The following is a 129127-nucleotide window of genomic DNA, read 5'->3' as shown; positions in this document are numbered from 1 at the left end:
AGGCCTTGTGTTCCTACAAAACAACAAAAAACTGCTAGAATATCTAGACCTGTGTGTGTGTGTAAAAACTAAAAACTGTAGAATTGTTTATTTTTTTTATTGGCCAGTGTTGAATCTGGAGGGAAAATGCACAGTTGTATAGAAATGTATATTCCTATTTACAAGTGAAGCTTTATATATTTACCAATTAATTAATATGACTCTGTTTGTCTGTGTACAGTTCAACGCCTGTTCATAAATGATGGAATTGAAATTTCACACTTGTGTCTTTTATTAAAGGGTTACTCCACCCTAAAATGAAAATTTTGTCGTTAATCACTCACCCCCATGTCGTTCCAAACCGGTAAAAGCTCTGTTCGTCTTCGGAACACAATTTAAGATATTTTGGATGAAAACCGGGAGGCTTGAGACTGTCCCATAAACTGCCAAATCAGAATATTCCATCTGCCATCAGACGTGCAATCTGGGTTATATGAAGCGACCGGGACGCTTTTTGTAAGCAAAGAAAACAAAAATAATGACTTTATTAAATAATTCCTTTGTCAGCGGTCTCCTCTGTGTCACTCCATATTAAAAAAAGTGTCCCGGTCGCTTCATATAACCCAGATTGCATGTCTGATGGCAGATGGAATATTCTGATTTGGCAGTTTATGGGACAGTCTCAAGCCTCCCGGTTTTCATCCAAAATATCTTAAATTGTGTTCCTTTTACGGGTTTGGAACGACATGGGGGTAAGTGATTAATGACAACATTTTCATTTAATGGTGGAGTAACCCTTTAACGTAAAATGCAGTGTTTATATGTGGAAGTAGAAGAATAATATTATTACTAGTTGAACTGGTGCTAATATCTAGCTGAACTTCTCATTAGGATCATACTATGAAAAAAATCAGTTCATGGCCGTATTAATATCCATACATGCCAACCCTCCCTAATTTTCCGGGAGACTCCCGAATTTCAAAGCCCCTCCCGAAAATCTCCCGGACCGACCTTTCTCCCGAATTTCTCCCGATTTCCACCCGGACAACAATATTAATACACCATCCGTCACTGGGCGCCGTTTTAGACCAAACTCTTGCGTTCCCATGGCGTCTGTCGTTGCTATGCAACCAAACTGCGCTCTCCATGATGACGACGAAGAAGTATCAGCAAAGGATTAATTGATTTCTAGCCTCACCTCGGCTCGCATTAGCTTTACTACTAGATATATTGCTGGAGATGAGAAGGAAAAACCCGCCTGGAAAAAGTAGCGCACCACGTTGCTTCCATTATGAGCGTGCTCACCGCGGCCGCGCACCTACGGTTGAAATAACGACCTTGAGCGCGAAAAAGATGCGATATGTGAACGGCCCCTAGAAGCAGACGTCTGAAATGAAAGGCAAGAACAGCTATTTATTTAGCTTTAGACTGTTACATGAAAATTTAAAAATGAAATGTCATAATTATAATGTTTTGAGAGTTTACTTATGTAATTGTTGCATTAGGCTATGAATTAATAAATGTTTATTGATAAGATCTAGCTATTTCATATCTCTTCATTTACAGTAGCTAACAAATTAGGGTCTAACCTCCTGAGGAAAGGCCTTAAGGAATTTAATTTGTCAAATAAATGAATTACATTTTTCTTTGCGTTTGTGTATGTGATATTATATATGGCGACACATCGTTTGTGTATGTGATATATATGACGACACACAACCCCCCCCCCCCGGTCCTTTTTAATATCTCCCTAATTCTGAGGTCTCAAGGTTGGCAAGTATGTTAATATCATCTACTAAAAGTGTGGTATTGACTGGTCTTTGGCAACACACAAATGCACAAAAGCATATAAATATATCTCCTAATAATAAGCATAAGCTGCAACTATATAATGAAGGGAAAATTGATTGAATATCCCTCGCAAAACATACCGTGACAGTACCATAGTGATGGTATCAGATAGTAATATCAAGATACTGGGATTCATGTTTTATCCTGATACTTACATGGTACTCTGGTTCATGTCCTAAACACTATAAACCATAGCACTTGATAATGAAAATGTGAAGCCTGTTCTATCTAAGATGATATTTACTTCTGGTGCTTCTGTTGTAATAAATACAGAAATGCTGCCAGTTTATTTGTGTTTTTAACATTCTAACTAAGATTATGTTCATATAACTAAACTTTTTAAGACTTAATTCTAATTCAACTGAAGTTTCATACTTCTCTGATCGGTTAGGAGATGTGTACAGATTAATGTTCAACAGAATTCTGCTGTAAATTTAGAAAATTTGAATCTGAAATTGCGGTAATGTATTTTCACAACAGCAACAACAATAACAACAATAATAATAACATATATTTGCAATATATGTATTATATCTTATTTTCTTTACTAATAATAATTGCACATTCCAATTCGTTAACTTCACAATTAATTACAAAGAAAAATCAAGTAAAATATTTAATTAAACGTGGAATTTTGAAGTACAAAGAGTGAAATACTATATTCTTCTATAACATACTCTAATAATCTTTATTTACAAAATGATTATTTTTTACAGTCCAGGTGTAAAAAAAAAAGGACTGCATTTTCCCCTGCTGGTGGTGCTCTAACATCAGACGCAGAGCCAGTGCCCAATGAGAAAGACTCCTCACCGTCCCTCTCTGAAATACGTCAGGGTCAGTCATGAGATCCCATCAGATGAAGGGATGAAGAAATAAATATGTGTGGACAGCGAGAGAGAGAAACACAGAAAAGAGAAAACAAATTCCAATTTGAATTCTGGGCCATCGAAGTGAAGCAATCAAGTTTGCCATTGTTGCCAAACGTGCGGGCTCAGGCTTCCTGGTAACCCTAAAGTGAATTAGCTGAGCTTTTCTACAAGCCTAGAAACAGCTCCTCTGTTCCTCAACAAAAAGCCCATTGAGATGAAGGGAGCGCTGGCCTCCCCAGGCTCTTGGAAAGCCAACTCCGGAGCGATGAATGGAAGCTCCAGCTCCCATTAAGACACTGGCCACTGTGGGAAATGCTGGTGATGTCATTATCAATGCATTTCTTACTGTTTTTGTTGCTTTTTCACAGCTTCGGCCCGCAGCCTCCCCCTTATCCGCTAGTGTTCCCTTCCTGTTCCCTTTAAACACCCATTATGAGATGCCGCCCCATGCGAAACAAAAAAGGGGGCAAAAACAGAGTGAAGCTCAGTTGCTATGGAAAAGTGGAAACAGAACGGCAAATGGGAAGGGAGGGGGTGCTCCTCTTTGAAATCGGTCAGTATGAGAGAGAGAGAGAGAGAGAGAGAGAGAGAGAGAGAGAGATCCCTCAAGAATTACAACACTTCAGAAACAAATGTGCAGTTCTTCATGGTCCAGCCGTTCACCCAGACAAAGAGTCTGAATGTTCAACTGAGTTTTGGGATCTGCATCCAGGATGCCCAGACCGCATTGACTGAACTTTATAATACTTTATAATCCTGAATGAAGTCAAAGTGAAAAAGAGGAAATAAGAAGTCATTCATGAGTCATTTCTTGATTTCTTTTAGTTTGATGTCTCTATGGATCTCAGTGAAATCTATATGGGTATCTCAATAAAGAAGAAATAATGAACCCTTTGCTAAGTTACTAGTTACTAAGTTAAAAGTTACTAACCTGCCCTCCCTTATGAAACAAAAATATATTGCAGTATATTGGAAAATCATGTAATATATTAGGCATGTATTCTTTTATATGGGATTTAATATTTATTTTTTCCAATATATTGCAATATATTGAAAGCGGCAATCATTTGTAAATTTTGCAATATATTATATAATATATGTATAATCAATATATTATTAAATGTATTCAAATATATATTAGAAAATAAAAAGGGAAAATAATATATTACAATATATCACAATATATTATAAGAAATATATTGGTAAATATATTTTCCTTTCGTAAGGGCTTCCAGCAACTGCTGCTTCCTGACATGTTTTCTAGACAATCTTTTATAATTTATATTGGTGAAATTTATCTTATTTATCCTGCGTGTTTCAGTGTTGTTACTGGTAACAAAAAATGACTAAAACCTGTTTTTGGTAATTGAAATAAAGCTTAAAAAAAAGATAAACTACAAATGAAACAAAAAATTCTAGCTTAATAGAACTTACAAAAAAGACAAAAGCACACCATAAATTAAAAGAAAGACTAAATATATATATATATATATATAAACAGTAAAAAATATTAATAGTATATTATAGATACCTGTCATGCAGAGGTGGGTAGTAACGAGTTACATTTACTTCGTTACATTTACTTGAGTAATTTTTTGGGGTAACGAATACTTTTCGGAGTATATTTAAAGATGGGTACTTTATACTCTTACTTGAGTAAATTTTTGGGGAAAAATCTGTACTTTTACTTCGTTACTGTGGGCGACGCTCCTCTCGTTACTTTATCTTAATGCAATAAATGTTATAATGCTTCAGTTTATTCCAAACGCGTCGTCTACTTTTCTCTGGGCAATGAGCGATGCACATTCGCGAATGATTCATTCTTTTGAGTCAATTCTGTTCAAAGGCTTGATCAAACCAATTGGCAAACGAGTGAATTGGTTCATGAATCAGTTTGAATGAGTCGTTCAGTTCCCTGCCGCACGCGCTGAGCGTCTGAAGTGGTTCACTCGGAGTTGTAACGTTTAAGAACAGAAAGAGCGTTGAAAACGTGGCTGGAACTGCACTGAATTGAAATCTGCAAAGGTTATTATTTGCTATCGATGGAGATCCTTATTAGATGAACACCGCGTGTGCTGTCTACTGTTTAACAGGTAATAACTTGGGCTACATTCGATTACAGTACACGATACCACTGACATTAGTTTGTTGTACGTGTGTGGCTTATAACAGAGGGGAGTCAAGTTGAATGCAGCTTCCAAAAGACAAAAAAATAGCCGATTAAGATTTTATTAATTTTAATACAATCACACTGGTGCAAGTACGTTCAGCAAGTCATAGCAACAGCTGCTGAATTCAGATCTGTGATTGCTTGCTGGCGCTTAGCCAGAGATAGATGCGTTTATACAGCGCTGGGCATTATAACCAATCACACATGATTCTTTTGAGCTTATTAAAGCATTGGCCAATCAGAGGCGTTCAGATGAGTCATCGCTGAAATGCCGGTGCTTCCTTCACTCGCTCACTGACTGAATACCTCTTTCTGGCGAATTCTCTCGTCAGAAACAACAAAGTGCAGATGTGTGTACGAATCTTTAATTAAGATATTGATTTCACAGTGTTAACAGTTTCAGTGATTTTAATGGGACTTTCTGAGAGTTATTGAAATCTAGACTGTCAGTGAAAATGATCTTTAATAATGTAAATGTTATTTGCTCTCTTTCTGAACAATGAAAGATTAGTAGCAATATTTATATCAGTCGTATTAAAAATATGTTATGGCATGACACCTATATCTGTTACTTAAGTAAACAGACAGGGTTTTATAATAAATTACATAAATTGGAGTAAAGGCTGATGAAATATATACATTTATACACGCACACATACATTACATACATTTTATCTATATATCTAAATAAAAATAGGCTCAGTACAGTATATATGACCCAAAGTAACTAGTAACTAACTACTTGAGTAGATTTTTTATCCGATACTCTTTTATTCTTACTCAAGTAACTATTCAAGACTAGTACTTTTACTTTTACTTGAGTAAATATTTCTAGAAGTACTTTTACTTTTACTTGAGTACAGTTTTTGGGTACTCTACCCACCTCTGCGCATGTCATTATTTAGTTTTAAACGAATAGTTCAAAATATGGTAAAACATTAACATAAGATACACAGGACACACATTGTATTTGTTGTTTTAATCTTAAAATAAGTTTTTTAAAAGTGCATATGACATTATTCTCCTTCACCCCTGAAGCTTCAAAAGATAGAAGGAAACATGAAAAAACAACCCCAAAAAACTTGTCAGAGAAGGAGATTACATCTTTTTTTATATATCAGACAGCAATGTGAAAAATGACAACAAAGCTGAATTTGACAAGTTGTGAAAGTACAGAATGTTTTTAATACATTTAGATTCATGCACTTAGCATATCTGTTTCAAGGTGACTTGGTGAAAAGCCAAGCGATGCATCATATGGCATCAACAGCTCCACCATTCCTGCAAAACCACAAGAAGTAAACGCTTGACATTTTTTACATGCATGTAAATATTGATTAGATAATGCATCTGGAAAAACAAAAATTTAACACTTGTAGAAGCAGGGAATGTTAAGACAAATATTAAGCACAGAATAGAGATTCTTTAATTTGTCCAAGACAATATTTAAAGGTCCTTCTAAGCTGATATTTACTACGGGCTATTCTATTGTAATAACAATAAAAACAAAAATTATTTCAGTTTTATATTGTAGCACTATTTATAGGGTTTTAGCATTTAAATTAGCACTGTGTTAATAGAACTAAACTTTTTAAGGCTTATTGGGCCCCCTGTCATTAGAAGATTTAGCTTGTGCTAACATAAGTTTGTACGGAGCCCTGCACATGACATGCAGGAAAAATTTTATAAATATTGTGTGCACGATTCTTAAAACTAGAGAAAGAGTTAGTATGTGTTGTGCACACGTTAGTTGTGCATGCGATTTAGAATGAGGGAAGGAATGATGTCACACGGGTGCACATGATTTATTAACATAAATAAATAAATAAATCCCCTGCAATGCATGTCATGAATGGGGCTTCGTTTGAAAATTTAATAGAATAAGCAAATTATGACAATAAAGGTATATGTACTTTCACGTTGACATTTTTTTAATTTTGTGGATAAAACAAATTTGCTCCAGTATAAATTAATACTGATAATTGTTAATTCATTTTCCATATTGATTCATGTCAGAGTAAAGGCATTAGTAACAGCGAAAGCAGCCTAGTTCATTGTCTTATAAAGTATGCTGTAGAGTTTTTAATTATGTAGCAGCATAATTTAACAAATTTCTTTTGTATAATGTTATTGCAAAGTATAACAGTATTAACATTCAGTAAAGAGAAAAATTAAAAAAGGTAATGCAAAACAGAGAATAGACTGCAATTCTTATGGTATGTTTGTAGAGGGGTGGAGTTTTAATTGTAGGCGTATATGTTTAACTTTATGCAAATTACATTTGTATTGTTTTCTTTCGGGATTTTGGTGAATGTGACCCAGACATGTTTTTGTGAGAAGCACCCATTAATGGGGACTGGAGTGAATCAGTTGTGCAAAAATCTCTTTCTTTGGAACAAACTTGTCTCCAATGAGTGGAAACGTGCTTAGGACTTCGAGGGGGTAAAATCTGTTGTGAGCTCTGAGAAGTTCTCACGATGCTTTGTAAAGACTCTTCTCTCGCTTGTTTGGCTACCTGCCTGGGTCACTTCAGGCTAACTTTCCGTGTCACCATGGGGCTTTTCTGTTGGACGCTAAATGGTGAAAATAAGCATTTAGGACTCCACTAATTCACTGTGTTCTCAGAGGGAGAATTAGCATATGAAATAAACAAACTCGGAAACATTCTTTCCCGGGAAAAAAAGTGAGGGGAATAAATGTCTTCATTTTCAGGTCCCTGCTGCAATCCTACACCCACCGAGTGATTTAGCGGTGAAGTATTTAGTGGTGGTGCCTCTGCAGTATACAGTGGAAGTGATTTGTAGTGGAAGCATAAATCTGAACTGAATGAGGATGCATTCCGACTCTAAATTCCTTTCACACGATCCCCGATTTCATCCTAATTACATACGAATCAGAAAGCCTCAATGTTATCTTCTCAGAACTGAAAGCAAGTGTGACATCTGCTCAAACGTCTCTCATTATTGCTTGACAATCATTTTTGGCAAACAGGCAATTATTATCACATCTAAAATCAACGGCGTGCCATTCAGTGCCAGTCATCTATGGATTCATCGTCCCTCTGCTTTATGGAAAACAAAAGCTCTTTTTCAGCAGCCTTTGATTGCCAAACTTCTTGTATTTGTTGTTGATTTGTATATCTGTTTCCCCCTCTGGCCTCTCCACATTATGGGGTCTTGTTGATTGGGGAGAGTGCAGAAACATTACACCGATGTATGTTTCAAAACTAGATAGAAATGAGTATTACACTATGTCAGTTGCTGATAAGGCTGCAGTTTAATGGGGGTGAACTATTGCCAAAGGGCAGAATAAGCAGATAAGCAGAAGCTAATTACTCCACTCTTACAATAGAGCGGCGCTCATGTTCATTTGGTGATGTTTGTAATGCATAAACCTTGCCTCAGGCCTACTAACTGAAATGAGAAGTGCCAACACATGCTGCAGCGGAACGTGTGAAACTTTACAGTACCACCACCGCTGTTTCATGATAACACTTCTCATTATAGTGTGGGCTGTTTACAAAATGTTCATTATAGCAACATCAGGTGAAAAGTTGTGGCATAATGGTGGCAAATAAATTTCAGTTTGCACCCTGCTTTCTTTTTAAATAGCAAAAACAAAGCACAAGCAAAGTTTTAAAAGCAGGAATGTGAAGCTTATGATTTTTATAAAATCGCTGTAAGGATTATGGCAAACTTTTAAAACCATATTGTTCCCCTTCAGTCAGTCATTTCGACGTTGTGTCGAAGTTCTGACACTAGGGTCCACAGTTTGGAGTCCAGACACCTCTGACATCATTGAGAAAAGGCCAATGGAATTGGTGAGCGAAATTTGCATAGCTGGCCATGCCCAGGATATCTGGGTATAAATAGGCAGTGGGACATTTGGTCACTCGTTCTGTTCTACTAAGCCGATGCAGCACTTCATTCACCTCTCAATCTCATCGTTGTTGGATTTATGGAACAAGCAGCATTTTCCCCCCTTGCTCATACATAGATAAGTGTAGTGAGAGTATCCCTGGGTGCTTCAACAGTCTTTGAGGGCAAATGTCCTGCTACAGTGCCAACCACTAATATTGGCTCCCTGGATAAACATAAGCAAAGGCGGCTGTGTCCAGGACCTTCGGCGGAAAAATAGGCCGTATAGCAGTATATTAAACCGAGAGTATGGGGTACTTTTTATCCCTGTTTGCATCAAACCTATCTGGTGTAGAGTAGCGCTTGTTGTTTGTCGTTTCTCAGATCACAAATGCAGACATGGTTTTATGTTTAAAAAAAAAGAAGACATTATAAGTCATTATAATCCATAATTATGTCCCCACTGGATGCAACAAATGGCTCGTTTGTAATGGGTTTTATTGTTTTTGTCTTGCCGCACCGGTGTTCTGACCGGGACACGCATCACAGTATGTTAAGGGGCGTAATATTTCTGTCACATGCTTGAGGCATTTGGCAAATCACAATGCACTGGGTAGCTGGCCAATCAGAGCACACCTTGCTTTTCAGAACCATGAGCTTTGTAAAAAATTATGCGTTTCAGAAAGGCGGGGCATAGAGGAGAAACAATAATGTGGAAAATAATGTGTTTTTGAACCTTAAACCACATTAACACATTTTCATTACACTACAACACATGTAGTGTGTTTTTGATATTACAAGTTAATGTTTTATTTGTACTAAATTGCAACCTCATCACAACAAATGTGTAAATACACATATATATAGGCACTAAATGTTACATACAAATATCATTAGAACCGATATTAAAGTATATTTTTAGTTTATGATAAGTACTTGTCCTTACACATTAATCATATTTCAAAGACAATATGAAATGACATACACTAAGATATACTTAAGAACCAACATTAGGGGGTCTTAAAACACTTTCAAGTTCAGCTAATAGCATTAAGTATGAATTTAAACTATATTAGATTTTCATTTTATTGCAAATAACATGCAATTAAGTGCCTGAAAATATGACCATCAGTTCAAGTATATTCTTTTAAAGCTGGCCTATATTTTGTATTCTGTGATAAGTACATGCAGAAGTCTACTTGTTTTTCCCATGCTTTTGTCTTTGTGACAAAGTTGTAAAATTTTATATACCGTTACACAGATTTACAAGCGTTTGATATTTTTAAATAACTTTTAATCAGGTGGCGTTATGGTGATTTATCGTGGATGTATGAAGTCAGTTCTCCTCGAGTTCATACAGGTGTCCAGCAGAGTAACCACAGGTGTAGAGAATCATTAACTATGTCAACATAATCCAGTAACATCTGACATCTGTTGTCATTTCAATCTTTCTGTCAGATGTTCTGCTTAAAAAGTGTAGTCTTTTTTTGATTTTTATAAATGCTACCCACATTTGAAAACATAATGCAATGGCATTCACACATAAACATTTCCTGGCTCCTGGCCCTCTGCATCCTCACTTTTGATACCTTTCTTGTGAGTAAGTATTTCGAGCGGTTGGAGTCAGCAGGGCCTGACTGCATGTCCCGTTCTGCAGTGAAGCACGCCTCTCTGTCACCAGAAAGCTGAGCCGGAGCGCCTGCTCGGACATGAAGGTCAGCGGTGCTCTCGACTCACCTAAGACGATCCTTCCTGCTCCTGTTAAACACCCCCTCAAGGGCTCTTTCGATCAGCCAGGACAGCTCAGCTTTCCCTCATTTGGCCTATCCCAACGCTCTTTCAGCTCTCACTAGCACAATTCCCCTCTCATTAGCTTCCACCCCCCACCACATCACCTTCTCCTGGGCTGTTGCACTCCACATTAGTGGGGCGTCCTGGCTCCTAAGTGTACAGAATGAGCTTTGCCGATTCAGTGGGAATGTGATACCACCCTCTCATGCTAATGCAGGCAGCAAAGGGACCCGCTCTATCTTGCTCTCTCTGTCTCTCATATAATTCATTTGTATTCCGTGTCTAATTTGCAGTCGTGTGCAGTTAACATTGGTTATGATTATGCTTGAGGTCTTATGCAGCCTTTGTACATGTGCTTGCATTTTTATTCTATTTTATTCTAAATCTTTACAAGTTGATCAAGTTTTGTGGTTCTGTTTTAAGTTCTGTATTAATAAGTATAAGAAACAGTGTGGTTCTCTCAGCTCTGTGAAATGAAATCAGAGTTTTTTTATTGCATTTAAATGCATTAATATGATCCTGTACAACACAGAATTTTTTTTATATATATATATATTTTTTTGTGATTTCATGGGGTCTTTAAAACATTTGACCAAGTTTAAGGATGGTTTTCCGTTAATCAAAATGAAGCTAAAAAAATAAATAAAAATAAAAGCAAATGGCAAACAAAAACACTAACCGGAATAAGCTGAAACACGAAATATTCACTAAAACCAAAATAAAAGGAAATTAAAGCTATATTAAAGCTGTATGTATCAAATAAAGACAAGAAAAGTACATAAGAAAATTACTAGAACTACAATGAAAACTAATAATAATAATAAAAAAAATCTAATTTGGAATATTAATGCTAAAATTCATGGCTGACCCACCACCAGAATTCATAAATGGATCCAAAATGATATCTCTTTGCATATTCACATAATTCTTTATATAGTTAAATATGACTTGTTTCGTCAGTGAAAATAAACGTTAATAATAATTTAAATGATGTGTGTGCTTCACCTCAGATTGTTCAGTGGGACTCTCACTGTATTTATAGCCTACTATAGATTGCTATGATTAAAAGTGTCTGCTAAATGATAGCTTTCTGTTTGCTTTCGTACTAAATATTATAAACTAGAATAAGAGATTTTATATTACCTATGCATGTAATAACTAAATAGAAGTAATTAATGACTTTAACCCACACATATAATCTAGTTATTAATATCACTGTATTATACAAAAACATATGTATAACCAATCACAGTTCACATCTAATTGTAAATCTTTCTTAAATAATTGATGGATATTTTATATGAAGTGGTCATCTCTGGTTCCCTTTCAGTCGGTCACGTTCGACGTTACGAATGGGATCTCGCCCGAGAGCCCAATCACCTTTGAGTGGTACAAAACGAGCCAATGGTACACAAAGTACCTTGGTCTGCGGGATTTGCATCGCGAGCTCTGCCCCACAGAGCGGGTATATAAGGAGCAACGCGAGCAACTCGCATTCAAGCTTTCGCTTCGGAGCCGAGCACATCGCTTGCTGCAATCACCGGAATATTACAAGCAAGAGCTGGTGTTGGTGTGACGGCGCGATTCAGCGGTTCGTCTGGGTTTCCTGCGACAGCTCCCGCGTTCTGCTGAGCGCTTCAACACCTCTGAAAGAGCAAATTCCTTTCACAAAAGAGATACGGGCCGATTTGCGTCTTTTTAAAGATGTCATTTCGCCCGTGTGTTTCTGGGTGCGGTCGATACATCGCTCCTCGTGATGGTCACGATCGCTGTGTCATGTGTCTGGGCTTCCAGCACGCTGAGACTGCGTTCGTGGATGGCTCATGTTCTCATTGCGGGGACATGACCATCTCAGCGTTGAGATCGAGACTCGATTACCTTAAAAGCTATAGAGTCCCCTCTGCCACACCCCGTTCTAGCTCTTCTTCTCGTAAGAGGGCTACTTCGGCTGGTGGCCAGGGTGATCTGAGGGTTACCGTGTGGGCTTCCCCGATGAGCCAACCTCCTCGGGCCACACCCCCCTCACAAGGCGGGCTTGAGTCCTCGGGAGATGAGGATTCGGCTGTGTTGCCTCCCTCGCTAGTGCCAGCGTTGTCTGAGTCCGTTCCTGAGCTGACGGCCGTGCTTTCCCGGGCAGCGGAGAGCATCGGGCTTGAGTGGAACCCTCCACCCTGTCCTGAGCGCTCGAGGCTGGATGATTGGTTCCTGGGGGCTGCTCATGCGGATCGCCAGCACCCCCCTCTGGTTCCTTTCTTCCCGGAAGTGCACCAGGAGGTAACCAGTTGATGCAAGGCACCTTTAACTGCCCGAAACCGTTCTGGTACTTCCTCCGCCTTCACTGCCCTCGATGGCGGGGCATCCAAGGGTTATGCTGGGATTCCCCCGGTGGAGCGTTCTGTTGCTATGCAACTGTGTCCACAGCAGCAGCCTTCACCCTGGCCGCAGCGAGGAGATGGCCGCAGAAGGGCGGCGCAACCCATCTCTGTACCTAAGCCTGCCAAACGCCAGGCCAAGCGGCGTTCCTGAGACGGGCGACCCGGAGTTGGAGACGTCAGCTCGTCAGGAGATGGTAGCAGGACCACTCGTTCCCCCGGAGGAGGGCCGGGGGAGAATCCTTTGTTCTCGTTTTCTTTTTGTTCCGCCACTGGCCCTGCGGCCGGTGGTACCCAAACCTTCACTAAAAGAGCTGTTTCCTCTACCTCCGGGTCCCAAGAGGCCACAAACGATAGTTGGTGACGTGCTTCCTCGCCGCTCTCATTCTCCTCTCCCCTTGCCAGTTTCCAGGCAAAGCCGGCCCGAGAACGCGCCGCCTTCTCATGCCCTCTTTACTACTTGGAGTCAGACGAGTGCCCACACTCCGCCCCCGCTAAGGGACGCTATGCCTCCCATGCCGGGGCTGTCTGCTCCACCATGCTGCCCCACCGTGGGTACGCCTGTAGTCCCCTTGACCCCGCTGGTTCGGTTTCTGGGAGCCTGGCTAGAGCTCCCCAGGCCTTCCCGCTGGCTCATCCGGACGCTCAGGCTCGGCTATGCGATTCAGTTCGCCCGGCATCCCCCCAGGTTTCGGGGTGTCCACGTGACAATGGTGGGCAAAGATGCCCCTGTCATGCGCGCAGAGGTCGCGACCCTGCTGGCAAAGGGCGCGATAGAGCCGGTCCCTCCAGCCGACATGAAGTCCGGCTTTTACAGCCCTTACTTCATAGTACCCAAGAAGACAGGTGGGTTACGGCCAATTCTGGACTTGCGTGCCTTGAACCGAGCTCTGCACAGACTCCCATTCAAGATGCTAATGCCCAAACGCATTTTCGAATGCATTCGTCCGATGGATTGGTTTGCAGCGATCGACCTGAAGGACGCGTACTTTCATGTCTCCATTCTTCCTCGACACAGACCGTTTCTTCGGTTTGCTTTCGAGGGGCAGACATATCAGTACAAGGTTCTCCCATTCGGGTTGGCCCTGTCTCCCCGCGTCTTTACGAAGGTCACGGAGGGAGCCCTGGCTCCTCTCAGGGAACTAGGTGTCCGTATCCTCAACTACCTCGACGACTGGCTGATACTAGCTCACTCTCGAGAGCGGTTGTGCGAGCACAGGGATCTGATGCTCAGACACCTCGCCTGACTGGGTCTTCAGGTAAACTGGGAAAAGAGCAAGCTCTCCCCTGTGCAGAGGATCTCTTTTCTCGGTATGGAAATAGACTTGGTCGCCATGTTCGCGCGGCTTATGAACGAGCGCACGCAGTCACTGCTGAATTGCCTGAGATAATTCGAGGGCAAGAGAGCGGTTCCACTCAAACTGTTTCAGAGGCTCCTGGGGCATATGGCGTCCGCAGCGGCGGTCATACCGCTCGGGTTACTCCATATGAGACCGCTTCAGCACTGGCTTCACGACCGAGTCCCGAGATGGGCATGGCAACAGGGCACGCTCCGAGTGACCATCACTCCGGCCTGCCGCCGAAACTTTACCCCGTGGTTGGACCCCTCGCCCCGGGGAATGGAGACTCCACCCCCAGTCGGTTCAGCTGATTTGGGAACACTTCGGAGACGCTCAGGTAGACCTGTTTGCCTCTCCAGAAAATTCCCACTGCCAGTTGTTTTACTCCCTGACCGAGGGCACCCTCAGCACGGACGCCCTGGCACACAGCTGGCCGCTGGGCCTGCGCAGGTATGCGTTTCCCCCAGTGAGCCTTCTTGCACAGACGTTATGCAAGATCTGGGAGGACGAGGAGCAGGTCCTCATGGTTGCGCCTTTTTGGCCCCGCCGGACCTGGTTCCCCGAACTTGTACTCCTCGCGACAGCTCCTCCCTGGCCAATTCCTCTGAGGAAGGACCTTCTTTCTCAGAGACGGGGCACCCTCTGGCACCCACGTCCCGATCTGTGGAACCTACATGTGTGGGTTCTGGACGGGTCATGGAAGGTTTAGGTACCTTGCCACCAAAGGTGGTAGCTACCATCACTTCAGCTAGAGCCATGTCCACCAGACATGCCTATGCTTTGAAGTGGAACCTCTTCGTCACTTGGTGTTCTTCACGGCGTGAGGACCCCTGGAAATGTCCGATTGGGTCAGTGCTTTCCTTTCTTCAGGAGGGGTTGGAACGAAGGCTGTCTCCTTCCACCCCGAAGGTCTATGTGGCCGCCATTTCGCCTCACCATGACCCTGTTGAAGGTAAGTCTCTGGGGAGGCACGATCTGATCATCAGGTTCCTGAGAGGAGCAAGGAGGCTCAATCCGCCTCGCCCTCAACAAGTCCCCTCTTGCATGTGTTGTGATTCCCCTTTTCTGGGTAATCCCACGTGTGTATGTCCACAGCAAGTCTCTCCGCAGCATGTGTCTTTCCCTTGGCAAGCCCCTTGCCAGCTCTGTCGTTGAAACTTCCACCCTGCGGGCTGGGTACCTCAGAGTTCTTATCTATCACCAACTTGGTAGATACCTGCCTTCTGTAAGTCCTCCCATGGGCAGGCAACCTGCTAGCATACGTCCAGCTGGAATATGCTACCCAGTGTATTCTGTGTGAGCTTAGGCCCTCACTCATGCTGGCCTCACGACAGGGTGCTATCACTCACACGGGTCGCTGGAAGACAGCCATGTGGCGTTTTGTAAGGGACCCCATTCGTAACGTCGAACGTGACCGACTGAAAGGGAACGTCTTGGTTACGTATGTAACCCTCGTTCCCTGAAGGAGGGAACGGAGATGTTACGTCCCCTTGCCACATCGCTGTTCCGCTGAACGGCCGGGTCACTGGCTCGGCTCCTCAGCAAAGACTTGAATACGAGTTGCTCGCGTTGCTCCTTATATACCCGCTCTGCGGGGCGGAGCTCGCGATGCAAATCCCACAGACCAAGGTACTTTGTGTACCATTGGCTCGTTTTGTACCACTCGAAGGTGATTGGGCTCTCGGGCGAGATCCCATTTGTAACGTCTCCATTCCCTCCTTCAGGGAACGAGGGTTACATACGTAACCAAGACGTTATTCATCAGAATGTAAATGCAGCAATGGTCTTGAACAGTTTGAAACAGCTTCTTTTGTAAACTAATAATGAGTGCAAGCAGTGTTTTAATTGTCAGTTGGTGGGTTTATGTTGTACACCACGCTGTGGCAATGAAAAACCGGCTTCCTTCAATGTAGCATGGCTGTTTTAATTATGTGTTGAAGTAGCTCGTTTTACTCCTCGTCCTCCCATCTCAGCTCTGTTGGATGCAGTGTCGTCTTCGCTGAATATCCGCTCCTCCAACCACGTGATAACTGACACCCCCTCTGCCTTCAAGCTAAAAGAGAAACCAGAGAGGGGGAACGAGAGCAAATAAAAAGTGGGAAAAGCTGGAGTCAGGCAGAGAGTTGTTGTCCCGCGGGCCAGAGCCTCTTTCTCTCCTCGCACAAACAATCGCTTTCATGGTTAAAAACCTGACGGCGACTCAAGATGTGAATTCTATGACCAAACAGCTGGCGGGGCCCCTGGCACGTCTTATCAGCTCCGAGCAGAGGTACACAGCCCTGGATTGCTCTGAGAGGATGGAGAGGAAGAGAGTGAAGGGAAAAGACAAGGGTGAAGAAGTGGAGCGAATGGGGAGTGCTCTTGTGAACTTCTTTTAGGCAATGACTGAAATGTATGATGAACTGGAGACTCTGTGTGTTGTTATCCAGCAGGAATGCTTTTGAGGAGCTGATTTTGAAGTTTTTGTGTACTGCTTGAAGAGTTATGAAAGAGAGATCCAGATAAAGTCACTAGGTCACCTGTGATTTTTACCATTGTTAATGGGAGTTGCTAAGAATCTATATATATATATAATTTTCAGTAATTTGTATTATTTATTTTTTTAATATATATTTTTATATAGCTTATTTTTTTCTTAAGTTTGAGATTTTTTACAATTTATTTACATTTTTTTTTCTTTCAGTTAGTTGTAAAGTGAATTTCTTTTTTCATTCACATGTATGCATTTAGGAGACTTTTATACAAAGCGATTTACAAAAAAAGGAACAGAAGCAATTCAACAAAATCATTGTAAATGTAAGGTTTTTATTTATTTTTTAAAATCCTATTTTGATCCAATATTTATATTATTTAATTTCAGCTTAATCTTGGTTTTTTTTTTGGACTGTCAACGTTTTTGCATTACAAATGTGCTGCTTTTTAAAGACTATTCAAAATTCATTATATTAATGGTGATTATTTAATCTTATTCTTATTGATTATTACTGTACTAGGTTTTCATATTTGTTTTGTTGGATAAATAAATAAATTCCAGGTTATATTTTACCATTTTGCTTTAGCACAATGACAATATAGGAGTCAAATAACAAATTATTTGATTTTTACACAGTATAAATGTGTTTTTATGCATACAATTAAATATAGATGCCTTTAGAAAGTAGAAAACCCCTGCCTTGAGAACACGACATAGCATCACAGCCTCTACTGCCTTATCAGAAAATGTTTGCAACAATATGATAGAAGACATCAATAATCGTTAAACAGCTATATTTATTTTCAGCAATAATCACAATAAACAATTCTTCCACTTTCTGGAACACTAGCCATCTGTTTGGCCAGTTGCATCAAACAAAGATTTTACAATAATGATTTGCTATTTTTTTAATGAGTCTGAATGCAGCTCTTCCAATTACAGTTTAGAAATAGAATTAAAAGTACTAATGGGTATTGCCATAATGTGATGTCTATAGCTATATTTTGCAGTTTCAGCATGTTTAACCTGACAATACTGACCATGGCAAGCACAATAATGTGGTAGTCTATTCGGTTGAGGTGCTATTAATGCTGTATTGATTTTCCTAATCAAGGTCATGAGCAAAGAGAAACATCTCTTCTTCTGAGTACACCGATTGATTGTCTATTAGGGCAGAGTGTTAAATATCCCCTGCATTATGTATCTCTGAAGCTAATGAAAAGGGCAGTTTGTGCATGACCTATTAAGGCCAGGATAAAACAGAGCTCTACCAATAATGAAAGTGCTTTCTGGGCACAGAGTCTCCAGCCACAGAAACTCCTCCAAGGACCTTGTTTAGTCACATCAGCAAATAACCACGATGATAAATCACTGCTGAATAATCATATGCAATATTACCTGAAGTGCTATTGGCTTCTGATGAGCAAAAAGTGCAAGTATTCATATGAAACTGTCAGGAAAGACCTCTTTTCATCTATTCAGGATACAGAGACGAGGTGTTTAATACTGTTTATTACATACATATAAAATAAGATAGAAAAATACATAAAAAATTTGTAACAATGGCTGTTAAAACAGTCATGTCTTCTCATAGGCAATACTTGGGCAGGGAACACACGTTTAGAGCTGAAAGACGGAGGTCGTACACACACATATCTGCATGTATGTTAAAAGACATTCACATGAGCAAACTTGATTCTTAAAACTGAAGTGAGGAATATATATTTTTTTAATGTTAAAATCTTTTTATCCCAGTTTAACATATTGAAACATCTACTGACTTCTGTGGCGTTGTCAGAACATGGGTCGATATGTCATCATTTGGCTTGACCAATGGTGTGAGTCGGGGGGCGGGACCTGTTATACTGACCAATGGCAGGTGGGGAAGGGGTTTAGGAGACACTCTTCTTTTTGGTGTCAGAAATTACACACTCGACTTTTACATTTTAAAACTCAATTGCAAAACCAGGACAAATCAGATTCATATATTTTTAATTTCTATTAAGCGTGAGACTCCATGCTTTATCAATAATTACTGTACTGACCTGTCATATTTAAGTTTTTTTTTTTGTAAACGTTTTTGTAAATAATCACATTTCTGTATTCTTACTAACCAACAAAAGAACTGCTTTCAATGTGTCGGTAATTCGCATTTCATATTCCAAAGCATTTTCAAACACACCCCACCTTGATATTATACCTTCTTTGATATCATAATTCTGTGATGGCACTGCAGAATCATAAGTGTAAATGAGAGCAAATGCAGACACATCAGGAAGACATGTTTGATGTCACAGAGACTCCCCTCAAGACGTCAGAGGCCATTCTGTTGCATAGTAAAGAAAGAGTTTGAGGGAGACACACATTACAATGATACAGTGCAGGCAGTACACACAGCTTATCCACCATCACCACATACACTGTTTCATTTCAAATCAGTTTTAATCAGTATTTGTTTTGTTTTCAAAAAATATTCAAACTGAGAAGCAAAATCATGCATTAAAATGTACTGACAGAAAATATCTCGTTTAAAAGTGCATTCTTTTTTTCCCACTGGCAAATTCTGTTTATATAATTATGTTATTATTAGTTATTTTCTGATATGTATGCTTAAAACAAGAAAAATTAACTTAATTCAGAGATATATATTTTCTCATTATTTACAATGTATACACCATCAGTCATAATAGCTGTAATAATTCAGATTTAAAAATAAAAAGCTTTATTTTATTCTGAAATATATTTTAAAATGTATTTTATTCCTGTGATCAAAGTTGAATTTCCAGCATCATTCCTCCAGTCTTCAGTGTCACATGATCCTGCAGAAATCATTCAGATATGATGATTTAATGCTCAAAAAAACCTTTCTGATTATTATCAATGTTGAAAATCATTGTGTTGTTTTTTTTGTTCAGTGATTTATTTTCTTCAGGATTCTTTGATGAATAGAAAGAACACTGTTTATTTGAAATGGAAACCTTTTGATCTTATTTACCCCAAACCTTTAAATGGTTTAAAATATTAAGCAACATAATGTATTTAACATTGTAAAAATAAATAATAATAAAACAAAAAAAAATTAAGCAGCAAATCAGCATTTTAGACTGATTTCTGAAGGATCATGTGACACTAAAGACTGGAGTAATGATGCTGAAAAATTCAGCTTTGATTACATTTTAAAATAAAAATATATTAAAACAGTTCTTTTAAATGAAAATATTTCACAATATTACTGTACTTTTATTGCATTTTTCAAATACATGTAATCTTGATGAGCAGAAGAGACTTCTTTCAGAAACATTAAAACAATCCTAAACCTTTGCTGTTTCAAGCTGTATATATTTTCAAAACTATTTAATATAATTTTGCTTTTATTTTTATATATATATATATATATATATATATAAATACATTTTTTTATGTTAAACAAGAAAAAAATACTGATAAAAAAATGTTTTTTTGGCATTGAATATATACTATATCTTAACATAAGTTACCATAATTTAGTGCATTGTAATTGATAGGTAACAAATAGATTTTGATTCCCAAGTTGGTTTGACGATATTCATGTGGTGTGAAAGGCCTTGAATTTGATCGCTGTGTAAGACAGGGATAGATCTTTGAGCTGTTCCAGCCGAAACTGGAAGGCAGGTTTAAGCTGGTGATACATCACTTCTGTGGTTCCTGAAGGGAAAGCTGTGTGTACTGACCTGGACAACATTTCCCAAATCCATCATAAACCTGCCTAGATTGTAGAGACCTTCATGGGCTCTATAGTTTACGTAGACTTACGATGCTGCTGGTCTGCTCGTTCGCCTCTGATGATGACATTCATATTGAACATGAACTATGATAAGGCACTTGAATGATATTTCCCTATCAATCCCATCGGTTCAAAGAAAAGGGGTGTTTTGGTCATCCATGTCTACATCCAAATACAGAAAACCGGATTGTTTTCACTTCATAAAGGGTTCCGTATTGTTGTCTTTTTTTTCTTGTTTTCCTCACAATATTCAGCAATATAAAATGGCGAGTTGTAAAAATATATGTTCTCTGTAGGATAATAAAAGTGTTGTTTCTGTACATGTTTTCTTTTGTCAGTCTTTTAAACTTCATTTATCCAAAAATTTCATACATCTGTACTGCAGATAGGCAAGCATGGCTTATACATCCTCAGAGAGGCTTGTTCACTGAAAAGTGTCAGAAAGGAAATATTCTTCGTTTTTTTTTTTTAAATGTATTTTCAGCTTTGACTCACACTGAAATGCTTCTCAAATAGCCCGCTGTGACATGTGACGAGAAGTGCATCATCCACTCCATCATGCATTACATTCAGACTCATTACCGTAAGTGCAGGATTACTTGAGCGACGGGTTGGGGTCCGATGAAGGGCCGACCACTTCCTCAACAGTGCCGTCGTTGAGTTGGAGGCTTTTGCACAGCAAACTGGGAGGTCTGGCTTTGATTTAGAGGGTGTGGGACAAATCATTATTGCTTATTGCTTACAAAGAGTGCAGATCTACAGCGGCAGGAACGTCCAACGTGTCCAACGAGCGAGGTTTAGGGAAGCTGTATAATCCACTGCCTGTGACAGCTCTTAGATACTCTTTTTTTGTCTTTCATTCATTAATTTTAGGGCAGAGGTGTGATCTACAGGCAGGTAATGGGCAGGTCATCATTGGGTGAAGAGGTCAGAAGGTCAGGGGTTAGTTGCCAGTGGTGGCTGAGAGGGTTAGAGAGACAAACGAACAGAAAAAGGGGAGGGAAACAAGGAAAGGAGGAAAGAAACAAAAGATAGAGGAGATTAGTTTCAGCTAGTGAAAGCAGGATGACAATTTGAAAAGTATTTATAAACCGATCACAAGTAGGCTCTTGATTCAGCCAAAACTTCCCACAGCACTGCTTTTATATCTCAGCAGCGTTGCACTAAGACATCAAACGGTTAAACTGGGTGATACAGTGAGAAAAGGCAGGAAAATACTTTACGCAAGTTAGAGCGTAGTGCTTGATATTAAGAGATTCTAAACATTAACGTCATGATTTTCTGTAAAGCTGGATAACACTTTATTTCGATAGTCCACTTTAGACATTCAACTACCTATAAATTACTTTTTCAACCACATGTCAACTAGCAGTCATCAGAGTATTCGTAGACTGTTTACTTAATAACTGTTAACACTTTATTTTGGTTGTCGCTTAACAGAGGTTCTACTGACTATAAGTAACTTTGTAGGTATGGCAACTTATTCTAACCCTAACATAACAGTCCAAAAATGCTTCAATGAGAGTTGGATGACATGTAGTTGTAAAGTTTCTTAGAGTTAGTAGAATGTCTAAAGTGGACTATCAAAATAAAGTTGAACCTAAAGCTGCTTTGAAACAACGGGCCGGTGCAATGTGGCGTAAGGTGCTGTGCAAGAGTTTTTACTAGTTTCACCCCAATGCAGTTCTCATTTTTCCATCCTGTGCCGTGTTGTTTAAATAGTAAATGCATTTGCGCCCATTTGTGCGCCCATGGGTGTGCTGGTCTAAAAAAGATGTGTGTTCAGGCGCATTGTTGAGGAACTGAAAATAGACCAACTCCAACCTGTTCTAAAGTCTGGTGCAATATTTTTTCTTCGCTATTTAAAGAGCGCGTTAATAATATGTGCCTATAGGCGGGTATTTTGCTTATTACACATATAGGGACGCGCAGCAGCACACAAACATTTTTACGAATTAAAAATTACATTCCGCCATGTAAATACCGAATTCGCCCTGGCACGAGCGCAACTGGCTTTTAAAGGGGATGGGAGATGAGACTCTGATTGGTTTATTGCACGTTACGCCCAAAAAGCACCAATTACTCATTAAGAGAATAGAGACAACCTGTTTAGACCATGCACTGACCATTTTCCCATCACTGAACTAGTAAAAGATGATTCGACACACCCTAAGTGCTCCTGCGCCATGCTCTCTAGACCATGCGCTTACATTGTTAAAATAGGGCCCAATGTGTATTGTGAAAAGCGCTATACAAATAAATTTGACTTGACTTGAAAGTTTAACTTGGTTTTTGAGGGCGGGACTTATATTTGTTTGACCAACTGAAAACAGGGGGAGTCATTTTGAAAATTATCATTTCTCCAATTCGTTTTCATAGCGCTAGTTGAAAAAAGCTTCAGCTTTACCGAATGCGATCTGTAAGATTCTCTTCAAACTGTTGTTTTATCGTGACAGTCGTAGACTCGAAAGGGAAAAGTAGCCATAGAGGAAGATCTTCGTAATAATCTTGCAACGGAATCAAGCTTGTGTATCCAGAAGCTTTTGGTTCACGCACTTAGAGTATGTTTCAAGCACAAATAATAACTCTTGCTGTGGGATGACTGAATGTGAGAGCCGTGGAAGAACTGTTGATCTTCATCATTGTAATATAGTAAAGTCATGAGGTAAAAGCATGGTTTTACACACAGCATGAGGATCGGCCTATCCTGACAGGTCACGTGTTAAAAAAGAAGAAATCAAGAGAGAAAACACTGAGAAAATACAAAGGAATACAACTGTGGCAAATGTGTCTAGTGGTTAGTAGCAGTCAAGTGAATGGACAGACTGAAGGCCGGTCACACTACGACAGGATATGATGTCATGCTCTGCTCTAGATTCAGTTCAATTCAAATGTTGGGTTTGGCTCTGGACTGCATAATCTAATTAGCGATCTCTGCTTTATGATCTTTGCTAATGCCAACAGAAATATGCAGCAGCAAGCAGACACTGATGGTGGCACATGTATGAATGAGTGTGATGAGAGTCACATAGTGCTAATAAAATGAGAGATCTGAGATCAGTCAGTGAAGGGCACAGCGTTACCTGACTGCTATTAAGCACTAGAGCTCTGAAGAGGTTCCCCAATTAAGCTGCCAATTATGATGGAGATGGAAGATCAGTGGGTTTTTTTAGTAAATTGAGGCATTGAGAAGTTTAGTCAGAAATAATTTAGGACCAGAACAACTGCTGGTGGGTTTTTTACTCAATAAAATGTTTTATTGCCTTTTGAAATTCTTCTTGTTCTATTTACAACAACATAAAAATATTGGCCTTAATGATACAAAGCAACACTACAAGGTATTTTCTAGCATAATAGCAATGGAAATTCAAGCTGTGGGACTTTTAGCCATTACCCTCAGCATTGCAGACTACTAACAAATCACAGGACACATAATATAAAATGCTTTTGCATACAAACATTGAAAAAAGTCCTGTAATTCATATATAAAGCCCTAACATAGATCCAAAAATATAGGAAATTTTCTAACATGGTGCTATAAAGCTGCTATGATGCATATTTTTCTTTCCTACAAATAGCCCTCTATAATACCATTGCTATCTCTTCCAAAATACAAGTCAAATTTGACAATTCATATACATTCCTGCTTTATATATTTTTAGATATATATTTTTAGATATATTTGAGAAGCCACAAGTAAATACTATTTTCTTTTCGACAACAAAAAATAAAAAGAAGCTTACAGTAAAACATAAAAAAATGTATCAAGTGGAGTATTTTTTTTCTTAAATGCATGTATACTCTGAGACGATCACATGCACAGAGTGGCGCTGACATTATCGTCCACTCGGCAGTGGTCAACCGTAAGACTCGACAGACTCCTTTCAGTTTCAAGGTCTGAGGTTTGATGTAGGTTTCACTTTTTCAACATGAGCAGAGGAGATGAACGCTTCTGACGTATTCAGTGCAAAATGAAAGGCTTGGGCCACACAGAATCTCTTAATCAAATGAGGCAAAAATTGAAATAATAATAAAAATAAAGTAAACATCTGAAATTAAAAAGTGATTTGTGTGGTCCAGTATAAATGCACAGATTGGTAATCTGGAAGCTCTGTGCAAATGGGTTCTCAAAAGTAGATTTTCTTCAAAGCAGTAGTTCAGTTATATAAAAACATAGCACAAAATGGATATTAAAAACAAAACATTAAAAGAGAGGAAGCAATCTCAGAATATAATCTGTGGTCATTTTGCCAGTTTAAGCAAACATCTATAACAGTAACCATGTACACAAACACACACACACACACACACACGATGTCTAACCTGCACCAACTGAATTTTTCTTCAATTAGATGCATGTGAACAGGGAAATATTGGAGTCAGTGGCAATACCGAGATAAAGACTTGCTTTGTCAAATCATTACCCTCCTTATACTCATTAAAGTAATAGTATAATAGTATAATAATATATATATACTCTATATTCGAATTGTTACTCTGAATACATAATTATTATTATTTTTTTTAAATAAAAATAGCATTTTCACTAATGGTCTCAGACTTTTCCATTTATAAGTCCATTCGTTCTTCTCATAGAATTATATGAGAAAATTAAACAGGTCAGATTAATCACGCTGTACCTGTATAAATGTTCCAAATATGTATTACACTTGTTGCTAGTGACAGATTTAGTAAAGATCATCGTTCCTTTCTTTAAAGCCCAATTTCTACACCACTAGCGTCTCTAACAGAATTGCAGAAAATAAGGCCTGTTTTTATACTGTCCCATTACTAATATTATGTACTAATATTGCTGTGCTCAGTCAAAGTTTTTGGCTCTATCCTAGTGTTTACACATTTCAAGGGAATCAACCTACAAATGGCTTACTATTAATCCTGACTGCATATATTTAAACATTGACAAAATCACACACTTCAGCTTTAAAGATCTCCTAATGGCATTAGTCTGTTTTGAAAAGTCTATAACCCAATGCTAGTGAACGTGGATTTTAACACGCATTATCACTATGATTTGTATTTTTATATCCACATTAGGCTACATTTAATTATAAACAGTCACTTCAACTCATTTGGAAAGGAACCCTCATTCATAATGCGATCTCCATCTATTCAGATGGCTCCAAAATGTTTCAAGAGTCAATATATAAAAGCCCTATTTAGTGTTTGCATAGTTAGAAAAAACTTGAGAATAATGGGGTGAATAAAGCCCATGTTCACATGAATAGCTCCATTATTTGTCATCAACATCATGCTGAAATCATAAGGTCATCAAAATAATGGAATGAAGTCAACCACTCCACCTGTGCAGGAAAGACCACGTGTGTGTGTGTGAACCAAAGGGTTTAAAACAAACACACCTTATTAAACAGCACAGTGTACTGAATTCAAGCTGTGGATGGCACATCTTTTAACATGCTCAAACTGCACATGCTTCACAACAGATCAGGACCAACAGTGAGTTTCTAGAAGCACATGAACTAAACTAACCTCTGTCTGCGGTCACTACCCTTTGGTAAGGATGGACGCGCATTTCGTGCCTTCGAACTTTAGTTGTCACTGCACCTGCTTGGATTGCAATAACATCACCAGAAAACAGATCAGTCAAACCTCACAGTCTCCATCAGATAAATCAGAATGTGTTTGACAAATGCAAACCATTTAAATTATACAAGTTAAGGCACAAATAATACTTTTTCCCCCCATATGTAAATATCTCATGTGTTTGTACAAAATTCAAACATAGTTTCATTCATCCTCAGTGGATCCGTGGGTTTTTGCGTAGCTTGCACACAGTATGACAGACGGGAGTGCACGCTCTCAACAGGAAGCTTTACTAGTCACGTAATCTTGCGCTGGATGACAGTGTCTTTAAATATAATACTGATAAAGTCACTCTCTAAGAGAGAACAACATTTAGGCACATCTGCTGGAGTACAAAAAAAGGAAAATAGAAATGCACACAATTAATTAAGTGATTAGTAAAGCAGAATGATCGACCTTCCATTCCACATCGAAGCATAGCAGTCAGAGGCACAGTCCAGGGGAAATATGTGGGAGTATATGTATGGCATTACAAGTACAGCCTCTGTGTGCTCTGGGAAGAGCCCGTGTAAACGAACAGGAGTGTGTCCGACCGACTGCTAGGCCAGATTCATGCTTCTGAATAATCATCACTCAAAACCAACAAGGCAGCTGTGAAACCAAAGCATGTGAATGTTAACACTCGGATCGGATGAGGGGCTCAGTGAGGATCCTGGGAAACACATTTAGCCTTTCGTGGGAAAAGCCACAGCTAAAGAATAAAGGAAGGGAATGGGAAATTAGTGGCAGGACTGGCGGTCCTTGGAGAAACAACACACCACAGTCAGACGGAGCACGTTTTAGGACAGTTCATGAGGCGGTGGCACTGGACAATCATCATTAAAACTAGTTCAGAAACTATTTCATCAACTAAACATGAAAAAAAAAACACAATTGGAGTCAGTAGGATTTTTTTATGTTTCGCTATATTTATTTGATCAAAAATACAATTAAAACACTAATACTGTAAAATATTACTTTTAAATATTGGATGTTATGCTTGTGATGATATCTTCAGTATCACATGATCTTCAGAAATCGTTCTAATGTGCTGATTTGCTGCTCAAGAAACATTTCTTATTATTATTAATGTTGAAAACAGTTACGCTGCTTAATTTTTTCATTTTCAGCACTCTTTGATGAATTTATTTGAAATAGAACATTTTTGTAACAATATAAATGACTTTTGATTCAATTTAATGCATCCCACTGCTGAATATATATATATATATATATATATATATATATATAGATAGATATATATATCTATCTATATATATATAGATATAGATATATATATATTATAATGGCTTATTTCTTTGCATAACAGCAATGATAAAGAGATTTTTATATCTGTAGGGCTTCTGTAAATTTGACTGAATTCAGATGCTTTATGCATTTCATATCAACACTTTGGGTTGCATGTATAGGAATTGCCATTTGGATGTATATGCTAATCAAATCTGTAAAGTTAATAATCTGTTATTAAAAGAAATACCCAATTATAACTAAAAATATATATATTTTTTCACATTATTTTATTGTCAAAGACAATTTTTTCATTTTTGCTGCTATTCATCTAATGCATGCTGTTTGAAAAAAGCCTTATGGAGATAAGATTACATTGGGAAAATGTGCTGCTACAATATTACAATGCAGAATATCTTAATTTCCTTTATACCAAACATGTTTCTTGTATTTTCTTTCAATCATGGGAAAAACTACGCTAGGCGTTGATAACTCCAAGGCAATATACACTGTTTGATTGACTAAGTCATTATAGATTTTAAGCCAAACTGCCCCACCATAGTGCATTCAACTGCCCTAAAAGTGCTCGATGAACAGCCTGGCTTTCAACAGTTGCCCCATCTCAAACAGCTTCCTTCCCAATTTAAGCAGCCTCCATTTGAGCCCCACTGTCCCCTCACCATCCTCATGTTGCCCCTCCTGATGGGGGTCATTCAGAAAGACTTGTGCAGCAGTTTGGGGCTCAGTGCTTTGTCTCCCTCATCATTGTACACATAAAAAACTAAAACATCACATTACAGATCAGAACAAAAGTACAAAACCAAAAAAAAAACAGAAAAAACAAAAACCATCATTTTAAGAAACAGACAGAGGCTGGGGAGTCCAGCCAGTCCGATAAGAGGGAGGCGGGACAGTGGGGGGTGTCTGTGGTGTGAGGGGGAGGGGCTTGTCAGAGGGGGCGGGGTAGTTTAAAAGGGAGGCCGACCGGTTGGCTCTCCGCGCTGGACTGTGATGGGAATGTGACAGGTCTGAAAGCCCAGGTAGAGGGGCAGCTCTTCGGCCTTTGAGGATGCTGTATAGGTCACACAAGAGAGAAGACAGGGTGAAAACCTCCCCTCAGCTCTCCCATCCACCAAAACATCCTATCTCTTATGGGACATTCACACATACAGCCGCTATATCACTGGAGGTTGTCAGTGGCTCTGTTTTACTACTGTTTAATGGTTCTGCCTAAATTAACCAAATGGGTGTGAATAATGTGCATGGTTATTATGATTATTATGGTAATCAGCATCAAAAGGCGGTTTTTCATTGAGTTTCATTTCTTTGCAAGAATTGGCATAAAATCAGACAACACCAAAGCCTGTCATTTTTTTCTTAGAATATTCTTAACTTCTAATCTAAAAAGGTTTTGTGAATCTGGCCCCAGATTATTCATAAAAAGTCTGGCACACAAAATTTTCTAATGTAGTTCAAATGTAAACGTAATATTATCTACTAGTCAGATCTTAATGGTTCTGGTGAGGTGTCCATGGCTTTTGAAAAGTTAATCACAAATGCAATTTACTGGCTGTAAAAATAAGTTGTCTTTATAATTTGACAAGGTTTTCTTGCACACTAAAAAAACATTCTGGAGAAAAAGTTTTTCAAGATAAATTTGAGCAGTGCATAATACATCATGAATGTTGATAAATGATGAACGATTATGAATGAATAAATCAAACATACTTTGAATGTTGTTATATTCTTAGATGTTTTTTTTCATGCACCAATATCTCTATTCACTATCAGACCAAAGTTTTGACAACTAACTAAATGTATATTCTGACAAACGTTTTGTACATTATATGAAATTCCTGAAAGTAGTTTTGTAAACACACATTTTTTAATTTTTTTGTATTTTAAATTTTAACTAGAAAAAAAAAAAGAAATATATTAGTCTTTTATTTTATTTATTTTTCCTACATAAATTAAACCAGACAGTGAAAAAACAGCAGTTTAATTATTAAAAACAATTAAACTTTGTTTGGAGTAATACTTGTGCACAATGCATATTTCTGGTTATTAAGCCTAAAATGTGTTTTAATGTCTATTGATGAGGATTGTATGACCTTTGAATGATATCAGTCAAATATACTTAAGTATGTCTTTAGTTGGACTTCAGCACTACTTCCACACAATTAAAGTGTATTAAGTACAAAATAAGTTGTTCCAATTTAGCAGACTTTAATTATACAAGTTTAGTTTACCTAAAGTACAACCGCAGGGTATTTTTATTAAATACATAATTATGTAAATGTATTTGTAGTATACTTAGCATAAAATAAATGTATTTCAAGTGCATTTTAGTATATTTATTTTTCACTAAGGAATTGATAACTTTTATGTCTCCATTCTGTGCCTTGTATGATGAGATGAACTTTTCTTAACTTGGCTGTATTGCTGGACATGCCCACACCAGTTGCTGTCAATCACGGTGCTGGAAATCACCAACTAACTGACTAGTTGTTGCAAACCACTGTATGTGTGAACATGCTGTAGTGACCTTCCCTCCACCCCAGAAACATCCACCCACAGACAAGGCTGGTACAGTCTATCCTGCTTGAGACGAGCTCAATAAACATGCTTATTAGAGAGCAGCTAAACCCTCCTTCATCTGCTCTAATTGGACACGCTGCTCTTGGCATAAGGATGGGCTATTTGTTACTGCTCAACTTAACACCATGCCTTTGGGAGAAGCTAGTGTTAAACTGGCAGAATGCTGTTGGTAACATGATATTCATAATCAGCTTTTCTCAAGTGCTTTAATGAAGCCATACAGCTTGTGTGGAGTGGAGAGGACAGGGCTTTTGAGAGCGAGTGCTCTCATTACTCATATAAAGCCAGTAGAGCACTTAAAAGCCAAATCATTTCTTAAAAGGATTTTTTCTTTTTTGTGATGAGGGTGGACTTTTTATGACACTAAATGGATTAAGTGGAAAAGACTTGATATATTGTTGTTTGCTCTTTTATATTATTGCCTATTACTTGTTTTTGTGACAGCAGAGGCTGATGCTGGTGGCTCTAATGGGGAAAACCATAGGCTTTTTGTTGCTATAGGAGAGCAAGTTTTTATGTTGGGAGTTATTTAAAGAGAATTGCATAGGGTAGGGGTGGACGGTATGACCCAAATCATTCATTACAGCATGAGACATTTTATAGAATGGTAAAGCAATATATATCATAATATTACAGTACATACAGTACAATAAAAGCTATTTAATCTCAAATATATTTTCTCTTTTTATATGGTATGCAAACAAAAAGATCAGGGGCTGGATTCACATATCACTGGGGATGAAATTTGTCTTAACTGCTATTTCTCCTTATTTTTTAACTTGAAAATATATTATCTCAGAATAAGATCAGAATATTTAGCATTTCCCCAAAAAAAACTTTTCTAAAGAATGTTCTTAACTTTTTTCGTAAGACTTTTAGACTTTTTTGTTGAACATGTACTGACTCTCAGACCATCCAAGATGTAGATGAGTTTGATTCTTCATCAAAGCAGATCTGGAGAAATGTAGCATCACATCACTTGCTCACCAATGGATGCTCTGCAGTGAATGGGTTCCGTCAGAATGAGAGTCCAAACAGCTGATAAAAACACCACAATAATCCACAAATAATCCAGACGACCCCAGTCCATCAGTTAACATCTTGAGAAGTGAGAAGCTGAGTGTTAAAAGGTGTTTTAACTTTAACCCATCACTTCTGTCCAAAATACGAGTCCATAATCAAAATATGATGTCCATGTTTCACTCCTGCTTCAGAGGAGATGAGGTTTTTACTGGAGAAAGTAATATTATGGATAGAGGACTCTTATTTTAGCTGGAAGAAATTGTTTGAAATTAAAAAGATCTCTAATAAACATGCATAGTTTTTCACTTCACAAGATTTTAACTGATGGACTGGATTACTTGTGGATTATTGTTATGTTTTTATCAGCTGTTTGAACGGCACCCATTCACTGCAGAGACTCCATTGGTGATGTATGCTACATTTCTCAGAAATCTAATCCTGATGAAGAATCAAACTCATCTACAGCTTGGATGGCCTCAGGGTGTGTAAAGATTCAGCTAATTTTCTTTTTTTGGTGAACTATTGTTTAAGATTTTGAAACCCTCAAATGTAAAATGTTTAATGAGAGTGCAAGAAAGAATGAAAGCAACTGACCACTCCATCTTAAGATATTTAGAAAACATGACACCGAGTGCTTAACGCCAGTCAAACCAGGGTTCGGAATCACGATGCCGGCTCAACATCGTCATGCCTGTCAGCCATCGGTGATGGACGATGGCATCGTCTACTGGCACAACCCTACTTCTGACCCCAAAGTCTGACCATGCATGAGTTTCGTTGAGATGTTGAGATGAGTTGAGATAAGTTGAGATGTTGATCGGCAACCCTAAACAATCAAACTTGCTTCAAATAGTGCAACTTACATTTTTTGTTTTGTAATTTTACCCCATATTTCCTCATAGCACATGTAAGTAATGTAAACCAGATTTATTTACAAAATGTCACATGCTATAAATCATCACACCACCCAACCCTAGTTTACAGCCATGTCAAGCATGGGACACCACGTCCCACGCCGAAGGGGTTCTGGGGGTTCTGTGTAGTGAGACAAGTGTAGCTATGCTTACCTAAAACCCCGCTGGAGTCGATTGGATACTCCAGAATGGAGGTGGCGGGGGCCAGTGTGTAGGGGTAATCATAGGGCGTCGCGTAAATCAGGCCTGACTCTGGACCGGGCTGCACTAGGGTGGCAGCTGCTGGGTGGGCCGAGCCATTGGGCATGACAGTCTGGATCTGGCGGATTAGGGGCATGATGGTGGGCCCTGCAGGCGTGGGTGTGCGTAAGGCGGTGGGAGGCAGAACAGGTGCTGGGCCAGTGATGATCCGTGGCGCCTGGGCGCTCGCTGCAAGAGAGAATGCAAGGGCAGCTGTGGTGAACGGAAAAATGCGAGGGTAGGGGTGGATGAACACGGGTGGGATAGGGGCAGAAAAGACAAAAACAGTTAGTACCATGCACAAACAAACATTGGACACAAAGAATTACTATTTAGCCATTCATTAGTAAACAAGGCAGGGGAGGGGCAAGCACGTTCAAACATACAGCTTGGTAACAATATCACACTCCCAATATCACACTATTATTTACTGAAGCAGCAAAGCGAAGAGGAGGATGTCACAACATCTGATAAATCAAGAAAACAATGTTTTCATAGATAGCAGTGCACGTTCACGCTTTTTTCAGCTCATTAGCTGCTCTTTGGACGTATGCACTAATTCTGTTTCACAAAACTGAGACACTTGTCAGAACATTTATCAGGGTTACTTGTTAGAGGATTACTGAGAGCTGCAGTTACAAAGGCTTCCAACAATATGGTCTCTGTTTGCTTGAGAGGAGGTGGCACTGGCGGCTTACGTGATTTGATATTGGCGTCTCTGTAGGTGCCGTTAAGAATGGCCAGTTCCATCAGTTGCATCTTCTTCAGACTGTCCTCGCCTTCAGCCTATACAGAAACACATGAGGACATCAAAACAGATGCACACAAACAAAATACATAGTGCTACTGTTCACACTGCAGCTATTAGCATTTCTTCTTCAATGAAACCTCTCACACCTTGTCTTGCACATAAGTTTGGCCTGTGCATTTCAAACACAGGGTTCAGTTGTACATATTTAATGTGTGTTTCTTCTCTACTGTGGTGGTAATAAACCTCAGTACTCAAGGGGGTGATAGTTTCCTTCAATTGTATGTGCCGTTAAATCATATGTGCGAAGGTAGATAGCTATAAACATGTAGATAATTTAAATAACTTTTAGTAATCCGCTCTGATAATGGACAAAAAAAAACAAAAAAAAAACAATCATCTATATAACTTAAAAGCATTTTTAAAAACTGTACTTGCAAATACTATATTATTAATGAAATATTAACAAAACTTGTAAACTGCATCTTCATCATCACCAATGTGGGCTGCAAATATATTTGAAGTACTGTATATGTCTCACCATTTTCAATACAAATGACATTAAAGTGTATCTTAGTTTACTATAACTCCTTGTCAGTACATTCAGCAGTACACTTAAACCATATTTCAAACACAATAGAATTATGAAATTACATACAAAAGTTTGGTTAAGTCCTACTTACAGTAAGTGGGTCAAAAAAGCACTTTAAATTTCAAATAATTGCTTAAATATAAATGTTAACTATCACCAATTTTCATTTAAATCTGATGAAAGATTTCAGATTTAAAGCTGTTGCCCCCATCAAATTGAAAAAGGTTAGAGAAAAACGTACTGTGCCATGGTATAACAGTAATACTCACTCTCTCAAGAAAGTAACTCGTAGTCTTGAACGCAAATGGAGAAAAACTAACTTGGAAGTTTTTAAAATTGCATGGAAAAACAGTATGTCCAGCTATAGACAGGCTCTAAAAACTGCTAGGGCAGAGCATATCCACAAACTCATTGAAAATAACCAAAACAATCCAAGGTTTTTATTTAGCACAGTGGCTAAATTAACAAATTACCAGACGCCACCTGATTCAAATATTCCACCAACGTTAAATAGTAATGACTTTATGAATTTCTTCACTGATAAAATAGATAACATTAGAAATACAATAGCGAATGTAGATTCTACAGCGTCTAACACTTCAGTTTCATCCATCGCACCCAAAGATAAACTGCAGTGCTTTACAAATATAGGTCAGGAAGAGCTAAATAAACTTATCACTGTATCTAAACCAACAACATGTTTATTAGATCCTGTACCCACTAAATTACTGAAAGAGTTGTTACCTGTAGCCGAAGAACCGCTTCTCAATATCATTAACTCGTTGTTATCTTTAGGTCACGTCCCAAAACCATTCAAGCTGGCGGTTATCAAGCCTCTTATTAAGAAACCAAAACTAGATCCTAGTGTACTGGCAAATTATAGGCCTATTTCAAATCTTCCATTTATGTCTAAAATTTTAGAAAAAGTTGTGTCTGCTCAATTGAGCACCTTCCTGCATAAAAATGATCTGTATGAAGAATTTCAGTCAGGTTTTAGGCCCCACCATAGCACAGAAACTGCACTTGTTAAAATTACAAATGACCTGGTTCTTGCATCAGATCAAGGCTGCATCTCATTTCTAGTCTTACTTGATCTTAGTGCTGCGTTCGACACCATAGATCATGACATACTCATAGATCGATTACAAAACTATACAGGTATTCAAGGGCAGGCTCTAAGATGGTTTAGATCCTACCTGTCCGATCGCTACCATTTTGTTTACTTAAATGGGGTGTCATCTCATTTATCATCAGTAAAATATGGAGTGCCACAAGGATCCGTCCTAGGTCCCCTTCTATTTTCAATATACATGTTGCCCCTTGGTAATATTATTAGAAAATACGGAATTAGCTTCCACTTTTATGCTGATGATATTCAGCTATATATCTCAACGAGACCAGATGAAACTTCCCAATTATCTAAGCTAACGGAGTGTGTTAAAAATGTAAAAGATTGGATGACAAATAATTTTCTCCAATTAAATTCGGATAAGACAGAGATATTAATTATTGGACCAAAAAACACCACACAGAATCTTGTAGATGACAATCTGCAACTAGACGGATGTACTGTTACTTCCTCTACAGTCAGAAATCTGGGTGTTATATTGGACAGCAATTTGTCTTTTGAAAATCATATTTCTAATGTTACAAAAACTGCATTCTTCCATCTTAGAAACATTGCCAAGCTACGAAACATGTTATCTGTTTCTGATGCAGAAAAGCTAGTTCATGCATTCATGACCTCTAGACTGGACTATTGTAATGCACTTCTAGGTGGTTGTCCTGCTTCGTCAATAAACAAACTACAGGTAGTCCAAAATGCAGCAGCTAGAGTCCTTACCAGGTCAAGAAAATATGATCATATTACCCCAATTTGGTAGTTCCTAGGATAGCAAAGTCCACTAAAGGAGGTAGAGCTTTCTCACATTTGGCTCCCAAACTCTGGAATAGCCTTCCTGATAATGTTCGGGGTTCAGACACACGTTCTCTGTTTAAATCTAGATTAAAAACGCATCTCTTTCGCCAAGCATTCGAATAATGTATCTCTTAAATTGTGAGTGTAGTTGCATCTGCATTTTTATTCTTTAGCTTGGGTTAAACTAATTTTACTTTGTTGGATCAGCAGCTATGCTAATGATGTCTCTATTTTGTTTCTATGTTTTGCCACGGGATTTACATCCCGTGGTAACTAGGATTTACACAAGCTCCAGTCTGGATCCAGAACACCTGAGAAGAGATGATGCTGACCCTCAGAGGACCCCAGATGATCCTAACCTTGAATCAACAAACAGAACTAACAATTATTGCTACATGTGTGACTGCATCATATAATTACTATTAATTAATAATATTCATAGTTCATCATCTAGCTGACTACGTCTTGTATTATTATTATTTTTATTTTTCTAAAATCCTGTCAAACGTGCACAAACTACTAGCTACTACTAAATATTGTAGAAACATAATTTTCTGTAAAGTTGCTTTGTAACGATTTGTATTGTAAAAAGCGCTATACAAATAAACTTGATGATGATGATGATGATTTAAATGCAATTAATATGTAATTAAGCAATGGCATTGTTCACCCTTAATTGAATTATTTTAAAGTATATTATTTTCATAATAAGTATTTTTGTTTTTAAAAGTATGCTAAAACATGCTCATTCTATTATTCACACTGTAGCTTTTTTTCTGTAGCTTTATTGCTTGTTTTCCCTGTTCATATCTAACAAAATCTCTCATACAAAGTCTCACAAAAGTTTAAATCAATCTCAGCACTGGGGACTAAGGCCAGAAATATACTCTATAAAAGTATGGCAAGATAAATGCTTGGCCTGTGCATTTTTAGCACAGGGTCTGTAGTACAAACTTAATGTGCTTTCTTTCTCTACCTTGGCGATAATAAACTTCAGTACTCAAGGGGGTGATAGAGGTTCCTTCAAATGTCTGTGCCATTAAAACAGTTATTATTCTGGTAGCAAGCTATAAACATGTCAACCATTTAAATAACTGTGCTCAGCGAGATCTTCTTCAAACTACTGCTCCACCCATGACAAAAGACAACTGAAAGAGACGACCTACACTAACGCCTGATATAAGCACTAAGAATGCACATATGTGTTGCATTATGAATTGCATTCGGACACTTTTTGAAGCATAAATGTGTGAAATCGAGCTTGCATAATTAGCAAATGAATCAACAAACAATGCACTATTTACAAATAGTGAAAATTAACTATTGTACATTGTCTAGTAGTGTGAAAGTAGCTCAGCTGTTTTCAAAATAATGTAGCTTTTACAGTTATTTCCACTCATCACTTCATTTCCAGAATTCCCTGCATATTATTTGATGTCATCTGTTTAGCTAACTGATTTTTCAAAAAGGTAACTTGACTACAATTGACCAACTGTACCTGGTTAAGAAAAGGCCCCTCCGTCAGCACTGAGACGCTGTCTGTTCCCTGTGTATCTAAATATCAATGCTTTATTAAGTCAAGAGCCTGCTGATGAACAGAGTGGGACAGAGCTGTTATAAATCACTCTCTGTCTTTATTTAATCAGCCTAATGTGCTCTGTCCTTGAGAAGCAGGCCTCTGAAAGCGCTGCACTGCACATTCACTTATGAGAACCTGAGAATGAGAGGTGAGAAACTTTTTGAGGGGAAAAACTCTTTCGGAGATGGCCTGCAGTACATAAAAGAACTTCTAGAGTTATGTTATGAAGTTCTAAAGTTGTGAAATATATATGTTATTTCTACTGTGTTGTTTTGATCTACAGTATTTCATCCTGGTGAGCAGACATGCTTTATTAGCGATGACAGATGATGGGACCGCAGGAGGCTATAGGAGGGTGAAGCGAGCTTGGTCTCGTGGATAAAAGAGAGTATTCTGCAGGACAGTAGAATAATTTAATAAGGTTTAAGTCAATTCTGTGTTAAAACAGTTGGTTTTAACATAGAAAGAATGCTGAAGAAAATGGTAAAGCCAGATTCTAAATACTATGGAAGTTAAAGGGGACTAGAAACTCTTTGGTTACATACATTCTTCAAAATATATATTTTTTTGTGTTCAGCAGAAGAATGAAAATCATACAGGTTTAGGTCAACTTGACAATGAGTAAATTATGACATAATCGTCCTTTTTGGTTGAACTATCCTTTAAAAAGTGTCTGATTTTACTTTTGGTCCTTTCATTACATTGGAAATGGAAGGCTGAGTCAACCAAGTTGCATTGTGGGATTCAGTATTTCATTCAGCATCATTTGGCAAATACAGTATTGCAACAGTTTATGCATACAGAAAATCTGAGTACTGTTTATGGTATACATAATGCACTCTGCAGAAATATAGTACTGTAGGCCTGCTTTTTTGAACATAGTTAGGTTAGCATACTATCATACTATTTGTACTATTTCATCAGTGTTCAATGAGCATACTGTGCACAGAATGGGAATTTCTTGTATGAACACCTGTTCAAATTTGTGAGGTTGGTAAGATTTTTCCATGTTTCTGAAAAAAGTCTCTTATGTTCACCAAGGCTGCATTTATTTAAGCAAAATACCATAAAAACAGAAATATAGTGAACTATGACTACAATTTAACAGAACTGTGTCTTATTTGTATACATTTAAAAATGTTATGCATTTCTGTGATGCAAAACTGAATTTTCATGATCATTACTCCAGTCTTGAGTGACACATGATGCTTCAGAAACCTGATATATGATGTCTTACTGTGCAAGACACTAACATTTATGATTATTATCAATGTTGAAAACAGTTGTGTTGCTAAATATTTTTTTTGTAGAAATCATGATCATTATTTCAGGTGTCTTTGAAAGTTCAAAAGAATATCTACTATCTGAAACAGAAATATTTTGTATCTTTATAAATGATACATCCTTACTGAATAGAAGTATTAAAAAAATAACACTTTTGAATGGTAGTGGCCAAAATATGCAGTGATAAAACCAGAGCACACTGAATGAATGAATGAACCACATTATCCAGCATCAGTGATTATTAACATCTTTTTGATGACTCATTTGAATGGCATGACAACATTTAGGAAATTTTTACACATCTTTACAAGGTGCTTGCCGAATTAACCACAGGTCGTATAGCATAATTACAGTTTAAACATTTTTGTCATTGATATTTTATTTGATCTGGTTTCAAATACTTCTAAATAAACAAAAATAGGCAGTACACAGTGTATTATACTGTACAATATGCAATAGAACACTCCAGAATTCCATTCGTTCCAAACTTGCAGTGTCAGGTATGTGCCAGTGAGAGGTGCTGTGATGTCATCAAAGGTTCAGACTGCGATCTTTAGGGATGCTAACTTTCCCAAACAGTAATTGAAAAACCAGTCCGTATCATTACTTACACAACCTAGCCCTGTTCAGTAACAGATATACAGTGAGCTGCACTTATTGTGAATTTCTGAATCTGTCATGCTTTGGCTGCCCATCCGTTTTTGACCTACAAATGTTTTCCAGCTTTGCAGGCTTCATTATTGATGACATCACCCGGTTTTTTCACACTTGCTGGTAATGTATCACAGCACATCTGACAGTCTTTCTGTCTTTCTGAGACTTTGCATCTTCCTGGCCTCTTCCTCCCCACATGTCTCTGCCTTCATCTCTCGCTCTACTTCTGTGACAGTGTTGCCGTGGGCCCTTCCTGCTCACATTGTGCAAACTCTCTGCACACTGACAGAACAAAGGGCCTCTCTCTGCACCAGAGCCGCCGTGTTAATGCGCCGGGATCTGTGTGCAGACGCTCCAAGCAAACGCCAATGGTCCTGATTTCAGTGTGATATAAAGACGGCCCTGGGAGGGCAAACTGCTAAATCAAATTCTCACCATTTGGCCACTGGGTTTAGATTGTTCTACTGAGCGCTGTGATTTCTCCCATTCATTTTTCCAGAAGCGGCTGTCTCCCGTATGTAGCTGGTAAACTTTAAACCTTTGCTGTGGCACAGAGGTTTTATGCAGTGGGATGTCATATGAGCTTGACTACTTACAAATGTGGTTTGAGTGATCTGATCAAATTCTTTTACACCTACATTACTATTCAAAAGTTAGGGGTAAGAAAGATTTTTAAATGTTTTTAAAAGAACCTTTAATTTGATGAAACAGAAAAATGCAGAAAAAAGAGTAATTTTGAAACATTATTATAGCTTGTTATGAAAGCCAGTATAAAAAAAGTTAAAAAGGTAATTGTGACTTTTTTTCTTTCTCACAAATCTAAGTTTATATCTATAATTAAGATTTTTTTTATTTTTAAATTTGGCTTTATATCACAAAGTACTTGTTTTTTTCTAACAAATCTGTTTTTTTTTTTTTTTTTTTTTTACAATTTTTTATTACTATTAACTTAGAATTCTGGGATATAAATTTAATTCTAAACACAATTCTAAGTAGAAAAGTCATAACGATAAGATATAAACTTGCAATTGCAAGAAAAAAGGTTATAATTGTGAGATAATTTCACAATTATCTTTTTATTTATTTATATAAACATTTTGTGTGTGTGTGCTCAGGTCAGGCAGTGTAATATGCTTTTAAAGTCAGCTTGCATAAAGAGAAGTCACTCCAGAGCTATTCAGACTGGGATCACGATGACCTTTAGAACACAATGCCTGCCAGCCTACAACTTTTCATCACGGCCTGTCAGGTCTGCCCCTTCATCTCCTCCCCTCGCTCTCCCCAGCTCCGTTCCAAACCTAGTGAGCTGCCCTGCTTTCTACAGACTACATAGTTAGCTGCCTCTGGTCACATTGACAGCGGTTACACCACTGGAGGTCATTGAGTGTCTGTGCTCTTAGTTGCTACTCAACTGTATCACTATATTAACTGTTTCCCTTTAGGCAGCATCCTAACTGAAATGGATCCTCACAAGTGACTGATTTGGAGCGCTCTCACAAACCGGACAGATCCAGTGACACACACTGGAGACTCAACCAGCAATTGATTCCAATAGAATCTGACATTAGTTTGTTGCCAAGTTAACAATGTGATACTCTAATAAGCATATAAATAACAGTGCACTCACAAATATTCAATAAAATAGTAAACCAATTTTATATTGTTCAAACGTTTAAGGTTGATGTGATTTTAAAATAATTTTGTCAATAAAAACTATTTTCTTATGCTCACCAACGCTGTATTTATTTGATCAAAAATACAGTAATTTATTATTACAGTAGTATTGTAAATATTATATGCTAAAATAACATTTTCTTTTTTAATATATTTTAAAAATGTATTTATTTCTGTGACGCCAAACTGAATTTTCAGCATCATTACTCCAGTTTTCAATAATTTAATACTTTATTGTCTTTCCATTCAATTCAATTTATTAACAAATAAACATTTCTTTTATAAAGACATAATATTTTTTCCTCTTTTCTTTTCTTCCCTTTTTTTGCCGTTTTTGATAATAATACCCTCCACCAGCCAGCATCAAAGGAAAGAAGACACTATTAATACTACTACTAGTAATCATTCCAATATACTGATTTGGTGCTTAATAAACATTTCATATTGTTATCAGTGTTGAATATGCTTAAAATCTTGTGGAAACCACGATACACACACACGCACATATATATATATATATATATATATATATATATATATATATATATATATATATATATATATATATTTTTTTTTTTTTCAATTTATTTTTTATAAAACAATTAATGTATCTACTGTCACTTTTGATCAATTTAATGCATTCTTGAATAAAAATATTAATTTATATATATATAAAAAAATGCATTCCTTGACTGACCTCATGAAGTATGTGTGCAATGCTTCCTATGATTTATATTGCTTCCTACCTCCTAAAAAGAGTTTTTGTATTCATTCATTTGACACCTTAACATGTCAAGATATTCATCTATGGCTTTGGACTATGGTTTTTATCTCACTTTCTTTATTCACCCTCTTCCTCCACATGTGTAGGTAGTTCAGTTCATAGTTCAAACTACAAAATTTTGAACTAAAGTTCACAGTTCCAAAAATGAACTAGTTCATAGTTCTTTTTTTTCCTTACGTTGCTGCGAGCTATTATTTTTCAAAATTATTGCCACAGCCCATATAGAATCACAGACAACAATGAAGCTATGCGTCAGATTTCATCTTCATATCCAATTTTGAATCCTTATCCAACCAGGGTTTACATTAGCATTGAGGGGACAGCATTTCCCCATTGTTGCTTTAATGCTTTGTCTCCCATTCTCACCGACCTTGTCATAAACATCATAAAATTCTTTTAAATGATCATACGCCTTCTTGCTACATGCTGCTGTCATTTGCTGTGTTTTTTTCTTTTGATGACGTGTCACGCATGCGGCGGACGGCGGTGCGACACTGGTGGCTGGTGTTGCCAGATTGGGTGTTTTTCCGCTATATATTAAGACCCGTTTACGGTGTGTTTTAGCCGGGTTTTCGCCTGGAAGGCTCTATAGTAATCTGGTGCCCTATTGAACGAAGTTAACCTGAGAGAGCGTGCCGTTCACAGACACCAGAATGAACGAGTTCACAGTAACGTTCATCAGGCATTAATACAGCACGTTCAGTTCACGTTCGCCCAAAATATGAACGAGTTCATGAACTAGCGTTCAGGCACAACACTGCCCCCGTCCCATAGCTCTACAACTACAGGCTCTCTTCCTCAGAGTCTCATTCCAGAGATAAACTTAAAAACAAAAAAAGTGTTTACATGTACTTGATAACTATGAAAAATCAGCCATTTTTTAAGAGTTTACCTGCAAATCAACAAACCAACAGCACAAGAAAACAAGAGTTTCTGAAATAAGTTTTTCTCTGATCTTGAAGTTTGGGTTAGGGCACGTTCACACTAAATAAGCTGACAGATTTGGTGAACACTCCCCCTGCCTTCCACTGGTCGATTAAACAGATAGCCCCGCCCCAATCTCATGCTATTGGCTGAATCAATTTTGCGGTGATGGGCTGGTCAGGATAGTCTGACTTTTAGTGCAATAATACTGCCTGGCGTTCTGACGTCAAGCAAATAGTAAAAAAGATTGTTTCACAGCTGCACATATGATGAATCCTCCCCAGAGAGACATGAACACAACCAGAGCTGTGCTTATTGAGAAATAACACATATTTCCTGCTTTCTTTCACATGCTTACACACATACACACACAAACTCTTAAGTCATTACGAAGATTAAAATTGCTTTATGAGAATAATTATAGCTTAATCCAATATTTACGTTGAGCCGACAGCCGAAAAAAGTATTATGGAGGAACTATGGTACTGAATGGTTACTTTATTTATATATACCTCCAGAATCACCATGGTACATAACTAAAAAAAGATACTGTGTTATTACATACTGCCATTATGATATATACTTTTTTTTCTGACATTTACCATGGTATTTCCGTAAGAACTGTGTAAATGTCATGGTACATGAATCTCAATATGCTATACATTAAAGTATAGCCAAGGTATTACCATTAGATGGTGCCCCCAAAGATCTTTTTCTCAGATTAAAAGATACGGTTCTATCATAGTATCCTATTCTATCATATCCAAAAAACAAACAAACAACAACAAAAAACAATGGCAATACTATGGTAGTCTTTTAGACTTTGAATACATCAGTTGTGCTTAATTGACATTTGCAGGGTAAATTTAGGCACATAAATGTGTGCATAGATCATGAGTTCTATTCTTTGTCTGAACACCCACAGGTTAAAATTAGAAGACAGTTTATTTCAGTAAGAGGCAGGGAAGTAACCTTTCCTGGATGTAAGGGAAAACACTCAGGGTCACAATGGCCTGAGAGAGAGAGAGATTGAGAGAGATAGACTTGTGTATGTACATTGTGCGTTTGGAGAGGCTTTAATTCAGCCTCAAACCTGTGGGAGAACACAAAGCTTACAGTCTTAGACAGTTTCCTGCACATGAGGTTTCATGTTAATTGGCTTTGAGAGAAGGAAGTAGTGCAAGTGTCCCTGGTGCCAAAACTGGTGTGTATGTGCCCGCGTCTGTGCGCATACAAATGCAGGCTCTGCCGAATAAAATCTTCATCTGTTCTGTGGCCCATAAACAACAGTAACACACTAAGCAGACAAGATGTATTAGGAGTATTAAACAACAGAGGTCACGCACAGATGTGCAGTATGGCTCGATAGTAAAAAGACAAACCAGTATGTTAATTCACTTCAGTCCTGTGTGCATGATTTGAAAGATAAAATATGTACGAGATGACAGGTAACGTAATACACTTCTCAATCAAGTGTAATAATAACCCTAGTATTTAAAACTCATATTCATAATTTGTCATTTTAATCAATCTGTCTTGCTTGGACAAACAAACACATTTAATCAAGCTAAGCATTTCTGACATTTACTGGACTGTGAAGGACAAAGTTACATTAAAAGGAGACTATCTACTGTAGGAGAACAGGGTTTTCCTTTAAAACTAAATAAAATAAAAAGAGTTCAGTGACTATGCAAACATACTGTACTTTTTGAAGAACTGCTTCCTAATTCCATTAAGGTTAGAAAAACATCATCAAAGTAGTCCATGTGACATCAGAGGGTCAGTTAGAATTTTTTGAAGCATCGAAAATACATTCTGGTCCAAAAATAGCAAAAACTACGACTTTATTCAGCATTGTCTTCTCTTCCGTGTCTGTTGTGAGAGAGTTCAAAACAAAGCAGTTTGTCATATCCGGTTCGCGAATGAATCATTCGATGTAACCGGATCTTTTTGAACCAGTTCACCAAATCGACCTGAATCGTTTGAAACGGTTCGTGTCTCCAATACGCATTAATCCACAAATGACTTAAGCTGTTAACTTTTTTAATGTGGCTGACACTCCCTCTGAGTTAAAATAAACCAATATCCCGGAGTAATTCATTTACTCAAACAGTACACTGACTGATCTGCTGTGAAGAGAGAACTGAAGATGAACACCGAGCCGAGCCAGATAATGAACAAAACATTGACTCTTTAATGATTATTATTAAAGACATTATTTTCATTTTTCGGTGAACTAACCCTTTAAATGTCCAACAGCTTATAAATGCCTACTAGCAACTAGTGGCACAATGACTTTACAGTAGCAAAAATGGTCAATTTCGTTCTGAGGGTCAACAAGAGGGTTGAACCTGGCAAGTAAAACTAAATTAAACAACCCTGATGAACAAAAGTAGACTTCAGGAAAAAAAAAATGCTACAAAGGTGCAGAATATTGCCCTTTCTGGCCAATCAAACAGTTGATGGTAGCCATCGACTTATTTTTTTCCAAACTATGGAAGTCAATGACTACCGTCAACTGTTTGGTTACCAACATTCTTCAAAATATCTTCTTTTGTGTTCAACAAAAACAAAAGAAACACACGAAGGTTTGGAACAAATTAAGGGCGAGTAAATGATTACAGAATTTTATTTTTTTTGCTGAATATCCCTTTAAAGTCAATATGAAATGCTATTTGCTACAAAATTGTACGTAATCTGTTGTATTTCCAGGGAAAAACAGGACATTAAATTCGATTTATAAGAAATAATTTGGATTGTCAAAAGTGGATGCATAATACCACAGCAGGGACAGATGGTTGGAGGGGAGGGGATGAAAATAAGAGCGATTTGTTTTGAGTTGATTTGAGAAAAGATAAAAGACAAAAGTACATGTTCCAATGATTTGGCCCAGGCATTTTCATTAAGGAAATAAATAAGGTCAATGTAGATTTCATATTATATAGCTGAGATAATTTGGTCTTGGAAAAATCTGAAGAGAAATATTTCAGATCATATTGAAATCTTTTTATTGACACTTGTCAGAGAAAACAAACCATTTAAGTAGCCTTAATAGCAAGCCTGATATTACCTGAGTACATTAGAACAGATGCCTGAAATGTTACAGTGTCCTGCCAGCTGTTGCATCTGCCAGTTTAGCACAGCAAGAGTATGGGATTAAATTAGACTCAAAAATAATTAATAGATGCATGCACAATTATCCATGTACTGCATAAATTTAATACATGTATCTTACTAACCACAAACAAATGGCTTTCAATTGAGTCAATTATTGTGCAGTGATTTTTACAAATACAGACATGTTTTGCGAATAAAAATGTTCTGTTCTGCAATATATCATAAATTATTCATGCAAAAAGGAATCCATGCAGAAATGGATCAGGTGACACATGTGCATTAATTGACGTCTAGTACGAGTCGATCTTGTTCGGATCGCAAATGTGCGTCACGACACTGAAACAAATGCTTTTCACCTGGTGCCTGCAGAGTTAAGAATTACATTAATGTGCAGCATTGTGTTCAAATAGAGACATATTTGTGAATAGATTTTATGGTTTGTATTAAATTATCATCATAAGTGCATTTGTGGATCAGGTGACACACATGCATTTATTCACATCTATTTTAAGTCGATTCTATTTGATTCATTTGAATTTTGAGACTTTCGTTCTGCCCTTTTAGCCTTGCCCAATCCACACACACACAGCTCGCGATCCATGCGCAGCTGAGCCACAGAAAAACAGCGACCACTAGATGGCACTAGTCCCACTCAATTAATTGACGACTCAAACTATAACATAAGTGTGCTTATGTTAACTATACCAAAGACTCTGAGATTCTAGTGCAAACAATGCAAGTGCACGCGCATGCATGTATCACTAAACACACACACACACACACACACACACACACACACACACACACACACACACACACACACACACACACACACACACACACACTCACAGTTAAAACAGACATGAAGTTTCCAGACAAGTAGTCCCAACTGCAGAGTAAAGCGGGCCGTGTCAGTGATTAGCTGTCAGAGCGTAGGCATCCTCCTCATTGGAATTAAAGAGGTGCAATTAGGAGGAGGAGGAAGTCTTATACATCAAACTGGCTTTGAACTGAGGAGACGGCACACAGAGACTGAGAAAGAAAGAAAGAAAGAAAGAAAGAAAAAGAGAGAGAGAGCTCACCAAGATTCACTTTATCATTGTGAAACTTTGATTGTTTAGCAGAAGTACACACACTTTTTTTCTTCTCCAAAACACACATTCTTGCAACTATTCTCCCTGCAACTATCCGTCTCTCCATAACAATACAGTCCTCTTATCTCTGTTCATATAAAAGGAAGCTTTGATCTCTCACAACATGCAAAGAATGAGGACTGCAACAAAAAGGCTGGTCACAAAGTCAAAAACATGATGGGGGAATTAAAAAAAAGTGTGAGAAAGAGAGAGAGCGAATGAAATCGCTCCTCAACATCACACAGACTTTTCTCATCCTCCAGCTCCCACAGAGCATCCGCGTCTGTCCCAGACTGTCTGAGAAACAGATTTGAGTAATTTTGCCCTTTAAAAATGCATGCCTTCCTGTATTATACATCTTCAGGCTGCATGCGAATTCTAAACATCGGCATGAGAGGGACTATCTTCTTGTCTGAATGAAGAGCATTGTTCAGCCCAAACAGAACCACCAGCTAATGATCTGGTATGCTACCGGAGTAATGAACCAGCCTCAACCACTTGAGAAGGACATGGAGTGACAATCCATGGGAAAGAAAAATCACAAATGAGATGCCTTTAATATTCTCCTGGAAAGCAAAGAGATTGAGAGCAATTGTTAAAAGTCTCCAGCTTATGCCCCAGTCTCATTCCTTAGGAGAAATGAAAAAAGACACAAATGAGGCATTTGTTGACACAGTGTAGAGATATAAAATGAATGTGGCTAGCCTAACAGATCATTTGGGCTATAAGTGAATCTGATGAGAATTACAGTACTTGAGTGTCTTGAGACATTGTTGAAATCTCTTGCGAAACTCTAGAGAAGTGACAACTTAAACTATATTAAAACAGGGTTGCCCAATCCTGTTCTTAGAGATCTACCTCCCTGATCAAACTCAGCTGAATTGTATTCAAATTAAAATTGTAAAATTGACAGGTGCATGTGTTTAATCAGGGTTCAATCTGAACTCTGCAGGTAGGCAAATCTACAGGAACAGGATTAAGTAATAATACAAAAAGGAAGGGTTCTTTTCATAATAATGGTATGTAGACCTCTCGCTAGCCTTAATATATTCCAAACATGTTACACAACATATTCAAAGTCTTCAGTTTGTCTTCATTTGAATCATATTGCCTTTACTCTCTTTTGGCACTGGCCTGAAGGTAATTCCAAGAATGAACTCAAAGAATTATAAAGGCCAGTCTTTCACATACACTTTCACAATTAGCAACCACAGTATATCATATTAATTTTTTACCCTTGCAGCAGTGCAGGGAAGTCAGAGACTAAAAAGAAAAGGTTCCAGAGATGACAACACGCAAATGATCATGGTGTTTTCTTGGAAGAAAAGGCCACCCAATGTTGTCAAAGACAAGCAGTGCATTAAAAACTAAGTGCAGCATTGGGGAAAGTGGCGTTTACTGACAGAAGGTACATGCTCGGACGGGAGCCTTTATTTAGTTCGTGACATTTCTTTCTGTGGTGCCTGGGGGAGGCAGCTGTTCTATTGGAGCTCGACGAAGTAGTGGAGCTGGACAGATTTCTGAAAGGCCGAGGAGTCTGCATTTTTACACCACCCCTCTATTTACTCAGGGATTACTCTGTGATAGAGAGAGATAGCAAAGAGTAGAACAAGGTGACTTGAGCATAAATAAGTAAGCCCAGACAGAATGTGGGACCTCAGAAAGCTGAAGAAAAAAATTGCTGCAGAATTTACAGAGACATCTGTCATTCATAAAATGGTACAAATATCTGTCCCTCTCTTTTCTTTTAGTAAAGGTAAAATGTGTCATTTCAGGTCCACTAGTCTCACCAAAAAGGTTCATACACTTCAAGAACAGAATCCCTGTTGAGACTCATGGCATTGGCTAAACCACAATTAAACCTATTTAAATCCATTCAGTAGAGTTCCACATACTTCCTCCAAAATCAATGCAAGAGATGTGAAAAAGTCTGCAGATTGCATCTGGTCCTATGAATGAGTGAGCTTGTTCTTTAAAGTAGCTGAAAATCTGAAAGCAGGGGGCGGTGGGAGGATTACAGTCACATGACCTGGTGCTCTCCTTTGAGGACAGGGACTCTCAAACAGTTGCCACGGTAATGCACTCTCTGCCCTGTGAACCCCAACTAGCCTTTATTCCCTATGCAACTGAACTGTACCACCACTAGCTCCACAACCAATTGTTACTCAATAACATCATGAGAGACTGAGGGAGGGACACACAGAGATAACAGAACCGAATGAGAGGGAGAGAAAAGATGCTGGATTTTCTCAGAGGAGGGGAAGGGGAATGGGCCCCACTGGGAGCATTATCCAACCCTTTAGGGCCAAAGAGCCTCCTCAGGATTTCCACACTCCAGTTGTAAACAAAGAGCCTTTTGATGGTCTCTCAGGCTCAAAGACATGGATGACTACTCAATCATGTGACCAAAGAGCAGCCCCGCCGTTCACACATACACCGTAGCCACACACAGAGTTACACCCGTCGACATATACAATCACATTACTGACAGAAAGGAGGCCTTTGGACAAAAGGAGTCAGCATGTGCACCTGGAGAAAGGGACAAAAATATGCAAAAATGGGCAGTAATTTCTTGAGATCAGAATGTGCGTGCACACAAATGAACACAACATGTCTTATTTAGAAATTTACCGACATCACACTCACAAATTTCTGCAATGATAGACATGGGCTCTATTCAGTATCTCTGTCTTTTGCCAGTGCTGAGCACTCTGAGAAACAGCGAGAGGCAGAAAAACATGTCATGCAAGAGGGAGCCTATTGTGCCATGAAGGGAACAGATGGAACCTCCCACAAACCACTGGGCCCTTCATTCCCCTGCCTTTCTAAAAAAAAAAGGTGTTACAAACAGCAACTTTGCCTTTGCTCACACATAATGCACCTTGACTTCTAAACCACTCAAGCATTCTTACAAAGATGTAAGGGTGTCCATGTGCAATCTTGCAGGCAGAGATTCAGTTATGTGTGACTAACACTCGCTGAGCATGTCATAGGAATCCCCAAACACATCTTGTGCATACCCCGCCTAGATTTCGACTCTTCAACTCTTCTCCCAGCAGTCGCTCTCGCAATTTGCGGGGCTCAGAATCCCATTGTGAGCACGTGTGCCAGTGGGTGAATTAGGCAAGAAGAGTTTGAGAATCTCAAAACATCGGCATGTGGATATGTGTGAGGTAAAAAGAAATCAAGGAAAAAGATTAAAAAAAAAAATCCAATAGATTTTTACATTTTCAGATAACAAGAAAAAATAATGCAAGGGTGTTGTTGCTGCTTTCCAGAGTTCTAGATAGTTGCTAAGGTGTTCTGGTTGGTTTCTAGGTGGTTGCTTACTGGCCAAGCCTGCCTTGAAGCCACTGTGATATTCTGTTCCCCAGATAGAGTTAGGGTTCTTCTTTAAGTGTAAGTCTACATGATTCTTCCACCCATTGTATCTAAGAAGAGTAATATCATTTATAATTTATATTCGTAGTTTGGGTTACATTGGGTTATGCAATTAGGGATAGGGATTTGTTCAAATCTGTTACTCTTAACCAGGGGTGCCCAGTCCTGCTCCTGGAGGGCCTCCTTCCTGTAGATTTGTGCCACATTTACACATAGCCGGGTATTTAGAGAAACGAATATTCCCCCCCCTCCGGTTTCAAAAATAACATTGTGCACACAACATCGTTTTCAAAAAAGTTGTCGTTTACATCAACCCGCATAAATACGCCGTCGAGCGCCATCATAACTATGCCAAACCTATGGGCGGCAGTGTAGGGAGAAGGATAAAGCCATGCAAGCCAATCAGAAACCTCAAAATCGAGCAACTTCCTGTTCCTTCAAAACAACACAGACATGGCGCGAGGTTCGTTTATAATACAGCAGATGTGTTTGCAAATGCAAACAGACCAAAAGCGTTTGCACAAACGTAAAAATGAGTACCACCTTAACAGCATCCATGATCAAACAGTAACGTTACCCAAACAAACTCTAAACATAGGGCGCTCACATGACGTTAAGCATTTTCTGGCGCATAATGTGACGTTTGAGAACCTAAAACCCCGTTTCTCCCAGTTGACACGGCAACACATAACCGGCGTTTTCAGAAATCTCCACTTTGGCCGGAGTTTTTAGAAATAATCTATTTTTCTTCTCTTAATAGCCACCATGAATCACACAAAAATCCCCAACCAATAAGAGCTCAGAGATCACAAACGCTGGACTTTTTCATCCCAAGAAAGAAGTGTTGCCCTTACGGTTTACTTAACATCCCCTCTTCATCAACATCACGACTGGCACAGCTGGACAAAAAGGGGAGGTGTGTGTGTGTGTGTGTGTTTGTGCGAGTGTCTGTGTATGTGCATTGTGTGGTTGTAGTGCCTCCACACCCAATTTCAAATTTCACTTTATCTCCAGCCCTGACAATTAGAGCTGCCTCTATCTGTCATGACTTCAGGCTGAGAGCCACGGAGGGGCGACTGACAGACAGGACTTTAATTAAAGTAGTCCCTTCAGCAATGACCATTTATGCCTAGCTACTGCTAACAAAGGGTGGAGGAAACAGAGTTAGAGAACGCTAACAGATAGCAGCACCACAGGTTTAGATGCTGCCTACTGGCTTATGTTCTAAATAAAGGCCTTAAAATGCTTTCTGAAATTAACTTTCTCCGGGGTGTGCATGTAATTTGGTGCTGAAGTTGTGTCATAGTTCAGCTTAGCATAGCTGAAAATACTCACAGTGAAGTGACATGACACGCCTGCTTTTCCAGGAATATGCATCATCTTTGTCATGTAGGAGGTTAAGAGCTTTAGTTTGAGTACAACATGTTTTTAGGAACATGCAATTTGCATATGCTACCATTTAGGTTGTCCCCCTCTCATGCAGATACATAGGACTTCCTTCCTGGATATAAAAGTAACTATGCCCTGGCCATTCGTAACTGATCAAATAGACAGACCGGTCCAAGTCAAGCAAGTTGATGTTAAGTCCTCTGTTCAAAGACACAATCATAATCAATGGTTATCTCAGTGTTACTCCCCATGACCTTGGGAGCAAATGCTCAATGTTTTGGCTATGAAATCATATCCTCCTGGGCTACCACAACATGCAAAATGTTAATCTATCACTTCAAACAACGTTCAAGTTATCCTTTCACATTTCAGAGCATTAGGATAAGACAGAACTTCAATGGTTTAAGAAAACATGAAATAATAAAAATCTAAAATTAAAAAGGTAATACTTTAATTTATATTGTTTATTTATTTTGCCTTTTCAGAGACAGAAAAGTAGAAGTGAAATGGGGGAATAGGATAGGGATTTGAACCAATTCAGACTGAAATCAGGGTCCCAAAGAGCTGACAGCTTTGAGATGACCAGAACATATGCACAGTCCACTATTTCACAGCTCTGATGCATCATTCTGCAAAAAGCACATAACAGTGGAAGTTTAGCAGAATGTTGACTGTGCCCTTTTCAATACAATGCAAGTGAACGGTGAACAAGGGCTGTCAAGCTTCACAAAACAAAACAAAACAAAACAAAACAAAACAAAACAAAACAAAACAAAACAAAACAAAACAAAACAAAACAAAACAAAACAAAACACGGCATCCATGCATCTTCTAAGTCCTCTGAAGTCTTTATGGGAAAAAAGGACATTTCCTCTGATAATCTTCTCTTCCACACGTTATTCAAATCATATGGATTATAATACATTTGGGTTTTTTTTTCAACTCAGCACCCCCTAGTCGCCAGTCAATTTCATTGAAAAGATCAGCATGTTGCCACTAGTAATATGTAAACGAGCTTTCCTTCCTGCATTTGAGAGACAGAGGAGCTCAGGGGAGTTTGGTGAGACCTTGCCTTAGTCAGCACAATCAGATGCAATTGTGAAGCTAAGGCTTTTATATATTTGTCACAAAGCCATTGACGATAATTGCTTTTGACTTTGTTAGCAGTATCCTGCTTCCTGCGTGCACCACACCAACTGCTGCCACTCACTACTGCCAGTGCTGCTGATTATGATGATGAGAGCAACAGTGGTGATGTAGATAATGATGATGATTTCAAATAGATGACTCTGAGACGCCAAGTTGACGACTCCTGGTGTGCTGCTATAAAGCTAGCAACAGCTTTCCCCAGAAGGCAATCCAGCAGGTGACCCCCTGATACCTGCATTATTATGCAACTCAGTTCACCATGGGAATGGACTGATATATACAGTATTCTGTTGAAAAAGGACATTTTCCACAAACACCAATGGTGCGCTGCTAGAGAAGCAGACCGACCGTACAGCTCAAATGCCGCAAGTTGCGATTCATTAGTATGCAAATTTCAGCAGGAATGATAAAGATCTTTACAGAAGTTGGAGCAGAACACTAGTGGCTGTTATCTTAGTGCAAACAGAAAAGAAAAAAAATCCCTCCCTCCATCTATTTGACAGAGAAAGGTCCCTGTAGGCAAACACAGAGGTGTTAATGGATTTTACCTTGGGATGTGGGAGGGCACTGACGGACATCATACACAGCAGCAGCGGGGCTGGGATTGATAAACAAGGGGCGGCCTCTCTGTGGGCTGTCTGGGAGTTAGCTACAAGGGAATTGCTCTTAGATGAATGATCAGGTTAAATGATATGCTGTTGTTGCAGTAGTAGCTGTAGACTGTGTCCACTCTTAGACTCTCTGAGGTCCACTGATTGGGGAGGTGTGACTGGTCTCACTGAGCTTACTGAAGGTGCTGGCAGTTGCCATGACAGACAACCGAAGCAATAACATATCATCTTTCCTCCGATGGCCACATGATATACTGGTCTGCCTCTAACCTGACATGAAAGTATTCAACTCGCACTCATCGGTAGTAACATTTTATAAACACTGTGGCTAACCAAAACACCCAAAAACAAAAATGGCATAATATAAAAAAACTCCTATACAGGAAACCACTTTGGTGCAAACTAGGGATGTGCAGTATATGACTAATTTTGTAACTGGCTACTCCGCTAGTTTTATATTATACGGAGATAACATTAAAAAGTAAACAAGAGCCTTGCAGTGAGTGACATGAAGAAAATGCATGGATGCAAGGTCTGAGGTAAATTAAATTACTTTGTTTTCCACTCCAGATATCCACTTTTCAAAATAATGTATTCCTTTTAAAACATAACATCAAATTGACTATATTTCAAAAAGTTAACTAGTATTTCCAATGTTGACTAGCAGCTGCAGTTCTGTTTAGTCGACTAGTCGCGCACATCCCTAGTGCTAGCTAAAGTTTTGCATTTATATATTATGAGCTTTTGTCTGGAGTTAAGAGAGATACAACAGTTGATTTAGCAAAAAGTGGAATGGGATCAGGACATGACCCAGCATTCAGCTCCAAACCTAATCAAATACACAAGCAGATGTGTTGGAGCAGGTTTGGAACTGAAGTCTGCTGGAAGGTAGGTCTCCAGGAGCAGGGTTGAAGACCCCTGATCCAGGGTGTGATCCAGTAGTTATTGTATGTTAGGGGTGGCCAACTTTGGTCTTGGAGAGCCACAGTCCTGCAGAGTTTCTCTCCAACTCTAACCAAACACACCTGAACAAGCCAATCAAGGTCTAAGGGTTACTAATAAGCTACAGGCAAGTGAGTTTTTATAAATGTTGGAGAAAAACTGTGGTTTTCTTGACAGCCGATGCTGATGACTTGGAAAGCAAAGGGCTGAAAGCTGATATAAATCCGATATATATACATATATGCCGATATATATGCCTGCATATACATAAATCCGATATATATGCCTGCATATACTGTATATACACACATATATATATATATATATATATATATATATATATGCCTGCATATACTGTATATACACACATATATATATATATATATATATATATATATATATATATATATATATATATATATATATGTATATACAGTATATGCAGGCACCAGACCATACGAATATCAAATTCTCAATGGATAGTTAATCATTCTTTTTGAGCAACACATTGTTGTATTTGCAAAGGTAACCATTCAAGTTACCTTGAACTATTCATTGTAACGGCAAGGCCCATCACCATTAGCATTTTAATTTTGGCCAATCAGTTTTAGTGAATGCAAACATCAAGATTATTGATCATAAGCACAATATCTAGCTAGGCAAGAAAACATGCAATCTACCTGAGGGAAAATGTCTTTCACTATTGTAAGTTAAGGTTGTTAAATAAAGGAAAAAAATACTCTTCTAGCATATTCTCAAACTTGGACCTCAATATTGGGTAGCCCACACTCTCTAAGTTCTGTTTAATTGAAAAATATGCATTTTCATTCATTTCATTGGCTACATGGTTGCAATAACATTTTAGTTAACAATTTTAACTTTACAAAAAAAAAAAAACCTGTATTGTACATAAAAAGGATAAGCAAAACAAATGTGATTATTTCTAACAAACGTTTATACAAATACATAACTGCAGACACGGAAATGACACACTGTGGTACAAATATTTTGAGCATCCCTTTTTCTGTCCCTTATTTTCCTATAAAGAATCATAATTGTCCCTTATTTGTCTTTTCTGAAGTTTGCAACCCTTTAAAAGTAGATAATAGTAGTAATTAATTGGACCAACACTCATTTTAAGCAATGAATAGAATACATTATTTACAATAAAAAATTCTCTTGACTTTATATTTTAGCTGCGTAATGTTTGGAACAGTTTTTGGTTGGAAATACAGTACATCTATGATGCCTTAAAACGGTTCTTAGCTAAATATATCTACACTAGTATGTATACTTGTATATTTCAACTGCCTCACTGACATTTCTAGCATTTAAAATACTTTAATTTATGACCATACAGGCTGACTCGACCCTGTTCTTCCATCCCTTTCATAAAGAGTTAAATGACATTGATGCAACGGTTAGCTTAGAGATTGTTTCGAGTGAATGATAACTCAACCACATCAGACCTTTCTTATTTGTCAGGAAAGTGTTTGGAGAATGTTTCACTTCCCAATCATCAAGTGACACCAAAAGGAATGGAAACGAAAGAGGAAAATGTTTTAAGAGCTGCATGCAATCATAGATACACATGTTTTAATGTGCTGTGACTTACTGATAAAGTAACATTACTAAAATGTTACTAACACTATTAATAACATAAGAACACATTATCTAACTTGATCCAGTATCTCTTTCACCGTGGCAAATACTGCATCTTTATGAAATCATATGTAAATGAAAATTAAGCAACTTTGGATTATTTTCTCCATATTTGGAGAAATGTCTGTTTAGAGCAGTGGTATATATTTAAGAATTTGTAACCTGAAACATGACCAACAAATCCAAATCCTACAAAAACTGTATCAAGTTGAAATTCTTGTGTGTGTAAAGAATATATGTAAGTTTCTTTACTGTAAACTATTAAATTGTTAAATTATAAGAATCCCTTTATAATAAATAAAAACAACAAACATTTATGTGCTATATAATGCTAAGTCACACAAAACAGCTTGTCTGATGGACCCAGAAATCTGGATACTTTTTGCATGATGTCACAACAATCTGTCCTTTTAACTTCAAAGCTCATCTTCTGTCATTTTGACACATATAATGTCAGAAAGCCTTAATAAGCATGATGCATTATATTCAAGAGAGTTCTGCAACTAGAATGATGAGAAAGGAAGTATGTAAGGAGGAGAGCAGTGGCACTCACCGCAGGCACGAGTAGCTTGTTAACCTCCTCTACTGCACGCTTGAGCTTAATCTCAGCCCGGTTCTGGGCGTCCTCCACAGTGATGAGCACATGAAGGTCTTCATTCAGATGCTCCCAGTTGGGTTTACCTCGGTTTTGTTCCTCCTGCACAGAGGGAGCATGACAGAGAAATGTTTTAGATGCATTACTGCTATGCAAAATGTTGATTGCTACAATCAAGGATGTCTATAATAAAGCAAAGAAAGGGTCTAAATAATAGCACTTCATGCACTCGTAGCTTTTCGTGCTGTCGTAGCTTTCCTTATGTACCGGAGGAGGAGGGACTCCGATGTTGGATGATAAAAATAACCTTAAAATAAAATTTATACAAAAGATAGTAGTGCATTTTATAGTGCAAATTATTTTTTAGGACACAAAACAATGTACCTTTTGGCTACAATGTATATGTTTTAACAGAGTTCACCAGAAACATGTGTTTGATATGAGGTTCAAGCAAGACGTTGGGATTTGTCTTAGCTCCCAATCTTTCTGTGGTGTTTGATACTTTTATAACACCCAAGTGCAACTGCAAATCTAATAAAAACACAGACTACAACAAAGAGGACGTGAAAGTAAAAATAAAACAGAGAAGCGGTTACTTTGATCTGCTGTGTGCTATTAAAGCGGAAGTCAGGATGCCATGTATATGTCATACTGTGAGACACAGCTCTATACAAGAGACCTCGTAAAATTCATAGTCTCAAGAAAGGCCGTGACAAAAGCTTTACAGCAAGCAGAGAGAAGCAACAATAGCATGAGCAACAAATCAAAACTAGATCACCGCTGAAGTGAGTCAGAGCTCAGCAGCACTTAAAAAAAAGAAGCTCAGATTAATATAAAGTCAACAATAAGTAAGCCACTCCTAAATGTTAACATTGTGAGGTGCTTTCTAAACATTGCTCTGCTTTGGAGTGAGTTTAGGGCGTGGCTATCTGTTCTGTCAGACCAATGGCATACGAGGAGCAGCAGAAGTGTTTGTGAAACCTGTTTGGAAACATCAGTAGGGCTAGTATGAGAGCACCAAGAAAACGAACACCCCCGCAACTGCATAATAACGCTTTGGAAACACACACACACACAAAAAAATAGTGGTGGCAAATTTGCCTAGGCAAATACCACTCACATTTTCTTCAGTAAATATTAAAATCAAGTTATTTTTGCAGTTCTGTTTGGTGCAGCTAGTGAAGTGGAAATACAGGGCTTTTAAAACTAAATTACATAACAGGAAACCATGAAAACTTTGGATTAAAAAGCTCTGAAGATTGCTGAGGGCAAACAGCTTAATTGATAGAAACCCAGAGCACATCAAGTTGAAGGGGCTTGTTATACTTCGCCTACACCACTGCTTTTGTTTGTCGGCGTTTGGCTTGTTTTTCTCGTCTTCCTGAAGGATTTCCAAATGAAAAATCAAGATCTGATTTATGCATTAATCAGATATGCAAACACTGCTCGGTTTTTCTCCTCGTAACTGCAAATGGGAAATTGATGGCAATCAGCGTCGGTGTCTGTGTTCTGCCTGCTGATTTTCATTAAGGTTCCATTGTTGCCCGTTTGGTGTGAAGCAAGGAAGGGTGGAAACAGCGTTGCGTATCACCAAACACACTCAATATGATTTATCATTCAGGATGTTGGTGCCCGGGTGTTATGAGGTCACTTTCTTTTATCTCTCGGTTTGCCCCTTTGGTTCCGCTTGGCTGATTTACTTGGCTTTCCTTGGTTGTGACAACTGCTAAAAAATGATCTTCTGAGGCTGACTGTCACAGTGCAGCAACCCAACCATAGCCACATTGTCAATAAAAAAAAGAAGCCGGCCAGAGACAGCCAGGAGGGACCAGAGTAGAGGTGGTGTGTATATGCTTGTATGTGTCAGTCTGTCTGTGGCCAATATACACATAAGACACTTGTTTTTCCCGAGGCCCAGACAGGTTGTCTCGCATCGGGACGCGGCTGTTCCTTCTGTGGCCCTGCAGGGTGGTTGGTGACAGGCTGGTAGTCAAGGTGATGTGCCTTCAATGGTCAACACAGGAAATATGTCCAACTGTGGGGCCCTCCACTAGGCCTTTGTTTACACCTCTATCCCCTCGTGCACTCTCTCAGAGCTGCCCATTTGGTAGACGAGCAGTAGCGCAATCAATGCCCATAAATCCATTGTCCTGCTCTTTTGTAATCCTTACTGAGGCAATAATGCTGCTCTGACGGAGCGCTGACTCCATGTTGGAAAGGTCTGGGAAGTAAAATCACAACTCGGCTGGGAGAGGACGAAGGCACACGGAGAGGGGAGGGTAATGAGACAAGAGCTTGTTCTTCAACATGTTCACCAATATAGTTCACCACAGTGACCATGTTTACATACATATCATTTTAAGATTAAGGTCTATATTCTTTGTGTTGCTCTGCTTTATGCCCTTCTTTTTTTTCAGACCACATAAGCATAAATTTTAAGTAATTGCTCTCTTATGTTTGTTCATATGATGGCTGTGAATAGCAACCGGCATCAATAATAATAATAATTTTTTTTGGGTGAACTATCCCTTTTAAGGTGAGGTCAATTTACAAAACTGTGTGGTTAAAACAACGTCCATTGCCAAAAGTTTGGCAATGTATGAAGCACAGCTTTTAAACCAAGAAGCTTTCTGTTGGACAAAGTGGTTAATTTGTGTGACCCACTTAAAAAAAAACAATGCAAAGTCTCCATGGGAAACTCACATGACAATCCCAATAATGTGGAATCATGCTGAACTGAAATCCAATGACTGGATTTTACCAATGAAATTCCACCAATACCAGTATAAATGATTATACCTTGTTGTTTTGGAAAATTCAAGTTTGCACGTGATCATTACAAACAAACATATCAAACAAACACAATCAGCATGCAAGAAGCATTAGTTACAAGAGCAAGCAAACAGCTCGAAAGAACATATAATGCCAAACATACAGGCATATGGTCGGCATTATATGCTCTTTCCATCTGTTTGCTTACTCTTGTGACTTATTTCAAATTCCGTTTTAGTAGTACAGTGATTAACATCACAGTAGTTCACAGTAATTTAATCAACTCATTAATTCTCATTCATGTCTTTGACAACAGCACACAAAAATGCAATGAACTGTGAAATGTTGGTCATAAGACTCTTGCAGTACTTTCAGCTGTCTGTAAATTGATTTATGTCATTTCTTTAAAAGTTGAAATGTGTTATTTTAATACTAAAACAAAATGTTAAACATCCTCCTACTCCAGTTTAATGTGTAGAGACAGCTATAAGTAAACCATTTTCAGTTTGATTTCCGTAAAACTGTGACTAATCATAACATTGCTTTGCTTTGTCTAACATACTGTACTGGTGCTTGTAGAGTTATCTGTTTGTCTGACCAATTGCAGATGGGGCCGGAAATCAATCTTTTTTCTCATTCTGTTTCCACAAATTCCTAATTTGCTGCTTATGAATAGTTAGTGAGGTAGTTGTTAAGTTTAGGTATGGGGTGGATTAAGGGATCTAAAATACTGTCATGCAGAATAATGCATTAATATGTGCTTTATAAGTAGTAAAAAACAGCCAATATGCTAGTAAAATGCATGCTAATAAACAACTAATTAATAGTGATAATTGATCCTTAAAATAAAGTTTTACCAAAACAATTTAGCTTTACAGTTTGTAGCTTACATCTTGTAGCATTCAGCATTACTTTCGTGTTTAGATGACAAAGAATTCAGATTTATACTAGTATATGACGGCTCTTATTCAGATTTCTAGAAACTAGAATATTTTGCATATTTGAATTATGAAAATCAAGCTAACACGTAATGTTAACGTAACAACAATATGAACAAATTCTGATATTTAATGTGCATGTAAACAGTCAGAGCAGGTTCAGATTCTGATGATGTAATGATTTGGTTCAATCTTGATGACTGATTATTACTGCAGGATGGATGCATCTTAATTCATTATCTTGTGTGTACAATGTATACATTTCAAATCTTATGAAAAACTCCATGAAGCAGCAGAATACCAAACACCAGCCTGGCTCTCTCTCTCTCTGGAAAGATTTAGGAGAACGACAGAGGGCTTTGCCCTCAAATCCAGATGATTTGGTGGTTGTGTAAAGGCGAAGTTACATCAAAGCATCGTGTTAGAGGATTTTAAAGAACAAAGGAAAAAAGGTTCACATCATTTGTTAGAGATATTTCATCAGATTTTCTTCTAGACAAACATATAAACCAACATTTCAGTTCACAATTGTATTTTCACGCCAGTTTTTGCTTGCGTTTCTGTTTATCTGTGAATTTTAATTTCTGAGAAGTCCATAAAGCCTTGCTAATCTTTGTATGTTATCACATGTCTGATGTTTGACTGATGAAGGATATGGAAGTAGGGACAAAAGCAATGTGACAAAGTATTTTTCATTGCAGTATGATTTACACAAGTATGTAACTGTTATTGATCAATATACTGCAAAGTAAACTGTATAACCTGTAGATGTAATGCAATGCATACTGTACATAAGAAAGCTAGTTTATGTGATACCACATAATGAACGTGATATATTTAAATGTAACCTCACATTTACAGTAACTTACTTATACAAGTATCCAAATTTGTAAGAATTCAACCTGTATTAAGTTTTTTTTTTTTTACCTTTTCAAGAGGTACACATCCCAAAGGATACATATTTGTACCATAAAGGTACATTTTAGCACTTAAAAGGTAATGTACCTTTTGGAAAGGTATTGCCCCAGTGACAACTTTTTTTCTGAGAGTGAACGCAGTACATTTGAAAATGTGCCATTCAAACTGAAATGGTCAGGAACCCTAAAAAATGTTTTGAGTTCTGAAAGTTGTTTTCATAGTGCAATGAACTCTTTAGTCGCAACAGATCAAGAATGTGATTGCTTATAATATGAGCCCTTTAAATTAGACTTAAATCCACTGGTAACTCAAAGCACTCAATATAACAGTGATAATTACATAGTGACAATGTGTTTAAATCACTTTAATATGTATGCAAGATGTGAGAAGGAGACTTAGAAATAAAAAACTGTCACTGTACATGCGTGGGTCTGTTTAGTGATGCTGCGAGAGGATGAATCTGAAGTGATTGTGATGGCTCTAATAACAGTAATTGCCAGCGGGCCCAGCACTGCAGCTGAGTCTCTCGTCAGAACAAAGATGACAGCAACTGCATCAGCAAGACAACAACGCTCCATATTAACTTTGTATATCAGCGCCAAGAGTCCCTATGTGCCCTGGGCTTATCTACAATTTATTTAGTGCACGCTACTTTTTCTTTGAATGCAATGGCTTTGTTTTGATGGATGCAATTTTTTAAAGGAATCAGTGTTGATTAAAATGGGATTTAAATTTCTTAACATTGGATGTTTTATTGTTAATGTTTATCTTCCCTACTTGCATCACATTTATGATGTCATCAAAGGTAATTTTTTTAAACACAATTTAATAATATTGTTAAATGTAATCTTTAGAAAATCAAAAAATGTATATGAATTTTTATTTTTGTTAAATTTACTGTGATTGATTTTTAGTTTGTAATGTCTAATTTCTTAATTTATTTACACAAAATACTATTTTATATAATATATTTATCAGTTATTGACCATAAAATGAAAAATGAATATCCTTTTTTATTTTGTTCAATATAATGTTGTGACGCCTATATTCAATTAATGTAGCATAATTTTATATCAAGCCTTTAAAATGACTATTTTTTTTTTTTTTTTTTTTTTTTTATCTATTTGTTTACAGAAAATATAATCTTGCAGAATTTTAGTGCATTCATTTAGTAATATCTAAATTATTTAGTAGAATTTTTATAACTTAAAAATATGCATGAATTTTTTTTGTATATATGCTTGTCAATATACTTTGGTTCTATCCTATACATTAGGCTTATCCATAACCAAATCTAGCCATAATCAAAATATAAATGTAGAATGTCTATCACTTTTATATGGATTTTTAAATGGACCTCCACATCTTGAAATTTTGTTTTGTTCTGTACAGTCAAATGCATTTTAAAAATGAACAAGGAACTGCTAAGGAACACCAGTAACCAGTGACTCTCATCTGAAAACTATGAATATATGTGTGTGTGTTTTTACACATTTACTTTACCATAGGACAGTGCTGAATTTTCAATACGGATATAAATATGGAGTAAATAAGTGCTGGATAGATGCTAACAACAGTGAAACACTTGCCCTGAGTGAACTCTTGTTGCAACTTGTCTCTTTTCTTTACATCAAAGTTGTGGTTAAGGTGAAGGTGAGACAGAGAAAGACTAACTAAATTAAATTTAAAGGCAATCCAAAATGTGACAATGTTTTAACAGTGGAAAAAGCTCATGATATCTCATGAGGTTAAGCTGTTGAAAGCTGCTGTTGCAACAACAAGTGTGAGCGCATGAACTACAGAAGCAGTCAGAGAGAAAATAGCCTCCTCGCCAATAATAATGACTCTAATAGACATGAACTGCCTGTGCAAATGCTGTTGAAACAGCTCTGCTTTCCTCGGAGAAAGATATTCAATGACAGAAATGTCAGAAGAATGCAAAAAGTCGCAAAGCCTTCACTAGAGACTGAGCTTTGACATGAAGCTTTTAAGAGCCCTCCAAAAGGAATTGAGTACTGGTAAAACATGAACTATAATTTAATAAAATACTTGCAATTAATATATTGCTTGGATAGAAGCGTTTAATTAGAATGAATGACTTCTGAATCTCAACAGAGTAATTCCAGAGATTCTTTTGCCTTAAGAAACTCGCCTTAACCAGCTGCATTATTTGAGGGGTCACATCTATAACAAAAAATAGTGAGACATACTGTATCACACACTGAAGTTTAACACTTAAAGAGATTTGCAGATCTTCATGAATGACGTGTTCTGCAGAGCTTCTGGGGAGAATGCAGATTCCATCTGGACCAACTTAATGGTTTATTCCACCTTATTGGTTTATTCCACACACACACACACACACACACACACACACACACACACACACACACACACACACACACACACACACACACACACACACACACACACACACACACTCGGTCAGTCTGTAGTCATTTTAATTATTCTTTATACACACTTATATAATTATTCATATCCATACTCTTTATAATTAGGTCTAATGCATTAACATGAATTAGATATGCTAACAAAGAACAACAATATTTTATAACAACAATTTAACCAATGTTAATTTATGCAACCTGAAATTTATAGTATACAGAACTATTCAAAAGTTTGAGGTCGGTAAGATTTAAAAAAAATATTTTTAAATATATATTTTTATTTTTTTAATTATGTATCTTATGCTCAACAATGCTGTATTAATTTAATCAAAGATACAGTCAATGTCACCTTTATTTATATAGTGCTTTAAACAAAATACATTGCGTCAAAGCAACTGAACAACATTCATTAGGAAAACAGTGTCAATAATGCAAAAATGATAGTTAAAGGCAGTTCATCATTGAATTCAGTGATGTCATCTCTGTTCAGTTAAATAGTGTCTGTGCATTTATTTGCAATCAAGTCAACGATATCGCTGTAGATGAAGTTTCCCCAACTAAGCAAGCCAGTAACAGTAACAACAGTGTTATAAATTATTATTACAGATTGCAAAAAAATTAATAAAAAATAAAATGCAATTTATTCCTGTGATGCAAAGCTGAATTTTCAGCATCGTTACTCCAGTCTTAAGTGTTACACGATCCTTCAGAAATCATTCTGATACACTGATTTGCTGCTAAAAACATGTATTATTATTATTATTATAAATTCTAGATTATTTAATGAATAAAAATGTCAAAGGATCAGAATTCTTTGAAATCTTTTCTAACATTTTTTAACATTACAAATGTCTTTACTGTCCCTTTGATCATTTAAAGCATACTTGCTGAATTAAAGTATTAATTGACTAAAGATTTTTTAATGGTTATGTGTGTAAAAATCAACAATAACCAAAAGTACTGTTCATTTATATTTCTTGTAAGTTCATTAAGCATTGTTAACACATAGGTCCTTAATGTACAGTGTTACATCAGATGTCGACGGCATGTCCCCCTTTAGATATCTAAAAGTGTGTGAATGAAAGATACATGTTAGGAAGTGAATAGATCATGAGAAACAATGGACACAGGCACGAGAATGTCCAATTTCTACTGAACAGGCTCGAGACTCGCAGAGCAAAGACAGCAGAACCTTTTAACACACATGTGAATGTTTGCACGAGCTTCAATTGACCCCTTCAATGCAGATCCGATACGCGGACGACCAGCTGCGCTCTGACAGGATGCAGAGCCGATCCAGATGTGCGTGAAACGTTGGAAATGGCAACAGTGCTTTTCACAGAGTACTTGTTTTATTTTCCTCTGGATCCTCTTCTCGGTCACCCGGGATGGGCTCAGATAACTATCTGCTTCCAGCACTTGTCCAAATATGGGTCCTGCCCAACTAATGGAAACCCAAATGCGCCTCCAGATCAGATACATGTGTGAGCTTGTGTGTGTGATCGCGCACATCTGTGTTATAGTACAGGCGTACTGTGCTTTGCTCCCAAAATGCCAATAATCCCATTGAAAATAATCTGGATGTTTGTGTTCATGTGAACATGTGTGTTTGCTCAAGTGTTAATGATGGACAGAGAATATGACCCCATGTTTCCAGACTGTCCTGTGACCTCCACTGTCCCGGCGTTGTTGGCCCAGCATGCCGTACATTGACTGGGGTTCGACTGAGAGAGGAGCGCTGGCAGGGCCACAGGATCCAGCCCCCACTCGTCTGAGGCCAAGGACAATGTTTGAACACCTGCCCACAGCTCTCAGGAGCGAGGGGAGGGATTGTTATTCCCTGCAAAGGATCTCAGTTGAGCAGTAAGGGGTTGGCCTGGGCTAGTTTACTCTCGAACAAACCGTACGCATGTAAAGTTTGTCCGATCGCGAACGCCGGTGCATCTGGCATCCGGACAAACCTCGAGCCACAGTTGCAGACTGAGTGAATTTTGAGTGTTGAAAATTGGCAATATGTTTAAGCATATGGATGTGTGAAGACTGTACACAAAATCATCCAATCAGATTCCTCCATCTGGTGTGATTGTGAGTTTGTCATGATTGTTCTTGTGTTCATGTGATTGTTCATGAAGTGTCTCCAGAATCCAAAACTGACACTAACTAACTGGCATGGTGTTCAGGAACTGCAGTGTTATATGGTTTTTTGTGACCTAATCAAAGGTGACTATTTAATATTTTCTCCTAATAACCATAAACAATGACATTACTACTGAAGAACTCATTATTTGTATATATTAAGTTATTATTAATGTAGACAATATAGTTTTGATGAAACTATAACTATATAACTACAATAGTTTTTTTTATGAATTTGGGGTTACTTCAGGAAAACTGGGAAATATTTTCTTAGTCATCTCAAAGACAAAAAGTGAAGGTAAAATATGTACTTGAATTCACTCCTATAAGTGCTTTATTACTGTATACTTATTATAAAATGTCAAACAAAAAGACACTCCCTGTCTCTATGAACATGTGTGTTTATTATAAGTGTGTAAGTATGTTTGTTCATGTGTGTATGTTTGTAGATCTTACCTTCTTTTTGTCCCTCATGGAGCCTTTCCCTCTCACCATGATCTTACATCCTGTCTCTGCCTCCAGCTGTTTGGCTGTGAGTCCCCGCGGGCCCAAGATACGGCCCACAAAATTAAACTGCAACACACAAACACACACATCTCACTCACCGCATCTGCGTCCGGATGGAGCATACAGATACAGTACACTTCAGCATTTGACAAGTCACAGTTTGCATCAACAATACTATAAAACTGAAATTTCATGTTACTTTTGAATTCCTACACTATAATGTAGTTTGTAAAGTTTCAGGTTATTATGAAACATTATTATGCAGGGGCATTACACATAATATTCTTAAGTTTGAAGTTAATAATAGTGTAATTCCTAATTGCTATCACACACACACATATCACTCCTACACTGGCTCCTGGTTGCTTATCGCATTCAGTACAATAATTATATAATTACCATTTTTAAGCCCTTCATAGACTTGCACCACGATATTTAGATCTGAATCATCCTTACTCTCACGCTTTCTACTCTTAGGCCTTCTGGAGAAAGTTTATTAACACTCTCTGAATAAGGTACAAAAGCTGTCACTGGGGCAGTGACTTTTCACAAGTTACTAAAATGTACTATTTAGGTGTATACTGTAGGTAATAATATATACTTTTAAGGTTCTAATATGCACCCTTTAGGGGTAAATAAGGTTTTGAAAAGGTTCTGCCCCAGTGACAACTTTTGTTCGCAATGTTTTGTGTTCATTTCTGACCCTGGCTAAGTTTTTTAAAAAGCAGCAGCCGATAGCCTCCCATAAGCCCACGCCTCCTCTAGGCCTTCACTGACAAGATAAGAGCCACCAATTGTTCCCCTAATCGATCAGGTATCAGCACTGACCACACAGCTGTAGGTCAAAGGCTCTGGCCCAGTCTGTCGTGCTGGAGAACCGCCATGCAGATGTGAGTGAGTGTGTGCTACAGTTATAATAACATTGTGTTATAGTTACAATATCAACTCAATAACCCCAGAGCACAACCTAGAATTATTTCTGCATACTTCATCATCTTGTGCACTGCATGAAACTGTACAGTCATGTAATCACTATTTTAAACTTTATTTATGTTTTTAGGAAATGCACATGTTGCATCTCTGTCTCTCCTTTAGGGAACACCATTCGAATGCAGTCAGAGTGATGTGCAGCAGCGGTTTGTTTCGGAGGCATGCAGCCTTGCGTGCTGTAAAATCCCATTTTACACTACAGGCCTCCTGCTCTAATCAATAAGCCTTCGGGGCCCGCTTTATCAATTTGTTTGGTATTCCGATGTTACGCTCTTTTCACATGACTGACTCCATGCATAATCGACTACTGGTAAAACACCGTCACTGAGTTTGTGTTCGTGCAGTTTTTATTTGTATTTTTTATTCTGGCACCCTTCAGCCCTGTCCAAGAGCCTTGCAGATACGAATGAAAAAAAGCAATTAAATTTTACTTGTAGGCACAAAGCACTTGGGCGTGCATTACATTTGTATGCTTGAGTGTTACCCTTCAAATAAAAGTTGTGTGTTTACTTTTTTATAATACACATATGGCACTTTTTACATGCAAATAAATCATTTTTTAAATTAAAGTGTCTAATGTCTAAGAACACACAGTCAAGATTAACTTCCACTGTATATTCATGTTTGCATATATGAGTGACATGCATCCATACAGTGCTGACACTCCTTATATGCAGCTGCTTCCTACTTATCTTGAAAAGGAAAAATTCTTCAAATATCAAATGTTCTAGTGTCCTGACATAAAGATCTGATCTTGATCAATCATCTAGGTGGTTTTACCTATGTGTGATTGAGTGGAATTTGATGTGTAATGGTAATGGCTAACACAGCAACTTAGCTAACTGACCATCAAGCTAAAATTTTTAAAAATGAAAAGAAACTGATTGTTTCTGGCAGCCTGGTTTCCAAGGTGCCCTTGAGAATGAGTAATCAGTGCAAGACACTTCAGAAGGAACGGCTTCACTCTGAAAGCAGCAGGCGCAAATTATACATCCGTGGTCTCCCTGCTGTATTCACACATCTGCCGGGATTACACACAGCTCTCCGTACCGTCTCTCAGACGGTCGGATGACCTCCGCTCTCCGTCTGGATTATGTGACTCTGGGGCCTGGTGAGAGCACTCGAACACAGACACATACGGACGGACCTGAAAAAACACTGCCCTTTACTCAGCTGTTGGGCTTCAGAGATGCTGGCGAGTATCCCCTGATGGGAAAAATCTGCTGCAGTGTCCTTCACATTTAGTGATTTGAGTTTGGACTTCATATGAAACTAGAAAATCTTATAAAGCTTATCCAAAATCTCTAATCATTTAAACATTTATTAATGAATAGTGGATAACCATCGAAGTCAATATATGTGACCCTGGACCACAAAACCAGTCTTAAGTGTCAATGTTTTAAAATTGAGATACATTTCTGAATAAATAAGCTTTCCATTGATGTATGGTTTATTAGGATCGGACAATATTTGGCAGAGATACAACTATTTGAAAATCTGGAATCTGAGGGGGCAAAAAAATCTAAATATTGAGAAAATTGCATTTGAATTTGTCCAAATGAAGTTATAAGCAATGCATATTACTAATAAAAAATCACGTTTTTATATATTTACGGAAGGACATGTACAAAATAGCTTCATGAACATGATCTTTAATTAACATACTAATGATTTTGGGGCGTAAAGGAAAAATCAATAATTTTGACGCAATGTTTTTTAGGGCTTTTGCTATAAATATACCCCAGTGACTTAAGACTGGTCATTTAATATCTTGGTTCTGGGAATATTTTTATAAAATGCTAAAAACAAACAAATAAACAAAAAATAAACTTACAAAAGTGACTCTAGAAAACACTGCCAATTACACAATTAAATAAAAAATTAATACATTTGTTCAAGGATGCTCTATGTGTAATTTATTCCTGTGATGGCACAACTGAATTTTCAGCAACCACGAAAAAAAAAAATGTTTTGTTTAATATTTTTCTCAAAACCAGGACACACTACCATTCTAAAGTTTTAGGTAAGATTAAAAAATAAGATTTATTATTATTATTATTATTATTTATATTTCAAATAAATGCTGTTCTTTTGAACTTTCTATGCATCAAAGTATCCTGATCCTGAAATAGTCATGTTTTTTTTATTATAAATAAATAAAGCAGCACAACCGTTTTTTACACTGATAATAATCAAAAATCTTTCTTGAGAAGCAAATCATCATATTAGAATGATGCCTGAAGGATCATGTGACACTGAAGACTGGAGGAATGATGATGAAGATGCATTCAATAAAATATATTTTAACATATATTCAAATAGAAAAAAAGTTTTAAAATGTTTTAAAACGTTTTAAATTTTAAAATAATTATTAATTATTTTACAATATATAATAATTTTAGTATCAAATACAGTAAATGCAGCCTTTGTGAGCATAAGAAAGTTCATTTAAAAACATTATAGAATCTTTGAAATGGTAGTGCTGCATGTTTAAATACTCCTTTAACGTTATGGTAGCACTTTATTTTACAGTCCTGTTCCTCATGTACATACTATGTACTTATTATAGTAATTACAATAACTATGTAATAACTAGGTACTAACCCTGAACCTACCCCTAAACCTAACCCTACCCCATGTAGTTACCTTGTGTTACCAGAACTTTCTTAGATAAATACACTGTAAGTTCACTGTTAGTACATGTACTGTAAAATAAAGTGCAACGAACATTTTTTTTTGTAAATAAAATTGAAACATCAATTAAACATGTTTCAGGTTTATATGTTATCAATTCGAGAAGATGCAAGATGATGAAGATGAAGAAACTAAGATTTAAATTAAATTAAATTTAATTTAATTTTATGCATTTAGCAGACGCTTTTATCCAAAGCATTCAGGCTATCAATTTTTACATATCATGTGTTCCCGGACCTCGAACCTCCAATGCTCTACCACTTGAGCTACAGGAACACAGATGGACTTGGAATTTGTTAAACTGGATTTGACAGGATTGAGAGTGAAGATGGTGAAAAGTGTGTTGATTTTAATGTTATCTCAAAAAAAAAAGAAAAGAAGGTTGTCGGGGGCAAAAAAAAGTTTTTAAGATCAGGGACATTTCTTAAGAAAGTAAATGGGGTCGATTTGGATTTCACGTTGACTGTTGGATGTTTTGAGAATGCATTTGATTCTGAAACCTTAAACTCACATTTCACAAACATTGCTGCTGTACCATATATCCCATTAGTCTGTCTCCCAAAACAGGAAGTGAGGCCACCACACACAGACTCTACATCTTCTCAAGCACACCGCATACCAGAAGCGTAAGTGTCAGCAGCGTCTCGTCTATCTGAATGAGTGCAACACTTCCCCACTTCTCAACTCACCGGCTGTCACCCGAAGCACACAATCCTGCGCTCTTGTACCTGCGCCTTTTGTGTGGGCCTGCTCCTGCTGCGCGTCTAACAAAGCTCCTTTGATGCTTTGATGAATGTCTGCATGCAAGTGTGTGAAGAGGGCTGTGTGAGTGTTTTGGTGTGTTCTTGTAGAGAGTGACGAGAAGAAAAGATGAATTCAATTTTCATCCCCCGGATATATCCTCGGCTCCTTTAAGAACTGTTTACTGAAAGGCCCTTTGAGGAACCCAAAATGGTTATGGATGTTACAAGTCCTTCATGGAACCATGCCAACAAAGAACCTTTATTTTTAAGAGTGTTCTGTGGTAACCCCCTTTTGGAGGCTTTATATTTAAAATGATATTCTACACTGAAAGTTATTTTTATGGCATTGATGGTTTCATGCAGAACCTTCAACATCCATGGAACATCTTCATTGCACAATAGGTTCTAGGTCTCTAGGTTTAGGTCTCCAGAGAAAGAGAAACCTCAGAGCAATAAAAACCTCCTCTAGGTTCAGTTATAACCCAAACCACTACAGCAGACAACAATCCACACCATTTCTAAACGTAAAACTTTATAAGCTGACTGATTGTTTCAAGCAATTAATACATTTAAACACGACTGGTAACCATAATCATATCAGCGGACATTTTCCACTTAAAAAATTCCCTTTTTCTGGAAGTGTGTGAAACTGCAATGGCTAAACACAGCTTGACTTATCTGCCTCATCGGCGTACACCTTACCTCAGCTCTTTAGTGCTTCGACACCCAAAACAAAAGCCACATATAAAAAGCATTGGGCTTTAATGGAATCTCTAATATCTGCTGTTCAAGGCTGGGGCCTATTTACTCATTCTGCACAGTGGAGATTAAGTGTGTTTTCCATCAACTACAATAAAATAGGCAGCGGGGACATGATTAGGGCCATTTAAGACAGAGCGCATGTAAGTCTGCCAGAGACTGGGAGTGATGGCATTATCTTATGAAGATAAACGAGTCAGCTCTAGTAATAGGCAAATTAATTATTGCATGGCTTCTAATTGCACTGCGCTCTGATTCCTTGCTGCAGGATGTCTTTTGTTTTCATTATTGTGTAGGACAAGAGGAGGAGAAGGAGGGTGTATTTATCCTCCGAGAGGTGTGGGACTCGTAGAGAGGAAGTCTAACCGTGTGTGCCTCCATATCTACAACACTTGATCTCAAATGTTTTATCACCGCTTCCTATGCTGATGATCCATGAGTGGTATTGATTGGCCGATTCCCTTGTGGTTGTCTAATTTCACTCGGTTATTGTGTGTGTGTTCAGTTTACGTCCACCAAGGTTTATGAAAGCCAATGGAGTCCAAATTACTTAGACATTGCATTGTGAGCAGTATACATGCTACCAGCATTAAATGATTTTTGTATGGGTATAAAAATTCTGTCATCATTTTTTCACCCTAATGCCATTACAAATCCATATGACTATTTTCTTCTTCTGCAGAACACAAAAGCTAGTAGTTCTTTTCCATGTAATTACAATGAACGAAGCATTCAAGCTTTAAAAAAGGATGGAAAGGCACCATAAAAGTATCATTCAAGTAGTTCATATGACAAGAGGGCTATTTGGCTATTCTTCTGAAACCACACGGTAGCTTTTCTTAAAAGTTATGAAAGAGGCTTGAGAACGAAACCTAAGAAAGATTCTTAAGTAAAAGAAAGAGAGACTATAAAAAAGAGACTTAAAATAGAAAAAAGTTAAATAAATATATTACAAAATACATATCAGTGATTCTAAACCTGTGGTATGCGTATCTTAGAAAGAGTTTACTGTTTTTTTTTTATATATGAAATATTATTAGGAGTGGATCAAGAGTGGATTAAAAGTTTTTAAAGAAAAAATAAAACCTAGTTAAAATCTATGTTAATACATGTCAAGCTCTTACTGTTTGTGTTCAGTTTGGTGCCATACTTTTATGTTTTTGAAAAATCATATCACACGGAAAAAAAAAAAATGTTTTATATAACCAACAATTTGTAAAAAATAGATACGAGTGATTTATATTAATTTTAATAAAACCAAAATTTTAACTGCTTTTTTTTCTCCATCTAACAACAACGAAAAAAGTCTACACCAATTTACTCAATAAATTAATAAATAAAATAAAAGACCAATGAGGCGTTTTTCATTATTATTTCAGGAAAACTGTACCATCCTCAATTTAAAGTCCTAAAATAAAAATAAAAAAAAGAAACTAAAGTTTATCGAAGAAACTGTGCAATTCTATTCATTTTATGTTTGAATTTTATGTATTTTTGTGAATTACTGAATAAATATGTGGGTCCGTAAAGACTTACACTTAAAGTTGTGGTCAAAATGTTACATACACTTTGCAAAATGTTAATTATTTTACCAAAATAAAAGGGATCATACAAAATGCATGCTATTTTTTTTAGTACTGACCTGAATAAGACATTTCACATAAAATATGTTTACATATTTTGAGATCCATCTTTTCACACTGAGGATAACTCAAGGAATCAAAGGCAAAAAGTTCAAACACCTACTAATGCTCCAGAATGGAGGTGAACAATTTTGAACAGAATGAAGATGTGTACATTTTTCTTATTTTGCCTAAATATCTTTTTTTTTTTTATTTAGTTCTGCCCTTCAGAAGCTACAGAAGACACTTACAGTACATGTTTCCCACAAGACAAAAAAATAAAGAAATCAATTTACCCTGATATTATATATGGGAACATGTTTTATTTGAAATATCTTATTCAGGTCAGAACTAAATAAAAATTACATGCATTTAGTATGATCTCTCTTATTTTGGTAAAAATAATTAACATTCTGCAGATACTGCAAAGTGTATGTAAACTTTTGACCACAATTGTATCTCTATAACACTTAATCCTATTTTCTTCCCATTACCTGTCACAAAGCACTTACAAACACAGTTATAAAACAGTTAAAAAAACAAGTTACAAATTAGCCTAATTATGAAGTAACGGGACACTAAGTTACAACTTAACCCAATATAAAGTATTTTCCCATTCATCATTTAAACATAACTCTACATACTGTACAAGCTAAATATTTCTGGACACCTCTGACCCTGAGTAATTATTGGACTAAAACAGTAGAATTTCAATCAATAGACTCACATTTTACCTGTTCTTTAGACATAGGCAATGAGTAACTTACACTGCATTCAGGGTGTTTTATCAGTTCTTGCTTTCCCTGAGAATGGAATCTATGACTTTGGCATTGTTAGTATATATACAAACTAACTGACTTTATGTTCTAATTTATGATGCAACCCAACCTTGCAGTGATGAAATAATATGGAAACCTTTCTTATGTTTTATATACTAATAATCGTACATACTGTGTGTTACAGGTGTTTAAAGCAGAGGGCTGTGGTGCTGTTGGGAGCACTCATCATATCCTAATGAACCCTAATTAACCTCCATTAACTGCGAGGTGATCCGGAACGCCACAGCACCTCTCCCCTGTGTGTGTGTTATTGTTTATTATCACCAGAGTAATGAGAAGACTCACACACCAACCGCTGGGCCTCACCTCATCGTGGGCAGACCCCTGAGTGTGTATGGGACAGCTTTTATGTGGAGGACAGCAGAAAAGATTTTAGCCTGGTTTAAAGTGTTATGTAGGTGCTGGAATCTATAACCTTGTTCCAGGAAACGTTCGGCCTTATTGAGGTCATATCAGAACCTCACTGCCCACTTTCACCAGGCACCCAGAATCAGAACAAATACACACAAGGGGTTATATACTTACTAGGATAGGGACTCAGTTTAATTTGATTATCTGTGTATGATTAATAATTATTTCCAAATGCAAATGCTGTCGACAACTGAGAATAGGTTAAAAAACCCCATTTGGATTAGAAAGAAGTAAAAGGCTTGCAAGCTATTTTATTATTATTTTATTTGATTAAATATTGTTTATAGTAAATAATAATAAAGCTTGGGATCAGTAAGTTTTTTTTAATTCATACATTAATTCAAAAAGCACACACACTCATTAAAAGGGACACTAAAGACATTTATAATGTTGCAAATGTTTTTTTTATTTATTTTAAATAAATGCTGTTCTTTATTTAACTTTCTATTATTCAAAGAATCCCCCCCCCCCCCAAAAAAGTCACAGTATCACAAAATATTGTTTTCAACATTGATAATAATAAGAAATGTTTCTTGAGGAGCAAATCAGCAAATTTAAAATGGGGAAAATTCAGATTTTCATAGGAATAAATAACATTAATATATGCAAATCGAAAACAGCATTAATTCAATTGTAATAATATTTCACAATATTACTGTTTTACTGTATTTTTGATTAAATAAAGCCTTGGTAAGCCTAAGAGACTTCTTTCAAAAACAAAAAGGAAATCATAAAAATAAAAAATAAAAATCTTCCCAACCCCAAACTTTTGAACAATGTATATTCACTATGCAGTATAAAAAATGCTTTGTCAGATTACTTAAAAATTGATCTTGTGTGGTAACATCTAAATTAACTGGCTTCATCAAACTTAAAAAATATTGTTTTATATGACTGAATTATTATGAGAACAGTAAGTTGTACCAATGAAAGTGAATTTTAAGGATCAGAATCTAGCAGAAATTTCCAAGACCCTTCCATAATTCTTAAGACTTTATCCATTTCCCAATCTCAGACAACACAACCTTAAAATTCCCTGAAGTTTCTAGGTTTTCCATGACCGTGGAAACCCTTTATTAAAACCCCATAATCATTAAAGCATTTTACTTCTGTAATTCACAAAACTACAACTGTAAGGTCAGTCAGTCAGTCACACACACACACACACACTCACACTCATATTCAGATGGAGATGAAGTCATATTAATCAACACCAGCTGCTGCTGGTACGGCAGCCAATATCCCAGTTAACGTCCAGTAGTTTTGCATTTATTAAGCCCTTGTTCAGTTCTGAGTTATTGGTCCATCCCATCAGACTCATTTAATTAAAACAATAATTTGTGGAAAGATGAAGAGCTGGTGGCCAGATCTCCTGCATGACAGGACAAATCACGAATACATATTAAAAAGTGTGACGTGACATACAGCCAAATATGGTGACCCATACTCAGAATTCATGCTCTGTTTTTAACCCATCCAAAGTGCACACACACAGCAGTGAACACACACACACACACACACACACACACACACACCGTGAACACACACCCGGAGCAGTGGGCAGCCATTTATGCTGCGGGGGAGCAGTTTGGGGTTCGATGCCTTGCTCAAGGGCACCTAAGTCGTGGTATTGAAGGTGGAGAGAGAACTGTACATGCACTCCCCCCACCGACTTCCCCTATGTTCCCCTATGTGTTGAACACACCGCCCTTTAGATCTGTATATATGCAGCTATGTATAACACTCACACCGCCTGAACACAACAGTCTTCCTGAAATTAAAAAAAAAAAAACTAGTAAAAATCTATGTTAATACATGTCAAGCTCTTACTGTTTGTGTTCATTTTGGTGCCATACTTTTATGTTTTTGAAAAAAAAAATCATATCACACGGAAAAAAAAACGTTTTATATAACCATCAATAAACAATTTGTAAAAAATAGATACGAGTGATTTATATTAATTTTAATAAAACCAAAATTTTAACTGCTTTTTTTTCTCCATCTAACAACAACGAAAAAGTCTACACCAATTTACTCAATAAATTAATAAATAAAATAAAAGATCAATGAGGCGTTTTTTTCATTATTATTTCAGGAAAACTGTACCATCCTCAATTTAAAGTCCTAAAATAAAAGTTTTAAAAAAAGTTTTAAAGTTTATCGAAGAAACTGTGCAATTCAATTCATTTTATGTTTGAATTTTATGTATTTTTGTGAATTACTGAATAAATATGTGGGTCCGTAAAGACTTACACTTAAAGTTGTGGTCAAAATGTTACATACACTTTGCAAAATGTTAATTATTTTACCAAAATAAAAGGGATCATACAAAATGCATGCTATTTTTTTAGTACTGACCTGAATAAGACATTTCACATAAAATATGTTTACATATTTTGAGATCCATCTTTTCACACTGAGGATAACTGAAGGAATAAAAAGATAAAACAAAGCTGCATAAAAAGAGCCTCTCAGAGTGGCAGTGTCTCTCAGAAGTCAAGATGGGCAGAGGATCACCAATTCCCCCAATGCTGCGGCGAAAAATAGTGGAGCAATATCAGAAAGGAGTTTCTCAGAGAAAAAGAGTTTGAAGCGATCATCATCTACACTGCATAATATCATCCAAAGATTCAGAGAATCTGGAACAATCTCTGTGTGTAAGGGTCAAGGCCGGAAAACCATACTGGATGCCCGTGATCTTCGGCCCTTAGACGGCACTGCATCACATACAGCATGAATCACAACATGGGCTCAGGAATAATTCCAGAAAACATTATCGGTGAACACAATCCACCGTGCCATTCGCCGCTGTTGGCGAAAACTCTATAGGTCAAAAAAGAAGCCATATCTAAACATGATCCAGAAGTGCAGGTGTTTTCTCTGGGCCAAGGCTCATTTAAAATGGACTGTGGCAAAATTGGAAAACTGTTCTGTGGTCAGACGAATCAAAATTTGAAGTTCTTCTTGGAAAACTGGGATGCCACGTCATCCGGACTAAAGATGTCAAGGACAACCCAAGTTGTTATCAGCGCTCAGTTCAGAAGCCTGCATCTCTGATGGTATGGGGGTGCATGAGTGCATGTGACATGGGCAGCTTACACATCTGGAAAGGCACCATCAATGCTGAAAGGTACATCCAAGTTCTAGAACAACATATGCTCCCATCCAGGCGTCTTCCCTTTCAGAGAAGACCTTGTATTTTCCAACACGACAATGCCAGACCACATACTGCATCAATTACAACATCATGGCTGCGTAGAAGAAGAATCCGGGTACTGAAATGGCCAGCCTGCAGTCCAGATCTTTCACCCATAGAAAACATTTGGAGCATCATAAAGAGGAAGATGTGACAAAGAAGACCTAAGACAGTTGAGCAACTAGAAGCCTGTATTAGACAAGAATGGGACAACATTCCTAATCCTAAACTTGAGCAACTTGTCTCCTCAGTCCCCAGATGTTTGCAGACTGTTATAAAAAGAAGAGGGGATGCCACACAGTGGTAAACATGGCCTTGTCCCAACTTTTTTGAGATGTGTTGATGCCATGGAATTTAAAATCAACTTATTTTTCCCTTAAAATTATACATTATGTCAGTATAAACGTTTGATATGTCATCTATGTTGTATTCTGAATAAAATATTGAAATGTGAAACATCCACATCATTGCATTCTGTTTTTATTCACAATTTGTACAGTCAGTGTCCCAACTTTTTTGGAATCGGGTTTGCACACTCCACAATCAAATGAGATTTCATAAGTTCGATTTAAAAAAAGTAGACTTTACAGTAAAATGAACAAACAGTTCCAATTAGATTTGTCTTCTTTATCTGAGCTAAAAGATTCAAATACATTTTATAGCTATATACTGTACAGTATGTCAACAGGTTTCTTATTTGTGCCTGTTTTTAATTTACATTTAAGAGATTTTTAAAACATGTCAGAAAAAAAAATACTCTGAGCAATAACATTTTCATCTGGAATACACTTCACTTTGTATCCAAACGCCTCTTCCTATTTATTTATATTATGATATTTTTTTTTATACAACAGACACTCATTCAAACCATGTACATATTTAATGACTCCAAAAAATACTGGACACTTACAGTGAGTCACAATTATATAAAGTTTAACATTACATTTATGTAAATATCAAACTTATTTAGTTTCAGTAAAATATTCACTAACGTTCAAATTTTTATGTTTTATTTTTATACTTTTATTCAGCAAGGATTCAATTAATTGATGAAAAGTGGCAGTAAAGACATCTATAATTTTATAAAAGATTTCTATTTCAAATATAAATAAAATAAATATTTTGAACTTTCTTTTTTATCAAAGATCCTGAAAAATATTTAGTTATAATATAATAGTTTTCAACATTTATAATAATTGGAAATCACCAAATCAGTATATTAAAACAATTATTGAAGGATCATGTGATACTGAAGACTGGAGTAATTATGCTGTAAATTCAACTTTGCATCACAGGAACAAAATTACACATTACAAAATATTAAAATAAAATAAAAAGTTTTGTTATGTATGGTAACCCTCTTTCCCTGATGGAGGGAACGGAGATGTCGTGTCAAAATTCCAACAATAGTTGTCACACTTGAAAACCCAGATACCCCTGACTTCATTGAGAAAATTTGCATAGCGGGCCGAACCCTGGATATTTTGGTATGGCTGCCATCTCAGCGTCAGGCTCAGACCAATGCATCAACTTTTGATCATTCAGACCAGCTCTACGATGCTGTGATAGACAACTCATCTTCATCGCATCCCAAAAATGAGCGATGAACTTGCGCTGAGGCAGGCTCTCTTAAAGAGGGTGCGCTCACTACGCTCACAAACCACTGCTTGTGCCACAGATTGGACATCGAGGAGAAAGAGAGTTGAATGCAGTACTGCATCTCCCAGAGGGATGCCGCATCAAGTATTGTGTAAAGTATTGTGACATTTTGTTGTTGTGATTCTCTAGACCTGTGGTTACTGGACACCTTTGTGAATATTAGGAGCTCATAAATCCACTAAAAATCACACAAAAAAAACAGTTGATTAAAAGTAATCCACTATATACTGTACACTTGCTAAAAGAAGGGGAATCAATCTTGAAGCTCATACTGATAATGATTAATAATCTTTGATAGTTGCTCATCCTGACTGTAGATGAGTTTGACCCAGAAAAGAAAACACTGGGAGAGATGATAGATGACAGCAGCGATTCACTCATTCGTTCGCTCATTTTTTTTCCGCTACCACCCCCCCCCTCTCTTTCTCTCTCTCTCTCTCCCACACACACACACACACACGCACACACACACACACACACACACACACACACACACACACACACAACAATAACTGTAGATTTGTACCTCAGAACGAAAGCTAACAATCATCTGAAGCAGCAGCGCTCTTCTAGGACGGCTGTTCAGGTGCGTGCTGCCAGGAGAGAGGCGACACAGCACGAGTTTGTAGGAGCAAATTAATTTCTGTGCCGCTGCGTGCCTGTCTACGAGACGAGTGTGTGTGGGGCACTTGGGGTGTGGGGCCATTCGCTCTCTTTTATCAGGCGGGGCAGGCCGCTGTTCCTCTGCACCCATTCCCCGACCTCATCATAGCCTCACATTCATCACCGCTGCACGTCACAGGCTGCTTATCTTCTTCAGTCTTTCTTTCACGCTCTTCCCTTCATACTATACCTCATCTATAAATCTATCATGTCATCCTACCCCTGACCTGGAAATACCAGCGACTGCCTGCGACGAGATAATTAGAGATTTTTAATCCTGTTGGGGCGGATGGTGTGGATGCTTGTGCACACATTGGGCCTCATTCATGAAATGAGAGCAGAACGGATTTCTGTTTAAATAATGCTGCATTTTTGGTAATAAGCTAAAAATAATGCCTTTATATATATGTTTTTGTTTTGTGATGATTCATTTATACACTAGCATACAAAGGTTTGCAGTCAGTAAGATGTTTTTGAAAGAAGCCTCTTGCAATTATTTGATCAGTAAAAAGAGTAACATTGTGAAATATTATATCAGTTTAAAACAACTGTGCTCTATTATAATACATTTAAACAGGTCATTTGTTCCTGTGATATAAAGCTGAATTTTAAGCATCATTACTCCAGTCTTCAGTGTCACATGATCCTTTCAGAAATAATTCCAATTTTGTAAAAAGTTGTGCTGCTTGATATTTGTTTTGGAAACCAACCTTTTCCCAGTGCTGCCACAGTTGCAGCAATAACGCTTAAGGAATTCTTGTAAAGTACGTTTTCGTACCAGCAAATCTGTATGACTTGCATAAACAATGACAGCACTTGCAGCACTTAAGTTAAAATACTGTATGTGTGAACTAATAAAATGTGTTCTTATAAAATAATCTGTGCTATTATCATTTTGTAGACAAAATCCTGCAAACTTAACCCTGATTGGGAGCTGTATATGTGCCCTCATCCGTTTTCAAAGCAGCTAACCTTGTCTAACTTCATGTCATCAATCAGCTTCATGTCAGCTAACTTCATGTCATCTTCCCACTCATTAAATAATGACAGCTGAGTTACTGCGAAAAGACGGTCACTGCGACACTGTAAAGGGATGAAACTATGACGCCATGTGCTTTTAACAAAAATGTCATTAACGTTATATTATCAGATCAGAAAATACGTTAATTTGATTAGAAACACCAGAGACCGGAAATGTAAAGCATCATTCCAATCCTGGCGAGACTTCCGCATTCAGGAAAAAGGTGGATAAGATGAGTTCTAGTCTCTATGGATATAGAGGACTCCATTGACACTGAGGGCATCTCTTTTATTGCTCACCCTCTACCTCCTAATGAGCCCAAACTCACTATTAATGATCCTGGGTGTCCTTCAGACCAGCAAGGGCGGCCAGACCCTTCACACACGCACGCACGCACACACACACACACACACACACACGATAGCCTTTATTGCAGTGTAAAAGAAGTATAAAATGGAATGAACTTTTAATAAAGTTCCAGTATTATGCACAAGAAACAATAAAATATGAATATTATTAATACTAAGCATGGCTTTCGATGACTTTCAAATTCATCCTCTTATCCACTCTCATTGTGTGCATTTTATGTATCAAACAACAACGCTATAGGCTGAAACAAGAATTAGTCAAAAAACATACAGGCACCACTGCATCAGCGCTGTTAAACAGCACGGCCCCCTCCCCTGGAAAATATGGGCGCACAAACTGCCCCTCAAACCAGAAAACTTCAGCAAAATGGAGTGCTCTAATCCCAAACAGTATTTACGCCCCTGCTGGAGAGACTCAATTAGTGCTGGCTATGCAGGAATCAAGCTGGGATGGAATAAGTTAATTGGGATCAATCAGCTCTGAACTCGACTGTTTCCCCAGAGTCGGACGCCTTAGGCAAGCAAGATCTGACGGCAACTGCTTGAATGATTTGTTAACCACCGACTGGGTTGTTGGTGATGCGGTTGAGCGGCTCTGACTCAACACAAACTGGAAAAGCAAGGGAGAATTCAATGTCACCCCTGTTACTAGAGATGTACAAAGACTCAAAGAGAGCGACGGGGTAGGATGCCACTTTCAGAAAAATATACAGTATGCAGGAACAGCTGTATCTAATGGAATAGTTCACTTAAAAATAAAATGGTTTAATTTTATATTATCTGCAAGTTCTAAAAGTTCTATAGTTCTAAAAATATTATTTTAAGATTTGAAGTGCACAATCAGTGCAATTAATCACACTTCTTTTTCACAAAAGGGGGATATAATGAAAGCTATAATGAAAAGAAAAATGTAATCTTAGTGATGACAGTTCAAGAAAAAAAAAACTGCTCATACATACAGTGAATTTATACTTCTCAGACGCGTAGGCACAGCCAACCACAAACCATCAGCTTAATAACACAATAAATTAAATGGACTCATAAAATGGACTCAAACACTTAGTGCAACCTCACTTCTTCAGTACGTCTAAATGAAATCAATATACTGGACGTGGGCCCATGTCCTAATGCAAGGAAAACTAGATTACATTGACTTGTATGTCTCTCTAATTAAATAAGTCCATACTGAGCAGTTGCACACTGTTATTTACTATTCCATTCACTCGTTGAGCTTCAGTAAAGAGCTTGTGTGTATGCAGATATTTACCTCAAATCATTTTTAACTGACCTTGCCCTGAGACTAGATCGTGTGATAGTAAGGTTCTGAACGAATTTTTAATAATTTGTAATTGAATTTTTAATTTAATGAAACAAACAAACCCACGTGCACTCGCAAAAATGGGTTTAATTATTTAAAACATAGTGATGGAACTCAAAGTGAATGTGCAGTGTGAATGGGTTTTAGGCTTGAGACTCACGTCAGGATATTCTTTAACAGGCACATAGAGTTTCTCTTGGAGCTGAACGATGGGGCCAACGGCGTCCGGGAGCTCGGAGCTTCTCTTCTCCGTGCTGCCGTTTAAAGTGTCATTGTACATGTCCTTTCGTACCCTGCTGATCTCTGAAATAAAGAGAAACATATGTATCATGAGTTACTACATCAGTCAGGATACAAACTAGGCAAGAACAGGATTATAACTATAGTGTCAGGCTATATGCTACATTTCCTCACCAATGGATTATTTGCACTTTAATATAGCAGTAGAAGAGCGCAAATGCTCCTTAAACACTGCTCTTAAACCTAATGAACCATTCAGTATGTTACACCGTAGAGCATGATCCTAGATTAACAGTTTTGTTGTCTGACAATATGGTAATCAAACAGTTTAGGGTTGCGCAATTACATAATTGAACAACCTGTCCTCCAACCAATACGCTTGTATAGGTCGTTTGTCCAAATCCCTGAAATACGACCCATGAGAGCGTATACTACAATTGCGCCCCTATCGGCAAAAGGTCGTTTTCATATTAATGTTTTGTACTCTTTTATTAGCACTCTGGTTTGCGCTTCGTGTAGCTCAGTTAGTAGATTATTGCGTTATACCTTGATATGTAAACATGCTATCATGGGTTCGATCCCAGGGAACGGATGTGCACGAAAATGTATATGCTCAATAAATCATAATTTAGCATGATTTCTGTGAGGGGTAGGTTTAGGGGTGGGGTTAGGTGTGGTCATTCGAACGAATAAGCCACCTAGTAAAATATGTAGGAAATACTGTGAGATCGGTGTAAAACGCCCACACATTGCATTTAAATAAAAGTGCGTTTTGATTGGTAATGACTTTACATGTCAATTCATGACGACAGACGCAACACAATACTTTTACGCCCGCTAGAGGGCACTTAACTTTAAAACGTAAATATAGGTCGTAATAAATGCTTGCACAAACGACCTATATGGTCGTTGTTGGAGGACAGGCTATAATTGAAATAATTGCATGATTATTAATCATTAAATACACTCAATGTGGGCCTCATGAATCTGAGTTTTTTAAAGCAGGTTCAGAGAAGGTGTTTTTTTTTTTTTTTTTTTTACAGAGTGCATTGTGAAGGCAAAGCAATTCAGGTTTTCACATTCCAAATGTTTTTGGCAGCTACAAGTTACAGTATTACACAAAACCAATACTGAAACTCATGAAATTCTCATAAATTTCCATTCTAACGAAATGTAAGAATTTGATCAAAAATGCAGTAAAAGCTGCAATATTATTATAATATATAATGTAATAAATATTATATATTTATTTATTTTAATACAGTTTAAAATTGTATTTATTCCTGTGATGTAAAGCTGAATTGTCAGCATCATTTCTCCAGTCTTCAGTGTCACATGATCCTTCACAAATCATTCTAATATGATGATTTGCAGCTCGAGAATTTCTTTGAGAATGTTTTCTTCAGGGCTACTTGATGCAGTTTAGAAAATGTAAAAGAACAGCATTCATTCATTCTTTTAATTACAATGTTAAAGTATTTAGTGTCACTTTTGATCAATTTAATCAATAAATGTCCTTGCTAAATAAATATACTTTTATCTTTAAAAAAAGGTTGCTTGTTTGTTTGCTAGCTTGTATGTTTTATTGGGTACCATTAAAATAATATTATATCAAATTAACTTGACCAAACCAAAAGTGTGAAGGACATGTGTTGGTTCTTTGGCTCTTTTAAAGAGAACTCAAGTACGAACACTTTTATAGAGTAACTGTTTCTATGAGCAGCAGAGCATAAGCAGAACACGACTTAATGTAAGTGACATGCTATTTTGTCATTTTAACCTCACCATGTTGAACATGAGAGCTTCTGCTTTAACCATCATATTTAAGCAGTAGCAATATAAAAGATGAAATGGTTTTATTACAATTCAAAACATACTATGTCAAAATAATATTTGACTAAATCACATAGCTTTAAATCAAATTTTAGCTTTGGACCCCCCACATAAGAACCGTAGTATAAAGAGACTCCAGACTGCAGGCTGACATCGGTTGGATGTTGGATGCTGGACAGTTAGTGCATTTGAACAAGACAAGCAAAGAACACCTCTGCAAGAACAGAGAAAACGAAAGTGACAAGACGTGGGCTAAGAGAGCCTCTTTGTCTTTGAACAGCTGTAAAACCACAAAAGATCTTTCTGAGAGGATATGACTACCTTCTGAAAAACCTCAGGAGACATATATATCCATTTTGCCTGGAGGCCCTGGTGAGAACTGCCTCTTGGCAGCAACCACCTTTGCTCTTTTTACAATGTGCCATAGAGCCACAGAAGCAGAAGAGTATTTCTAAAGTCAAAAAAAGTAAATGGCTCTTTCTTCTATTGTTGATTAATCATAAAGAAGGTTCTGGGGACAGACCACAGACTTCGACCTGCTGTACAAATGGTTTCCTTACAGTCATCTATGCAACTTAAACTGCGATAACAGAAACTATTTTAAGATGAAACAATACACACTGAACTCCTGATGTTCCATACACACTGAAATATCGTCCTGTTGAGGTTTACTGCAGGAGAACGAGGGAAGATGGAGAACAGGTACAGTAAGCACTGTTATTACATGTGATCCGTCCCTTAATATAGTGAGTAAAAACTGTCCTGTACTGAAACCTTCCTCCATGATTTCTAAGGAAAAAACAAGGATGAGGAACAGGAGAGAGAGAGATGCAGTGAGCTAGAGAGGAAGTGAGGGCTCTAATATGGTGGGAAAGACAATTAAAACAACTAAGTCTGTTAATATTTCATATAAGACATTAAATATCCCAGTCCCAAGCTGCTGCCAATGTTGTGTAATTCTATTACTGGATGAAAAATCCCCTGGTGCAGTTCTCAGAGGCAAATTGAAGAGGTCGGTTTGAGGGAGAGATGTAATTACAACGGAGATCGCCAAACTTGCATAAACACAACAAAAAGGACACACAGAACACACAGTTGTTACCTTTCTCAAATGCAATGTGTTGTAAATTTGACACTTCTTGTGAGGTCATGGGGAATTTGTCTTGAAACTGTAATTACACCTAATTTGAACAATTAGAAAAAAGCTCACGTGATACAGCAGATGTGCGTTTGGGTCCTCATTATTGCATAAAACATAAACATGCAGTTTCAAGACCCTGTAATGTCATCTGTCACCGTAGGTTTTTTTTTTTTTTTTTTTTTTTTTTTTTTTACATTAATTTCGCCAACTTCTAACTCTTTAATACCTGACACATGAAATAATAGTCTGAACTATGGAATACTGTAGTTTATTGAACCTTCAGATTAGAAATCAGAAAGAAAATCTAAAAATAAAATGTGGCCTTTTATGGCTCATATAGGAAGATAAAGGAGAATATAGAGCTCACACTCGATGAGGAAAAAGCACCTTGATTTTATTCAGACGCCCAAACTGTGAAATGTGGAGCAGCTGCTGATATTGATATGTCCAAAAAGTTTCATTCTTACAGCTTGTAATATAAATCAATTAGATTTTCATAACAGCATAGCAGACTACTTTAAATGCATATACTATTAATATCAGTAATCAGTCTATATGTCCTAGTAAGATGATATTTAAATGTTTCGTTTTATTATCAAACTTTTGTAGTTTTTATTGTGGGGCAAAACATAAAATGCAATACAATACAATGATGAATGAAAAATGAACATAAATGCATAGCATTTGATACTCACATTTTAACACGATTTTTCTATGAAGTGATGCATAATCAAGTAAACCTGAGTTCAGTCCAGGACATGTTCATCTTTGAAATCCTACTAACAATATAACATTTATTATTATATTTAATTTATAAAATTACGTAAAGTGCAAAAGCATGAAAACGCGACCTGAAGGTGAACATTTTTACAATTATACAAAAACCCCTTTTACTTGCTACAAAATATAGTACGACAAGTTTTTCTGGAAAGTTTAGATCATGTTGATCATTTAGTGGCCTTAGAAATTTGAATATCAAATGATACAGAAGGCTTAGAATATATTACATGACCTCAAAGCTAATACACGTGGACTGAAAGCTTCAAAAAACAACTTTGATTTAATGTCGTCTATGTAATCTACAAAATATTCATACAGCTTTCCATTATAATAACCTGTTGACCGAGGTTGCCTTGGACAGACATTTCAGCTAAATGTCTATTTAATGGTGGTCTGTGCTCATATCAATAAATCGCTGCTTGAAAGAGCCCTGCTGATGGCTATAAGTGAGGTACAGGCTCAGGGCTTCATGGCATTGTTGTTATCAAAAGTGATTTAAGCTTTTTCCCATTGACATCGAAGGCCACGGCCAAGAAAGATAGTGGCACTGAAAAGAGTTTCCTCTAAGGTTGGATACACAAGAGTGATGGCTACAGCATCTGAACTCTAGAGCTGATGTTGAAGTATGCACAGCGGCGGCCCATGGATCCGTGAAAACGGATGTAATTATTGGAGAATGAGTGTAGGGTCTAGACCAATTTCTTTCTATTTATTTAAGAGGGAAGGTAATTAATGTATATAAATAGCTAGCTATTTATCCAACGCTTCTGACAAATGAGTCAAAATAATACAAGCCTTAGAGATGAATCCACACAATAAAAGATATAACACTTCTGAATACTTTTCTGTCATGAATAATTACAAAGGAACAACTGAATAATGCAACATTAACATTCTAGTAACTATTCTGAACGTACAATAAACTGATTACCAAGCTAGTAACTAAGATTCAAGTATTACTACATCCTTCTAAAGCAGTTTGGAACAGTATTCTAAAGTAAAGATCATGGTAACCCTCTAATTACTCAATATTACAAAATCCTTCATAATGAACTACTACACAAAGCCATACAAAACTAATCGCTAATTGTTTCATTAAATGTCGTGACACCAGCCCAATCAGGAGTACTTCCTAATCCACATAACCATATATACTGTATCCTAGCCTGTCTTCAGCATATTGTGCGATTATGAAAGCTTTATTACACGGCTCTGTGGAATACTTGATTCTGATTAATCAGTCGCAACATTACGAGGTATGTTATTCCCTGATAACAACTGGTAAAAACTAATAGCACAGGCTCATCCGGGTAACTGAAGTCGACGCTTTGCTCTTGCTAGGAACAGTTTTTTATTAATAGTAGATACTAGAATGTTAATATTTTGTTACTCATTCGTTCTTGTGTTTTATTCATTAACAGTTAAGTGTTAAAATTTTAAGTGAGTAAAATTAATCGGTAGCACTTTATTTTACAGTCCTGTTCCTCATGTACATACTATGTACTTATTATAGTAATTACAATAACTATGTAATAACTAGGTACTGACCCTGAACCTACCCCTAAACCTAACCCTACCCCATGTAGTTACCTAAATACACTGTTAGATAAATACACTGTAAATACACTATAAGTACATGTAAGTACACGTACTGTAAAATAAAGTGCAACCAATTAATCAGTAAATTAATCAGATACAAAGTAAAGATAATAATAACGCACTTTACAAGTATCTCAGGTGCTTTTGTGTCAAATAAAAGGCTGTTTATACAATTAATTAAATACTTTACAAATAAAAGGTACTTAATTTTATTTGACGATTGCCTTTTTTAATTTGCAAACTGATTGACGCAAATCAAAAGATTACTCATAACAAATAAAAAAATAAATAAATCTGTGTCAGTGCAAAAACATCTGCTTCAGATTATATAACTAAAAAACAAGCCTTAAAAACAGTTATACTTCATAAATCTGACTGATAAGCTTTCGAAGGTATTTTATATAATCACTGATAAAGTTGCACCTATGACCGAAAATAGTTTAAATTCTGCATCAAAGCACTGAGCACTGAACTACATAAATCGCTCTCATTGTAATCAGCAATGCTGTCTACACTGGAAGTGAGAAGACTAGTTTTCTGTTCGCTGTCAGACTTTTTGCAGAAATCATTTGACTCATTTCTATTGTTGCATTGTATATATACAGTCATCCCGCCCAGTGCTGTTGTAATGCATTATTTGTAACAATAGAGAGTATCGCAAATTAAATAAAGCACACATGCATACACACTATACTGTATGTGTAGGCAAGGCTCTGATTGTGATTTCAATGACAAATTGGCCTTGGCAACAAGTATCCTGTAATGATAATGATAAACACCAGCCAGCCCATCCAGTTTCCCATATTAGCATCACAAATATACCCCGAGGCCGTTAAGTCCCTGCCACTCAGACTGTACATCACAGCAGAAATGACGAGAATTAGCCTCTTCCTCTCTGGAGCAGAAAAAAAAACACATCCTCCGCTGGCTCTAACAACTGTGAATTAAGCTCCATTTTCCTCCAGCTTTCAAAGGCTGAGTTACTCTGAGCCGTCAGCTGTCATACCGCTAACAGCTGTAAAAACCACGGAAATGCACATAGGAAAATATTTTGTTACAGTCCAGTCAAACTCATTTACCAAACAAGCTCAAAGCCCAGGCGATGCCCTCAAGAGCAAGCTGAATGATTTAATTATACCGTCCGATCATGCTTGGACCATGAGGAGACATTTATGGATTCAGAGCATCTGAAGGCATAAGCAGAGGAGAATGCATGATGCGCTCAGGGTTGTTTTCTTCGTTGGCTGATTAGGGAGGGCTGTCCGGTGGTCAGATCAGGCCCCAGACCAGAGGATGATTAAACTGTCAGTGGTGATTTATGGACAGCGTTATTACAGTGTTTTTTTTAGTGATTTGTCAGCTTTCTTGCCCTCAGAAATCAATCATTTTCCTGCGCTGGCCTCCAGGGGTGGACTTACCACACTACTAAGCACACAACAGCCACCTGCACACATACTGATACACATTCTGGCACACATTCCATGCACAGATCTACACAAATGGCCCATGGTGTGACAGATTCCCTTCCACCTGCCTCCAACACAGATGTAGAGTATGCATGGAACATAATTACAGAAAACAGCTGAAGAGACCTGCTCAAACCAGCATAGATTTGCAAGCTGCTTTAGGTTAGTTTATGCTAGTTAGTGCTGGTTTGATTCTGGTCTTAGCCATGCTATTTACCTGCAAACCTAGCTGGACCACATGGTAAAAAGATGAATAAGATTAAATAAATACATTTCTCTCTACTAAGCTATCCTTGTAGGCTGCATGCAATAACATACAACATGACCAATTTAGTTTATTTTTAGTTAATCAAAAACCAGGGTGTCATGGGTTGCCAATGCGGGAAGCACGAAGGAGGCAGGTATTAAAAAACAGTGTCGTTTAATCAACCCACTTAGGAGAATAAGAAGACAACCACTTAAACGACGTTAGACAGGAAGAAGAACAGACAGAAACTGAAGGCTTATAAACACATGGAAACAAAGGAGCAAACGAGATGATTAATCAACACACAACAGAATAAGGGTGATTAACTAACAATGAGAACAGGAACTAAACAAATAAGGGCAAACAGGAACTTAAAGGGCAACATACACTTGGCACTCCCGGAAGGCATGTCCCTCGCCGTAACAGTTAAACCGGGGTCGGTGGTGGTGGTGGTGGGGTGGATCAGGGAGCTCCAGGAGCCATGGCGGAGCAGGGGACTCAAGAGGCCATGGCGGATCCTTCTTGACCTTCGGAAATGGGCATATGGCCCTACCCAAAAAAAATTTATTGGGGAAGATTAGGAATTCTGGGAGGTGCTTTGGAGGAGCGAGCACTTGAGGGCACTCTGGAGGGTGCTTTCAAGGAGCGGAAACTGGAGGGCGCTCTGGAGGCTCAGGGCTGGCTATCTCGGGGGAATTAGGAGACAAAGGGAGGAGTGGACGGGACCAACGTAGAGGAAGGAGTCGAACAAAAGCTTTCTGGAGCAGATTCTGAGGTGACGTTAGGAACCGAGAACTCTGGAGGTAGCGCATTGTCCAAGAGGTGCTGAGTCTGCGGTGGCCTGAGTCAACATCCAGCGATCCTGGGCTGAGGACTAGGGAGGAGCTTTGGAGGTCTCTGGGAAATGCGGGAGGAAAGTAGGGAGCAGGCTCATTGGAGCAGTATGTGGAGGGAGCTGGCTTGTGGTGAGCTGGAGCGTCCACATACTTCCGGATGGGAGGAGGATGAGAATCCTCCACATCTACAAGGAACTTGGAACCATTTATCTCTAGCACAAAATATTCTGTTACAGGTCTGCGCCAATCATCAGGAGTCAGGAATTGGAACAAACTATTATCTTTTAGTCCCACCCGGAAGCGCGCATTAATCATGGAGTTGCTCCACATACTGCTCAAAAGGCCATCCCTTCCTGCTGGAAAACTAGGAGAAAAATCTCAGCCGAGTTCATCTTTTTTAAGGTCCTGTCTTCTTTCAGGGGTTGCCAGGGCATAAAGCATGAAGGAAGCAGGTATTAAACCAATAAACCAACAGAGTCTTTTAATCAACCCACTTAATAAGAAGAACACAACCACTTAAACAACGTTAGACAGGAAGAAGAACATACAGAAACTGAAGGCTTAAAAACACATGGAAACAAAGGAGCAAACGAAATGATTAATCAACACAGGTGAACAGAATGAAGGTGATTAACTAACAACGAGAACAGGAACTAAAAAAATAAGGGCAAACATGAACTTAAACGGGAACATACACGTGACACAGTGTAGACTAATTAAATAATAAATTATTCTTTTGAGATCAAACCTTTCATTGACTGAACTTCGTGAATCCATCATATTTTCACCAGAGGTAGGTAGTAATGAAGTAGATTTACTCTGTTACATTTACTTGAGTAAATATTTTTGGAAACATTGATTTAGAGGTGGGAACTAAAAAAAAGGACTTTTTTACATATCTTTTATATATATCACAGTCTACTTTTTTTTTACTCTTACTCAAGTAACTATTAAGTCTATTACTTTTTTGAGTATTTATTTCTAGAAGTACTTGTACTTTTACCTGAGAACAGTCTTTGATTTCTGATTTTCATATATTAACGGAATGAATGAATAGATAATAATAATAATAATAAAAAATAAAATAAAAATAAAAATAACAATATTTCACAACAACGCTGTACTTTACTGTAAAAATAATAAGAATGGAATCAAATCAAAATGATCATGAATCAGGCTAATCAAAGTGCTTATAAATAAACATCTAACCTTAATGTTTATACAGTTGAGGGGACTCTGCAGCATTCAAAACTAACTTAAAACATATGATGATGTCAAGTCATGTGAATCTTTTCAAAAGCCCTGCAAAATTGTTCCCTATTTAAGACTCTAGAAAGAAAAGGACACTTTGATCTATTCCTGTGATGCCCAGTCAATGCACACGATCCATTCTCTCTGTCAGTACAACACAATCTGCCTACCAGATCTCCCACAATCACAATCGCCGAATGACCCTCAACAACCACTCAAGTCTATCTCGGCAGCTATCTCCAATCGTAATCACAGCTCCGCTCAATCACAGAATTTAACACCACAAACACCAGCAGCTGCAGCCGCGCACCTCTGCTGGCCTCGTCAACATCACAGCTGACAGATCGCTGACACCCGGGCTTTCTCAATATTAATCAAACATCTGGTAAATTACAGGGTCCAACTAGATGACAGTTTGAGCTCAAATGATAGCCGCATAGTGACATCACGAAGCGCTATAGGTGGCAGTGCCTGTGGCAAGGCCTTCATCTGAACAGATGGATACAGTACGACATCACAGACTCTCGCTGCATGGAGAGACGCATGACGCATGAGAGAAACAGAAGAGACATTAGAAAAGGGACATATCTGCACAAATATAAGCTCAAAGGCAAGCTAAATTGAGAGCAAATGACTTTTGCATAAAAGTGAAGTGTTTAATTTATGCATAGGCAAACATATTGTTACATGTAAATATGTATGTTCTGAAATGTTACCTGAACACTATCTCTGTTTACAATTAGTCAGACAAACAGATAATCAGTGCTGTTGTTGTTAAATAAAACAAAAAGGTATTGAAAATATTTCAATAAATAAAAAATACATATCGAAATGTATTTAAATTATTATAAAACACTATGTCACACTGTACTCTGATTTGTTACAGAAATTACACTATTCTCAAAATTTCTAATCAAATTATGTTGTGATATTTACATTTATGTTATAGCTCTGTACTTTTATTTGCATAAAGTAAATTAAATAAAATGTTAAACTTAATATTAAAATATATTCAAAATAATCATATTTAAAAAATAAATAAACTAAACTCTCTCCACCATAGTCTCATTTGTGCAGTTTTAAGGAAGAGCTTTCTATTTTGTCTGGCTAATGTCAGATCTTCCTTGAGGAAACCTGTTGGAAAAACAGTCCTTATTCTTCAATTTCGTGATGCTAGTGACATAGAAATGAAATCCTGTACTTTACCTTAAAATGAAGCCTAAATGAGAGCTCCATTAAGTCTCTGGAGCAACGATTGACACACAAATACAAAGAGAAACAAGTGATACTCTATTGTGGCAAAGACACACACTCAGCAGTAAGAGTAATTGGCTATTGTTGAAGATGGTCTTAGAGGTTGCTGTGGCTATCAAGTAACAACAAAGAAGTGAGCAGCATGACAGCACAGAAAGATAGTTATATTACAGAGAATAAAAGCTACATCTGAACCAGCAACAGACATGGGCAAAGCAGGATTTTACTGACATGCATTCCAGAGCAAAAAGAAAGAATACAATGAAAAGACAGAGCAATGAGAACATCCTGAAAGACAGAGAGAGCCAGTGTAGATGACATCCTTCTGTGATTATAATTACGCGTCTCTGTCAGAGGCGACTGCATCGCGAGCGAAGGTAGCAGCGAGGAGGGAAAAAGGGGGTGTGCTCTCAAACTGAGATGCCATCTGGGCCTGCGCTCTCTTCGGAATGATTATACTGCCCAGCCCTCCAAAAAACCTGCTGCTTCCGCACTCACACACACACACATATACACACTAGTGCTCGGTGAAAAGAGAGCACATGCTCGCTGGTGTGGATGAGATGCAAACAGCAAGACAATTTGAACAGAATCTTCCGGATTCCTCCAGAGAATGAGACAGCTGAGCTGGATGGCTAAGATAAGACATGAGAGACATGCTAGCGACTGAAAGAGGTTGAATACAACCAACTTGCATGCTGGTTTCTTGGTACCTGCGACTACAGCCAATCAGAAGTCCTGATTGGCTGAAAAACTCCCAAAACTAACCTATACACTAGTTTCAGTAAAACACCAACAACTTGTATTCCTTTTCACACAAATTCTGATTACGTTGATGCTTGCAACACATAATCATCTCATTATATATGAACTTTCCATAGTAAACTTGCTTGTTAGCTCACCTGGTACTATTGAATTAGATCTAAAGTAGGGTTAAGTGCAGGCAGTAGTGTTGCCAAAAGACCCGGTACTTCAGTACCAAGTCGGTACTAAAAAAATTTAAATGTGACGGTTAGAGCCCGACCGATATGGATTTTTGGGGGCCGATGCCGATATTAACTCGAAAAGAGCCGATTTATAAGCCGATATTTTGATTTTAAAAATTATCTGGATATTAGACCCATTTCCTATAAACTGCATTTACACAACATTCAATAGCAAAATATCTGCCTGTTCTATGTATGTGGGCTGTATAAACCATTTTCCAGAATGGACTATGTTAAAAAAAAAGCCTTAGATTACAGTATCAATGACTAAACAATTGCACATCAAAAGTATATATTTTTTAATGATCAAAAAACAGTCTGGTTTTAAACATTTAACACTTTTACTTTCTTCCAGTTGAAGCTGGTTTTAACAGTCTGTGTGTTTACTGTAAATAAATTATAATACTAAAGTTAAAGTATTTGCAGAAGTAGTCCCACACTTTGCTGCTACAGCATTCACCTTTTTCAGCCATCTGTAGGCAGAAAGAGAGACGGAGAAAGAATAAGCATGTGTATTAATAATATCACCATGTATCATTACTCATGTCATCATTAGAATTATAATAATAATAAACTGGGATCTCCTACATAGGCAAAAATGAGAAATATATATATATTTTTTTATTTGTCAAGCAATAGGTATTACCTACTTATATTTAATAATATTATTTCAACATTTTCCTGTTATGTCTGTAAAGCTGCTTTGAAACAATATGTAAAAAAAAAAAAAAGCGCTTGTTCAGCTCACATTTATTTACATGTCCCCTCTGGTTTAATCATTTCTGACGCACCTACTGTAGTTACTGTAACTACACTAAATTTGCTCTCACAGACACATTCACAACAGACCCGTATATCTTCTCCTCTTCTCTTTGTGCAGTCTGAATCAAAACATCGTCTTGCCTACTATTACCGGAAGATTACGGAATCAATTCGAAGTTGAATGGTTAACGTTAGTGTCATGAACACACCGCTGTCAATTTTGAGAAGAACCACCTTCAAACAAGTTAATAGCAAGCATTTAAGGGGCCTGCTAAAAAGGAAGCTATTAGCGTTAGAGTAACGTAACCAGCCTGAATTCACCAAATTGTTCTCTGGACCTGAGGGTAGCCTCTTCTTCCTTGCTTCTCTCTTAATTCTCATCAGCAGGACTAGCGCTATCGCTCGCTTCTTACAACGGGACAGATACGTGTTTGCTTCTGACTGAAAGGAGGAACAACAGACTATGAAAGAGCTCCCGCTAAACGTTTTTAAAACTCCGCCTACGCCATAGCGCAGCGCAAATCGCGTTGTATCTGAAGGGCAACGCTGAGCCCAGCGGCAAGCGCCGTGCATACCGCGTCCTGTGTGAAAGGCCCAATTACGCGGTCATTATGTGGGAAACACACCGCAATAGAATAAGAATAAGTTAAAGCTAACGTTATAGTTTGACCTCCTATTAACATTCGCTTTTCCACTGATAAACATGGTATTAGCTTTGTGGCTAATCTAATATAGCAATGCATTAGCGGCTGTAAGTGATGTTACAGAATATTTAGAAGTAATAATGATAGGACCGTTAGCTAGAACTACCACACAGTTTTTATATACAGGGTATGAACTAAATCTACAATCATTTCACATGACGAACGACAGACTCACCGTCAAAACAGTTGATCGCTTTCTTCTGTAGTGGACTTCTGGCGCTGTTGTTAACTCTGGAGCTGCAGAGCTCCCTCTGGTGGGCACACTATGCAACACTCATAACATGAGTGAAGCATGAGACTCTGTTTCTCATGTTTCATCGGCCGTTATAAATGCCGATGCCGATTTAAATGCAATTAGCTTATATCGGCCGATAATATCGGCCGGCCGATATATCGGTCGGGCTCTAGTGATGGTACCAGGTTTCTTTAAGTACCGGTAGTACCGAGGTCCCGTTCAAACCCGGTTCAGCCATAGACAGTAAAAGAAAGGGTTTCAGGGCTATGATTTCCGCGAAGCAGAAAATGAGGACGGAATCTCAAAATCCAGTCATGAAAATGAAACTTACGTTTTAATATGGACAGTCATAGAATTTGTCAAAGTTAGCATAAATTAATCAAATCAAATCTCCATATGGACCAGTATCTGTAAATGTTAAGCCGCAAAAGTTTTTTGAAATATGAATCCGTGTTCTGCGCGTCTCTGTGTGAATTAATGAATGACAGACGTGCGGGTTTGTTTACTACATAGACCGAAGCGCATGACGCTTGCATTAATTTCAGCATCTGAGCTTCAGAGTTCTCTCTCCATCAAGCGATCTTTTCAGTTTCTCACACATGCAAAAGAGAGAGAAAGCGAGAGTCTTACCACGCTGAATCTACACGCCATATGTTAACTATTCTTTATTGTCTTTTCCTGTAATGAGTTAATTTAGAATTATTCATATTCATTTTTAAACAAGCAGAAGACATACCGGTTTCTCCATTAGTGGGCGGAGCTAATGCGCAAATGGCAATTTCATTGGCTGGCGCTGATCTCTTACCGTCCCTGTTTTGATTGACGCAAATCAGTTTGACCGAACGCAGACAACGTGATTAATATTCATGAACCCAGCAGCTCATCAATTCATAGTGCATTGGATATACATTAGTATGATAGTAGAATTAGTAGTAGTATTATCTTTTAATAATAATTTATATGAATAATAATTAATATGATCTATTACTATTTTTTTTACAGAAACCCTCAATTACCAAAAATATCTTAAGCATCACCACCAGTTTTAAGTTCAGTTAAAATGACAAATATGCATTCATTAGGCCTAAAAGTTAATTTTTACATAAAGGCATTGTGCTAGAAATATTACTATTATTTAGTAAAATGTATGTGATACTGCTACTACTGTTGAAAAAAATTATAAAACTTTATTTTTTAAAGAAATAAAATCACAATATTTCTTACATGTTTTAATTTTAATAGAAAATCCCCTTTATTTACCAGAAATAAAATGTGTTTAAATTAAGACAAATTAAATTTGGGTGAAACTTGTTTACTGTTTTTCATAATTATATAACTTGTAGAAAAACTTTAAACACAATTGTAAATAAGTATAAAGAATGGCATTGGTTTTATTTTTAGTGCTAAAAATTTTTTTTTTTTTTTTTTTAGCATATTTTTGTGATTTGCTTTGGTACCGAAATTGGTACCGAGAACCGTGGATTTTCACTGGTATCGGTACCGAATACTGAAATTTTGGTACCGTGACAACACTAGCAGGCAGTATGTTATTTCCAAATGCAATTATGCATTAACATTTTAGCACCACTCACTGGACATTTCTTTTCCGAATTGCCATGATATATGCATTAATCAACATAATAAAATGTTGCTACAATCACATTTAACTGTTTCTGAGGAAATTTAACATGCTACCTAATGCCATTTGTTGGACATTCCACTGTCATGAAACATGATACGACCAATCACAATATATATATATATATATATATATATATATATATATATATATTTTCATGACACTGGGCTGTTTATTAAACCTGCCTCTCCAAAGGAAAAAAGCAACATTACTTATAGCACCTCTTGTGGACATGTCACCAAATAAGTGCAGCAAATTGCACCCAGAGCAGCATTTTTCAGGTCTTCCAAAATTATAGCCAGAGTTATGTATTTCCAGTGAGTCTGGGTCAACCACTGGCATCTGAATTTTCAATAAGAAAGAACTTCAGAGTATCTTTCCAAGAGTCTTATCATGATGGCATAAATAAAGAGTGAGTCGGCAAGTTAATAGTTGGAGAACTGCTAACTCAGTCCCACGCAACAGCACATTTGGGCAAATACAGATTGTTTCCAGTCAAGGTTAACCAGCATGCTGAATGTCAGATGGAAGATTGTGGGCTTCCTCTCCACCCCAAACAATCACATTTTTTGGTGGTTAAGTGTGTGTGAGACTGGAAATGCACCCAATGTACTGACGCAACACCTTGTGTCCTCCCGCACCACCGCATCAATGGACAGCGACAGCGGCCACCTGTGCCTGGAGGGAAAAAGTCCCCCAGAATGCAATGGTACAAGCAGAGGATGCTTCAGTGGTGCAAAGCCCCACCATGAAAAGGAAGGAGGGGCATACAGTCTGTGCATCACCGGTTCTGGCACAGACCCACTTCAATTAGCTCAGTGTGCTGTGGAAGGAGCAGACACCAGTGCATCAGAGCATCTGAAAAAACACCAGCTCTTCATGTACAGAGAACACACTCATTGCAAAGACACACACATGTGCTACATTACATGCAAATACAAATGGGTCATTTCTGTTACGCAGCACCTTCTGAGCTCTGCAATTTTTAAAGAATATGAGTGTGATGTCAAAAAATCTGACATTCAGAGATATGCCTGTGGGTAAGATCAGACAACAGTTTTGAATACAAAACATATTTTATTTATTACAAACATAACTAATTATTATTTTTTTATAAAATATTTTTATATAATATACATTATACTTAATTTTAAACTATACTATAAACACATTTTAGACAGATAGACAAACAATCATGCATAAAATAAATAGGTTTTCATTCAGATTTTAGCATCCAGACACATGAAAACATCTGCTCAAATCCAAAAAAAAAAAAAAAATGTATTCCATGTTCACTCACTGTAAAAAATTGCTGTAGTTTCTACAGCAAAATTTTACAGAATTTTACTGTATAAACATTTTACAAGATGCAGCTGTAATTCGCAATGCATTATGGGTCAAATAAGGTTTTACAGTTGTTAACGGTATATTTCCACGTCAACTGTAATTCATTTACAAGAAGCAGGTGTTGTCACTGTAGTTCCTGCTTTTTACACTAACTTACTGTAGTGTGGCATTATGGGATTGCGCGCGCATCATTCAAATCTGAAACCCAGCCGACTGGAGCAGCGTGAGAACGATTGAAGATTAGAGGCTTTATTCATAATTCCTGGTAAGTTCACTTAATAATACCTGAGAAATATATCCTTTTTATATTTATTTGAGTTTATACTTATAATGTAGAAGCGATATCATGTAGACTCCTATCCTGACATTTAGAGAAGTGGCCTTGGTAACTTCTGTGCAGTACTGGGAATTGCTATCATAGCATAGTTAGGCCAAATTTTCTATTTTTGGAAGTTACATTTTCTTATTGAGAGCATTTAAAGTACTGTTTACCTAACTTTTATCATAAAGCCCAATGCGAACGATTGTCATAGTAACTACTATCTGTCGAAATAACTGACGAACAGCAAAATATGTGAAATTTCATTTGTTTATATGTGTTCATTTGTTCATATGTGTTCAACTGTCCCATATTGACGTGCGCCTTACTATAATAAGTGAAAGACATCTTTATATGCCCGACTGGGCAAGTTAGCCTGATTAAAAAAAAAGACTGAGGAATCATCGAAACGCGAGACTGATTATGATTATATTAACGTTTCATTCAATATCAAAACAAGCTTAACCGCACACATAAACTCACGGACATATGATATAAGTAGCATCACAAGTGAGCTGTTTTCACGAGTATTACGATTGCAAATACATAGTTCAATAAGCAATTAGTTAACAAGTTACTTACTTTTTAGACACAATATTGAATGTTGTTCTATTTCACCAACGAAAATAGTTCCAAACAACGGTCCAATCAAAACTATTTTGCTCATTCTCAAATCAAAACTAAGCGTTGTTTTTGCTGAATGATTCTGCTTTTTGAACGGATCGGTTCAATGAATGACTCAGTTGATTCACTCATTAAGTTATTCGCTGCCACCTAATGGCGGTTTAGTTTCACGTTTAAAAAGTATCATTGCATTTTTCCAACATTTATTAATTGTATTTTCAAAAATTAATGTAAAACATTAATTTCATTACACAGTTGTAATTTTGCACTGTAAATTATTTAATTTGATTGGTGGTATAGTTCTACAATGTAATATTATAATTTATAATAGTTTGTTTATTCTAAAATATATGCCATTTTTGGTGTTAATTTTGGTCTCATTTATGTAAATGTTTTAAAGAAATCACAATATTATTTTCTTTATGTCTTGTACCGTAGGTGCAAAGATTCGCAGCTGATGTGGAGAAATGTTTGATGCTTCAAGACTCTGAAGCTGATTTTATTAGGTAATGTATTAATTCTTTAAATAATTTGATAAACTTGTAATTTAGATTACATTTTATATTGAAATACTGCATTGTAGGTTACATTATTGCTTATATTTCTTAATTTCAGGTGCACCCAGTGGTTTTTGACTATTTGAGGGTCAGATGGTTGTGAATTCATACCTCAACTTTGTAGCTGGATTTGGAGTCTTATTACAACTTCAGTCTGGCGTCCCGGGAGCAGGCATCTTTTGCACACTTGAATTTTTTAAAAGGTAACAAATTTTACTTAAGTAATTTCATTTGCGAAAAAGGTTACTTATTTAGTTTAAAGGGTTACTCCACTCCATAATGACAATTTAGTCAATCACTGTTAACGTGATTAACAGTGATTAATGTCATTTCAAACCCGTAAAAGCTTTGTTTGTCTTCAGAACACAATTTAAGATATTTTGAATAAGAACCGGGAGGCTTGCGTCTGTCCCACTGACAGCCAAACAATTAACAATGTCTAAGCCCAGAAAAGTATGAAAAGCATCGTCAGAATAGTCCATCTGCCATCAGTGGCTCAACTGTAATTTTACGAAGCTACAAGAATACTTTTTGTATGCAAAGAAAACAAAAAGAACAACTTTATTCAACAAAGATGTTATTTTTGTTTTCGTTCAAATCAAAGCGTAAATAAACAAAGAAAGTGTGTCCATGTGACCCAGCTGACACAGAACAGCAGCTGCAGTTCAACAGATACTCGCCAAAATGGCGCTACACTAATGCATAGAGGAGGCGAATTGTTGAATAAATCTTTATTTTTGTTTTCTTTGCATACAAAAAGTATTGTCTTTGCTTCATAACGTTACGGTTGAACCACTGATGGACTATTCTGATGATGTCTTTCATGCTTTTCTGGGCCTTGACAGTGGTATTTACTTGGCAGTCAGTGGGACAGCCACAATCCTCCCAGTTGCATCCAGACTATCTTAAATTGTGTTCTGAAGACGAACGAAGCTTTTACGGGTTTGGAACAACATGGAGGTAAGTGATTAATGGCAAGATTTTCATTTTGGGGTGGAGTAACCTTTTAAATACTGGTAAATGCTGATTGTATTGTATAAGTGGCATTTTGACATTTATTTTATTGAGCTAGTTTCATTTGATACATAACTTTATCCTGATGCTCTTGCTTGTTTTTATGTGCAGATGTTTTCTTGGAATCACAACACTCACTGGATACAAGACGGACACATAGAGGCAAAACAAGTGGAAAAGTCTCAGAGAAGAGGGACAACCCTCATGTGTGTGCTCATCTCAGAAAGTTGATGGACTTTCAGTATGTATTTATTAAATTGTCTTTTGCAGGAATATTCTTAATTTAATAGAACATAAGCTCAAACAACAGAATTTGTGATTTAATGTTGATTCCAGCATTTTCTACTCTGAGTATGGCTTATTTTTTTTTAACATGTATTTGTAGTTATTTGTGATGCTATGTTATTTTTATGATAGATTTTAACTGTTGAAAGACTGACATTTTTATTTTACCAGTAAAAGCCTTGCAATGTCTTTCTGCCAGTTTTAATAAATACTTATTTGCAGCATCATTGACTTTATTCATTTTTATTCATTTGTAAATGTATTAAGATAGAGCTCATGATAATGCATTTATATACGTATTTTATAATTTACTGTAAAAATTATTCTTTAAAGCAGTTTCATTGTTAAATTATTACAACATCATATTGTATTTAGGGGTATTTACAGGATTTTATTGGCAACTTTTGTTGCCAGTTAAATACTGTAATATGATGAAATTACAAATAAATGCTGTAAAATATATTTACAGGACTTTATTGGCAACTTTTTTGCCAGGTAAATACTGTACTTTAGTGAAATTACAAAATATTGCTGTAAAATAAACTACAAGTTAAATTCAATGTTACTGTAAAAATACTACAAACTACTGTATTTCACATACAGCAATTAACTGTAATTTGCTTTGCAGTAATTTCCTGTAATCCATTTTACAGCAATTAACATCATTTTTACAGGATTTTATTGGCAACTTTTTTGCCAGTAAAATACTGTACATTCTACAGTACATTTTTTACAGTGCTTAATATATTGTGATAAAATAAAACTAATATGATTTCCATTTTTAAATATTGAGTTTAATATATTATTCAGTATAATAAGATAAACTGAACTACACCAGAAAGAACCAAACCTACTAAAATCCAGCATTCTGTTCCAGGACTTCGCAGTGAGTGGATATTCCATAATAAATTTACATGTTCATATATTTCTGTGCTTTTGTCCCTTGTGTAAATGCCCTTGTGTGTTGAAAAAAAAAACCTAGATCTGTTTACTTTGTTGTATGTAATGATTTCTGCCCTATTTAAAAGTGCAAGGCAGCACCTTTCTTTTCAGAATGCCACTGGTGCTATTTAAATAAACGTAGGGGGGAAGGGTTTATCCCATCACCCAGAAAAGGCAGTCCAAGGCCTCGGGGCAACTCCGTTGTGTATGTGTGTGTGTGCATTTTAGGCACATTTATAAAGGATAGAGTATTATGTGTGTATGTGTGTGCTGCCTCAGGAGGTGCTGACACAGAGGAAATGATGGTTCTTAGCAGTGAGTGCTACAAAGCTAATATGCAGCAGGATGGAGATTCTGCTGGGCTCCATACTGAGGCCAATATATGGGCAACTCTGTCACAAAAACACGTCATATGCCTCCAGGCTCTTTCTCAGAACTACCAAATCCTAATGACTTGCAGCAAAATTCATGCTCTACAACTAACCAAGCCTTTAAATTATCCCTCAAAATCCCTCTGCACAACTAATTCAGCTGTTCAACAACACATCAAAACTTCTGTAAATAACAATCTCAGCCTTTCTACACCCCACTACTCTACTACACAAACTGAGCCCTTCAACTGTTCTCAGCGCTTTAAAAATATCTCAAATTCTACTACACATTTCAAAACTTCAGTAACACTTAAAACTCTAGCAATGTTAAGGTCATGAGTTGATTCTCAGGAAATGCACGATAAAATCCACATCTTCAATGCAATTGGATAAAAGCATCTGCCAAATACATAATGCAAATGTACCACACAACTATCACAACTAACTCAAACCTTTAACAAAGCCACAAAGCTTTACTAGACAACTCAACTGTAAATAATAACTGAAAACTCCACTGAACACAAACCTTCGACAGAACTCTACTACAGAGCTTGTCAATCTTTAAATAACGCCTCAAAACAAAACTATAAATATAAGACAACTCTTTGTTAAAGGGATACACCCATTTTGTCATTAATCACTTACCCCCATGTCATTACAAACCTGTAAAAGATTCGTTTATTTTTTTCGGAACACAATTTAAGATATTTTGGATGAAAGTTAGGAGGCTGGTGACTGTCCCATTGACTGCCAGGTAAATTGAACTGTCAAGGTCCAGAAAAATATGAAATACATCATAAGAATAGTCCATTAGGGTTGCAACAGTGAGGAAATTTTCACACCGGTTAATCGATGTGTGACAACACCAGTAATACCGGTATCACCATGGGGACGGGGGCATTCCCTCTTTTCCTCACTTTCCTTCGCTTTTAAATAGCTTGTAACAGCTGCGTGGGCATTTTACTTTCACTTTCAAATAACGGCAATTTGGTGTAAAGCAATTGTTAATTTTTAGTTCATTTGAATTTTCCCTCTTTTCCTTGCTTTCCTTCGCTTTAAAATAGCTTAAAAGCAATGTGCGCATTTTACTTTCACTTTGAATTAGCAGCTGTTTGGTGTCAATTGCTTGAGTGCAACAATAAAATACAATGTCAAACTCACGTAAACCTATATGTTAAATGGACTGCATTTATATAGCGCTTTCAACAGACCACATGGCCATCCAAAGTGCTTTACAAGTTGCCACACATTCACCCATTCACACACTCATTCATACACCGACTGCGGTGTCAGCCATTCTAGGCGCCATCCAGCTCTTCGGGAGCAGCTGGGGTTAGGTGTCTTGCTCAAGGACACCTCGACACTTGGTCAGGTGGAGCCGGGGATTGAACCACCAACCTTCCGGTTTGTAGACAACCTACATGAACCACTGAGCCACTATGCAAAACATAGAACTTTCATACAGGGTCATGGGTTCTCCTACCATTGCTATGCTAATGACACACAGCTCTTTAATTTTCTAAAATCTTTAATTTCAACCAGATAATCCAACGGTTGCTGCACGGATCTCAGGCTGCCTGTCAGACATCTCGCATGGATGAAAGAATATCACCTACAGCTCAACCTGGCAAAGACTGAGCTTCTTGTCTTCCCACCAACTCTACAGTATGATTTCTCCATCCAGCTAGGCCCTTCTACAATTTCCCTATCAACTTCAGTCAGAAATCCTGCTGTAACCTTTGATGACCAGCTGACCTTCAAAGTCCACATTGCAAAAACTGCTCGATCTTACAGGTTTGTACATTTATCTATTTAGCTGACGCTTTTATCCAAAGCGACTTAAAATTGCTATGTCAGAGGGCGCACACCTCTGGAGCAACTAGGGGTTAAGTGTCTTGCTCAGGGACACATTGGTGTCTCACAGTGGATTCGAACCCGGGTCTCTCACACCAAGGACGTGTGTCTTATCCACTGCGCCAACACCACCCCATTACAGGTTTGTATTGCACAACATCAGAAAGATCTGGCCCTTTCTAATGGAGCATGCTGCACAACTTCTTGTCCAAGCCCTTGTGATTTCTAGGCTTGACTATTACAGTGCTCTTCTGGCTAGACTTCCATCAAACACAATCAAACCTCTACAAATGATTCAGAATGCAGCGGCACGACTGTATAAAAGCATACAAAATCAAAACGACGGTGGTGGTCGGTGTCACGTGGGTAAGTGACGTATCACCGTCAGCACCGTCTACCGCGGCAAGCCTATAGTCCATCTGCAATCAGTGGTTCAATCTGAATTTGATGAAACACTTTTTGTATGTGAAGAAAACAAAAATAACGACTTTATTCAACAGTTTGCCTTCTCTGTGTCTCTCCGCATCACCATAGCCCCATTTTGGCCCATCAACATTGCCTAAAAAACTCATCTACACAACTAACTCAACCCATCAACAATTAATCAAAACTCAACTACACAACTAACTCAACCCTTCAATAACCCCTCAAAACCCCACTACACAACTAACTCAACCCATCAATATCCACTCAAAACCCCATTACACAACTAACACAACCCTTAATTAACTAGGGTTGGGTATCAATTAGGTTTTTTATGATACAGTGCCATTTCAATACTTTTAAAACAGTACCGGTGCCTAAATGGTGCCTGAACCAATACTTATAGCCACAAAAAACTATGGATAACATTAAAAACCCTTCAATAACCCCTCAAAACTCCACTACACATCTAACTCAACCCTTCAATAACCCCTTAAAACTACACAATTAACTCAACCCATCAACAATGCCTCAAAACTGAACTACACAACTAACTCAACCCATCAACAATGAATCAAAACTCAACTACACAACCAACTCAACCCTTCGATAACCCCAAAACCCCACTGCACAACTCAACCCATTGACAATGAATCAAAACTCCACTACACAACAAACTCAACCCTTCAATAACCCAAACTATACTCAAAACTCCACTATACAACTAACTCAACCCATCAACAATGAATCAAAACTCAAATACACAATTAACTCAACCCTGCAATAACCCATCAAAACTCAACTACACATCTAACTCAACCCTAACACCTCAAAACTCAACTGCACAACTAACTAGAGCTGAAACAACGAATCGATTTAATCGATTAAAATCGATTATTAAAATAGTTGTCAACTAATTTAGTCATCGATTCGTTGCTAAATAACTTTTATTTGCCGTAAGCGGCTCATTTCGTGCATATTTCAAATCTGCGGTGACCAAAGTGTGGCAGTAATGAGCCACCGGAGGTTTTACTCAGCCAGTACAACAGGAGAAGTAGCGAATAGCCAATAGCTGGCCTCGTTTTGTCACGTGCTTCCCGAACAGCGTCTCTGCAGCATTCAGCAGGATGTGGGAGTACTTTACTTTGAGCCTTCAAAAAAGAAGAGTAACCTGTAAACTCTGCACTACGGAACTGTTTAAGGGGACGTTCACATATCGCGTCTTTTGCGCGCTCAAGTTCGTTATTTCCAACACCGCATCGAGTTAAAACATTTCAACTTTTCAGAATGCAGCAAGCGCACCGCGGGTCATGTGACAAGAACTAACCAATAAGCTTCATCCTTTCCCGTAACAACGTTAAAAGCTCAGTCAAGATGAAAGGAACAGCTGATCATAGTTGTATATGGATTTCCATTTTGAAATAAATTTAGTAGCAGAGCTACTGCAAGCGATTTTTTGAGCTGCAAATCCATTTATCCTTTGCTGAAATTTCCGCGTCTTCAAGGAGAGAGCACGTCATGGTTGCTTAGCAAAGGCAGACGCCTCAGGGTCGCTTCTGCACGAGCGCTTTGGAAAGGAGGAGAAAGTGGCGCGCCTAGCGTTTTCCACGCGTTTTTAGGCGCGATATGTGAACGGCCCCTAAGACTTTCATTTGTGCAGATTCTCCAGTACAATGTTGTTTGCAAATGTTTAGTCGTAAAAGCTGATAACATTGCTTTTTAACAGTTAACATTTAAAGCTTTACAAACATGTTCTGTGATCAGTTTGTCGTTTACCAGTTCAAAATTCAGTCGTGCAGCCTAATTATGACTGAATGAGAGAGATAAATGTTTAAAGATATTTGAAATACACTTTTTTTCTAAGTATTCACTGCTCTTTTTCACACAGCAGGTTTTTTGTGTGTGTCCAATTTTTTTTTCTGGACAACCTTCTGATGGATTTTACTTTAAATTGTGAGTTCCATTCAGGTTTCATGCCATTGGCACTTTTTTCGAAGGATTGTTTACAATTTCACAGCAAAAGCTATAAAGCTGTTTTCCAGTAAATAATAAAATACAATGCACTGCAATTTTATTCTGTTTTATCCTTATTCTTCGTGAAAATATGTTCTGAAAGATTCCTTAATAAGCTTTGTCCGGGATGTTAAACTACTTTAGGAGCTCTAAGGACTGCCATGGTGAAAACATTTGATATCTCCTTGTGAAATTTGCTAGAGTATGGGTCAGTGTTTTGATTGCAGAAGAGTTTGACAAAGGATTACTAACACAATAAAACAACTCCAGGTATATTTTTAATGAGGATATGACAATGCAAAATGGTTAAAATCTCTTAAAAATCTATGCTGAAGGATAAAGACCATTTATTAATAATTTACTTGGGGAAAAAATGGAAAAAACTAAAATATAAGCACATAAACCGATTAATCGATTAATCGTAAAAATAATCGACAGATTAATCGATTATCAAAATAATCGTTAGTTGCAGCCCTACAACTAACTCAACCCTTCTATAACCAATCACAACTCAACTACACAACTAACTCAACCCTAACACCACAAAACCCCACTACACAACTAACCCAACCCTCAAATAACCCCTCAAAACCCCACTACACAATTAACTCAACACTTCGATAACCCTTCAAAATTACACAACTAACTCAACCATCAACAATGTTTCAAAACTCAACTACAAAACTAACTCAACTCATCAACCACGAATCAAAACTCAGCTACACAACAAACTCAACCCTTCAATAACCCCTCATAGCTCCACTATACAATTAACTCAACCCATCAACAATGAATCAAAACTCAACTACGTAACTAACTCAACCCTTCAATAACCCCACAAAACTCCACTACACAACTAACCCATCAACAATGCCTCAAAACTCCACTAAACAACTCAGCCTTTTGATAACACTTAAAATCTTCATTACATAACTCCATTACTAAATCAACCTTTTTATAAAGCCTTAAAACTCCTCAAAAAATTTACTAAACCCTCTAAAACAAGGATTAGAGAAAATTTGTCCATTAAAACTTAATCAAGACATCACTGAATTAATATTGATAACTTAATAGGACTGTGAAAAACTAAGGAAGTCTAAGGAGTCTAGTTGTCAAAAAACACAAAATCATTTTGTGCAACTTAGACCTTCAATTTGTGTGAAGAACTCAAAACACGCAGGCACTGAGATGAGAACAAGGCTGATGACTGTGGCTGTCTTTTCAGAGATGGACAAGATGGTACTCCATACAGCACAGGGACATCAGATGACAGGTACACACAGTCTCAGCGTTGTTCATATTTCAGTTAGCAAATGAAGTGAAGCACAGAATGCATCTCTGCTCTGGCCTCTCTGATTGGCTGTCACCTAATTGTGTTGCACTGTCACATGATGAGATGGTTAGGACTTAATAGGTTAATTTAAGAGAATGAACAGCCACACATATCACATGCTCTAGCAACGGAAGGTCACATTTATGCTGAAAACATTACTTTTTAGCATAAACATCTTACCCTTTACTAAACGTCAGACCCATACTGAGTTTTCAGTGTGAAACACGATTAAAGTCCGACAGAAGTATGACAAAATGCATTACTTTAAAATTGTAAATCTACAGTGTACACGAACAAGCCCAGATCTAACAAATCAAAGGTGGTTATGGCTTTAGTGTGACGAGGCTATTAACAGGAAAATTTTGGCTGCGTACTGACATTATAATAAAAACCTGTGAGATCCATTAGCCTTTAACAAAGAATTAAAATGCACATTTGGTGTGCAAAGGGTATGAGATAAATCATGCTAAGGAGCTAAGGGAATCGATCATTTCTCAGATGGCCTGAATTGCTCTTTATCTATATTAAACAGAAGAGTCTAATGGATGGCACTTTAGATGGTCCCTCCATGTCCTTTAAAAGGCATTTGCTTGGGCCCTAGCCCAGAACATTTGAAAATCATTCAGAAGAGGCTAGATTCAATTAAATATCTCTCCCGTACCTTGAACTTTGTGCTGCTGACGAAAGGTAAACACATCAATCTCCTTTTGCTACCCGAGCAGCAACAATCCTCAAATCTGACCAAGCATTAACTTCAAATCTGGAGCACACTGAAAAAATAGCCCAATAACAAGAACAATAGCGGTCTGAGCAAGAACATGCTGACTTGGATACTTTTACCAGATAACCTAAGTATGCTCAAGACATATTTAAAACAATATCAACTGCTGATCTACCTGTATGGGTTTGCTTGGTTTTAAATAAAAAATCAATCAGTATCAGAATGAAGAGAAAAATTATACAGCAACACTTTGTGGTTATCAATTATTTGTGAATCATGTTGATAGATTGATGAATTATATTGTGGTTACTTTGATAGAACAACCTACATGTATGAATTTGAGGAGAATTGACTTAAAAAACATTTCTCATCTTATTTTAACTTGATGTACTAAAATAACTAAAGCTATATATATATACGGTATATATATGGTATATATACGGTACGCAAAAATCACGGTTCGGTACGTACCTCGGTTTTAAAGTCACGGTTCGGTTCGTTTTCGGTACAGTAAGGGAAAGAAATTGTTGTTTATTACTATGAATTTTTTTTACCAATTTGTTTACACTTTTTTTAAATACTTTTTAATAAAATATATATAAAATAAAAAAAGAATAAGAAATAAAATACTGCTGCAAAGTTCTCCACTAAATAAAATACTCTCAGTCTCAAACCAATATTATATAATAAAATAAAATGAAAAATATAAATAAATAACTATGATTACAGTGCAGCATTACCAATCCCAGCTTGTAGGCCTGCTCATATTTAAAAAATATATATAACATTTCCAAAGTGTAAAGTGCAGCATCAACAGTTTCAGTTTTTAGACCTGCTCAGATTTCGTTATTGCGTTGGACCGATCGGAATTAAGAGCAAAGTCTGTTTAAATGCCAACTTTTTTTTCCTAGTTGTAGTGATGTTCACACTCGCGTGATGCCTTTTGAAAACATTAGGCCGGTGACACACTGGCATATTGCACCTGTCAAACATAGTCTATTTTGCCGTCAATACTGTTGACGGTGTCCTTTATCAGCAGGCTTTTTATTTATGCTCAACATGAAGTATAGATATTGTTGTCGTGAAGACAAGATCCTGGTCTGATGGCGCCTCGGCGGCCTCCCTCTATGTCACCTACAGTAGCAGCTGCGCGCCAGCGCCGTGTCAGGCACGATTCTGGTGTGTAAAGACACAGAAAACGCGAAGCAGCCGTCACGCAACTGACACACAGCAGAAACGCCACGCTCACGCCACGCAGCCAGTGTGTCACCGGCCTTAGAATCAGCGGCAGGGCGGGATTTGCGCTGAACGCGGAGACTCAATATGTTCGTTTGGAAACACAAAATTTACCTATGTTCCGCACACAAAATTTTGCATTCGGTCATTCGGTACACAAGTGCACAGTACCAAAAGCCCTGTACCGAAATGGTCCGGTACTAATACACGTGCCGTTACACCCCTAATATATATATATATATATATATATATATATATATATATACATTCACATCCTTTAATTTACTTGCTGGTGCCTATAGACGGTCCATATACACGGCAACCCTTAATAGTGACAAACACCGCATTTAAAAGCAGGTAAAAGTTAAACAACCATCAAAAAAAAAAAGAGAGAGAACTTTTTGACTAACACATTAGAACTTGGATACTCTCACTGGAATATGAATGATTTCAGGTTATACGATTTCACTCTCAGGGGCAACAGGCAAGGATAAGGAACGAGAGGAGACCAAAATCTATTGACATAAACGAGCTTAGATGTTGCCTTTTCATTCACCCTCTTATTCTGAAATCAATACATCTCTGTCCATGTAGGTAGATTCTATTCGCACTCTCCTTTCACCCAGTCTCCCGGCGAGCCTGTGGCGGGCTGGAGACTTAGTCAGCAGTTGGTGAGAAACAGGTTCAATTACACAAAGTGCTTTTAAAATGAGGGATGTGAACGCATTATAAAGATCAACGTTGATGTATTCACTAATAATGACGGCATCACAGGAATCCGGCCATTAGAATCACCAATGATATATAAAGTAACTGACAGAAGCAGAAATGGAAGGGGGTTGTCATGTGATTGATTTCTCCTTGAGATGAACTGGCACTGCTCTTGAGTGAGGAGAACTGGGGCACATGACTTTGTGACACTATGACCCCTGTGCTCTAGTACATCAAGTACTGTCTGATGACAGTCACTCTGTGTGTGTTCTTCACTTATGCTCTAACAACCCTTTAAAGTCATCTTGTGACAGGAAAGGATGACGTTCTGAAGATTTAAGGAAGCCATGTTTACCTGAAATAGAATGACCTATGCTGTGATGTCTGCCTTATTAATCAGTTACATCTGTTGAATGCACAATTACCTCTTGCTTTCGGAGCATCTAAAAATATCCCTGTGTACATCAATGCAAAGAGCTAAACTTACACTAAACTTAGTGTAGCTGGCACACAACGGATCTCAGAACATAAGATGAAGTGAAACTCACCACAGGAATCTGTCTGCAATCTACTGCAAACTCATAAACTAGTCATCCAAAAAGTAAACAGTCACAATGTAGATGCAGAGGCCATCAAAGTGACATTGAAAGAATTAAAATAGAATTTAAACTGAAACTGGACTTCATAAGTGACTGCATTGGAATGCTCTATATGCCGTGTGCCATGCAAATAGAATAATAATAAACCACACAGGAGACTCTTGTTTAACATGTTGCTGAACTAACAATGCAATACTCTAACTACAGTAAAACACAATTCAGTTTTTATATACTGATACCTTTCAGTACTAAAATGTATTTTATTATTAAGAAAATTCTTCAGTATTTTCATATTGTATACGTATATGTAATTAAATATATAAATAAACGTTGTATTCCAGAAAAGACTGAACACTGAATAAAATATTATTTTGTTGTTGTTCTTCTTCTTAAAACTTAATTTGAACAAAATCCTTTTCTTAAAGGATCTACAATTTGTAAGATATTTGCAGTAAAATATCCAAAAACCACTAAGCTAGTGTTTTGTCCAGTTGATTACTAACAATATCTCTAATGTTTTCAACTACTTGTAAATTATGAGAAAATTCCCATTCTAAACAGTAACACGGGGCAGTGCAGTCGCTTGTCAATGACGTTAGTTCCCCTTTGTTACCACCAGGGCTCCGAACCGGTTCAAGGAGCGAAAACGAAAACCGGAAAAAAACTAAATTTTGACAGGAACAGAACCAGAAACAGAAATGAAATAAAATTTTATAGTTCCAAACAGAATCGAAAATTTGAAATGGCCGATAACCGGTTAATATCGTTATTTTATCATTCCATTTATTATTTGAAATTTGCTGTCAACCAATCACGAATTCCATGTGAAGCTGAAGCCAGCGAGTAAAATGTCTGCTCAGCTGAGGACTCATCATAGGCAAGTCTCAATGACAATGAACCGCCTTCAGGGCCGGATTAAGACCAAATTAGGCCTGATGATGACGCAGCGCAAAAAGGGCCTTTTTTTCTCGGGGTTGGTGCATGTGCATTCGACACTCAAGCGCCAGCATGCTTAGCCTTTCCTGCCCAACTGAGGACCACAGCTCTCTTTTGATTGTTCCAAACTTTTAGAAGCTCCGCTCGCCGGGGGCATTGGACATCATCATGCACAGATAGATGCGCTGACCCATTTCAACGTTTGGAAATGTCTGAGAAAGATTCAGCGATGATAAAAGCTTGTACAAGCTCTGCTGATTCGTTCACAGTCACCGGTTTCTGAGTGTGCATGAATGCAGCAAACTGTATCAGCTAATTTTGACCGATTATTAGTAATCAATTAAATGGTTTAAAAGGTCATTTATTTATTTTCAGTAAATTATCAAAATATTTAAAAAGGTTTCCTGCATGGTTAAAATACGCTATGCGTATATATATATATATATATATATATATATATATAAAGAGAGAGAGAGAGAGAGAGAGAGAGAGAGAGAGAAAACTTGTATAGCCTATACGTTTTCATTTGCTATATTAACCTCAAAATAATTCTTAGAATGAAATTTGAGTCCAACTTTCGGACGCATATACAGTGTTACTTATTATACATTTACCATTATTCTATATTCTTTATATTAAATAAAATTTTAGCATCCAGATACGAACATGGAAACATTTGGATTCATCCCGAAAGAGAAGAGGTAGTCATCAGCTTCACCTTAGATTAATTTGTTTTTTGATTGACGTTTTTATAGCCTAAACTAATAACTGTTTTTATATTGTTATTTAGTCTTTAGCATTTTAGCCTTTATTATTTCGGAAGTAATAGGGCTAATAAAATGCGATGTGAGCCGCGACTTTTTTTTTTTACTCTCAAAACGCAATCTTATAATGTTTTTTTTTTCCTTTTAACAATGCAGCAAACATTTTTAAATATCTTAAAAATACTTTGTCTTTAAAGTGTTGATACATTTATTATTATTTTTTTTTTAGTAGCTTACATTTGGCCAAAATCTAGAGATGATGATGCTGTAGCTTATTGGCTGTGACTAAGCGTTAGATCTCTATTTTTTCCTTTTCTTTTTGAGTAAAGAAAACACTATACTTTATTATTATTATATTATTATTATAAGGCCAAAAATATTGTTTTTTAAAAATAGCGTTATTAACCGGTATTTCTTCCACCCGAACCGGTTTCGGAACGGTAATAATATCAGAGGAATGCAGATCAGAAATGTTAAAATATTGATTCTGCTCGGAGTGAACCGATTGAATTTTTCAATCAAATTTCAACAAATGCGGAAGTAGTGTCTAGTGTCCAGAAACCACTAGCTTGCTTCAAGCAGTTCCTTATTTACTACTTCTTGCATGTTTTATGGTGGATTGTGTTACTTATTTATGGAACATAATTACTGTTTACCGTCTGCCGCTGGTTCTGTCAACAAGGACAGCTCCCGTAAACGTGTGTTTTACTCGACAGGTGAGTTGTTTTGATTCGTATCTTTACAGAAAACGTATGATATTATAATGATCAACAAGATTAGTATTATGGGGCATACACGCCAAACGCGGGGCATCGCGTCTCTAGACCCGCCCGAGGACGCGTCTGATCCATAGTCTGATCGCGTCTTTGCATTGACTTTGTATGTAATCTACTCGCGCAAATCGTTGAACGCGCGTTTGAAAATTATGACATCCTTTAATACACCTATTAAATCCTTGATTTATATTTCCGTCTGATTGATGGCCGTCAGCGGTTGGGTAGACGACAACAAATCCCATTATCCCACGCTCCTTCTTAGCGTCATCAAACCACGCAATTGTTATTGTTTTGGTAGTGCGCCCTCTCGTGGCAGGTCCTACAAACTGTACCTTTAAGTCCTTAAAGGCAAGATGTTGTAAGATGAGATGTTTCAGCTATTAAAAATTACAACATTATATACTATACATTCAATAATGATGGTTAAACTCTTAAAACTAACACATCTCACAGTGTGCATCGTTTTATGCTTAATAAAAGATGAGATTTTTGAGAATCTGGCTTCTGAGACCAGTCCAATTTGTGAATGGATCATTCAGTGAGATTTATGAATGTCCTCAAAAGAATTGTTTAATCTGTTTTTACTGACTCAGTTATATGGTCACAGTGGTCCTTTGAAGAAGGAGGTAACTATGAGATGTCATTGTATGGAAAAGAGCTGCATGAAGATTTTTCTAAATTTCTCTTTTCTTTTTGTTGTTCCACACAAAAACACATAAACATCTGGAACAAAATGAGAGTAAACGATAGAATAATAATAATAATAAAGTAATCATCAAATATTTTATTTTTAGATGCACTGAATGATATTTTTAAGCTTTTACATACAATACATACATTACAATACATTGATTTTACTATCCCTGAGATGTTTCTAGTGTTGTAAGTCACCTGAATCTCTCTCCAGCTTTAGCTCCTAATGAGTACACAGCTCATTTCCTACTCCTCTAATGCCACAAAGTGAGAGAGATTGTAAAGTGTCCCTGAAAGGACAACTACTTTACAGCTAAAGACAGAGTCCTAAAGAAGTTGTTTCTGGGTAAACTGACTTTGACCCCAGTAGAACTCCTCAGGATTAATTAATTGCTCCAATTAGGTAATAAATGTGGCCACTTAGACTAATTGTCAGTGGAGCATGCGCTTCTCAAGTCCTCATGGGATCTTTAAGGAGCTTTCATGAAAAAGGGCTTTTCCTGAAAGTAAACCGCCTTGTATTGAAGTTTTAGAAGGCAAAGCCATAACCGGTCCTCAGAGTATGATTATCAGCACATCAGATTCTTATATGAATTTGTGTGAAAGATCAATAACCACTCTTAGTGTGCTTGTCCTGTTTGAGTAGTAATAAGCAAGCTGTTATGTAGGTTAACTACATTTGTGGTAGGATCTTGTATTATTCAATGAGGTTTCTGAGTTTTGTTTAACAAGCTAAACAAACTCCTGACAAGTGGGAAGACCGTCTAGTTAACTTATTGACAACAAAGTATTTTTTTCTTTTAAAAAATCATCTCCAATTTGTCTTTCAACTCTTTGTACAACGTCAGTTTGGAATTAAAAAAGTTCATTCTGACTGACATGAAAAGTGACCAATCCCAGTCAATTCTGTGTTGACATGCCATATAAAGGCTAAAAATTGTCAGTCTGCTCAGTCACTAAAGCAATGGTCAGAAATGTGAAAGATTTGATTGTTTTTTGGGTATGATTTATTTATTTTTGAAATGTTTTTGAAATGTCCTTCATGCTCACCAAGGCTATAATTATTTGATAAAAAAAAAAAATTAAGCAATAATTTCCTCTTGAATAGATTTTAACAAATAATCTATTCCTGAGACGCAAAGCTGGATTTTCAGCATTATTACTCCAGTCTTCAGTGTCACATGATCCTTCAGAAATCAAGAAAAATTATTATTATTAGCAATGTTGAAAACAGTATTGCTGCTTAATATTGTATAACTAAAATTATTTTTTGGGAAACTGGGAAAATTCAGAAGTCCATAAAACAACATTATTTTAAATCAAAATCGTATGTTTTTTTTCTGGTTCTTTTGATCAGTTTAACACATCCTTGCTAAATATAAGTACTTTATAAAAAAAAAAAAAAATCCTAAATCATAAATGGCTGCCCACTGCTCCGGGTGTGTGTTCACTGCTGTGTGTGTGTGTGTTCACTGCTGTGTGTGTGCACTTTGGATGGGTTCAATGCAGAGCAAAAATTCTGAGTATGGGTTACGATATAACCCATTTTTTATTTTTTTATTAGTTCTTTTCCAAAAGCACTCCATACCTTGTAAACAGGACTTTGTTTCCAGGCAGACTGGTGCACCCAGACTCCTGAAAGTTGCACAGCGCCAGCCAATCAGATTATATGCATCAGACTGTGTCTGTGGGCGGTCCATTGCCATGCCATCTGAGGCCCAACATCCTACAACTAAGAATATCTTGAATTTAATTCAGAATGTTTGAACGTGGCACTTGAGGGCCTCGAATACTAAATATACTTATAGTCACTAAATCGCAGCAGTAAGTTATTTAGAAACCTTTTACGACACCATGAAATAAACGTTTGGTGTACAAACCATGACTGACCACCAGTGTTGGGAACGTTACTTTAAAAAAGTAATTAGTTATAGTTACTCACTACTTGTTCCAAAAAGTAACTGAGTTAGTAACTGAATTACTCTATAATAAAAGTAACTCGTTACCAGGGAAAGTAACTATTTGCGTTACTGTAAAAAAAAAAAAAAAAAAAAGTTGGTATATGTCAAATAATTTTTTTTTTTTTTAGAAGTTTTCACAAGTCAGTTGAAATAAGTAGAACAGACAGGTGTTCGTACATAACTTTCGAGATTTATTGCACGTCAACAGACAGCAAGAGTTTTATCCTGCACTCTTTGTAAGAAAAGTGTTTTTGGCCACTAGCTTTGTAGATGCGTGTGTCACACATTACATGCACGTTCTTGCCTTTGACTACAATGAATTTGAAGTAGTGCTTATATCTCCACCTTGAAAATGCCAACTTTTCATCGGATTGCTCCTGACTCGCCATTTCTCCTGCTGCTGCGAATCTCTGTGTAGCTGTTGCGTGTGTGTGACTGTGTGTGTTTGGCGCCGCTGGCGCGTGTGTGTAAAAACACTGGCTTTAATTGGCTACCATGAAACACATGACTCTGCCTTAGCCAATCATAATCGCTTATCTCGTTATTAACCCACCTGCTCACTCGCTGTGTGAGCCAGGGGTGCGTTCGGATTGCATATTAAATCAATGCATAGTAACGCACCGCATTTAACGTTCAGTAACGTTAACGGCGTTGTAACGACGGGAAAAGTAATTAGTTAGATTACCCCGTTACTGAAAAAATAACCTCGTTACCTAATGCCGTTCTTTTAAACGCCGTTATTCCAAACACTGCTGACCACTGAGCATTACCATGCCTTACAGGCCCACATACATCTCTGTTTCTATTACCGTCTCTATTCAAACAGTAACTAACTCCATCCTCTATGGATGTCAGCAGCACAACTTTGCCTTATGGGCCTTGTACTGATGGCAGCGGCTGCTCCCCTGATTAAATTCATCACCTTTATTACAGCGTCGAGTGCGTGGCCTAGCATGGCTGACTGCTCCTGTTGGCCATTGAGAGCATTCATCTGTACTAACAGAGGAAGGGGTTTACACTTGGTTTGTGCATCCGCCTATGAACATCACGTCTGCTTTACGCAAATGCATCGCTCACAGGAGACATGCCAGGGTCGGTCACACGTCTCATATCTAAAGGCCACAGCACCCTTCCGAGCGGAGAAAAACAGCTCTTTACAACACTAACTAGGGCAAGGGGCTTCAAATAATGTGTATCAAATACACTATTACCTACAGTAAGTATTAAATTTCAGAAATCTAGTTAACGCTGCTGCATGAGCGTTTCTAATGTGACTGAGGGAGTGATGGTAAATTTGACATCTTTCTCTCTTCCCATGGAAGCTATTGTTTTTGTTTTGTTATTGGAGCAAGTGGGAATACTACAAATATATCTGTTGTATTTTCTGTTTACTACAATAAAAGTTTACCCAGCTATGATGACCTTCTCTTCTGAGAACTGTGGAAATGTGGGTCCATTGGAAAAGTCATATAACTTTAGGTGTGTAACTAGAAAAAAAAAAATTACATATGTTAATATGTGATTAGCACTTAATTTGATTAATTAAAATAATGCAAAAAAAAACAACTAAACAATTTAACAGATTAACAGCCCTAGTTTAAAATTGTTATTTGCTATTCAAAACAGTTTTCTCATCCAAAGTATCTAACAGTACCAGCTACAAGGACAATCCCCCTGGAGCAACCCAGGGTTCTCTAGGCCACAATAACAATAGAGGATCCCAGACACTCCATCAGAATAAAGTGCCTCTGATTAAATGTGACCTTATGACCTTTGGAAACAGATAATATTATCAGTCCAGCTCTATAACTACTAAATGAGCACCACCCCAAATGTTTGAGAAAGAGAGAGAGAGAGAGAGAGAGAGAGGGGAAAATGATAATGATATTATAGTAATTTATGAGAGAATATAAGAGTTTGTCTAGATTTGTAGTTTCAGTAGAGTACAGTAATGTAAAGTAATTTACAAAAATGAACAGCACTCTCATAGTAATAATGACAGCAATTGCCTAAAATCCAAAGTGCTCCCAAGCTACTGCTTGCATCCGATTCTGTGATATTACAAACGAGAGTTTAAAATGAATGCACATTATGAGATGGATGCAAGCCGACACAAACGCACATTCACACACTCTCATCCAAACAGAGCCAGATTTGTTCGATATTACCACACCCCACAGGGAATATCACACATGCGATCTCGCACAGCTACTGAGCGCTTCTGAGCTATCGCTTGCCTTGATTATCGATGATGCCACAGATTTTCAACAATTCATTTCCCCATTTTCATTCTCAAAGAGCCGTGCAGAAAAGAGTTTCATGTATTATCATGAGTTTAGTGGTCCAGCATGAGCAGCAGACCATAATTTATGTTCGAGGACAGAATAGAGCTGAGCTCGGCAAAAGCCGATGATTTAGCATTGCTTTGGTGATGGTTCCACTGTAGCGACAAAGCTTCTGAGATTACAAAGGAATATATTTGTGGAAGCATGCAGTATGTCAGTTGCAAGTACTGTAGCCAACAACAGAATGTTTGTTTCTCCATGGATCCAGAGAAACATGTTTTCTGATCTCATAATCACCGAAGATCATGACCAATTGCAATTAGTTTTCTAATGATCAGAGGCATGCATGCACGCATTTGCACACGCTCCCAACATGCAGATCTGAGCAGTGTGTCCTGTTTATTGGAGGTCAGGGCTCAGTTCTGCAATGGTTCAATAGAGGAAGTGAAACCGACTACTCAGATCACTCTCATGAGCACAAGACTAACTCACTGTCTCAGTCTGACGGAGTGTGTGCTCCCTTGACAGCGTTATTAATTCACATTTGCACCAGCTAGACTGTGACAAACCCATAATGTGTGGTGGAGGAAACGACTCTAACTGGCATATTACTCAAAAGGATTGCATTTAACAGCATGACACATCTCTACGCCAGATTCTTCCCAAATCTCTGTATAAAAAGCTGTGAAAACTCACGATGTGAGTCATACTTCACAAGTGAAAAGCAGAATATTCTTCATGTTGGTAAGTAAGATCAGCCACATCGTCCTGATTACATGGCTAATGTTACAAGCAAACATCTCCAGCTTTATCCAGAGAGGAAAGCTAGTTTCGACCAGAAGGAAAGGCTGTAAATGTGAGTGACAAGAAATAAACAAGAAAGCGACTGTGAAACTGCTGCAATTCACGAAGCACAGAGTGTAAAGCCAGGCCACAGGCCCACCCGAGGGGCGTATGATGATGTCCATGTGCACTTTTTGAAGTATTTATTTTAGTGTCTAAACTGACAAATTACAATTTATTTTATTAGAAGTCTAAAAATGAAACTGACATTTTAAAATGACATCACAGAGGAGTTATTAGGCTTATGTCATTCCCTTGTGATTTGCAGATGAATACAATATTTAACTGCGGACGCCAAAGGACTACATCCACACAGGAATGGCATGCTGGGTGCAGATGATTCACCGCCGGAAAGCAGTTATTCGGGACTGTGCGTGTCAGCGATTATAAACCTTCCTAACTTGCACAAGGGTGGGTGGCAGCACTCAAAGATGTCCAAAATATAACGACTCCCCCTCCCTCATACTGTCCCGAGAAAGTAATGATGAGTAATGAGTCGGTAATGAAGAGTAATGTGTGTAATAATGGGAGTTTTAGAAATGTAATTTAAAACGTAGGTTTGATCAAGAGGTTCTAAATTATTACAAGCACATCATGATCTGAAATTAAGTTTGCTTGGTTTGACCATATACATATATATATATTTGATTTTCAATTGGCATGGAAATTCTGTAAAGCAAAATAAATGAAAATGCATGTTAAATAGAAAAAAGAAAAATGAAAATCAGTCTACAGTGACAGAACGGCCTCTGCATTCGAGAATAAAAGGAACTCGTGAGGGTGGTAAGACGGGGCCCTCTCTACTGACCGAGATCTTTTAGATAGATCAACAAGATGATTTTAATCATCCTTTTAACAACTAACGATAGTAATTTAAGTTGCAATAAAGGCCCACGGCTTTCTATAAAACATTTTTATAACACAGTCTGAACGAGAAAAAGAGCGTAGTTTACACAAATATATAAACCTTATTAACATCTTATAAAGTGGACAGCAGGAGATGGTTACAAGTGGCTTCTGTGAAGAATTAGTCAGGAGCCAGAGCCCCCTGGTGCCACAGAACCAAAAGTAATTCTCACCCTTAACCACAAAGAACTGTCTGGTCTCTGCTCTTGGACCACAATTAAACCATGACATAATGCACATAGCAACTAAAAGACGAATCTGACAAACAAATCTACTTGAAAACTGATATTATGCTTAGATACGGGGGTGTTTTACACAAACACTTTGTGTAAAATGTACTGCTTAAACATACTGGGCCATTTTGCTGGGTTATTTTGGTAAACTATTGAAAATAGCAACGGTCCAGAAGAGGAACTGTAGGTGTGACATGAAGTTTCTCTTGCTTGTGTAGGTTCGCTCACTGCATTTTATTAGACATGAGCAGTCCAATATAAGTTATCTGTTTGTGTATCTGGTTCATTTAGAGTTTAAATGAGAGAATTAATATAAGCTACTTACGAGTTTTATTATTATTATTATTTTGTCTCGGAGAAAGTCTCCTAAACATCTGTTTCTCAAATATGAAGGGGAAATTGTTGATAAGCTTATTGTATTACGGTTTTCTTCACATGAACATATCAAAAAGATATGTTTCCAAGATATGTTAACTAACAGAACCACTGTAAAATCATTTGGCAAGCCACAGGTATCCCTTTGCTACGGACTACCGAGTGCGAGCGTAAACTTGAGCAGTTATTAAAGCAGAACTAAAAGGCTGTTCAAGTCGTGTGTCTGCCAAAACGATGATGACAGTCTGACAGAAAACGCAGCTGAAGCCATAAATTGTTACTGTTAACCGTTAACCCGTTTTGGCGCGCGCGTTTCCAGCACCGTTCGTGTCATTCTAACGGACGCGTGTCATTCCATAAACATTACCTTCGTCGAGAAGCCGTTCGAGGTGGTTGAAGATCCCGCAGAAGTTGGGCAGACTGCTCATCAGTTTCTTATCGTTCATGAGCTGCATCAGATAATCTGGGGTCGGCTTCGGCTTCTCTTTCGTTTCCATTTCCCCCACCATATTCCACAGAAATCACCACCGACGCCCCAGAACAGTGCCAAAATAAATAAAGGCTTGAATATAAATAATAAATAAGAGTACAAAAACGCAAGAGAAGAAGGCGAGTGCCTGACTCGTCCGCGGAAAAGGCGGCTGTCTGTGTCTTTACGCACAATCCTCTGCTGCAATCGGCAGTTCGGGAGATGACAGTTGTTGAGTGCAGCTGATGAACTGAAATTAAATGAACAAAATTAAATCTAAACGCGTGGAGAGGGAAGCCAGGTCTCCTTTCAGAAACAATTCCCGATAAATCCCACAAGTTAGTCGTAGAGGCGACTCCCGCGTGCCCAGTGCTCTATTAAGAGTTATTTTAGCGAGAGATTTGTCCTTAACTTCCTCTTGAGACGGTGAAAATGCACCCTTTCCTCGAGTTCCCCAGAGCTTTCTGTGTCTCGTCTGTCTGTGTATGCGTGCAGCTCTAGAAACGTCTGTCCCTCCCGTCTCTCACGCGCAATAAAGGCGCTTTCTCAGTCAGATTGGCATTCGGTCCTCCGTTACAGACCTGCTCTTCTTGCGCTCGCGAGCCTGTCACATTATCACACTGAGTCCCAGCTGCAGAAATCATACTGTGGGAGGAGAGAGAGAGAGAGAGAGAGAGAGAGAGAGACTGTACGTTTGAAAAACAATTAGCCCATTTAAAATGCAACTCGTTTCTGAAGCATGTCTGTAAGATGTCTGCTACTGTATATTATTATAAAGTCATGCAATTAGGCTAGCATGAGGAACAGAGTCAAGTTAAGTCTCTGTATTAGTTTTGTCACACTTTATTTATTTATTGTCATAAAGAGCAGCTCAGACAGTCTACCAAATATCTCCTTTAGGTTTTCATTGAGAAAAATTTTTTTTTGTATATATTAGGGTGTTATCATTAAAAAAATATATCATTTTTAAAAATCTAAATCATTAAAAAAAGGATACACTTGTTCACCAAAGCAAAATTAAGTTCAATCTTTCTTTCTTAAGTTTTAAATCTTTCTTAAGATTCTACCCTCTTACATTTACCATTTAGTAATACTGCTTGTTTTATTGAGAATGAAAGCTCTGTCCTTATTGACTTGAGGTGTTTGTGAACCTGAGTGTGTATCAGTCACATGGGTCTAATGTTAAAAGACTCATTTGTCCTCTTTGGGCAAACTGAATAGTGACGTAGAAGTGACTAAACACCGGTACTCATCAGAATGCACCTCAATGGTAAAGAAGAAAACAAGGCCTTTATCTCAATAGGAGGACTTCCTCTGCAGAAAAAAAGAAATAATTGCACAATACGGATGGAGGCTAATGCTTTGTCAATATGTACCAATACTTGACTAAAGCTAAAGCTATGGGAACAGCTCCTCCCTCTGGATTAGAGCGCTTTTTAATTTACATAATTAACATTCTTTTTGTCCCTATTGAAGCAGAGGGTAAGCAGAGAGCTAGAGAGATTTAAAGTTGGATGTGCTACATTTTCATTCCTAGCATTCATTCTTTGCTTTAATGCAATGCATTCGATTTAGAAAAATAAACGCTATGCCCTAGTACCTCACTTTGAAATAGCAAACGTGCAATTTCAGAAAGAACTGAAGTTATTTTCCCACACAGTTAGCAAAATTTATCACTGCTTAAATCCCTTCATTACTATGTTTATATAAATACTCTAATTGGCCTCATGGTTTTGTCACTTCTTTTGTTATGCTGAGCAGTTCTCATGCATGGTGCTGTTTGGCTTTTAGATGCAGCCATGGAAGCAATTGTTCCGGTCGCTGTTTGACGTTACGTTGGTCCATTACTCCAGTTCACGTGACCGTAAAAAATAAGAAGCACGTATGAGAAACAGCCAGAAAACAAAACGAGGGGCAATGTGGAACAACACACCAGAGGGCTGAGGAGATGAGGGTAGAGAGGGCTGGCGGCCCAGTATCTGACAGCATGGAAACAAACGACCCACCAGAAGAGGAAAGGATTGTCCAGGTCCTGCCCAGCACCTTTTCATCCTTTTGTGATGCCAGGGGCTTTCACATGCAGATCGCTTTGGACGCAGAGGCCTGTGTTTGGGCTCCTTGCTCTCCTAACTACAGAGAAAAAGGGGTGTATATACCCCTCACCCCTTCTTCAGCGAGAACTGCCCCTCCGCCCCGCAGCTCTCTGTTCCCTCGCTTGCTCTCCAAATGCAGAAGCCTTGTTTGAGAGCAGAGGAGTTATGTTAATGAATGCATTCCTTCACACATGCACCCTGAAACCGGGCAAGTTTGTCTCTGTTTGGTTGAACCGGGGAACAAGTGCACTGTTGCTCTCAAACCCTCGTCTTTCATCCTGCTCCGGCTCCCTCTTTCTAGCTCGATCACTTTTTCACTTGTTCGCTCTCCTTCAGATATCCCAGATCCCCTCATAAACCCCTTTCTCTGTAAGTGCATGTGACCAGTATACGTGGGTTTGAGCCAAAAATGAAAACAGCCTGTAAACTGAAGAATCCAGACACTGTCCAGGAAAAAGAGGAGTCTTTGCTGTGGTTGCACTTCATCGACACTATTTGCATGTTTTTGAATATATATATATATATATATATATATATATGAATAGTAACTAGCCAAAATGATGTCATTAGTATTCAAAAATAAACACACAGACACCAACTAAATGAAATGCATTTGACTTATACTGTATATAAATGTTTATTTATGATTTACTTTCAAATAGGAGCTCTGGTATGGAACTGTGTTAGAGCACTGAACTCAGTTCCACTGTCAATATGTTGATTTTGTACATTACTAATGTACATACACATTTTACAAACTCAAAATAAGCATAACAGCTTTCCAGAGAGCTGAAAACTGTTACAGTAATAGGAGCAGCAGAAACGTATTTAAATATAATATTGCTTGGATTAACTTAATGATTAACATTTTATAGAAAATATTTATGAAATCAATGTGCTGATGTGTCCCTTAAATGTGAAGAATCCATGCAATTATAGTTTTGTGGATCCAGAGTGCATTAAATTTAATTCAGTCATGAATGATTGAATGCATTACTGAAACAACCATGAAACATCAATAATAATTTCCATAACTGAGCTCCAAGGCTCATTTCCAGTGCAAAATGTCTTATCGAACACATTACTAAATTTGATCATGCTCCACCAAATAAATCGGTCATTAGTTCCCATGGCAGCCCTGTGGCTCAGTGTACACTAAACATCCTTGAGCAGATCCCTCAGTGAGAGACACAAAGAGTCCACAAAAAGCCAGATCAGGTTGTGTCCAAGGTTTTTTTTTTTTTTTTTTGTGCTGGCTGTGTCTTTTGTAACATGAATCCACTGTGTGCTAATTTGACGCGCTGCAGAGATAAAGGGGGGAACTCACGTTAGTTTCAGCATCAGAGGATCGGAATGTGGGCCATTTAATGCAGGAGTCAGACAATTCGCCTCGGACAGACCCACATGGTTGAATGAATGGAGATATAATTAACAGAATGCTTTGAATCACCGGATAAAACAATATTCAAATCAGAGACTGAAACAGAATGATAAAGGAGGCTAAATGGTAAAAGATTTTTAGAGTTATGGAACGGCAAACTATGAAGAGCAGAGGAACATAGAGATCTGAGAATAGAGATAGCAGAAATCATATTTAAAAAAAAAGTGCTGCTATTTTGTTTTGTCATTGAATTAAATATTAAAAGCACATGTATACATAATACATGTACTGTACTGTAGGTGGACATTTTTGTTTAGTTTTTTGTTTTGTTAAATTCATATTAAATTAGAGCGAAATCTAGAGAGAGTGCAACTTTAGGATGTGTATCTAAAAGTTTAATTGGAAACTGGCATAAGTACAATGTTCATTTAGGAGTTCAGAGTTAATGCACGGTCAATAAGTGAAATTTAGGCACATTTCTGTGAGTAAAAAAGGTTTATCGTCAACAGTGTAGCAAAGCATGAAGCACTGCATATACTAAAGTCCTTTTAAAACGTAAAAAAAAAAACAGCTTTCTGCTGGCCAATGAGGAGAATTTGCGTAACCAAATAGAACACATGCAAAATCTGCAGAGAATATGAAACTTTACATTGGGGCGAAACATCATATCATGTGAATTTCTATTGAAATGACTGGATTTTCCCTGCTAAATTTTGCAGAGCAACAGTAAATGTGACTGCATCCGCAAACACCATGAGACAGAGAATACAGCAGAAAAAATATGCATTAGGCACTTGCAAATTTGTTTTGTTTTTTCTCCATTATTTTGTTTCCCTCATGTCATTTCAAACCTGATTTGCTATATTTTATTTCTTCTGTGGAACAAAAAAATAGATTTTCTAAAGAATGCACTGGTTACTAAAGACCAGACCTTTAAGCTTTAAAACGAATTCAAGAGCATGATGAATGTATCTTAAAAGCAGTCTGTGAGACATTTGTTTACATGCTTCTGATGTCACATGATCACTTTGTGTGACAGGCACAGACTGATATAAACCATTATTCACAGATAATCTTGAAATCCTGCCTATAGCTTTCCATTGTGCATTCATGAGAATTTATTAGAGAAATAGCAAATGCCCAATTTTTTTTTTTATGATTTTGATCCTGTTCACAAAAAAAAGGTCTGAACAATTTATTTTAAATCAACTGTTTTGATTTGTTTTTCACCCACAGCTAACAAGTAGTTTTCAATATATTTTGATTATATTCCATGTGTAATATGGACCACCATTATGATACATTTATGGTGCTTTTTTTTATTTTATAACCTAAATCAAATTAAAGACAAATGCCAGAAATGTGAAAATTGTTGCCATAAATAGTTACCCCGTTATCTACACTTCTACAGGACATTCTTCAAAATGTCAGCTTTTGTATTCTACAGAAGAAAGTAAGTCATACACTTTTGGAATGACATGAGGGTGAATAAATGATGATAATTTTCATTTGAAAACTGCGTGAACTTTTTCCTATAAATCGTTATAGGATATAATAAAGAGTTTTGTATACAAAAGTGAATTTTAGTTCTCCTACTTGTCAGATCAGATCAAAATCTTACTAAACCCCATCTGAGCATAACACAATCATTCCACCTCAGCTCTTTCGCTATTGTTTACAACATGGACAATTTATTGAGTCAACAGGGGATCTCTGGGAGTTAGCACCTTCATGTAAAATGAGTTGCCAGGCATATCTCTTTCACTTCATGAGTTTATTCCTGCTTGATTTGATACTGCATCCTTTGAGGCTCAATGCTATTTTGTTTGTTTGTTTGGTTCAAACCCTGTTCCAGAATGAACCCAATTGTGTTGATCATTGTGTTGAAATTCTTTAATAAATACTGTATGCCTAAATATTTAGCTTTAAGATTAAATATGAAGCAGATCAAATTGATGTTACGAATAGAACTAAGAAGTGAACAAAAATGACTCTGTGTATTTGCCTCTATCATTGACATCAGATTTGATTTGCCATATATGAGTAATGTTTCCCACATGCAAAAGCTCAGTCTTTAAAGACAAAGAACTAAACCGTTTTCCCTCCACTAAGAGAGGACTTGCCCGGGCTCTTCCCATAACAGAATATGAATGATGAGATAATCTAATGGCGTCAATATGCTGCCAGTTTCCCAATCTGAATGTGATTTACATTACAATAACACTTTCTTCTTCCTAGGCCTCATCACAAATAAAATAATTTCTTCTGCCCTAATGTATTAATGCTTATTGATGTCTATGGTTATTGGTTTATTTATCATCATTTATAATCAAACACAATGTAATATATTCTGTGGGCTTCAGTAGCTCTTGTAAATTTGCCATGTTTGTGTTGCTTTTATATTTTATATGGCATTTTCAGTAAACGATCATGCATGATATTTTTTTTTTTGGTCGATGAAATCTGACCAGAATAAAGACTTTAGAGTGGGATCTTTTAAACTGTGCCAGTAAACCAGCAACCCTCAAGGGATATATAAAGGGATGTATAAATTTTTCTCCAAATCCTGTCATACGTGCACAAACTGACAGTCACCACTTATAAGCTATTACTAAATATTGTAGAAACATAATTTTCTGTAAAGTTGCTTTGTAACGATTTGTATTGTAAGAAGCGCTATACAAATAAACTTGAATTGAATTGAAACTTGAATCATATTCACAAAACATGATTTCTTAAAATACAATACATGAGAAAATTGGTTCAGTGTTTGACAAAATGTGACACACATGCGCGGAAGGTTGTTCTTATTTTTGTGTCATTACAGTCTTACCAGCATCACCAGCAAAGTGTGCGATTTCTGGGAGTGTGTGTTCTTGTCTGGGCAGATCCGTGTGTGTGTGAGTAATGGTGTAAATATGCTCAGCCAGAGTGGACAGTGACTCTGCGAATCCAGTGCAGACAGACAGCAATTGTCTTCCGCTGGGAACACTGTGCTCTATTTTAACCTGCCAGGACCAGCGAGCAGAGGACCAGGACACAAAGACAATTAGTGTACTTCCAGCTCGGAGACATCACCACACTGGCCTCTCTCAAACAGACAGACACAGATAATAATGGCTCCTCCCCTGTACCACAACAGAGAGGAATCTGCCACACCACTGGTGACCCCAAAGTCATTCAACCGTAGGCATGGTGCCAGTGTGCTCTGTGCTGGATGGGCCGAGAGGGAGAACATTTTGAGATATATAAAGCTCAGAGGTATCAAGAAGCCCCTTTAGATAAACTACGGTTTCATTGATAATCGTATACTGTATGTATAAAGTGTAGCACATTTTTAATACTTTTATGTAGACACTGAAATTAACATACTGACAGCATCTAAAACATAAACATTAAATCTATATATAATTTTAGAAAATAACAAAATTCACAAACCATTCAACTTTATATAATATTGAATTCATTGAATCAGTAAATTTCACAAATAATTACAAGGAAATGGCAAGTAACACATTGAATTAAACATCAAATTTTGAAGTAGACATACTGAAATAACATTCCCTTGCAAAACACTTTGCAAGGATCTTTGTTTTATTTACAACTTTAAAAAAAATATAAAAATAAACATTGTATAAATCTAATCATAAAAGTAATTTGTTCTATGTTAGTGTTATAGTCTTTAGAAGCCACTCGATAGCTCTCTGTGAGAACAAGACTGTAATTGAACTCTTTTTACCCAGATAATTGTCACCATCTGCCGTCATACTACAACTATTCAACATTCAGAAATTGTTGTCTAAAGCATTATGACACAAGTTTAATGTCAATGCCAAACTTTATGTTTATCTTTCTGAATGAGAGGTAACTAAACTTGTACATCCATCCATCCATCATTATATT

At 37.4% G+C, this 129127-nt stretch overlaps 1 protein-coding gene across 5 annotated transcripts; it reads right to left on the bottom strand.

Moving 5' to 3' along the window:
- Positions 1-21006: 21006 nt before the first annotated feature.
- On the bottom strand, positions 21007-122379 carry LOC132110937 (KH domain-containing RNA-binding protein QKI). 5 transcript variants are annotated; one of them, XM_059518054.1, is made up of 8 exons: positions 121649-122379; positions 82348-82490; positions 65854-65970; positions 56184-56327; positions 32788-32875; positions 32003-32278; positions 25974-26048; positions 21007-21425 (listed from the first exon to the last, which is right to left on the bottom strand). In XM_059518054.1, the coding sequence occupies exons 1-8, from the start codon at positions 121788-121790 to the stop codon at positions 21409-21411; spliced, it is 1002 nt and encodes a 333-aa protein (XP_059374037.1). In that variant the 5' UTR covers positions 121791-122379; the 3' UTR covers positions 21007-21408. The 5 variants fall into 5 exon arrangements, with proteins under 5 accessions (XP_059374037.1, XP_059374036.1, XP_059374035.1 ...); XM_059518053.1 differs by having other exon boundaries at positions 25974-26051; positions 32003-32302; positions 121649-122377; XM_059518051.1 differs by lacking the exons at positions 21007-21425; positions 25974-26048 and adding exons at positions 28284-28386; positions 31530-31761.
- Between the last annotated feature and the right edge of the window lie 6748 nt (positions 122380-129127).

This window comes from Carassius carassius, chromosome 30 (assembly GCF_963082965.1).
Source record: "Carassius carassius chromosome 30, fCarCar2.1, whole genome shotgun sequence".
Taxonomy (NCBI): domain Eukaryota; kingdom Metazoa; phylum Chordata; class Actinopteri; order Cypriniformes; family Cyprinidae; genus Carassius; species Carassius carassius.
The sequence above is the reverse complement of the archived record's forward strand: the minus strand, read 5'-3'. Positions and strand labels throughout refer to the sequence as shown.

Bases quoted from the DNA above. Each gene is read 5' to 3' on its own strand.
- LOC132110937 (XM_059518050.1), bottom strand. From the start codon at position 121,790: ATGGTGGGGGAAATGGAAACGAAAGAGAAGCCGAAGCCGACCCCAGAT. The intron at 32,876-56,183 runs GTGAGTGCCACT...GTTTCTGTATAG, and splicing joins ACAAGCTACTCGTGCCTGCG to GCTGAAGGCGAGGACAGTCT. The intron at 32,303-32,787 runs GTAAGCCGCCAG...CGTTCACCACAG, and splicing joins AGACGCCAATATCAAATCAC to CTGCCCTTGCATTCTCTCTT.